At 41.5% G+C, this 127,936-nt stretch overlaps 3 protein-coding genes across 4 annotated transcripts; 2 read left to right on the top strand and 1 right to left on the bottom strand.

Annotated features, from left to right (window-relative positions):
- The first annotated feature begins 23,992 nt into the window (after positions 1 to 23,992).
- MED14 (mediator complex subunit 14) lies at positions 23,993 to 93,525 on the top strand. Its single transcript, XM_082681094.1, has 30 exons — positions 23,993 to 24,013; positions 27,573 to 27,678; positions 32,519 to 32,692; positions 33,348 to 33,477; positions 33,944 to 34,072; positions 34,384 to 34,491; positions 35,021 to 35,153; positions 36,120 to 36,270; positions 36,712 to 36,823; positions 40,492 to 40,617; positions 42,435 to 42,513; positions 51,271 to 51,430; positions 55,057 to 55,251; positions 55,641 to 55,775; positions 58,154 to 58,230; positions 63,513 to 63,673; positions 63,760 to 63,906; positions 64,978 to 65,069; positions 66,364 to 66,516; positions 67,056 to 67,325; positions 71,131 to 71,271; positions 72,831 to 72,942; positions 75,937 to 76,068; positions 78,042 to 78,224; positions 79,141 to 79,376; positions 81,447 to 81,626; positions 81,725 to 81,832; positions 87,942 to 88,067; positions 88,480 to 88,672; positions 91,275 to 93,525. The coding sequence occupies exons 3-30, from the start codon at positions 32,519 to 32,521 to the stop codon at positions 91,346 to 91,348; spliced, it is 4,017 nt and encodes a 1,338-aa protein (XP_082537220.1). The 5' UTR covers positions 23,993 to 24,013; positions 27,573 to 27,678; the 3' UTR covers positions 91,349 to 93,525.
- Positions 93,526 to 95,920: 2,395 nt separating this feature from the next.
- Positions 95,921 to 113,196, top strand: LOC309839205 (uncharacterized protein CXorf38). 2 transcript variants are annotated; one of them, XM_082680854.1, is made up of 7 exons: positions 95,921 to 96,144; positions 96,306 to 96,440; positions 102,565 to 102,684; positions 103,881 to 104,030; positions 104,333 to 104,512; positions 112,192 to 112,354; positions 112,955 to 113,196. In XM_082680854.1, exons 1-6 carry the CDS (start codon positions 95,929 to 95,931, stop codon positions 112,351 to 112,353), a joined length of 963 nt encoding a protein of 320 aa, XP_082536980.1. In that variant the 5' UTR covers positions 95,921 to 95,928; the 3' UTR covers position 112,354; positions 112,955 to 113,196. The 2 variants fall into 2 exon arrangements, with proteins under 2 accessions (XP_082536980.1, XP_082536981.1); XM_082680855.1 differs by having other exon boundaries at positions 95,943 to 96,144; positions 102,521 to 102,684.
- Positions 113,197 to 118,796: 5,600 nt separating this feature from the next.
- Positions 118,797 to 119,379, bottom strand: MPC1L (mitochondrial pyruvate carrier 1 like; the record flags this gene model as incomplete). The annotated part of the gene is given in 2 exon segments (XM_082682032.1): positions 118,797 to 118,995; positions 118,997 to 119,379. Coding segments are annotated over 2 exon segments (477 nt in total). The 5' UTR covers positions 119,275 to 119,379.
- Between the last annotated feature and the right edge of the window lie 8,557 nt (positions 119,380 to 127,936).

Raw genomic sequence — 127,936 nt, 5'->3', positions numbered from 1 at the left:
TATGGTCTCTGTATTTATCGTCCTGACTGTCATTCTTTGTCCCAGGCTGCTACTGCCAATACTTGGGCCCTTAAATGCTTTTGGCAAAAGCTGTTTGGGAAGCTGCTCCAGGCCTGGGAATGCTCCCAGTTGAGCAAAACAAAGGTAAGTCTTGTGCAGGTCCTTTAGGGAGCTGCCAGGCAAGTCTAAACCCACAACAACAATTATTTGAGAATAAGGTCCATATTGCTCCCTTAGGCGTTAGCAACCTACACCAGGGGTGTGGGCTGCTATCCTCATGGCTGCCACCAATCTGGGGTATGGGGGATTGTAAGTGGGCAATTTAAAATGCTTTTGTCTTCACCAAGCCTTCCTCTCGTTGTTGTAAGTATCTGACCAAATTCTAGAGTTGTGCAAAAGTTGATAATGATCATTTTTGCCAGCTCATTAGTTGCTTCTGTGGAGGGACACAGCCCTGGAGTTCCCTACTCCACAATTTTCAGTGACATCATTCCATAATATACTTTTATATGAATATGTTTGGATGTAAATATATAGCAATGTTAATAAACAGTAAAATTAAAGACTTTAATTTCAAGATATAATTAGTGTTAGCATATTAAATAAAATATGTATGACATTAAAATTACTATTTTAACAAACTAATAATTTCCTTAGGTGACGGACAAATCTGTCATCAGGAAAAACATTTTCTTGTTCACATATTTGTATTTTTCGTGATTCTTATACTGTGTATACCTTTTTTTTTTTTTTGCCTCGCTGTGCGGCTTGCGGGATCTTAGTTCCTCGACCAGGGATTGAACCCGTGCCCTCAGCATTGAAAGTGCAGAGTCCTAACCACTGGACCAGCAAGGAATTCCCTATACTGTGTACAGCCTTAATCATTTTTATTATCTCCTTTAGTTTACATAGCCAACTTTTGTCTTCTCTAGACCCAGAGAAAACCACTAGACAGGAAGCCAAGAACCATCTAGCTAATTTTCCCTGAATATACTTTTTAGATTATATTTATAAATTTTAAGGTGGTAAAATAAGCACATACATCATCCAAAGGCCTGGAACATTCTGTTAACTTATAAAAGTTTTATAATACATAAGAATAAGGGTAAATTGAAACTATGTTTAGTGACCAAAGTTTTGTATATTTTTATACTTAGAAGTTATTCAAATAGCCAAAGATTATTTACCAGTGAATTCAACCTAATATTTAAAACCTTAACAAATGTTAACTAAACATCTGGAAATTGTAATTTTAGCTAACACACTAAGCCCTTATGATCTGTAGAATCATAAAAAATTTATAAACTCAAACTCTTTTAAAAGATATCTGTCATTAAATTCTCATTTAGTGAAACACCATTTTCATTTAGTGAAACACAATTTGGTAAACTTTAACATCTTGTGGAAACAATGAAAAGTTATTTGATCCATAAGACCAATGTGGGAAATTTACACTGGCTTGCATTAATTTTAATAGATTAAAACCAGGAGAAGACATTCTTCTAGTAACAAAGGCTATTATTTAAATGTACTTGTCATATATTTTTTAAAGTGAAAGAAGCACAGTTTATTACACTTTTTCTTTCTCATAGACACTATGAATATTTATCTGTACTAGATGTTCTTAGAATATGAATATGACAGAATGATTTTTCTGATCAATTACCTTTAAAATTTCCCAAGTAATGAAAAGAGAAAAAAATGTAAAAGAAGAGAAGGAGCAAGTTGTAGAATAAAATTATCACTGTAAAAGCTAAACATCCATTTTGACATATAGTCATATATACACATCCACACTAGAGTCATTAGAGGTGTTTTTAAACAATAACTTGGGGCCTTGATAATTTTTTAAAATTTTATTTAAGTATAGTTGATTTACAATGTTGTATTAATTTCTGCTGTACAGCAAAGTGATTCAGTTATACATATATATATATTCTTTTTCCTATTCTTTTCCATTATGGTTTATTACAGGATATTGAATACAGTTCCCTGTGCTATACAGTAGGACCTTGTTGTTTATCCATTCTATATATAATAGTTTGCATCTGCTAACCCCAAACTCTCAATCCTTCCCTCCCCGAACCCCCTCCCCCTTGGTTACCACAAGTCTGTTCTTATATCTGAGTCTGTTTCTGTTTTCGTAGATATGTTCATTTGTCGTATTTTAGATTCCACATATAATGACATCATGTGGTATTTGTCTTTCTCTTTCTGACTTACTTCAGTTAGTATGATAATCTCTAGCTCCATCCATGTTGCTGCAAATGGGCATTATTTCATTCTTCTTTATGGCAGAGTAATATTCCATTGTAGATATATACCACATCTTCTTTATCTACTCATCTGTCGATGGGCATTTAGGTTGTTTCCATATCTTGGCCGTTGTGAATAGTGCTGCTATGAACATAGGGGTGCATGTATCTTTTTGAATTATAGGCTTTTCTGGATATATGCCCAGGAGTGGGATTGCTGGATCATATGCCAAGTCTATCTTCAGTTTTTTAAGGAAAATCCATACTGTTTTCCATAGTGGCTGCACCAATTTACATTCCTACCAACAGTGTAGGAGGGTTTCCTTTTCTCCACAGCCCCTCCAGCATTTGTGATTGGCACCTTGATAATTTTATCAAGTCATACTATTAAAAAGCCAGTACTTATTGATATTAACACTTGTATGGAAAAAATAACATGGTCTCTCTCTTTTAGACAAGCCAGTCTCCTCATGAGTATTTTTGGTCTCTTTTTGTTCTAAAGCTCCTCTCAGATGAACAATCTTATTCATGTCAAAGTTGCCCAAAGTGGCCACTACAATTCCAAACTGTCCTCAGTGAAGTTATGCCGGAAGTTAGTACAAGTTTATTAGCAAACAAAGCCAGGAGAAATCGGCTGACACTTGGTCAAGTGTAAAAATATCACTTACAAATGAGTTGGGCCCTTAACGCTAATGTTAAGTCACCTCGACTGCTGACTGGAAGAATCAGCAGCCTCCCGGAAGGCAGAATATTTACAAAGATCTCTTCCAAAGTCAATTTCTCATAAGTTCTCAGACAAACAACAGACAAGATGGTGGACACGCAGATGATAGAAGATGGTGTTAAAAGCTAAATTTCACCAGAGGACACCAAAGTCTGATCAGACCTCTAAAATCCCAGGAGACAAATGACACATCTGATACCAGAGGGCCAAAGAAATCAACAGAGTCCAGATTCAGAGCAAAAATCCATGTAATCAGGGACAGAGATGCCTCAAGTGGACGAGATGCAAGGGGCTGCAGATGTGCACGTGATTACTGAGTCAAAGGCCCTGGTCGGGCTTCCCTGGTGGCGCAGTGGCTGAGAGTCCGCCTGTCGATGCAGGGGACACGGGTTCGTGCCCCGGTCCGGGAAGATCCCACATGCGGCAGAGCGGCTGGGCTGCGAGCCATGGCCGCTGAGCCTGCGCGTCCGGAGCCTGTGCTCCGGGAGAGGCCGCAACACTGAGAGGCCCGAGTACCGCAGAAAAACAAAGAAACAAACAAAAAAAAGGTCCTGGTCCATGTCAGTGAGGATCTCAGCCGTACCTTGGTAGAAACTCCAAATTATTCTAGCCTAATATGCCCAAGACCACCAGGGACAAACCTATAGCCTGACAAAATCAGTTTTAATTGACCCATCATGGTGAGGGACACCTGGGATGGCTTTGGCTGATGGCCTGGGGAGCCGTTAAAGACCTGGCTGGCGTGTCTGTGTGATGAGGGAACAAGAATGAATGGCAGCAGTGAGGCTGTCTCACATGCCTCAAGCTACCATGCACACTATTCAGTTGGGACAGAATTAGGCCCTCAACAAGGCTTGCTACTTTGGATTTCTGTTCCGATGACTACATTATGGCCAACCCAGGAAGACTCTCCCCAGGCTGATAAAAATCCCACGGAATACCATGGAAGAAGCTATTCGAAGCCCGAGTGCTGTAAGTGCTCCAGACTGACAATGAGCATTGGACAGAATGACAGCCCCCCACGATGAGCCTCTCACTGCAGAGAATGGCTGGAAAGATACTTCGATCTGCCCGCCGCCCCAAGTGGAAGAAAGACTCCATTATCTTTGTTTTAGTACTTGGGGGCCCTCTGTGGTAGGCTGTGATGATGCTGAGCCCCAAAATGCCCAGGATAAAGATAGGCACCCCAAACCAGGCACAGACTGTGATCTAAGACAAAACTAAGGAAGGGAAAGGCACAACAGTCTTTTCTTATTTCATGAAAATAATAGAGTCAAGGGAGAAGCAAGCCTAGTCCCACAAGTGAATAGATTGTGGCCACACTTTTAGGGGCCATTGTAGCTCCCTCTCCTAGATGACTCTGAGAGCAGCCTTTGGCTCCCTAGGGAGAAAGAGTGGCTACTGACCTAGAACAAATGAACTATGTGGCCACGGAAAGAGAACAATAACCCTGGTACCTGAAGAATGAACACCTTCATTCCCTAGGAAGTTTGAGGTGGTGGGAATATTTAATGCTTTCTTTGTCCCCTAGACCCAGCACTGCAGCATCACAAAATAATCACATGGTCCCCTTGAGTCAAGCAGTGGGTGCAATTGGCAATATAACCCTGCTGCTGGGTTTGTCATCCCATCCGAGTGCTAGGAAAAGAGAAGAACTCATGTGGGTGTGGCCAGAACAAAACTATTCTGCTGTGTGGGACACCCGCACCATAGCAGGACTATTCAGTTCTGCCCGATACCCTCAGGAAAGCTGGACTGCTTGGGTGTGTCTGACACCTCAGCTCCCCCCTCATATGTGCACCAGTGTAACCTTGTTTCAATCTGACTGATAGGAATTAAGGCATTGAGCCCTTGGCCCTGGGTTCCTCAGCTGTGATGCATCTCACTGCTCACAGACTCTGTCTGGGCTCATTGAATAACTCCCTGGGACTTGGGGGCATGAGAACCAGAGCTACCATGCTGATGCCTCTGCTGTTGCTGTGCTGAGTCTTACTCTGATCACGTGATCTAGTTCCAGTACCTATGGATGCCAGGTTTACTCCTTGCAATCCAGAGGTTGAGGGTTCTTCCCTAACAAAGGTAGAACAAGGCAAGGTGAGATTTTTTATCTCTTTTTTTATTGCGGTACGCGGGCCTCTCACTGTTGTGGCCTCTCCCGTTGTGGAGCACAGGCTCCGGACGTGCAGGCTCAGCGGCCATGGCTCACGGGCCCAGCCGCTCGGCGGCATGTGGGATCTTCCTGGACCGGGGCACGAACCCGTGTCCCCTGCATCGGCAGGTGGACTCTCAACCACTGCACCACCAGGGAAGCCCAGATTTTTAATCTCTTAATGAAGAATATAATAATTGTATTCTAAATGGGTTCCTTCCCCCTTCTTTCTGTTTCTAATAATACCCCTCTTTTCCTCTTTCCTTTGTTCACCCACTAGAAATCATTTATTTAAAAGATATTGAATTTTACCAAGAGGTATCTGCACCCTCCGTGTTCATTGCAGCATTATTCACGACTGCCAAGACATGGAAACAACCTAAGTGTCTGTCAACAGATAAAGAAAATGTGGAATACACACACACACAAATGCATGCATGCACGCATATTATTTAGCTATAAAAAAAAGGAAACCCTGTCATTTGTGACAACATGGATAAAACTTTGAGGGCAGTATGCTAAGTCAAATAAGTCAGATGTAGAAAGACAAATACAGTGAACACTTGAACAACATGGGTTTGAACTACAGTGAATTTTTTTTTTTGACTAAATTTGTACTACATGATCCATGGTTGGTTGAATCCTCAGATGGAGAACGGTATGTACAGAGGGCTGATTGTGAAGTTAGACATGGATTTTTCAACTGGGCAGACGGTCAGTGCCCTCACCCCTCACCTTTTTAATATTTATTTATTTATTATTTATTTAGGCTGCTCCAGGTCTTAGTTGCAGCACGTGGGATCTTCGTCGCAGTATGCGGGACCTTTTGTTGAGGCATGCGGACTCTTAGTTGTGGCCTGCGGGCTTCTAAGTTGCGGTATGTATGTGGGATCTAGTTCCCTGACCAGGGATCGAACCTGGGCCCCCTGCATTGGGAGTGCAGAGTCTTACCCCCTGACCACCAGGGAAGTTCCACCCCTCACCTTTTTAAAGGGTCAACTGTACTCTATGATCTCAGATATATTTAGAATCTAGAAAAGCCAAACTCATAGAAACAAAGAGTAACTTGGTGGTTGCCGGAAGTTGGGGGAAATGGGGAGATGTTGGTCAAATGGTACAAACTTCCAGTTATAAGATGAACAAGTTCTGGGGATCTAATATGCAGCATGGTGACTAAAATAGTTAACATGTATTGTACACTTGAAAGTTGCTAAGAAAGTAGATCTTAAATGTTCTCACCACAAAATTTTTGAAAAGGTAACTATGTGAGGTGAAAACAAAAAGATACTGAATTTTAGCAAAGCTAGAAATTTTTAAGATTATAAATGTGTGTGTGTGTGTGTGTGTTTTTTGAGAGTCCCTTGGAAACATTCTTATATCAAGGCCTGAAACAAAAATTGTTAAAATATTTGACATTTTCGTCTGTTTTACAAGCAGTTATAATTGAAGTTTCTTGTAGTTTTCTTTTTTAATGTTAGTTTTAAACACTCTATAAATTACAAAAAAGTTTTTAAAATCTGAAAAATTGAGTAGATATATATTAAAGGCTGTTCATTAGGAAAGAAAAAAGATCTGGGCCTTTAGTTTACTACCCATTCTTAATTTTTTTTTTTTTTTGGCTGCACTGCGCAGCATGTGGGATCTTAGTTCCCTGACCAGGGATCAAACCCATGCCCCCTGCAGTGGAAGCGTGGAGTCTTAACCACCGGACCACCAGGGAATTCCCCCCTCCCCCAGTTTTTTTTATTGTGTATATTTTACACATACAGAAAAGAAGAGAAAGAATGGAGTATAATGAACTCCCATGTATCCATCATCAACTTTAACAACCGTCAACATTCTGCCAATCTTATTTCAGCTACCTCCCCCAACTTTTTTTTCTGAGCCATTTAAAAAGAACTCCTAGACACTTGATTTCACATGTAAATATATGAAAGTCAGTCTTAATCCCAAATAAGTTAATGCAATATAAATAAAATTACAGTGTATAGATGAAGGAATATGCCTGTTCTATTCACTCATTAAAGCCAGATAGCTAGGCACTATGTTAGCTGCTGGGAATATCAGAGAGAGCCACTTGAGGGTAGGAGAAGACAGAACGTTCATAGGTTATTAGGTGAAGAATCAAATATAAATATTATTGCTCCTAGGGGATGATAATGATAATAGTTAATATTTATAGATCAATTACTGTTTTAAGCCCTTTGCAAACGTTATTAAGAATAAATGTTAGGGATTGGTTCAAGATGATGGAGTAGAAGGACGTGCACTAATTCCCTCTTGTGAGAGCACTGGAATCACAACTAACTGCTGAACAATCATCGACCAGAAGACACTGGAACTCACCAAAAAAGATACCCCACATTCAAAGACAAAGGAGAAGCTGCAATGAGATGGTAAGAGGGGCGCAATCATAATAAAATCAAATCCCATAACCACTGGGTGAGTAAGTCACAAACTGGAGAACAATTATATCACAGAAGTCCACCAACTGGAGTGAAGGTTCCGAGCCCCACGTCAGGCTTCCCAACCTGGGGGTCTGGCAACAGGAAGAGGAATTCCCAGAGAATCAGACTTTGAAGGCTAGTGGGATTTGATTGCAGGATTTCAACAGGACTGTGGGAAACAGAAACTCCACTCTTGGAGAGCACACACAAAGTAGTATGCACATTGGGACCCAGGGGAAGGAGCAGTGACCCCATAGGAGACTGAACCCAACCTACTTGCTAGTGGTGGAGGGTCTCCTGCAGAGGTGGGGGGTGGCTCTGTCTCACCACGGAGACAAGGACACTGGCAGCAGAAGTTCTGGGAAGTACTCTTTGGCATGAGCCCTCCCAGAGTCCGCCATTAGCCCCACCGAAGATCCTGTAGCCTCCAGTGCTGGGTATACTCAGGCCAAACAACCAACAGGGAGGGAACTCAGCCCCACCCAATAGCAGACAATTAGATTAAAGTTTTGCTGAGCTCTGCCCAACAGAGCAACACCCAGCTCTACCCACCAGTCCCTCCCATCAGGAAGCTTGCACAAGCCTCTTAGACAGACTCATCTACCAGAGGGCAGACAGCAGAAGCAAGAAGAACTACAATCGCGCAACCTGTGGAACAAAAACCACATTCACAGAAATATAGACAAAATGAAAAGGCAGAGGACTATGTACCAGATGAAGGAACAAGGTAAAACCCCAGAAAAACAATTAAATGAACTGGAGATAGGCAACCCTTCCAGAAAAAGAATTCAAAATAATGATAGTGAAGATGATCCAGGACCTCAGAAAAAGAATGGAGGCAAAGATCGAGAAGATGCAAGAAATGTTTAACAAAGACCTAGAAGAATTAAGGAACACACATCTAGAAGAATTAAAGAACAAAAAAACAGAGATGAACAATACAATAACCGTAATGAAAACTACACTAGAAGGAATCAATAGCAAAATAACTGAGGCAGAAGAACGGATAAGTGATCTGGAAGACAGAATGGTGGAATTCACTGCCGCAGAACAGAATAAAGAAAAAAGAATGAAAAGAAATGAAGACAGCCTAAGAGACCTCTGGGACAACATCAAATGCACCAACATTCACATTATAGGGGTCCCAGAAGGAGAAGAGAGAGAGGAAGGACCTGAGGAAATATTTGAAGAGATTATAGTCGAAGACTTCCCTAACATGGGAAAGGAAATAGCCACCAAAGTCCAGGAAGTCCAAAGAGTCCCAGGAAGGATAAACCCAAAGAGAAATATGCTGAGACACAAGGTAATCAAATTGACAAACATTAAAGAGAAAGAAAAATTATTAAAAAGCAACAATGGGAAAAACGACAAATAATATACAAGGGAACTCCCATAAGGTTAATAGCTGATTTCTCAGCAGAAACTCTACAAGCCAGAAGAGAGTGGCATGATATATTTAAAGTGATGAAAGGGAAGAACCTACAACCAAGAGTACTCTACCCATCAAGCATCTCATTCAGATTTGATGGAGAAATCAAAAGCTTTACAGACAAGCAAAAGCTAAGAGAATTCAGCACCACCAAACGAGCTCTACAACAAATGCTAAAGGAACTTCTCTAAGTGAGAAACAAAGAGAAGAAAATGACCTACAAAAACAAATCGAAAACAATTTAGAAAACGGTAATAGGAACATACATATCAATAATTACCTTAAATGTGAATGAACTAAATGCTCCAACCAAAAGACACAGGCTCGCTGAATGGATACAAAAACAAGACCCATATATATGCTGTCTACAAGAGACCCACTTCAGACCTAGAGACACATACAGACTGAAAGTGAGGGGATGGAAAAAGATATTCCATGCAAGTGAAAATCGAAAGGAAGCTGGAGTAGCAATACTCATATCAGATAAAATAGACTTTTTTTTTACATCTTTATTGGAGTATAATTGCTTTACAATGGTGTGTTAGTTTCTGCTTTATAACAAAGTGAATCAGTTATACATATACATATGTTCCCATATCTCTTCCCTCTTGCATCTCCCTCCCTTCCATCCTCCCTATCCCAGCCCTCTAGGTGGTCACAAAGCACCGAGCTGATCTCCCTGTGCTATGCGGCTGCTTCCCACTAGCTATCTATTTTACGTTTGGTAGTGTATATATGTCCATGCCACTCTCTCACTTTGTCACAGCTTCCCCTTCCCCTTCCCCATATCCTCAAGCCCATTCTCTAGTAGGTCTGTGTCTTTATTCCTGTCTTACCCCTAGGTTCTTCATGACATTTTTTTTTCTTAAATTCCATATATATGTGTTAGCACACGGTATTTGTCTTTCTCTTTCTGACTTACTTCACTCTGTATGACAGACTCTAGGTCCATCCACCTCATTACAAATAGCTCAATTTCGTTTCTTTCTATGGCTGAGTAATATTCCATTGTATATATGTGCCACATCTTCTTTATCCATTCATCTGATGACGGACACTTAGGTTGTTTCCGTCTCCTGGCTATTGTAAATAGAGCTGCAATAAACATTTTGGTACATGACTCTTTAAAATAGACTTTAAAATAAAGAATGTTACAAGAGACAAGGAAGGACACTACATAATGACCAAGGGATCAATCCAAGAAGAAAATATAACAATTATAAATATATATGCACCCAACATAGGAGCACCTCAATACATAAGGCAAATGCTAACAGCTGTAAAAGAGGAAATCGACAGTAACACAAAAATAGTGAGGGACTTTAACACCTCACTTACACCAATGGACAGATCATCCAGACAGAAAATTAATAAGGAAACCAAGCTTTAAATGACACAATAGACCAGATAGATTTAATTGATATTTATAGGACATTCCATCTGAAAGCAGCAGATCACACTTTGTTCTCGAGTGCATATGGAACATTCTGCAGGATAGATCACATCTTGGGTCACAAATCAAGCCTTGGTAAATTTAAGAAAATTGAAATCATATCAAGTATCTTTTCTGGCCACAATGCTATGAGATTAGAAATAAATTGCAGGGGAAAAAAACGTAAAAAGCACAAACACATGGAGGCTGAACAACAGTCTACTAAATAACCAAGAGATCACTGAAGAAATCAAAGAGGAAATCAGAAATTACCTAGACAGAAATGACAACAAAAACACGATGATCCAAAGCCTATGAGATACAGCAAAAGCAGTTCTAAGAGGGGAGTTTATAGCAATACAAGCCTACCTCAAGAAACAATAGAAATCTCAAATAAACAATTTAAGCTTACACATAAAGGAACTAGAGAAAGAAGAACAAACAAAACCCAAAGTTAGCAGAAGGAAAGAAATCATAAAGATCAGAGCAGAAATAAATGAAATAGAAACAAAGAAAACAATAACAAAGATCAATAAAACTAAAAGCTGGTTCTTTGAGAAGATAAACAAAATTGATAAACCTTTAGCCAGACTCATCAAGAAAAAGAGAGGACTCAAATAAATAAAATTAGAAATGAAAAAGAAGTTACAAAAGACACTGCAGAAATACAAAGCATCATGAGAGACTACTACAAGCAACTGTATGCCAATAAAATGGACAACCTGGAAGATATGGACAAATTCATAGAAAGGTATAATTTTCTAAGATTGAACCAGGAAGAAATAGAAAATATGAACAGACCAATCACAAGTAATGAAATTGAAACTGTGGTTAAAAGTCTTCCAGCAAAAAGAAGTCCAGGATCAGATGGCTTCACAGGTGAATTCTATCAAACATTTAGAGAAGAGCTAACACCCATCCTTCTCAAACTCTTCCAAAAATTTGCAGCAGACAGAACACAGCCAAATTCATTCTATGAGGCAACCATCACCCTGATACCAAAACCAGACAAAGATATTACAAAAAAAGAAAATTATAGACCAATATCACTCATGAATATAGATGCAAAAATCCTCAACAAAATACTAGCAAACAGAATCCCATAACACATTAAAAGGATCATACACCATGATCAAGTGGATTTATCCCAGGAATGCAAGGATTCTTCAATATATGCAAATCAATCAATGTGATACACCATATTAACAAATTGAAGAATAAAAGCTATATGATCATCTCAATAGATGCAGAAAAAGCTTTTGACAAAATTGAACACCGATTTATGATAAAAACTCTCCAGAAAGTGGGCATAAAGGGAACTTACCTCAACATAATAAAGGCCATATATGACAAATCCACAGCAATCATCATTCTCAATGGTGAAAAACTGAAACCAGTTCCTCTGAGATCAAGAACAAGACAAGAACGTCCACTCTCACCACTATTATTCAACATAGCTTTGGAAGTCCTAGCCACAGCAATCAGAGAAGAAAAAGAAATAAAAGGAATACAGATTTGAAAAGAAGAAGTAAAACTGTCACTGTTTGCTGATGACATGATACTATACATAGATAATCCTAAAGATGCCACCAGAAAGTTACTAGAGCTAATCAATGAATTTGGTAAAGATTCAGGATACAAAATAAATGCACAGAAATCTCTTGCATTCCTATACACTAACAACAAAAGATCAGAAGGAGAAATTAAGGAAACAATCCCATTCACCACTGCAACAAAAAGAATAAAATACCTAGGAATAAGCCTACCTAAGGAGTTTAAAGACCTGTACTCAGAAAACTATAAGACACTGATGAAAGAAATCAAAGATAACACAAACAGATGGAGAGATATACCATGCTCTTGGATTGGAAGAATCAATATTGTGAAAATGACTATACTACCCAAAGCAATCTACAGATTCAATGCAATCCCTATCAAATTACCAATGGCATTGTTTACAGAACTAGAAAAAAAATCTTAAAATTTGTATGGAGACACAAAAGACCCCAAATTGCCAAAGCAATCTTGAGGAAAAAAAACAGAGCTAGAGAAATCAGACTCCCTGACTTCAGACTATACTACAAAGCTACAGTAATCAAGGCAATATGGTACTGGCAGAAAAACAGAAATATAGATCAATGGAACAGGATTGAAAGCCCAGAGATAAACACACACACACCTATGGTCAACTAAACTATGACAAAGGAGACAAGGATATACAATGGAGAAAAGACAGTCACTTCAATAAGTGGTGCTGGGAAATCTGGACAGCTACATATAAAAGAATGAAATTAGAACACTCCCTCACACCATACACAAAAATAAGCTCAAAATGGATTAAAGACATAAATGTAAGACCAGACACTATAAAACCCTTAGAGGAAAACATAGGAAGAACACTCTTTGACATAAATCACAGCAAGCTCTTTTTTGACCCACCTCCTACAGTAACGGAAATAAAAACAAAAATATGCAAATGGGACCTAATGAAACTTAAAAGCTTTTGCACAGCAAAGGAAGCTATAAACAAGAAGAAAAGACAACCCTCAGAATGGGAGAAAATATTTGCAAATGAATCAGTGGACAAAGGATTAATCTCCAAAATATATAAACAACTCATGCAGCTCAATATTAAAAAAACAAACAACCCAATCAAAGAATGGGCAGAAGACCTAAATAGACATTTCTCCAAAGAAGACATACAGATGGCCAAGAGGCACATGAAAAGCTGCTCAACATCACTAATTATTAGAGAAATGAAAATCAAAACTACAATGAGGTACCACCTCACACCAGTTAGAATGGGCATCATCAGAAAATCTACAAACAACAAATGCTGGAGAGGGTGTGGAGAAAAGGGAACCCACTTGCACTGTTGTTGGGAATGTAAATTGACACAGCCACTATAGTGAACTGTATGGAGGTTCCTTAAAAAACTAGAAATAGAACTACCATATGACCCAGCAATATCACTACTGGGCATATACCCAGAGAAAACCATAATTCAAAAAGACACATGCACCCCAATGTTCGTTGCAGCACTATTTACAATAGCCAGGTCACGGAAGCAACCTAAGTGCCATCGACAGATGAATGGATAAAGAAGATGTGGTTCATATATACAATGGAATATTACTCAGCTATAAAAAGGATGAAATTGGGTCATTTGTAGAGACGTGGATGGACCTAGAGACTGTCATACAGAGTAAAGTAAGTCAGAAAGAGAAAAACAAATATCCTATATTAATGCATATATGTGGAACCTAGAAAAATGGTACAGATGAACCGGTTTGCAGGGCAGAAACAGAGACACAGATGTAGAGAACAAACGTATGGACACCAAGGGGGTAACGTGCGGGGGGGGGGGGACGGGTGGTGGTGGTGGGATGAATTGGGAGACTGTGATTGACATATATACTCTAATATGTATAAAATAGATAACTAACAAGGACCTGCTGTATAAAAAAATTAAATAAAATTCAAAAAAATGTCAGTTTTCAATAAGTTTTAAGAAAACACAAATGAATATATCTATGAAACAAAAACAGACTCACATATATAGAGAACAGACTTGTGGTTGTGGTGTGGGGGACATGGGGGAGGGAGGGTTTGGGAGTTTGGGATTAGCAGATGCAAACTATTATATATAGGATGAATAAACACCAAGGCCCTACTGTATAGTACAGGGAACTATATTCAATATCCTGTGATAAACCATAATGGAAAAGAATATGAAAAAGAATATATGTGTGGGCTTCCCTGGTGGCGCAGTGGTTGAGAGTCTGCCTGCCGATGCAGGGGACACGGGTTCGTGTCCCGGTCTGGGAAGATCCCACATGCCGTGGAGCGGCTGGGCCCGTGAGCCATGGCCACTTAGCCTGCGCGTCTGGAGCCTGTGCTCCGCAACGGGAGAGACCACAACAGTGAGAGGCCCGCGTACGGAAAAAAAAAAAAAAAAAAAGAATATATGTGTGTATAACTGAGTCACTTTGTTGTATGGCAGAAATTGAACACAACATTGTAAATCAACTATATTTCAGTAAAATTAAAGAAAGAATAAACATCATTTAGTTTTCATAATCATCCTTTGAGGTAAATACTATTATTACAGATGAGCAAACTGAGAAACCCAGAGAAATGAAGTAACTTCCTGGAAAGCATTAAGATCATAAGTGGTTGAGCTAGGATCTTTTTCTAAGTGGTCTGATTTCAGATGCTGTGCTCTAAGAAAAAAAGACTACCTTAATATTGTGGTAAAAACAATGTTATTTGTTCACCAAACCATTTCATTTTCTTCCTAGGCACACAGGAAGACTATACTTCCCAGCTCCCTGGCCTTTTAAACAAGCCATGTGGCGAATTCTGGCTGATGGAATGTGGGTGGATATATAAAAAAAAAAAAAATCTCCAGGTTAGAGCGATGGCTTCCCAAGATGAAAAGAGACTGTATCTGTAGGTTATTACTTACAGGAGAGCCTCTCCATCAGGTACATCTTTACTGAACTTTGTGAGCACAAGAAATGAACCCTTTCTGTGCTAAGTTACTGAGATTTGGTGGGGTGTTCGTTATGGCAGCTTGTGTAAATAATACTAATAGAAAATTTAAAAATTATGAAATATTTCAAAAGTATTGAAAAGTGCAGAATATATTAACAATCATATCTCTATCCCCAGATTTAACATATATTAATATTGTCACATTTCCTTCAGGTTGTTCTTCAAGAAACCCATTAGATATAACTAATAGCTAATAACCAATAAAAAGCATCACCTCATCCCTAACCGTTCCTTAGAAGTAACTACTATCCTGAAGGTGGTGTCTATTATCCTCATTTACATTTTTTACTTTGTCTACGATATATTAAATTATAGAGTATTTTGTGTGCTTTAAAAATAGGAATGGTATCAAAAAGATGGGGTTTTTTTCATTCCATATTGTTTTTGAGGTGTCTCCATGTTGGTACATGTAGGTCTAATTTATTCAATTACAGAGGTATGTAGAAATACAGTAATTTATGTATCCATTCTCCTACTGAGAGACAGTTGAGATTCTTCTTATTTTTTTGCTTCTACAAACAACGTTGCGATGAACTTCCTTGTACCTGCCTAGTATCATAGAGTCAGGAGAGGCCTCTCTGAGGATTTTCTCATTTAAGCTGATACTGGAAGGATGAGAAGCCAGCCACGTGAAGAGCTGGGATACCAGTGTTTCAGGTATCTGGAACAGTAGACAAGCCCTAACACCTTAGGGAATGGCATGTACTTGATCCAGTGAAGTTACAGTGAAGTGAATGAAGGAAAGAGTGGCAGGAGATGGAGGTGGAGAAGCAGGCAAGGACCACTGTGTTAATGGCTTTAGAGACCACACTAAGAAGTTTGGGTTTTCTTCTATATGCAAAGCCATCCAAGTGTTCTCATTTTTTCTAGGTTGGTCAGACCATACTCACAGTGAGTTCCTTCCCTCAACTTCACTATGAAAGGAGCATCTCTTAAATGAAAGCAGTTACTGCTTTTGCTCTCCATTTTGGAGGAATTGATTGTAATATCATAAAAAAAAGAAAGAAAAAATACTTTTCATTTCCTTTCCCAGACTTTTGTGTCTGAGGGGCAGCTGTATGTTTCAAAAGGAAACTACATTTGACCCTTGAACAACATGGGTTTGAAGTGCATGGGTCCACTTATATGCAGATTTTTTTTTTTCAGTAAATGTTACTACATGATCCGAGGTTGGTTGAAAATCGCAGAACAGCAGATAAGGAGAAATTCCAGTTAGGGCGGGCCAACTATAAATTATACATGGATTTTTGACAGCAAGGAGGGTCTGTGTCCCTAACCCCCAAGTTGTTCAAGGGTCAACTGTATATGTATCAAATTTTCAATGTTCCATCAAAAGGGCTTATAAGGAAATGTTCTTTTTTCCCCATATTTTGCAGTCAAATTGTTCCTCATTAAAATCAGATTGACTTCATGAAAGATCTAAAGTGTTAGGTTGATTTAGGAGCTGAGGAAATATGCTGCTAGTTCTGAAATTATCTCAGGTGTGATAGAATCTGGTGATGACCAAATAGAGCAACAATTGAAGAGTGGGAATGAAAAATTAGGTATTTATGCTACAGTGCCAAACATTGTACTGTAGGCTTTAAAATGACAAATTACACTATTTCCAAAAGTTTGGGTATGAGCCATTCCTTTAGAAACTCAGCCAAACATGCTAACATTTTCTCTCCTTCCTTATTCATTTTTTCGATTAGCAGTTCCTACATTTGCTTAATTGTCTGTACTATCAGGTTGGGAGGTGCGCTATAACTTTGTTTTCATTTAAATTACCTCCCGATCTCCAACAATTCAAGCACATCAAGTCTCACAGTTCTATTCTTGTATTTTCACCCTATTTTCCATTAGAATATCGTTTTTAATAACCAGTACTTTTCAATTTTTAAAGATACGTATTCAGACTCACAGAAATTTCATTAATATCTAACCCGATGGATGCCGGTGAAAATTCCTCTTTTCTAAAACAACCCCCATCCACCCATTACTTTTTTTTATTTGCAAATTGGTTGTAATTTCTCTAGGTAGAATCTTACTGCCAAATAGAATGAATACCAAGAGGCATGGTGTATAACTGTGTTTAATAAATGCAATAAGGCAGAGTTAAAATCCCATCAACATCACACAGAATCAGAATGTGAGTATTAGAAAAGACCTTAAGGACCATCTTGTACATCTTGTGTGTATGTGACCACCGCGGCGTTTTAAGTGAAGTCAATAGTTTTCAGAAGAGGAAAAAGAACCTTCAGTAAAACAAATCAAAACAACTGCAAAAAAAAAGGTAACATTCTAACTAACTTAGAAACAATGTGTTTGTTTCCTGAGGTAGCAGCATAGGGATGAATCTTAGGGAGGTTATCTGCCCTCCAGCAACTGTACCTGTGTGTGTGGGGGTGGGAGTGTAAGTAATCTAATGTCTTTTGCTGAGTACTATGATGGTATTGTTTGTGTAAATGTGCTTTAGGATCACAAAAGAGGGAGCAAGTGATTAATTACACTCCAAAAGTTACACCCTCAAAAGACAGGTGAATGGTCTTCAAGAACGACTAAGAATTACACAAGTGGACAAGAATGAGAGTATTTTAACCTTAGGGAACAGCATGTGCATCTCTTACACCTAAGAGTTACAGATAAGAATCTGCAAATAGATGTTTGAAAAGGGTCGCAGCAATTGACGCTTTTAAACGGTTGCACGTTAAAATCACTTAGGAAGCTTTTAAAAATCCTAAAGCCCAGACCAATTAAAGTCGAATGTATTGGGGGTAGGGGTGGCATAAATATTTTTTAAAGCCACCCACCCCTCCACCGCCCAAGATTCCAACGTGCAGGCAAGGTTGAGAATCGCCGCTTTAACGCAGGAAGCAAAATTATTAAACGTGAATTATGAGGGGAGAAAAAGTGGCAGTAGGGCACAGAAGATGAACTGAAAGTCCTTGGAAGGCAGGGCGGCTACTTCAAGGGCAGGGACAAGAACCAAGTGGGAGAATCAGCGGTAGAGGATTTAAGGGCTGTTTCCGTGGTAGAACTGCCAGGATTTGGGGGTCGGTAAAGAACTCAGCATATATTCAACTCCGTTAAAGTGAGGTTATTCTGCCAGTGGCCCTGCTCCTACCCCTAATCAGATTTTCTCGAATCTTTTCCCACAGTTTAAAAAAAAAAAAATGACGGAAACGTCTTCTATCCCACGAAAGGCGCATGGGCAGACTGTGGGCGGGGCAAAGATCTGAGAAGTCAGAAGCACGCAGCCGCAACAATTTGTGAGTCCAGAACCACAAGTCACAAACATCTGGGATAGGGTGGCCTCCCGATCGTGTTGCACCCACCTGGGGAGCGTTGACCGACACCTCAGCGCAAATTGGAGGCTTTTAAATCCCAGAGGGCGGAGAGGGCAAGGGCGCGGCAACTGCTGACGTTCGCACCGGCCCCGCCCTCACATCCACTTCCGGGAGCGCCCGGCCCCCGCTTCCGCTTTTCCCGCCAGCGCGCCGGCCCCGCCCCACTCCCACGCGCCCCCCAGCGTCCGGGCGCCCAACAGCAGGGAGAAAAGGCACAGGTTGCTGTCGGAAGTTCCCCTTTGGCTCCCTTTCAGTACTGCCTAACAACTTCCGCTTTGGGCAGTCAACAACATGGATGCTGCGGCTGCCTGGCGGAGCTGCATCTGATCGGTTGCGGGAGCGCAGCTTTTCTGCGGCGCCCGCCCCGCTTCCCCGCCCTCCCTCCTCCCCCCCCGCCCCCTCCCCCCCCGCCCCTTGCTCCAGTCCCTGGAGCCGGCGGGCTTGTCGCTACATGGGGGCGGGCCTCCGCGGCCGGCGCACGGCTTCCTGTTCAGAGGCGGCCTGGCGGTAGTAAGCGGCGGCGGCGGCGGCGGCGGCGGCGGCGGCGGCGGCGGCGGCGGCGACTCCGCCCGCGCCCACATCGGCGCGGTGACCGAGCGCCCGGGAGGGAGACTCGAGGTCCGCATCTTGTGCCGCTGCGCCAAGCCCGGTTCTGCGCCGCGATGGCCCCAGTGCAGCTGGAGAACCAGCTGGTCCCGCCCGGAGGCGGCGGAGGGGGCAGCAGCGGCCCCGCGTCAGCCCCGGCGCCTCCTCCTCCGGGAGCCGCCGTGGCGGCGGCCGCTGCGGCGGCGGCTAGCCCTGGCTACCGGCTAAGCACCCTCATCGAATTTCTGCTGCACCGGGCCTACTCGGAGCTCATGGTGCTGACTGATCTGTAAGTGCCGCGAAATCCACGCCTGCTCCCCAGCCCCCCCTTCCCGCCCAGCCGGCTGAGAGGTTCGCACCTCCTTCTCCCCAAAAGGCTGCTGCTTTCTCCTCTTTGCTGGACTGCTTAGTCTAGAATTTTTGAACTCTTGGGGCCCAGCGGAGGTGGAGGAGAAGCTTTGCGTTTGGGGTCTTTCTGGAGATGAAGCAGCCGAGACTTGTGAATTATGCACGTTGTTAGACTCCCTGAAAAGCCAGTCCTTGGAATTTTTGCTCGATTTGCCAGCTGAACCCTATTGATTTCTTGGTTGGAAGCTTTCTAGCCCAGACCCCAAGATTACGGTTTAGGAATACATACTATTCGAGTTACAAAAAAACCCCCCCAAAAAACCCAAAGGTGAGAAATTGTTTTACAGCTTCTTACGGTACATTTTAAATGTGGGTTGTAATTACTCCTGACAAAGTTTGAACTCAGGAGATGTATTGTGTATAAAATAATGTGAAATTTTGGATTCCAAGTTTGTTTGTTTTTCTGGAACGTTTGGGACTGAAGTCTTCACGCATTTAGTGTAAGATTGTTTTGTAACTAGCCTGCTGTTATTGTCTCTTGGGGTATGAACGGAGTTTGTAAATCACCAAGTTACCGGGTGAAATGCCTTGCGACATGATTAGGGTGTTAATCTCTTCAGAATAGGATCGGAATACACTGTAAAGATTTTCACGTGTGTGAAGAAACTAAAATTTAGGGGTATATATACTTGAATTGCTGTTTTACACTTTTAAATTCATGTTCAGAAAAAGTAAGAGTTACTAGTTTTCATCTAGATTCGTTTTTATCTTTTATCTATTGGTAGGCTCCAGATCAGTGTATTCAGTTGAAATACACGAGTATGTAGGTATTAGGCTGTGCAGTGTCACAGTACTTTGTTGCTAGAGACTGTTAAAATATTTTTTTTTGCAGATGACTTAAAGAATTAGAATAGGCTCCACTTATTCCTGTAAAACATCATTCTGAGAATTTTGATACACTGTACTTTTACAGAAAGAAGCCTCCCCCCCCCGCGCCCGTGTAATGAGAAACTTAAATAGCTGTCATGATGAGGGATTATTGTGGTAATATACTTCTCTGCACCATTAGTTGTTGGATTTCATAAGAATTTGAGTATCCATGAGAAGATATCATGTACCCGTCCTATGTAGAGCTATGGGAAACTGTTGAAAACTGCCGCCGTCAGTGTTTGTGTAATTTGTATAATTTGTTTCTCCATAGGGCATTTGTAGCACTTCTTTGAATTGTGTTGTTGTTACTGTTTCAGGACTTAGTTATGAAAAGAAACTTTTTTTTTTTTTTTTTTTTTTTTTTTTGCTGTACGCGGGCCTCTCGCTGCTGTGGCCTCTCCCGTTGCGGAGCACAGGCTCCAGACGCGCAGGCTCAGTGGCCAGCCATGGCTCACGGGCCCAGCCACTCCGCGGCATGTGGGATCTTCCCGGACCGGGCACGAACCCGTGTCCCCTGCATCGGCAGGCGGACTCTCAACCACTGCGCCACCAGGGAAGCCCGAAAAGAAACATTTTATTGCTGTAGAATAAGTATATAGTTTTATACTTCATCCTGCACCCTTTATAGGTTGATGATTCCCATACTTATTTCTCCAGCACAGGCGCCTCCACTGAGCTGCAGACTCTGTATCCAGGTGCCTACGTTTAAGTACCTAATGGGCAAGTTCTGGACCAAGTCCAGAACCAAACTGCTGATTCCATTCGATGCCCCCAAAACTTTCCTATCTCACTAGTACCTCCATTCTTCCTTTTGATGCTTTTAGGCCAGAAATTTTGGAGTAATTCTTGGCTCCTCTTTCTTCCAATCCCACACTCAGTACATTAGCAAGTCTTGTCATCTCTGACTTCAGAATCTGACCACTTTTCAACGTTTCCATCAAGTGTTAATCCTTTGCTCGTGTTACTGCAGTAGTCTGCTAACTGGGGCCTCTGCTGCTACCCTTGCCCCTCTACGGTTTTTCCTCCATAAAATAGCCAGGATGATCCTTTTTTTTTTTTTTTTTTTGCGGTACGCGGGCCTCTCACTGTTGTGGCCTCTCCCGTTGCGGAGCACTGGCTCCGGACGCGCAGGCTCAGCGGCCATGGCTCACGGACCCAGCCGCTCCGCGGCATGTGGGATCTTCCCGGACCGGGGCACGAACCCGCGTCCCCTGCATCGGCAGCCGGACTCTCAACCCCTGCGCCCATCAGGGAAGCCCCAGGATGATCCTTTTAAAACTTATTTGCTCACAACTTTCCCGTGGTTCCCCATCTCACTTAGAGTAAAAACTTTTTATAGTCACCTATATAGAGAGTGACCATAAAATTTATGGTCCAAGTCAGGACACTTTTGAGCATGAAAGGTGGTGCTATTAATAGCAATGGCAGAACGACAGGCATAAACCGGGACTATCTTGAGCAAACCAAGACTGTGGTCTACCTTTAATATCCTACATGATGTGTCTTCTCTCCCTTACCTCTTTAACTTCATTTCTAATACTCTCCTTGCTTCTTCTGTTTCAGTCACGCTATTCTTATTGATCTTTCTTGATAAGGTCAGGCACACTCCACCTGCGAGCCTTTGCTCTTCTCGCAGAAATCTGTGTGGCTTGCTTTCACATTTCCTTTAGGTCTTTGTTCAGATGTAACTTATCAGAAAGACTTTTTGGTGATCACCCATGAGAAGTACTCTGCCCCTTCAACCTATCCTTCTTACTCACTGCTTTGTTTTTCTGCAGCACTTACTGTTTGTCGTCTGTCTCCTCCTCACTGGAAGTTCTATGAGGACAGGGATTTTGAGTTGTTTGCTACCTCCCCCAGGGCTTAGAACAATAACTGTTCTAAGTCAGGGCACCTGTCATTGTAGACCTGGGGAATTTAAGGGGAAAATTCACTGTTGCTCTTGATACATAGGTATATAAAATAACTTTTTTCTCTTTTGATTTGTGGTAACCAAAATTGGTTTAGGAATATACCTTGGAAGTTCCTAAATCATGTATTTTTCCTTGTTCCAGGTAAAAACTGCCAGGATTAATGTATTAATATAAAACCAGTGTTCAAGGTATACTTTGAGTCTTATTTCTGCCACATTTGATGCTTGTCTGTGGACTATTGAAAGTAAAAAAGGTGGTTTGTTTTTGGCCCCAGATTTCTATTTTTTTTCCTTTTGCTTGTTCATTTCCTCCCCCGACGCATGTAATACATGCTTTCATTTTAGAGTTTACATTCTGCTGTGATTTTTTAGAGACTTAGGTTCTTCCTTTTAAAAACCTCTTTTAATTAAAATCAGAAAATGCTAGGATCTCAGTCATGTAAACTTGTCTTAAAACGCTTTGGTGTAAACAAGGTTTCTGTGACTTCCTCCAAAGATTCGCCCTTTAGGGTTGGTTTTTGCCCCAAGTGGTGGATTTGTCATCCATAAAATAATTTTAAATAGATTAGGAGGAATTGGGGGGGGAGGGATGTAGGCAGCAAAGCCTGTCCTTTGTCCCTGAAATGACACCACCTCTGGCAAGAGATGATCCTTTTAGGGTCTCTGGGGGGGGGGCGGGTGGCGGCTAGAACAATGATTCCTATTCTTTCTACCCCCAAAGGCTCTACTCTTCTGTTTTTCTCCCTCTCTCACATACAAGTATCCATGGTTCTCATTCTCTCCCTCTCTTGAGGACAGGGGAGTCTTCTCAAGGAGTGTTTTCCGGATCTTTCACAGGTATAGGAACTTCCCAGTAGCTGCTTTTACTTGCAGTCTTATAATAAGGCCTTAATTTTTGCTTCATCCTCTGATCTGCTGGCCCTTCTAGCTCTTATCTAGTTTCTTGTATCACTTGGATCATAACTTGAGCTTCCATCCCATTGTCTACCCGAAGAATTGTAGGTAACTCTAAGTCAGAGCTCATTTTAATAGTTTCCCTTCCTTGTACCTCGAATCTCTGGCGGTGGTTTTAGTTTTTCTGCACTTGTGGCATGTCGGGGGGAAGAGGGTCTAAGCGGTTCAGTGTGTATTCTTCAAGAGCCTATTAGATGTAGGGGAGGCTTTAGAGTTCAGGCTGTTGAATCTTGGACCATAGGATAGAGGTTTACAGAATGTGGTGATTCAGGAAGCAAATCAGGATCTTTCTAAGCATCGGTGGACGTGAGAGTGTTAAATGGTATAATTTCAGGGAAAAGGGTGACATTGGTTGCTGGCTTTCGTACTGGAGAACTAGCAAAAAAGAGATCAAAACCTCACTGGAGCTGTTTAAAAGTAATCATTTGCATCTAACCAAGCAACATCATAATTACTGTACGTCCCTTGGCTGACGCTGGCCCTTTTGTGTGCCTAGCTTCTAGTTTTGCCCACCATAACAAAACATGGGGGGATTAGTGCTTGGAAGCAAGGTTCCATTGAATATGGGGAGGCTGGCAACTAAGTAGTACCTTGCAACCATGATCATTTTGGTCTTAAAAGAATATTTTCTCTGACTCTCTATGATGTAGTGTGCTAAGGTAAGACTTGGTCTTTTTAAATGTTTGAGGTTCATGCAGTATCTTTTGAAGCACTTTGAATGGAGAGAAATGTTCCTTTGTTAGTTTTTCCTTTGTAGCTATATTGCCGGAAACTCATAAAATAAAAAAGAGTAGGGAGCCACACAAGCCTGTAGTGTCTATTCATCCAGTTTTTCTGAAATCCTAAGGTATTTAATAAGTCAAAGTAAAGACCATTATCATATTTTAATGAAGGTGTGCATGTATTTAGTCAGTTTCTTTTTTTTTTCTTCTTAGACTGCCAAGGAAATCTGATGTGGAAAGGTGAGTATGAAAAAAACCTTAAATCTGTGTCTGTGTTGATATATCTATGAGTATGTGTGTGTGTGAGTGAGAGAGAAAGTGGCGGGGCGGGGAGGTATGTGTAGGTATGGGTGGTAGAGTTGTGGACCAGGAACATAGGTGCAGAGAGCCTAGGGTGACTTCACACCATTTGTTTAAGGAGCCCTGGGAAATATAATTTCCTCATCCTTGACAATTCTTGGTATGAGGGCAGCTCTGGACCTTCTCTTCTAGAAATCTTTATTGAATCACTGACCGGGTCAAGTGCCTGAGGGGGTAGGAAGATGTAGAAAATCAGAACTAAATGGAGAAAGCTGAGGAAGAGACTGACTTTAGAAAGTTTGCTGCTAATTTATCATTTGCTGCAATGATGCTATTAGAGATCTATAGAGAGTGGACATTTGTCTACTGCTATTGCTGTTTTATAGTTAAGAGAATTTTGATTCAGTTGGAGTTTGGGGCTTAAGACATTTCTAAATGCTAGTATGTTTCCATAGTCCAAAGGAACAAGATAAATTAAGCTTTCAAAGAAATTAGGTGAGGGAGATTTAAACTGTGGCTACAGTATAGGCTACTTGACTCTATATTTGGAACTACTTATGCTCCTTGGTTCATCTTTTTGTTAAATACCAAGTCACTAGGGCGGACTTTAGCATTTATTAGTGACTACGCTCCACTCCCTACCCCCAGTGACCTTTCTGAGAGAGTTAGACATAGATCGAAAAGATAGAAGTGGAAGAGACAATTGAAGCATACCTGTATTATGGTTTGGCTGGTCCGTTTTTAAGGAAGGAAATGAAAATCAGGATTTGAACAAAAATAAACAGATGGGACCTAATGAAACTTAAAAGCTTTTGCACAGCAAAGGAAACCATAAACAAGACGAAAAGACAACCCTCAGAATGGGAGAAAATATTTGCAAATGAAGCGGCTGGCAAAGGATTAATCTCCAAAATTTACAAGCAGCTCATGCAGCTCAATATCAAAAAACAAACAACCCAATCCAAAAATGGGCAGAAAACCTAAATAGACATTTCTCCAAAGAAGATATACAGACTGCCAACAAACACATGAAAGAATGCTCAACATCATTAAATCATTAGAGAAATGCAAATCAGAACTACAATGAGGTATCACCTCACACCAGTCAGAATGGCCATCATCAAAAAATCTAAAAACAATAAATACTGGAGAGGGTGTGGAGAAAAGGGAACCCTCTTGCACTGTTGTTGGGAATGTAAATTGATACAACCACTATGGAGAACAGTATGGAGGTTCCTTAAAAAACTAAAAATAGAACTACCATACGACCCAGCAATCCCACTACTGGGCATATACCCTGAGAAAACCATAATTCAAAAAGAGTCATGTACCACAATGTTCATTGCAGCTCTATTTACAATAGCCAGGACACGGAAGCAACCTAAGTGTCCGTCAACAGATGAATAGATAAACAAGATGTGGTACATATATACAATGGAATATTACTCAGCCATGAAAAGAAACGAAATTGAGTTATTTGTAGTGAGGTGGATGGACCTAGAGTCTGTCATACAGAGTGAAGTAAGAAAGAGAAAAACAAATACCGTATGCTAACACATATATATGGAATCTAAAAAAAAAAAAAAAAAGGTTCTGAAGGACCTAGGGGCAGGACAGGAGTAAAGACGCAGACTTAGAGAATGGACTTGAGGCCAAGGGGAGGGGGAAGGTTAAGCTGGGACGAAGTGAGAGAGTGGCATGGACATATATACACTACCAAATGTAAAATAGATAGCTAGTGGGAAGCAGCCAGGGAGATCAGCTCGGTGCTTTGTGACCACCTAGAGGGATGGGATAGGGAGGGTGGGAGACGCAAGAGGGAAGAGATATGGGGATATATGTATATATATAGCTGGTTCACTTTGTTATAAAGCAGAAAGTAACACACCATTGTAAAGCAATTATACTCCAATAAAGATGTTAAAAAAATATATTTGACACCAGCCAAAAGTAAATAAAATACCCACAATGCATTCATTTGGGGAAGAAAAAAAAAAAGAAAATCAGGATTTGTTCTGTCCACTCTGGGGTAGGAAGGGAAACTGGGCCTTGGAAAACCAACTCATGCTGCCTATCACTTGGGACAGCGTGGTGTCAAGAAAAAACCGTATTAAAATAGTTTACAAAGGGGGATGTCTCCTTTCCAGTAGAGGAGCTCCTCTGGCAACAGAATTAGTAATATACAAATATGTTTACTCTGTGAGAGAAGAGACCTCACATCCTCTGTAAGCCGTTGCTGAGTTAGAATGACAGCACTGAGGCTCCTAGCACTGAGGTGACTGCCAGATCTTAGTGTACATTTAACATTTCTGCTGTGTTCCAGTCTTGCCTGTGATGCTCTCTGCTTGTTTTATCTCTAAGGGTCCTTCACAGACCCTGGCAAAGAGTCATAATTGTATCAGTGTCCTTGATTCTTCTCTTTCTACCACCAATAATCATATTGCAGGCTGAACCTTAAGGAAGTCTTTCAGGTTGTTTGTGGGGTATGTATGCTCTCAATAGGATCTAGACTCTGTGGTCTTCAGTTAGGATTATGCTTCAGCAGAAACTTTCATTTTGGCGCATTGCATCATGGTATTGCTGTTGGTGAGATACAGAGGTGTGGGTCGGATCTACAGGTCAGTGAACAGCTGTAACAAGATTAATATGTCAGAGTCCACTTGGAGGGAGGTTGGTGTCTTGCTGGGGCCTGTCATCAGTCCTGGCCTGTCGAATATTTTTGTGTGTGTCATAAGGTAAACCATGAAAGGTATGATTATCAGTTTTGTAGCCGACATGAAGTTGAGAGGTCTAGCTAACACGCTGATTGACAATGTAAAGCTTTTAGTAAAGCTTTTAAGCCTTTATGAGGAGATGATAAAAATACTGATGAGTATGGGGAGAAAAAGCATTGTAGTGGGTATAGTATAAAAATAGATATGGACAGACCTTTTAGCTTTTATTTTTAGTACTTTGTTATTGAAATTAGTTTGGTCAAGAGTTGCATAGTTAAGCTCTTTATTCAATTTTATAAATCATGCTCTTGCAAGATGGGAAATGGGCCCTTGCCTTTGTAGAAATAATACAGTTTCAGGTTTTGGTAAAGAGCTATTTCACTTCCTTTCTCTTACCAGAAAGGTTACTAATTCATAATTTCAACTTCAAACCATAATTTGGTCCCCTTTGTGACCCAGTTAACTTCTATATAATAATTTTATATTTGTGAATTTAGTATATTTTAGTAAACAACTTTTATTGCAGTATAAAATTAATTTGAAAATGTGATTCATTGCTTAAGCATTCTATTGGAGATGTTACTCTGAGGTAGAAAATGAAATATATGCAGGTGGTATACAAAATGTGACAATAATTCATATTTAAATAAATATTTTAGGTGGTTCATTTCATTGTAATGGTTGTAAACAAAGACTGATTCATATTTTAGCTCAGATAAAATAAATTGTGAAATACTCCTTCAAATTTGTTGGTTCATTAAGAGTTGTTTTGTTTTATTTTAAAGGAAAATAGAAATAGTGCAGTTTGCTAGCCGGACACGCCAACTCTTTGTTCGATTATTAGCTTTAGTAAAATGGGCTAATAATGCTGGCAAAGTGGAAAAATGTGCGGTGAGTTAAACTTTTGACTTTATTTTATATAAAATAACTTTTTTGGAATGTTAACTTGTAATAGGCATAATTTCTAATTTTAGCTCTAACTTATATCTGCTGATATGTTTTGGGATACATTACTTATGTGAGTAATCATTATTTCTGTATGATACTGTATAGTATATATCTGTAGAAACTTAGTATTTGTTTATGGAAACCTAATCAGAAAAAAGAGTAGGCCATATCTGGAGATGTCATTACGCTAGAAGACATTAAATATGAGACTGGACCTAAAGGGGGAAATGGTTAGCTTACATTCGTATGCTTCCTTAGAGTTTGCAAAGTATTCCCTAAATTTGCCTATTGATTTCTTGACAACCCTTTGAGAATGGCAGAGTCAGTCTTTTCTTATTTTACAGATGAGGAAATAAGGTTCCTCGAAGTTAAATGGCTTTTTCAAGGCCCCAGAGCTGATGATAGCACTTATCTGTCCCTTCGTTTATTCATCTGTTCATTCTCCAACCCTTTATTGCACACAGGGCATAAGGCATAGTGGATGGAGACTTGAATAAGGCATAGTCCTTGCCCTCAGGAAGCTCATGGTCTTTTGACTGTTGGTTGAGTCATTCTTTTGAATTCAAAGGAGTGACCTGTAGCGAAGTGTACCAAAGATTCTAAAACATGCACCCCCTACCCCCCACAAAAGTTTTAAGCTATGTTCAAGAAATGTTAAGGAGGAGAAACATCAGTAGGGATCTTGTGTTAGCCTATTGAGCTCATAACTTGGGGAGGATGATATGGTGTTAACAGATGAGACACAAAATGAGGAGAATAGATTTCGTATTGGAAAGGGTAGAGTAATTATAACAAAATGAATAAAATCTTAAAATAATGAGAGCATTTATTTATCCACCATAATTTATTTTTTGCACCCTGACAAGCTAAGTTGAAATATTTTTATAGTAACTTTACATTTGCAGGTCTATTGGGGTTTGCATAATCCATAAAATTTCCCTTTAGAAAGAAATCTACAACACAGTGTGTTTCTGCATATGATTTTCTGACATCTCCCCTCAATTTTAGCCCAGTGCATTTGCTATCCTCAGTTTCACTAGGTTCCCTTATCATTAGAAAGAAAGCTTATGTGAAAATTGCTAAAGTGAAAGGAAAAAAGAGGTTTGAAGAAGTTGAGAATTTAAAATTCTAGAATAATATATTTTTTGAAAGTTAAAAGAAGACACATTTCTAGCCACAGATCTTTTGTCTCTAGGAGTAAGCTGGTATCATCCTTTTATATAGCATTGATCAAAGGGGGAGGATATTTTGTACCATATATTGAATTTTCTTTATGGGGGAAAAAGTTATTTTATTCATGTTGTCATCAAAGGATAGTTTTTATTATAAATATTAATAAACAGGCTTATTCCAAGCTTATTTACCAGAAAGTTTACAATTCATTTCATTGTTTTGCAAATTTGGGCACCAAGTCTAATGAATCTATTTTGGCCAAAATGAAGAAGCATGGTAGTATTTCTGAGAAGCCTAAGGTTTCTTTTCAGTAATTCGTTAATTTGAGGTAATCTTTTCCTAAAGGTATTCAGACTTTCAGTGAAGAGTTAAGTATTACTGAGGTATATAAAATCCAAGTATTCAATTTTTCAAATCTAGCTTTAAATCCCTAATTATACCATGGGTATTTAAATTACCTGTTTGATACTACTGAGCTGTATGTCGTTAAAATAATATCAAGCAAAATCCAAAACTCTTGGTTTTGATATTGAGCCGTATTGTATTTATCTTTCATTAATTCATGGTATAGTATTTTCCTATTAGTTTTTTGAATTGGCTGTTCCAGTAAGTCGCATTCTGAATAAAGTCTCATGTTGAACTTTATACATAAAGTTTTGGTATTTTTGTTTCGTGAATGTAGATACAGAGATGTGTTTTTGTCAGGGATAAAGTCCATCAGCTGGAGAATTAGAGGATTATTCACGTTTTGACACTTGTGTTCTCAACCTAATGATTATTTAACTAGACTCATTAGAGGTTCTTAATAGATAATGATCTTTAGCCACGCCAGACATATAAAGTGTTTAGATGAGTGTATAAATACACGGTTTATAAAACTCTAACTAATGGTAAAGCAGTCTGGATAATGTTTTAGCTAAGAAAAAGAAAAAATATCTCTCTCCTCCTTGAGCTTTTTTTAAAAGCAATTTTGAGATATAATTCACATACCATACAATCTATCCATTTAAAGTGTACAATTCTGGGAATTCCTTGGTGGTCCAGTGGTTAGGACTCCGCGCTTCCACCGCAGGGGGCACAGGTTCAATCCCTGGTCAGGGAACGAAGATCCCGCACGCTGTGCGGTGCGGCCAAAAAAAAAATAGTAATAATAAAGTGTACAATTCAGTGGTTTTTAGTATATTCACAGATATGTGCAACCATTAGCAGTCAATTTTAGAACACTTTCGTCACCTCAAAAAGAAAATCATTACCCTTTATCACCCCAAGCACCCCCCAGCCCTAAGCAACCTCTGCTGTCTCTGTAAATATGCCTATTCTGAACATTTCATGTAAATGGAATCATAATATATGGTCTTTTGTGATTGGCTTCTGTCATTTAGCATGATGTTTTCAAGGGTCATCCATGTTGTACTTGTACATGTATCAGTACTTCATTTTTATAGCTGAATTGTATGGATCTGCTACATTTTGTTTATCCATTCATCAGTTAATGGACTTGTAGGTTGTTTCCAGTTTTGGGCTATTATGAATAATGTTGCTATAAACATTCATATACAAGTTTCTCTGTGGACATGTGTTTTCATTTCTCTTGGGTATATACCTAGGAGTGGAATGGTTGGGTCATACGGTAACTGTATATTTAATAATCATTTGAGGAACTGCCAGACTGTTTCCAGAATGGCTGTACTATTTTACATTCCCACCAGCAATGTAAGAGGGTTCTAATTGCTCCATGCCAGCACTTGTTATCGTCTGACATTTTGATTCTGGCCGTTCCTGGTAGGTAGGTGTGAAGCGGCACTTCGCTGTGTTTTTTGTTTGTATTTCTCTGATGACTAGTGATGTTGAACGTCTTTTCATGTGCTTTTGGCCATTTGTATATTTTCCTTAGAGAAGTGTCTCTTTGGTGCTCAGTTAAATTTTAAAGGAGATTGGTATTAATCATATCAACAGTTGGTATGTGAGTACTTAAGAATAAAAAAAGAGCATGATTATTAGGGACCTATATGGATTCACTAATAAGTAACTCAAAACTAAACTTTTATCTTTATTAATTTGATTTCGAAGTCAAAGAAATATAGCTGGAGCTAGTTTATTTTGAGTTGAGCAAGGTAGTTTAGAGAGTTTCATTAATAACCCACATTTAAGGTGGAGTGATGTAGGCTCGAAGAACTGTGGCACCCCACTAGGGTTGACGCACATCTTCCTGGACGGAAATCTTTAGTATTCTTTGGCCTAAGCATTTTTACAGTGTCTTGAGTGAATGGAGACTTGGGATGACCTAAATCTGAGTAAAAACCTATACGGAAGTTGAGAGAAGCAGGATTCAAATATGTTAAAAATCAGAGTACAGTCATGCTTTAGGTTCCGGGTGGGAAAGGGGACCTTGCTTGATAGAGATTCATGCACAGAAGATCAAGGCCTTTTAGTTAACTTCAAGCTTGCTGTGTGTTAGCAGTGTCGTGGCTGCTGATAAGAAGTTAGTGTTGGTGATGTTAATAGAACTCCATTTTACTAGTCATGAGGGGCTGTGCTGGTCTAACTAAGAGTTAGAAAAAACATTTTTTCGTTCCAGCTTCTCTGATTATTCACTATCTTTGAGCAAGTGTCTAAACCTCAGCCTCAATTTTCTCATCTCTAAGATAATAGTAATTATCTTGTTTTGTCTATTTCCTAGAGTCGTGAAAATCAGATAATAAAATAAGTGTGGGAATACTGAGAAAATGTAGGGCATTATGTGTGCATGATGTGTTATTAATTCTGGATACCATATTTTAAGTTGATCACTGATAAACTGGAGCATTTCCAGGCAGTGGAATAGGGATGGTGAGTCAGGAATTTGGAATGTTCAGCTTGAAGATAGAGTGGGCTTCCCCCGTTTGAAGGACGTGAAAGACTTTTAAGTATTGTTCCAGAAAGGAAGTAGTTTTCAGCTTCGTGATGACCTCTACTAGTTTAGGCACGCTTGTGAAATGCATTGAGTAGACAACTGATGGAAAGGATTTCTATATTGGACGTGAAGTTGGCCTAGATCTCATAATGGACAATGTTTACTGTGTGTTTTATATGTTCTAGGCACTGTTCTAAAGGTTTCATATGCATAAACTCTTAATCCTCGAACAACCTTATGAGGGGGAGGAAATCATCTCCATTTTATATTGAAAAAACTGAGGCAAAGAGGGATTTAAGCAACTTGCCCAAGGTTATAGGGCTAGTGAGTTGCAGAATTAAAGTTGAGACCAAGGCAGTCTGGGTCCAGGAGACCATGCTTTTATGTCTCCTTTATTACCAATCAACTCTAGAAGTCTGTAAGAGAAAAAGCATTGTATTCTATTTATTTTTCCTAACTTGTCATATGTATGTGTAATGTTAAAGATGGAGAAACGAATCGGGAAACCTTTTATTTAAATTGATAGAAAATTACTGGTTTTTAAAAATATTTCTTCTTTCCTCAAATTACTGGAAAATTTTTTGATGAAATATTTTGAAATATGGAAAAGCTATAGTAATTCCTCTCAGAGTTTACTTTGGAATCAATAAATGATATTTGACGTGAAAAGTGGCTGGTTTTCAAGGAAGCGTAATACATATACCCTTTGCTTTGAAGATGATCTCGAGCTTCTTAGATCATCAAGCCATCCTCTTTGTGGATACTGCTGATCGCCTGGCCTCATTAGCTAGAGATGCTCTGGTCCATGCACGCCTGCCTAGTTTCGCCATCCCATATGCTATTGATGTACTGACTACTGGATCTTACCCACGGCTACCAACCTGCATTAGGGTAAGTGCATTCCTACCCCAGCCCACCCTCAAAAGTTGAAGGCTTTGGCATTGGATTCTACAATATTAATAAGTAGCCCAGCCAAAACAAAAAACTGTTCTGTATTTTTAAAATAAATATTTCATGTAGTTTGCTTTTTTCTCTATAATTAAAATTTGGAGGGGGCGGGTTTGAAATAAATTGGAGCCAGAATGTGAGTAGCTATCAAAATGAGTTTGTTTATTTATTTATTTAGGTGGGGGTGAACAGAATTATGAAGGTAACTTAACATCTATTTCAGATGTGAAAATACGGCTCGCTAGTTGCTTTTTGGAAGTGTTTTTAAAAATTTGTTGTTGTGGTAGTTGTTGACTCACTTGGTGCTGTTGTATTTTATACTTCTAAGAAGTGGTGAAAGTCATCTAGTGACATTAAGTTGGTTTCATAAATAGAACATGAAGAAGATCGTGTTGCATTACCATCTTAGCTGGGGGACTGGTGGAATCATTGACACTCTAATGCATGATAGTAATGGTCACTATTATTGGATGTAGACTGCAGAAATGAGTGTTGAGGTTCTCTTGGGTAAAGTAAGAAAATACTGTGTTAGAACAGGCGCAGGTAAAAATTATGTCTCTTTGTACATTATTTTTAGATTACTTAAACTTTTTTGTAGGATAAAATTATTCCTCCAGACCCAATTACCAAAATTGAGAAACAAGCTACACTTCACCAGCTGAACCAGATTCTTAGACATCGACTTGTAACCACAGATCTTCCTCCTCAGTTAGCAAATCTTACAGTTGGTATGTACCTGAAATACATTTTTAAAGAATTGACTCGTTAGAATATTTTTCAAACAGCTTTTGGGGTTTTATCTTTTAAAATATCCTTATGAAGTCTTGACCTACAATTTTGGTGGTGTTTGAATCCGAAACTTGTGCCATATCATTTCCCTTTAGTACCTGGAAATACAGTGCTGGTATTTGAAGCTGGGGAGTGGGCAGGATTACCTGGGGCTGGAGGAGAGACTAGGTCCTAGAGTTGAGCCTCAAGAAAATACTGTTCCTTGATGTTAGAAGAGTTGCCTTTGGTTTCTTGATGACCTGGAAGCTGGCTACTGTTTATGCAGGAACCAGTGAATTGTCTGAACACTTATGAAAGATTCTTAAGTCTGTTTAAAATTTCTCGTGAGCGAGACTGAAAGTTCTAGGTTAGTGGGAAGCTGCTTATTTTCTAGCAAAGTAGACCTTCTTCTTCTTCTTCTGAAAGCAAATGGCCGAGTGAAGTTTCGAGTGGAAGGAGAATTTGAAGCCACCTTGACTGTGATGGGAGATGACCCTGATGTTCCCTGGCGTCTTCTCAAGCTAGAAATTCTAGTTGAGGATAAGGAAACAGGAGGTAAATCATAAATAATGATTTAAATCATATGTATTGATTTAAATGTTGGGTGTTATATTATTGAAACATTCTTGCAGAATAATACATGTGTTTAGCAATTTATCCTGTAATCTGATGTAGGTTTTATGATAATTGTAACTGCCTACTGACCACAGAAGTTTCAGTGTTTCTCTAGTGTACTCTCTAGTTTTCATAGATAATTTCAGTTTTTTTAAACTCATCGTTAGTGAATATACTCTTCCTTAGTTGGTCTATGACACAATCTGTACACTTTTCTGATTAACCACCTTCTTTTCTCCTGCCAATGGAAGATGGGCGAGCCTTGGTTCATAGTATGCAGATCAACTTTATCCATCAGCTGGTACAGTCTAGGCTCTTTGCCGATGAGAAACCTCTTCAGGACATGTACAACTGCCTGCGTATCCTTCTGAAATTTGAGCCCTGTATTTGTAAAGAATTTGTGTCCCCCAACACACACACAATTTCCATCTGCCCCTAGTCCTGAACTAGAGCAGCTTAAACTCTCCCCGTCACCCTTTTTGGGTGGAAACGGGGGTTGGGGAACTGGCCAGTGTAAAGAATAGTGATATGTCTATAAAAAATGAAGTTTTAAATTTTACTATTGACTTTGCAGGTAAAAACTTTAAATGATAAGGTAGAAATAGTACTATTTGGAGAGAAAAAAAGTACCATTTAGTCTACCCATATTCTCTAAACTATGATGAATTAAGGGGCAACCTGGACCTTACATTTTGTTTATATTGGTTCAAAATTAAATACAAAACCTTTTTCTAAAATTATGTCACAAATTCCAACACTTTTTGTATAAGTCATTGGAGAAGTATAATAGCCAACTTTTGGGGAATAGAGCGTTTGTTAAATGAAGTTTGCTTATACTTCACTGGCTGTTGTAGTAATATCTTAGATTTGCTTAACAAGATCCATCAGATTCTTTCTGCTTATCACTTCAGTTAGAAGTGCTACATTCCCAAACTCTAATGTTAATCCGAGAGCGGTGGGGAGACCTCGTACAGGTGGAAAGGTATCATGCAGGAAAGTGCCTCTCCCTCTCAGTTTGGAAGTAAGTAAAGTTGATTCTGGTGGGGTCATGCAATGACTGTAAATACTCTTTTTGTTTCTCTCTTTCTCTCATACATCTGATTTACCATATACCTCTGTGTACCTCTAGCAACATGATTTTGTATGGTAAAGTCCTATGGTATATAAACCACATAGGACATCCATAATTGACACCTTTCTTAGAACATGGAATATTTTAAATATGTAGACGTTTATCTATTTGTAGTAAAACTTACTATTCTTTTTTTTTTTTTTTTTTTGTGGTACGCGGGCCTCTCACTGCTGTGGCCTCTCCCGTTGCGGAGCGCAGGCTCAGCGGCCATGGCTCATGGGCCCAGCCGCTCACGTGGCATGTGGGATCCTCCCAGACCGGGGCACGAACCCGTGTCCCCTGCATCGGCAGGCGGACTCTCAACCACTGTGCCACCAGGGAAGCTCAAAACTTACTATTCTTAAAGATTAGATTACTCTGGCTTCATACCAGATTGCTAAAAGACCATTAGGTTAGATTATCAGGTATCATTTTTAAAAAAATTCTTGCTTATCACAGTGTTATATTTTGGATTGCACCTTTTAAAAACTTTTGGGGAAGTTTTTTGGGGAAAATCAGTATCAGGCTGTTTTCCAATCCTCTATTCCCTATTTGAACTTTGCTTGATTCCCATTTTCTGTAAAGGAATCAAAGGTGAATAGACACCACTTAAAGATTGTTTTGGCCTTTTTGTGTGTGTGTGCATGTGTTTTATTTTTAAATTCTGTGTCTGTGTTTTTTTTTTAATGTAGTAAATCATATTGTGTTGGATTACAGAATAGCTGTCTTCCCAATATTAATATTCCCTCAACGAACAGTGAGGACCTGCCATGTTCTAGACTCTGGATAAGGTGCACAATAGACTGTCTCTCTTTTATTCCAGAAGTTAACAGACTGTGTTGGAAAAAATTCTTAATATTTCTTTTTTCTCTTTAGTCAACAGGTTCTTGGGAGAAAAACAGGAACAGCATCTGTTCACAAAGTTACAATTAAAATTGATGAGAATGATGTCTCCAAGCCTTTACAGATTTTTCATGATCCTCCTTTGCCAGCTTCTGATTCCAAATTAGTAGAAAGAGCCATGAAGGTAAAAGAACTCAATATATTTCAATATTGGTTTGATTAAATGAATATAGTAATATAACTTACCATTTATACTTAAACTGTTAGCACAAATCCTTTAAAATACCTAATTGTTCCTAAAACCCTTTATGAAACTTATTTTAAATGAATGTTATGCTTGTACATTTGTTGTGGTTGTTTTAACATCTAATATAATTTTTAAGATGTTCTTTCAAATTCTGTAATTTAGATCAGATCTATAGTTGCCAGAATGTTAACTGTAGCCTTTAAGTTATCAATACCATTTAAATTTATTTTTTTAATTTTAAGTTTGCTTTCTTTTACTGGTTAACACTTAATCATTGTGATTCTAAAAGGAAGTATCTTGGAGCACAATAATCTACTCTCGGGCTTTTAAAGTAAAAATGTTTAAATTGCACATACAATTCTGTTCTTGTTTATGCAGATTGATCATTTATCAATAGAAAAACTCCTGATTGACAGTGTCCATGCACGAGCTCATCAGAAGCTCCAGGAACTGAAGGCCATTCTTAGAGGTTTCAATGCCAATGAAAATTGTAGGTTCTTTTAAAATGGTATTTCTGTCTTTCTTTTGTTTAAATTAGTATCCACTTTTATTTTCTGAAGAGTCTTTCTTAATGATTTTTTTCCTGATATACGGATTTTGTTGTAGAGGCTGCATTTTAATTTGTGATCTACCAAGCTTGTCTTAATTTTTCCCTTACTTTCTTCTTTTTCATTTAGCTTGACCTTATTTTTGAAATGTATGTATATCAACTCTCCTTAAAACTTTTCTTTCCTATTGAAATAGAAGCTATTTTAACATTTTAATATGAGTCTTCTTTTGTTTTTTCTTCTAAAAGGTTAAGGCAGCTTTGCAAATATTTATAATGTATTTATGAAATAATGCCTGTTTGAATGAAGCAAAATATATCCCTTGTCTTTTTAAAAATGTTTTTGAGTTGTTAATACATTAACAGGATTCAAAATAAGAAATAAAGATATGCACACATAGTGAAAAATCTTCTAATTACCTGGTATATTCAGAGCGTATGGGGACGGTCAGTCATTTACAAAGTAAGTGCTTTCATTCTAGGAATATTGTTTCACAGTATTACAATGAGCATATTTACTATTCCTACCCCAGTTTTTAGCTGTGATTACCTGGTGCCCACAGTATTTTTGCAATCTTAATTTTTCTAATTTTAATTATTTCTAATTTTTCAAAATAGTGAAATTCTAAAATATCATTGGGATTGTAGAAAATTGGGGTTTATGATCTTTTGATAGGCTCTGGTTTACTTTAGTATCATCTGTAAACAAGTCTTAGTAAGTAAAAAAAACCTCAGTATGATTGCCTGGGGGATATTTAAACTACTTTGAAAAATGGACTGAACGTGTGTTTACCTAGGAATAGTTTTGCGTGTTGTTCACGTAAGTTGCGAAGATTTTTCTTTAGCAGCATTTTGTAGAGATGTCATTGCTTGAGTAGCCAAAAGATGTGGGTTCAGCTGCTCTTCTGCTCTTGAACAAGTCACTTAAATTCTTTGGGCCCCATTCTCCTCATCTGTAATTTGAGGATGTTAGTCCAGGCTCTTCCTGGATCTCTTACTGTAGTGGGAGTGTGCTACAGTAGTGGTTTTCAAGCCCTACGAGTCTGTTGAGTCCTCAGCGTTAGAGAAAGGTGCTTTGGAGACTGTTTTGAAGGAGAGGGAGGTTTCTGCACGTGGGGTTTGGCCCCTCAGCCCTGCTTTAATCGGAACAATTCTGGAAACAAGGACTGCTGTAGGATAAGGTCTGCTGACCCACCATTTTAGGACATATGCTTTAACTGTTTTTTTAAATTCACGTCCATGCATTTATACTCTCATGTAGTCTTACTTGATCTCTTTTGTGATGGGAAAGCATGCTTTAGTCAGATCCTTTGCTGGGACCAGGGACCATAGTCTGTTCTGCGAACCCCTTAGTGCAATTACCCTTAATTAGCTGGCTTTTCTTCCAACTCCTCACTAGAATAAGCCGAGGAAATGAGTAGCTCGGGAGAATGGAGCATTTCAAGGAAGGGCTAGGGGAGTGTACAGATAGCAGGTTTTAGACAGCCCAGGGGGCATTGTGTGGTTTCTTGAGGGTGGGAGGTGTGGGGTGGGAATGTCTCAGGGAAGGGTAGGCAGGACTCTAGGAGAGCAATTTTAAAAAGGCAGTTCAAGGCACTAAAGGTAACTTGCCCTGCAGCCCCTTCTCATCATCACCTGACTCTAGGAAGCCAGGGTGCTCTCCCTTGGGTTGTGCTCTGTCAGCACCAGATTTGGGGTCTCAAGGTCAGTTCAGAAGCTGTGAACCACACACAGCCATTCCTAATTGGGCTTAGTTGCTTCTCTTCAGTCTTCCCACTTTATATTATTGTCTGTTGGTACATTCCTCATTTTGTCCTCAATAAATAGATAGGGAGAAATGAAAGAGGAGATTTGTATATATTCCTGCTGCAGGAAGAAGTGTGCAGCTCAGTCATTTTGCACGGCCTTTCATTCTCCATAAGCTTCTCCATTCTGGATACACTCCATTAAAACCTGTTGCCTTTAAATGCTTAAGGCCTTATATATTTTATTTTCTGTAAAGAAAAATACAGACATCGGCAGCCATAAAATATGTTCAGAGATGTACATCAAAGTATTTTCTATCTTTTGGACTGTGTTCTCTGTATTCTTCTCTGATGCCCTATCTTTTCAAAAATATTTAATTTTGTTAATTAGATTGAAATTATAGTTGTCATCCCAATTGTCAGAATTAGTTTTACTCCGTTGCTACACTTTAAAAATAGTTTTGTTTTAAAGAGTACATTCCTATCCCATTAGGAATTAAGACAATACAGATATATTTTAAAAATCAGCAACTCTGCTTCAAATCTCTAAGCACTTTTTAAATTTGTCACACTGGTCTGAATGATAGAATATTGTAAAAGAAATTCCCGTTTGTGCCTTTTTTGTCCTGTTTTTTTGTTTGTTTTAGATGAGTTATGCTGGACCTGCATGTTAAAGATTTGTATGCAAATACGTTAGATACACTTGAAAGCAGTTTGTTTTCCTCTGATTAAATATGCTTCCTGCAATCTTTTTTTGATTTATTATTTTGTTTGTATAGACAGTACCAGTGGCAACATCACCTATTTTAATTGTTGCAAATTTATAACAAGGGGTTTTGGTTTGTTTCTTTGGTACATAAATACAGAAAATGTACATTATTGAGCACTTTGCTTTCTAAAGCACCTTTAAAGCTTGTCATTGCTTCTTCCTGAACCCATGGCGTGGACAGGAAGATGTCATTGTCCTTGTTTAACAAAGTAGCACAGAGAAGTCACACCTGGTGAAGGGCTGGGCCTACGCTACCACTCTACTCACTCCCCGCCCTTCTCCTGCAGTGTAGCTTTAAAGGACTGTGGTAACCAGAAGAGCATATTCCTTTAGCAGGTCATCAGTGTGATGAGCACATGGTGTGCTTTCAGGACTTTGCTCCTTTACTGGATTGTGTTATACCAACTTGTGAGATTAAGAGGAAAGTTAATCGGGCCTGGTGGAAATACTGTGAAACTCTAGAAAGAGTATATTGGCAGCTTTGGGAATTTGTGTTTAGCAGTTGCCTCTGTTCTTATTTCATCTGTGACTTGAAAATGAGGTACATAAATAACTTGAAAAAATCTTTTCCTTTATAATCAATGTTTAATAGCGTTCAGAGGTTTTTTTAAATACATGGGCCCTAATTGCCAGAAAAACCTCTCTTTATGAAAAATGGCATTAAAAATATTTAGGCCATAAATGAAGTTTATTCTATTTACCAAACAATATTTTTTTCCCATTATATCAGAAAGAAAATCCTTCAAATTAGCTTATTAGTAATTACTGTGTGAAAGTAAAACTAGAACTCAGCTCACTGATAAGGTTAAATTTTCACGAGCTATTTTAACCTTTTTAAAGGAATCTTGGAGGGTTTTTTTCTTTGCTGTAGTATTTGAGATGGGTGTGTTTGTTTCAGGTCACCTTGTAGATTACATTCTGCTTTTGAGCTACTAAGTGACGTAATATTACTAACCCAGTTTAGCAAAATTATGTTTTTCCTGTAACATTCAGGATCATTCAGCAGTTGGTTCGTTTCTACTCACTGAGAAATATATGTATTTTTTTGGGGGGGTGGATATTCAGATAGAAATATAACTTAATTCTTAACTGTTCAGCTTCCATAGAGACTGCACTTCCAGCTCTTGTTGTTCCCATCTTGGAGCCCTGTGGTAATTCGGAGTGTCTACACATTTTTGTAGATTTGCATTCTGGAATGTTCCAGTTGATGCTTTATGGACTTGGTAAGTTACTAAATGATAGACTCACTCAAGGTAAAGAAAAATACTTTTAACAAAAGCAGAATAAAAATTTTTTGCCATAAGGTATTGGGAGGGGTGGTATAAACAGTGTATGGAAAGTAGATATGGAAGGAATAACTCTGGCTGATGTCTATTCCTTGGGGCCCATTTTAACTCTCTTGTACCAGAAGTGAAACTTCCCAGTATGAAGTACATTCATGTTGTTTCTCTTATGTAAAAGTAATAATATTGATGGCTGATCTTTTCTTAGATTAACTATTTTACCACTAATAGTAGGGTGTCATGGAGAAGACTACAATCTAATGTCATTCACAGCTGAAGAACAAATTTATGACAGTATAAACATCTCAGATGACTCAGGGTACAGAATCCTGTAGGAAAGGATTTTTTTTCTGGCTTAAACACAGTAGAAATTGAAGTTTGATTTCTAGCATGTTCTGTTACCAAGTTGGTGTTCTGAAATGATGAAATACTAGGAACTTAGTGTTTTTGTATTGCTGATGGAATAGTGTTCTTGAATATATTAGCACATTTACCATTTGAAATTAATATTAAGCTAGATAGATTGATGAAAATAAAAGGCTTTCTGGTTATATCGTATGGCTATGTCGTATGGCTATAAAGATAGATTTTTCTATGAACTGCTTATGGAAAAGTGGCCTCATTACTTTGAATCACATCACATTTATGATGGCTAAATGATAAGTGACACATTAGGAAATTGTTGTTTGCTCTTCAAAACTTTATTTAACTGTTTTCTTGATGATTAACACAGTACATACTCATAAGTAGAAAAACTAAACATGTAAAAATGAGAGGAGCAAAAAAGTAGTTGCCTGTTGGTAATTATTGTTTTTAGTGGATATATGCTTGTCTTAGCTCAGGCTGCCATAACAGGGAACCACAGAGTGGGTGGCTTAAATAACAGAAACTTACTTTCTCACAGTTTTGGAGGTTTCAAGTATGAGATAAGGTTGCCACCATGGTCAGGTTATGGTGAGAGCTTTCTTCCTGGCTTATAGTCATCAGCCTTCATGCTGTATCCTCACATGGCAGGAAGAGAGAGAGAGCAAGCTCTCTGGTGTCTCTTTATAAGGGCACTAATCTTATATGAGGGCCTACCCTCATGACCTTATCTAAACCTAATTATCTCCCAAAGGCTCCACCTCTAAATACTATCACATGAGGAGTTAGGGCTTCAACATATGAATTTGGGGGGATGCAGTTCAATCCATAGCAATGCTCTTCTAATTTTTTCTATACTTCTTTCTTTAGTTGAACTCATTTTATATTTTGCTTTTTGCTCAACATTCTATTATTGGCATTTTCTAGGTCATTAAAAATTCTAAGTGACATTTAGCAAGCTAATCTTCAGCCAACAGATCGTGCTTATGCCAGAGATCATTTGTGTTTAATAAATAAACATTTTAATGGAGTTTTATAATTTTTAAGGTTCTAAGTCTAGTAATACTATGAGTTTGAAATACATACAAATTAATAATATTAACTAATTAGACTAAGAATTTTGGTAATTAAACTATAGGCAAAGAATTAATTCGTGTTGTTTGTTACTTGTTCTTCCTGCTAATGTACATTTGCTATTAATTATCCCTAAATGTTAAAGAGGGAAAACAAATTAGGTTAATTTATGCCTCATGATGCGTTCCGTTTAGTTTTTCTCTGACTCAAAAATAACACTACTTTCTGCCTAAAACAATAATTTTCATTTAAATTTTGGGCTACCTGGATATCTTGTGTCTCATGTAAGCAATTAATTAATGAAGTACTTTATGTTATAGACCAGGCCACACTGGATGACATGGAGAAGTCTGTGAATGATGATATGAAACGGATCATTCCTTGGATTCAGCAACTTAAGTGAGTTTATGTAGTTCAAAACTAAAAATGGAAACTTCTTTTGACAAGATAATATTTTCTTCTCCATCATTACTCTTGATCACCCACTATCCTTAATGTTTATGACATGAAACTTGAGTACCTTTTGGTACTTAGAATCTAAATTTTCTTGGAATAGGTCCAAGATGGCAGTGCTTTGTATCAAATTCCCCTCTAGAGCAAATATAGGTATGAAGGGCATGACACTCAGCTTTGATTCACTCAGCTTTGACACTCACATTTTCTCCTGTGCAAGCACTCTCCCAAATACTTACACAATGAATTTTATTGTATCTAGTGTTCTTTGCAGTAGAGTCTTATTTGCTCTTATCTGGGATAATCTTCATGGTATGAATCTACCAGCTGACACTTTCAGAGTAGTCATTTCTGCTTCTCTAATACTGTCATTCAGTTTGTCTCAGAATCCTTTGAATGCTTCAGACTGTTAAACTAAATAAAACTGAAAATGGAGCTAGAGATAATTGTGTGAGGTTTCATTACCACCCTGGTACACAAAGGTACCATTATGGCAACTCTAACAGACTCTTTTTAAATCGATAAAACAGAATTCCAAGGGATAAAAATAAATATCAGAGATTAAAACCAAACTGGCAAATGGCGGAGTGGGGGTGTGGGGGTGTGGGGCCAGACTGTTCAGTGGGATTTAAATACTTAAATCTTGATAATTCACATCTTGCATAACTTAACGCTTTGGGGCAGTTCCAGCTAGTAGAAATATAACCTAAAACCAGAAAGTCAAGTCCCAAAAGCTTTAAACTTATCAAATGTGTACCTATACTTAAACTCACATTATTTATAGGAAAGGTCCCCTGGTTGTCACTTACAGTGGTGCTTCTCAGATGATCTTTGGTGAATGACCAGTTTATCACTAATCTATCATGGGACGTTAAATTTTTTGAAATAACTATTGAAATATAATGTACATATCGTAAAATTCAACTGTTTTAAGTGTACAGTTCAGTGACTTGTATTAAATTTACTGAGTTTTGCAACCATAACCACAATCCAGTTTTAGAACAATTAGAACATTTCCGTTGCCTCAAAAAGATGCTCATTTACAGTTAATCCCCATTCCCAGCCTCAGCCCCAGGCAACTATGAATCTACTTTCTGTTTTTGTAGATTCTTCTTTTCTGGACATTTCATATAAATGGAATCATAAAGTATGTGGTCTTCTGTGACTGGCTTCTTTCATTTAGCATAATGTTTTGGGATTCATCCATGTTGAAGCATGTACCAGTACTCCATTCCTTTTTATGGCTAACTAACATTCCCTTGTATGGCTAGGCCACATTTTATTTATCCATTCATCAGTTGATGGACATTTGGATTGTTTCCACTTTTTTGGCTCTTAGGAATAACACAGCTGTGAGTATTCATGTGCAAATATATGGCTAGACTTCTCATTCCACTAGGAATGGAATTACTGGATCATACAGTAAATTTAAGCTTTTAAAGAAGTTGCCATACTAGTATGCAAAGTAGTTGTGCCATTTTACAGTGACATCAGCAGTGTATGAGGGTTTCCATTTCTCTACATCCTTGTCAGCGCTCATTACTGTCTTTGACAGTGGCCATCCTAGTGAGTGGGACAGGTGTCTGACTGTGGTTTTTACTTACATTTTTTAGGGACTAATGGTGTTGGGCATCTGTTCATGTGATTACTTTTTTTTCATAACATGCAATGAAAACAAATTCTAGAAAAAAGAATTGAAAAAACATGTTCAAAATATAAGCCTCCATTTTTTTTATTAGAGTGAACAGACATAAAATTGCATTTCAATACATAAAATCAGAACAAAAAATACAAGAAAAAAATTCAAAATCTATTTATTTTTCATTGAAAGTGAACATATACAGACAAGATACTCTTCACTCAAATTTGTTTTTCTTTTTTTTCTTTTTTTATCATCTTTATTGGAGTATAATTCCTTTACAATGGTGTTAGTTTTTGCTTTATAACAAAGTGAATCAGTTATACATATACATATGTTCCCATATCTCTTCCCTCTTGCGTCTCCCTCCCTCCCACCCTCCCTATCCCACCCCTCTAGGTGGTCACAAAGCACCGAGCTGATCTCCCTGTGCTATGCGGCTGCTTACCACTAGCTATATTTTACGTTTGGTAGTGTATAGATGTCCATGCCACTCTCACACTTTGTCACAGCTTACCCTTCCCCCCTCCCCATATCCTCAAGTCCATTCTCTAGTAGGTCTGTGTCTTTATTCCTGTCTTACCCCTAGGTTCTTCATGACATTTTTTCCCCTTAGATTCCATATATATGTGTAAGCATACAGTATTTGTCTTTCTCTTTCTGACTTACTTCACTCTGTATGACAGACTCTAGGTCCATCCACCCCACAACAAACAACTCAATTTCGTTTCTTTTTATGGCTGAGTAATATTCCATTGTGTATATGTGCCACATCTTCTTTATCTATTCATCCGATGATGGACACTTAGGTTGCTTCCATCTCCTGGCTATTGTAAATAGAGCTGCAATGAACATTGTGGTATGAGTTTGAGAAGGATAGGTATTAGCTCTTCTCTAAATGTTTGATAGAATTCGCCTGTGAAGCCATCTGTTCCTGGGCTTTTGTTTGTTGGAAAATTTTAATCCCAGTTTCAATTTCAGTGCTTGTGATTGATCTGTTCATATTTTCTATTTTTTCCTGATTCAGTCTTGGCATGTTGTGCATTTCTAAGAATTTGTCCATTTCTTCCAGGTTGTCCATTTTATTGGCAAAGAGTTGCTTTTAGTAATCTCTCGTGATCTTTTGTATTTCTGCAGTGACAGTTGTTACTTTTCCGTTTTCATTTCTAATTCTATTGATTTGAGTCTTCTCCCTTTTTTTCTTGATGAGTCTGGCTAACGGTTTATCAATTTTGTTTATCTTCTCAAAGAACCAGCTTTTAGTTTGATTGATCTTTGCTATCGTTTCCTTCATTTCTTTTTCATTTATTTCTGATCTCCTCTTTATGATTTCTTTCCTTCTGCTAACTTTGGGGGATTTTGTTCTTCTTTCTCTAATTGCTTTTGGTTCAAGGTTAGGTTGTTTATTCGAGGTGTTTCCTGTTTCTTAAGGTAGGATTGTATTGCTATAAACTTCCCTCTTAGAACTGCTTTTCCTGCATCCCATAGGTTTTGGGTCGTCGTGTCTCCATTGTCATTTGTTTCTAGGTATTTTTTGATTTCCTCTTTGACTTCTTCAGTGATCACTTCATTATTAAGTAGTGTATTGTTTAGCTTCCATGTGTTTGTATTTTTTACACATCTTTTCCTGTAATTGATATCTAGTCTCATAGCGTTGTGGTCGGAAAAGATACTTGATACGATTTCAATTTTCTTAAATGTACCAAGGCTTGATTTGTGACCCAAGATATGATCTATCCCGGAGAATGTTCCATGAGCACTTGAGAAAAATGTGTATTCTGTTGTTTTTTGGATGGAATGTCCTATAAACATCAATTAAGTCCATCTTGTTTAATGTATCATTTAAAGCTTGTGTTTCCTTATTTATTTTCATTTTGGATGATCTGTCCATTGGTGAAAGTGGGGTGTTAAAGTCCCCTACTATGAATGTGTTACTGTCAGTTTCCCCTTTTATGGCTGTTAGTATTGGCCTTATGTATTGAGGTGCTCCTATGTTGGGTGCATAAATATTTACAATTGTTATATCTTCTTCTTGGATCGATCCCTTGATCATTCTGTAGTGTCCTTCTTTGTCTCTTCTAATAGTCTTTATTTTCAAGTGTTTTGTCTGATATGAGAATTGCTACTCCAGCTTTCTTTTGGTTTCCATTTGCATGGAATATCTTTTTCCATCCCCTTACTTTCAGTCTGTATGTGTCTCTAGGTCTGAAGTGGGTCTCTTGTAGACAGCATATATATGGGTCTTGTTTTTGTATCCATTCAGCCAGTCTGTGTCTTTTGGTGGGAGCATTTAATCCATTTACATTTAAGGTAATTATCGGTATGTATGCTCCTATTCCCATTTTCTTAATTGTTTTGGGTTCGTTATTGTAGGTCTTTTCCTTCTCTTGTGTTTCTTGCCTAGAGAAGCTCCTTTAGCAGTTGTTGTAGAGCTGGTTTGGTGGTGCTGAACTCTCTCAGCTTTTGCTTGTCTGTAAAGGTTTTAATTTCTCCATCAAATCTGAATGAGATCCTTGCTGGGTAGAGTAATCTTGCTTGTAGGTTTTTCTCCTTCATCACTTTAAATATGTCCTGCCAGTCCCTTCTGGCTTGCAGAGTTTCTGCTGAAAGATCAGCTGTTAACCTTATGGGGATTCCCTTGTGTTATTTGTTGTTTTTCCCTTGCTGCTTTTAATATGTTTTCTTTGTATTTAATTTTTGACAGTTTGATTAATATGTGTCTTGGCGTGTTTCTCCTTGGATTTATCCTGTATGGGACTCTATGTGCTTCCTGGACTTGATTAACTATTTCCTTTCCCATTTTAGGGAAGTTTTCAACTATAATCTCTTCAAATATTTTCTCAGTCCCTTTCTTTTTCTCTTCTTCTGGAACCCCTATAATTCGAATGTTGGTGTGTTTAAAGTTGTCCCAGAGGTCTCTGAGACTGTCCTCAGTTCTTTTCGTTCTTTTTTCTTTATTCTGCTCTGCAGTAGTTATTTCCACTACTTTATCTTCCAGGTCACTTATCTGTTCTTCTGCCTCAGTTTTTCTGCTATTGATCCCTTCTAGAGTATTTTTAATTTCATTTATTGTGTTGTTCATCATTGCTTGTTTCGTCTTTAGTTCTTCTAGGTCCTTGTTAAATGTTTCTTGCATTTTGTCCATTCTATTTCCAAGATTTTGGATCATCTTTACTATCATTATTCTGAATTCTTTTTCAGGTAGACTGCCTATTTCCTCTTCATTTGTTAGGTCTGGTGGGTTTTTATCTTGCTCCTTCATCTGCTGTGTGTTCTTCTGTCTTCTCATTTTGCTTATCTTACTGTCTTTGTGGTCTCCTTTTTGCAGGCTGCAGGTTCGTAGTTCCCATTGTTCTTGGTGTCTGTCCCCAGTGGCTAAAGTTGGTTCAGTGGGTTGTGTAGGTTTCCTGTTGGAGGGGACTAGTGCCTGTGTTCTGGTGGATGAGGCTGGATCTTGTCTTTCTGGTGGGCAGGTCCATGTCTGATGGTATGTTTCGGGGTGTCTGTGGACTTACTATGATTTTAGGCAGCCTCTCTGCTAATGGGTGGGGTTGTGTTCCTGTCTTGCTAGTTGTTTGGCATAGGGTGTCCAGCACTGTAGTTTGCTGGTCGTTGAGTGAAGCTTGGTGTTGGTGTTGAGATGCAGATCTCTGGGAGATTTTCACCATTTGATATTACGTGGAGCTGGGAGGTCTCTTGCGGACCAGTGTCCTGAAGTTGTCTCTCCCACGTCAGAGGCACAGCACTGACTCCTGCCTGCAGCACCAAGAGCCTTTCATCCACACAGCTCAGAATACAAGGGAGAAAAAGTAGAAAGAAAGAGGATAAAAGAAAATAAAGTAAGATAAAATAAAGTTATTAAAATAAAAATTATTAAGAAAAAAATTTTTTAAAAATGTAAAAAAAACCGGACGCACAGAACCTTAGGACAAATGGTGAAAGCAAATCTATACAGACAGGGCTTCCCTGGTGGCGCAGTGGTTGAGAGTCCGCCTGCCAATGTAGGGGACACAGGTTCGTGTCCCGGTCCGCAAAGATCCCACATGCTGCAGAGCGGCTGGGCCCGTGAGCCATGGCCACTGAGACTGCGCGTCCGGAGCCTGTGCTCCACAACGGGAGAGGCCACAATAGTGAGAGGCCTGCGTACCGCAAAAAAAAAAAAGCTATACAGACAAAATCTCACACAGAAGCATATACATACACACTCACCAAAAGAGGAAAAGGGGAAAAAATAATAAATCTTGCTCTCAAAGTCCACCTCCTCAATTTGGGATGATTCGTTGTGTATTCATGTATTCCACAGATGCAGGGTACATCAAGTTGATTGTGGAGATTTAATCCGCTGCTCCTGAGGCTGCTGGGAGAGATTTCCCTTTCTCTTCTTTGTTCGCACAGCTCCCAGGGGCTCAGCTTTGGATCTGGCCCCGCCTCTGCGTGTAGGTCACCTGAGGGCGTCTGTTCTTCGCTCAGACAGGGCGGGGTTAAAGGAGCAGCTGATTCGGGGGCTCTGGCTCACTCAGGCCAGGGGGAGGAAGGGGTACGGATGCAGGGCGAGCCTGCAGAGGCAGAGGCCAGCGTGACCAGCCTGAGGGCGCTGTGTGTTTTCCCAGGGAAGTTGTCCCTGGATCCCGGGACCCTGGCAGTGGCGGGCTGCACAGGCTCCCGGGAGTGGAGGTGTGGATAGTGACCTGTGCTCGCACACAGGCTTCTTGGTGGTGGCAGCAGGGGCCTTAGCCTCTCATGTCCATCTCTGGGGCCCACGCTGTTAGCCCCGGCTCACACCCGTGTCTGGAGCTCCTTTAAGCAGCGCTCTTAATCCCCTCTCCTCGCGCACCAGGAGACAAAGAGGGAAGAAAAAGTCTCTTGCCTCTTCGGCAGCTCCAGACTTTTCCCGGACTCCCTCCCGGTTAGCTGTACTAGCCCCTTTCAGGCTGTGGTCACGCCGCCAGCCCTCTCCCTGCGCTCTGACCGAAGCCCGAGCCTCAGCTCCCAGCCCCGCCTGCCCCGGCGGGTCAGCAGACGAGCCTCTCGGGCTGGTGAGTGCCGGTCGGCACCCATCCTCTGTGCAGGAATCTCTCCACTTTGCCCTCCGCACCCCTGTAGCTGCGCTCTCCTCCGCGGCCCCGAAGCTCCCCCCCTCCCGCAGTCTCCGCCCGCGAAGGGGCTTCCTAGTGTGTGGAAACCTTTCCTCCTTCACAGCTCCCTCCCACTGGTGCAGGTCCCGTCCCTATTCTGTTGTCTCTGTTTATTCTTTTTTCTTTTGCCTTACCCAGGTACGTGGGGAGTTCCTTGCCTTTTGGGAGGTCTGAGGTCTTCTGCCAGCATTCAGTAGGTGTTCTGTAGGAGTTGTTACATGTGTAGATGTATATCTGATGTATCTGTGGGGAGGAAGGTGATCTCCGAGTCTTACTCTTCCTCCGTCTTCCGCCCGTAACTCACTCAAAATTTTTTTTTCTTCTGCAAAGTCGTAACAAAAAAGTTGAGTGAGGGCTTCCCTGGTGGCGCAGTGGTTGAGAGTCCGCCTGCCGATGCAGGGGACGCGGGTTCATGTCCCGGTCTGGGAAGATCCCACATGCCGCGGAGCGGCTGGGCCCATGCGCCATGGCCACTGAGCCTGCGCCTCCGGAACGGGAGAGGCCACAACAGTGAGAGGCCTGCGTACCTCAAAAAAAAAAAAAAAAAGTTGAGTGAAATAGCAATCCCATATATGCTTTGAAAGAATATCTTGTATGTATTATTCACACATTTATAATTTATATATATTACATTTGTAATAGATTTAGATTTTTAATGTGGCAAATGAGCTTGTTTCTGGTTTGTTGTAACTAATCTCGGTTGGATTGTTGATGACGAAAATCACAGGAGATAATGTGTATCTTAAGTGTTTCCATGGTTTTTTTAAAATAACATCCATAGTAGAGATACCAGTCTCACAAAGGTATGTTGATGAGAGTGGACGTAGAGATCTGAAAGCAGTTTTTGCAAGTTCAGAATATTCGTTTTTAACTGTCATCCAGAATGAGGCAAGTATTGGTGTATTTTAAAAATTTATTTTCATTGTTTTATTAATAGTTCTAGCAATTGATCCTGTGAAGCTGTAGTTAAATTTGTTTTTCAGGGTGAAAAAGCAGTTTCCAGATGCTATACATTTTGGGGGGTAATAGTTGACAAAGTGCCCTTAAAATATTATATTATTAAACATGGCTTTACTGTACATGACTAGTACATATTTTGTATCACATGTTGCTCACCACAGAAATGCAACAACATCCAAACTGGTCTGTGCCCTGTTATGCAAGGCAAGCCTAGTGATCGTGATCTTGGATGTTGTGGCACTGTTATGTTGCTATGAAAAGCTTCTATATTTGTATTCTTATATTTTGAGTTGTCTCATTGTGGATCAGTGAGAGTTTGTGTACCAATCATTTTATCCCTTTTTCACATATTATATGGTATCCTAGCCTCAAGGATAGACAGTCAGATAAAAGGAATAAGAGGAGTACTGTAGTAGAAGCATCAAAGTGAAATCTGGTGGCTTAACTGAGAGAGCGGGGAAGAAGGTAAGCAACACTTACTGGCACCTGCTAGGCATACCTGTCACTTTATTTGCACAGTATAAAAACTGGGACTGAATATCTCCAGTGATACCAGAAAAATGAGATACTTTTATACTTATTGTTTGTTGTTCTATTTTGTTTTATAAACACTTCAGGCATTTTATAAAAGATGTTGAGATTAGTTTGTGCTGTCTTATAAAGCATAGGAAATCTTTCATCTCCTATAATAAACTGATACAGTGTCTCAGCCTTAATACTAGTTAATTCTACCTTATTAATTAAAATCCATTCACACTGCAGTTTAAACTCCTTAAACTAGAACTAGAACTAACAGTCCAGTACAAAACTAGAGGAATGATTCATCATTATGGTCATGTGTCCTTTTACTAGTTCAGTTAAATTTCATATTAATTGGTTTCTTAGTGGTCTTTAATCTATTTATAAATCAGTAGCGCACAGTTAATCAGAAAAGTCTATGATTTTGTGATTTGGATTATCTCTTTTAAGGTTTTGGCTTGGACAACAGCGTTGCAAACAATCTATAAAACACTTGCCTACAATAAGCAGTGAAACATTGCAGCTGTCCAATTATTCAACCCATCCTATTGGAAACCTTTCTAAGAATAAGCTGTTCATTAAACTTACCCGTCTTCCACAATACTACATCGTAAGTATGCAAAGGGGTGATTTGGGTGATCGAGTTCAGTAATTCTATTAGTATCTTGAATAATTTATTGTTTGCTTTAACTTGCAAACGTATTTTATTGGATATTTGAATTTTGTATGGTGATTCTCAACCCAGGAGAGGGGAGAGAGATGGTAGGGATGAGGGAGAGAGGAAAATCATGTCTGTAAGAAATTATATAATGATTAGGCAGGGTTGGTGAATATAAGGTATGCCCCTATCCCTCACCCTAGGATCTCTCCTGTAGTGAGGCCTAGTTTCTGCTTGGAATGAGGCATCTCTGTGTAAGAAAAAATTTGAAAGCAACTACTGTGAAGGTTTGGAGATGTTTTGGTGTCAGATAAACTTGTTTGGCTCTAATCAAATGTTAACTTGCATAACGCTGCCTTTTAAATATGGCTGACTAAAGTAGCTTTATTTTCTCATCCTTAATTGATTGAAGGCATATATATCCATTTTATTGATTGCATGTACCTTTCAATACACTGTAAAATCCTCATTCCTGTTACACTCCAGATGTTTTCTAGTAGTTTCTTTGAGATCATTGAATTGGTTAAAATTTGAAAGAGTTTGAAATATGGACTCATATATTTTATAAATATATTTCCTGCTTGTAGAAATTTTTGTGTATACCAAGTAGCTATTTCTAGATAAGATTCTAAGGTGTTTGAAACAACTTAATTCAGGATTGTTGGTTGAAGGTAATGGGAGTGCATTTTTTTTAAGGTTTTAAGCTGTACTTTTAAAAGATACTGTCATAAAAAGGTAGCCTGATATATCTTAAGTTAGGGTTACTTATGTCGATGAATAAGTCTGTCATTGATGTGAAGTTCACTTTTTTCTGAATTCTAAAATACCAGCTGTGGAACTATATCTGGCACGTGACAGAGGATTGTTGTTTCAGTTCTCTGTGAGCTGCCCGGTCTACATATGAAATGATATACATAATAAACCTATGAACACACAAAGATCTTTTGTACCCAGTCACACACAGAAGTAAATGGTTATAATTTATTACTTTCTGACCTTATTTAGTATCAACAAAAAGCCAGGCTTTAAGCTTCAGTGACTAGTGATTTACTATAAAGCAATAATTTGTTTCTCGTGGTTTAGACCAAAACTGAATGTATACTACTCTTCATCCTTCATCTTTCTCACTTAAGGATGATACGTTCATAGTAGTGGGAAGAACTACCATGGACATTAAGAACAGAGGAAAGTCTTCCTGCCTTTAAATGTCTTTCTGCTATTTTACTTTTGCCAGCTGTATTGAGATATAATTTATATACAGTAAAAATTCAGATGTTTTAGTGTCTGAAGTTTAAAAAATGCATACAGTTTTGTAACTGCCATCATCCCCCAGAACTCCCGCATGCTCTCCTCTATAATCAGACCCCCCCCCACTCTCATCTAGTGACCTGGACCTGTTTTCTGTCTCTGTAGATTTGCCTTTCAGTTTCGTTTCTTTCACTCAGCATAATGCCTTTGATTTTCATCCATATCGTTGTATATATGATAGTTCATGCTTTTTATTGCTGAGTAGTGTTCCATGGTATGGATGTATCACAGTTTGTTTGACCAGCCTCTCATTGGAGGCCATCTGGGTTGTTTCCAGTTTGGGGCAATTGTGAATAAAGCCGCTATAAGCCTTTGCATATAGATTTTTTTGTGAGCATAAGTTTTCTTTTGGATAAGTAACTAAAAGTGGGATTGTTGGGTCATACACTAAGTGTATGTTTAGCTTTATAAGAAACTGCCAAACTGTTTTCCAAAGTGGCCAGACCAGGGCTTCCCTGGTGGCGCAGTGGTTGGGGGTCCGCCTGCCGATGCAGGGGACACGGGTTCGTGCCCCGGTCCGGGAAGATCCCACATGCTGCGGAGCGGCTGGGCCTGTGAGCCATGGCCGCTGAGCCTGCGCGTCCGGAGCCTGTGCTAGCCGCGACGGGAGAGGCCACAACAGTGAGAGGCCCGTGTACCGCAAAACAAACAAACAAAAAAAACAAAGTGGCCAGACCATTTTGCATTCCTGCCAGCAATACGTGAGAGTTCTAGTTGCTCTGCAATTCTTGCCAGCACTTGGTATTGTGATTTTTTTAAAAAAAGTTAGCTATTCGGGACTTCCCTGGTGGCTCAGTGGTTAAGACACAGGTTCGAGCCCTGGTCTGGGAGGATCCCACATGCTGCGGAGCAACTAAGCCCGTGCGCCACAACTGCTGAGCCTGCGCTCTAGAGCCCATGAGCCACGGCTACTGAGCCCGTGTGCCATAACTACTGGAGCCTGTGCTCCACAACAAGAGAAGCCACCGCAATGAGAAGCCCGCACACCACAACGAAGAGAAGCCCCCGTTCACCACAACTAGAGAAAGCCCGCGTGCAGCAACGAAGACCCAATGCAGCCAAAACTAAATAAATAACTTAATAAGTTAAAAAACCCCATAAACCACAACAGTAATTTCTTTAAAAAGAAATGTTATCCGTTCTGATAGATGTGTAGTGGTATCTTATTGTAGTCTTAATTTATGCTGCCCTGATGGCTGATGATGTTGAATATCATTTCATGTGCTAATTTGCCATCCGTATAGCTTTAGTGAAGTTCCATTTTACTTTTAATCCTTCCATTTCCTCAGGTGCCTCAGCGTTTATGCTTACGTGTTGACCAAACAATTTCCCGAAGAGAGTGTGTGGGGAGGAGGAGGTGGAGAGAAGGGAGGCAGGAACAGAGACATAAAAGTATGTGTTGGTCAAGAGCCTTGTCCAATGGCATTCATTTCTCTCACTTCTTAAAGTATTTAGGGGACTTTTAAATTTTAGGTAGACCTTGAAAATAGTAAGCTGTTATAGTGAGTAAGAGCAAGGTCTCTGGATCCAGACTTCTAGGATCAAAACGTATCACTTCTCAGCTCTGAGACCTTGGGCAATTAACCTAACTTTTTTGTGCCTCAGTTTCTTTATCAGAAAAATGAAGATAAGAATCCCTACTTCATAGAGTTTTTAGGAGGATTAAATGTGTTAACATCTGTCAAGTACTTAGGACAGTACGTGGCACACAGTAAGCTCTATATCAGTGTTAACTACTGTTGATGTTATTATCCTCACAGTGACTGTATATTTCAGTTGAAAAATCAGAGTTTATTTTTATATGCTTCCAAGTATGAGAGGTAGTTCTCATTTTTCTTCTGCCATAAGAGTGGAATTCTTAGGCTGTTTCATTGGTTAAGAGAGACAGCAGGGCAATTTAAAATAGATACCATTCTAGAAAATCTAGAAGACCTGCTGGACTTAAGCAGAAAATGTTTTCAATTTATAAGCTAAGGTATGAATTCAAGAACACCTAACGCTGATAGTCTAAATGTTCCATTTGCTCTAGTTTATGGTTGCATTTACTTTTATCATTGTTCTTTAGCCTGATCTATTTTTTTAGAAAACAAATTCCATATTTAATTGCAGTGCCTTTTTTTTTGAGATCATGACTGATTTGTCCTTGTTTAAAGAAAAAAGGCATCCACATTAGGCATATAATTCTGAGCCCTACTTGATATAAGGAGGAAAATATCCAACACTTATCAGTTATGTCTCTGAGACTCATTTCTGATTTGGGGCCTTTTTAGGTTGTGGAGATGTTGGAAGTTCCCAATAAACCCACACAGCTGTCATACCAGTACTACTTCATGTCTGTGAATGCTGCAGATCGTGAAGACAGCCCTGTCATGGCCCTCCTGCTGCTGCAGTTCAAGGAAAACATCCAGGAATTAGTTTATCGTACAAAAAACGGGAAGCAGCCTAGAAGCAGTACCAAGCGCAAGGTACGATCACATACAGGGATGAGCACAGGGTTTGCGTGTATGAACTTTGCTGTGCTCTTTAACCATTTTTAAATGGGAAAGAATTTGGTATGGTTTTTAAGATACTGAGCAGCAATAAGGTTTAGGTAACAAATGTCTATGTATTCTTGCAAATGTTTCTCTCTTAATTAATAATTATATACCATTTTCCAAAAGACAGCTTGTTAAATACATAATATTTACTACTAAATTTCTAGCGTTTAGGTCAATATTTGCTCAGTAAATATTTGTTGAATGAATTAACATTTGTTTTGGTTTACCTTGACTTTTGTTACCGTGGTACAACTGCCTTAACTAATTGCATCACATGTACTTTTTTTACCCACTTGTGTTCTTTACTTAAATTCTAGTTGTCTGATGATCTGTGTCCAGTAGAACCCAAGAAAACCAAACGATCAGGAGAAATGTGTGCCTTCAATAAAGTTCTAGCTCACTTTGTCGCTATGTGTGATACAAATATGCCATTTGTAGGACTTCGGTTGGAGGTAATTTGGGGTATCTAAGTAATTTTTAAATGCCTTGCTAAAGCTACATGAATTCCATTAGAACCAGATGGTTGTGATCACTTGTATATTTTGGGAGGGGTGGGGTTGAAATCACAGCATCTCGTGGTATACATGTAAAACATGACTTAAATTATTTCATCTCTCTGGTTCCAAATTGTGGGCCTTCTGTTCTTTGTGGAAATGGAAAGTAAATTCTTCTAGTTTAAAAAAAAAAAAGACAACTTTTGAGAATTAACATCTTACTTGTATACCTCTTAGGAACATTATTTACCCTTTTAGAGATGGGTAGTTGATAAAGGGGTGGCTCATTTTTCAGTGGGTGAAGCTGTCCATATTGCTTACTAATAAAATTGGGTTCCTTTCTGAGAAGCGGGTCAGAAAGAATATTAAACTAAATTTTTACTCTTTTCCTATGGAAGAAGCAATAGACTTATGCAGAGTTAGTGTCTTTCAAGAGTACACAATCGTGATATCCAGCATGATCCCCAAACATGAAAGTAAAGGGAGGTAACAGAACCTGCGTTTTTGTATTTCCAAAAAGGGCTTTGGCCAAGGATTGGCAGCCCTTAAAAGTAATACATCAAAACCTTAATTATTTCCCTCTAGTTTAAAGTTTTACTTTCTGTAAGACTCCTCCCCTCTGTAAATTATTGGGAATGAAGAAGAGACCTAGAAACATGGAAGTGGATTATATCAGTTGGGCTGACGATGATAGTCTTGGGAAGACTTGTTGAAAGCATTTTGATTCTTTAGAGCAGGAATCAACAGACTTTTTCTATAAAGGGCCAGATGGTAAATTTTTTAAGCCTTTGTGGGTCATAGTCTTTTATTACAGCTTTTCAAATCTGCTGTTGTAGTGTGAGCCAGCCATAGTTGATATTTAAACAAATGAGTGTGGCTGTGTTCCAGCAAAACTTTATTTACCAAAACAGGCAGTGGCTGGATTTGGCCCATGAGCTGTTGTATGCCAACCGCTGCTTTATAGGGTTTTGGGATCTGAAGGCCGAGAATAAGGTGTGAAATTGTGAGGAGCAGCAGTAGCCCAGAAAATGCAAGCCCAGAAATAGGCGAAAGTAGATACTTATGTCCACAACGTCCCCGCTCCTAGAACTGTAAGCTTGACGGATGTCCTCTTGTCTGGGAACTGGCCAAAGCTCCAAAACTGTGCGGTGTCCGTGCTTGTATCTACTTAACTGTGTTGTTGGGCTTTTTCATCGTGCCATGTGGATTGGTTACATGAATGTCATTCAGTTACTCCCTTGCAGTGGGAAGGGAGGCTACATGATGCCCAGGGGCAGTGTAATGCCTCATTCATTGTCTGCTGTCTTCCCCATTACCCACAGGCTAGAAGTTGCAAAAGCTTGTGTCTTCGTAGTGTCCCTGTAGACACCTGTAGGCATATGGCCTCTGTCCCCCTTCCCTGTGCTCCTATACCTGTTGCACACATAGGCCATGTAACATTCTGTAGTAGTCTACTGAACTCAGTCAAGCTCTTAAAAGCGTAACTTTTTCTTCTCTCAATGAAAAAGATATGTTAAAGGTAAAAGCAAGCACATTTTCTGCTTAAAGTAATTTATATTGAGATGTGAATAACTAAATCTAGTCTTACCAGGAATGTTTATATTTCTGATCCATAGAAGAGAAGCCCTCCCACACTTTGCTTCCTTTTGAATCTGGACCCCTCCTGCCTATTTGGTCAGCAGCTATTTTCCTAAACCTCTGCTCTTCCCAGGCCCAAAGAGCAGGGCTCAGTGAAATGCTTAGGGCTGCTTTAAATCCTTTCTGGAACAAGGTGGGTATAAATAAATAAATACTCTGTCAGAGAAGGCCTGGGAATATGTGCTGAAGGCAGGCATTTCTTGGCTAGATCAGATGACTTCCTGGCATACCCAAATAACCTGCAGTTCCACTGATAAGGTCTCAGGCACTATCCCTGCATTTATCTTTTGAACTCATTTACTGAATCCTCCAATTGGGAATGATATCTCACTGGGTAAATGCATAAAGTGGAAATCTTTTCTTCTTGGGTTTCACGGAGGAAATAGTTGTTAAAAATAAAAATGTATTCCAGAAAAGTGATAAACGGAAAAATATTGTTTGTGGTTAAAAATGAGATGTGGCTATGACTCGAACTTTGTTTTCAAACAAACATAATTGAATCACACAAGAAAACCAGTCTTATTTGGTTTCCCAGGAAATCGGATGATGGGGCACAATGCTCATGCCTAATACGTTGTCAGTTTGGGACAGAGTGACTCTAGTACAGACGCCACGAGAATAGAGACAGTAGTACTTAGAAAAGGTAGTTTCCTTTGTCAAATTGGTGGTCTGACATAACTGTGCTTTTCTGTTTTCAGCTGTCCAATCTGGAGATTCCACATAAAGGAGTGCAAATGGAAGGTGATGGCTTCAGTCATGCGATTCGCTTATTGAAGTAAGTCCCTGTCACGTGTCTGACTTGGTGCCACACACTGCAGCCACACTGCCAGTGCTGCCCCTCTCCTTCCATGAGTCAGCATAAAGCCGAGTTCAGAACCTGCGGATGTCACAGATTTCTGCATGGAATTACTACGGTCTGGGGGAGCGTTCTCTTTCACCTGCCAAGTGGAGATCCAGCAGCACTTGGTATTTTAGGATGTCTTTCCTCTGGCTTATCTTTCATTCATTCAACAGGTGTTTACTGAGTGTGAGTATGTGTCAGCCTTGAATTCTGAAAGGGCCCTTCAGGATGCTGTGGGTTCACATAGCAGGGGGATCTGGGCCAGTTCAGAAGTCAGGAAGGGTATCCCTGAGGAAGTACCAGTTGTACGTAGACTGAAGGAGAGGTGAGAATTAGCCAGAGGAAAGGGAGCTAGAATGGGAGTGGGCACCGCTAACCAGAAGGAATAACTGCGAAAATGAAGGCTTAGAGGGAAGGGAAAGCTCGGCATCCTGGAACTGAAGGAAGTTGGGCGTGGCAGGAGTTAGGAGAGATGAACCTAGAGACGTGAGCAGGAAGGGGTCAGATCCTGTAGGGTCTTTGTAAGTGTCCTTAAGGAATTTAGACTTTACCACAATGGCAGTAAGAAGCCATCAGATGATTTTAAGCAGAAACTGACATCATTAGATAGGTGTTTTTGAAAGCTCACTCTGATAGGGGAACAAGACTGAAGTAGCAAAACTAGTTGCTGAAATGGTTCACACCAGAGTTCTTAGTAGCTTGGACCAGAGAAAGTTCCATAAGGACTTAGGGGACGAAATCTTAAGGGGTTGGTGATTAGATTGATGTCGAAGGTGAGAAAGAGGAGAAGGTGGCAAAGTTAACTCTTAGTTTTATCTTGGGCAAATGATGGATGACAGTGATGTTTTCCAAGACGGGACCGAAGATGTGAGTTTGAAGGGGCTTTGCTAAGTTTGAGGTGCCTAGACATCCCTTTGGGCAGGCAGGGTTGTGTCTCAAGCCCAGGTGACTGGTCTGGGCAGGAGAAGTAAATGAGTCGGTACCAAGGTGAAAGTAATTGAGCTGGGATAGTAACTTACATCACCAGGAAAGAGCACGCAGGGGGAGATGGGCAGAGGGCTTGGTTCTAAACGGGTAGAGGACAAGGGGGCCAAAGGATGCTTAGAGGGAAAACTAAGGCAGCGTGTGTGATTTATAAGGTGACCAGGATGGACTTGCAAAGCTAGAATGCCATTTAAGAGATCACCCTTTTTGGTGCACAAAGCAGTTTTCTTTTTTGGACATTTGTATTGTTTATTAGACGTTGCTTAATAATATAAATCATAGAAGCAATTTTTATTTATTGAATTCCTGTCTGCCAAGACATGGCGGCTCTGCAATTTGAGCCAGCGGGGCTTTAATTTTTGTTACTTGGGAATCAATTTGCCCTGTGGAAGGTGGGAAGGACTCGCAGATAGCGTGCACTCCACCCATGTGTCATGGTGCTCACGTTAGATAAAGAGTTGAACTAGAATAGCTGCCCTGCCTGGTTACCGTAATGCCATCTCCACAAAAAGCTTTCTGGGGAGAGAGCTGGTCTTAGAATAGACATCAAAAGGAAAATGTAAAACTTTTAATTAATTTGCCTTTGGTTTTATATTACTTCTGCCTAAAGTATAGGGTTTTTTTCTTTTTACTCTTTTTGACAACTGTAGATTAATAGATGATAACATTTGTGTTCTAGTCTCTTAGTTATATTTTTCATGTTTTGCAAGAATCTTAAAATATCTTGCTCTCGGCATTTTTACAAAAGACATTTCAGTCCCCTTTATTCTTGAACTCAAGAGAATTCATTATAGTCCTTACGTGGAGAGGAAGCACTTCATATTTTTTAATCTTCATTTTACAATAATTTTTGAGAAAGTCTTTACTATATCCTGGCTATTGTTTCCTTTATTTACAACTTAAAAGGAAAATATATAGAAATGGATAAAGAGATCTGTTTGGTACAAGCTGTCCGTTATCGGGGGAAGGAAAAAATAATAAATGTCTAAATATGATTTTATTAAATTAAAATCTGGGATAGATCTAATTATAATTAGTAAGTAATTGCTCCAATTCATGTAATCTTCAGAAACTCTTCTTTTAAGCATTTAGTCCTAGGTATATTCATATTAAATGGGAGTATGACTTCAAAGCTTTAAAATTGAGCATAGTTTTCTCCTCTTTGCTAAAAAATATGTTCTGTTCTTGTTCAGCTTATCTCCTTGAAAATCTGTTGAGCAGGCCTTCTTGCTGTATCTCTGAAAATATGGTAAACACCTTAGACTGCTCTGGTTCATGGGCCTGTTGCCTTGTGCAAACTCAAGAGCCTTGATCCCACCGCTCAGATGACACAGTCTCGAGAGCAGCATGCTCGCAGTGCCTTGTTTTGAGCTCTTAAGCAAACTTTCCACCCTCTCCTGAACTAACATTACAGTAATGGGCAGTGGTGCTGGTCCTCCAGCCACGCCCACAAGGTTTTTTCATCTCGTGATTCGTTTGCCTCTGGTAGCTTATGCAAGTAATGCACAGGCCCAGCTCTTTTTTGCAAGTTGTGTGACTCGGCTTGTCAGTTATGCGACTGAGTCCTGCATATGCACGTGCAATCTATATAAAATCCACCCCACTTTCCTTGTAGGTGCAGTTGTGCTGCTTTTACTAGCACTTTCAGTGATCTTCCTCCCCACTTTTGCACTGTGGGGACATAACGTGGTTACTGATGTTTGTAAAATCCCTCAGAACGAAACTGACACGCAGCACGTGATGGCGGAGAAGGAGCAGTGCTGATACACATCTGCCCTAGAAGACCAGAGCTTACTTTTCTAAATTTGTTCAGTATTCAGAATTACAGGAGAAAAATCAGTCAGGAGTAGCTGTTTAGATCAAAAAACTTTTTTGAAATGATAGAAATTTTCAGATATGTTAAATCCATTGTCCGGGGAACATCTTCCTCGGTTCTTAATTTTTGGCAAATATATTGAATAATAGTATTTTGTGTTTGTAATGATTTTGTCAGGTTTCCTTTTGGGGGAACCTGTTTTTTTTTTTTTTTTTCCCACCTCACATGATCATGCAGGGAGGATTAAAGTTATTGTTATTTCTCTCTGTTACATGTATAACCTTAAAAGCAAGTAGATATTTTGCAGGTTCCTTGAAATAAAGCCAATTATATCGGTATCACAGATTAAGAAAGTAACATAGAATGCATTTTCAGGGTCGTGTTGTCCCTGAGAACATAAATTGGAAGGAGTCTTACTTAATTCTTACTTCCAAACATGCTGACTTCTATGTGTTCATTTTCTAACCAGATGGATTTCATGAAATACCTATTTTATGTGAAAGAAGGATAATGTACTGCATTTATATTTTCAAAATCAGGATTTAAAAAATCTATCTGAATTGGCTGCTTTATAACTACTGTGGCTTAGAGGTACATTTTGAGGGGTAAGGGCAGGCAAAAGTCCTCAGTATACCCGAAGTTCGAAGCATATGTGCAGTGTATGCGATTTCTATAATAACTACCCCAAATAATGTTGGACAGAATCTTCTTGGTAGTGAGTGATAACAAGTATGTAGTATGAAATATTAACTTTTGAAAAAACTTTAAAACCTGTACTTTTTTTTTTTTTTTTGCGGTACGCGGGCCTCTCACTGTTGTGGCCTCTCCCGTTGCGGAGCACAGGCTCCAGACGCGCAGGCTCAGCGGCCTTGGCTCACGGGCCCAGCCGCTCCGCGGCATGTGGGATCTTCCCGGACCGGGGCACGAACCCGTGTCCCATGCATCAGCAGGCGGACTCTCAACCACTGCGCCACCAGGGAAGCCCAAACGTGTACATTTAAAACAAGCTGTGGTGGAATTTTTAATTTACTGAGAAAATTTCAGTACATTAATTCTATTTTTATGCAACCTGGATAGCTTTCTTTCCCCCTACAGATTTTATTTTTTACCATATACAATCTCTGTCTCTTTTTTCTCTCTTAAATTGTTTATTCTAGGTCAGTGGTTCTCAACATCAGGGCAGTGTTCCCTGCCAGGGAACACTGAGCAATGTTTGGAGATATTTTTGGTTCTCATTAACTGAGAAGAAGGGGTGGGAGGTGCTACTGGCAGCTGGTAGGTAGAGGCCAGGGTAGGATAACCTGCACAGGATAGCCCTCCACAGCAAAGAATTCTGCAGCCCAGGATGTCAATATTGCCGACCCTGAGAAAGCCTGGTCTAGGTGTTATATCTGAATGAGAGGCCTGAACCAAAATTCCATATTTCTAGTTATATTTGTTGTTTTTTGCTGATTTTGATAATTATTATACCAAGTCTGATAATTAACTCACCTTCCCTGTGAGTTAAAGGATAACGTGTAATTAAATATTATCTCATTATTTCATCCATTACTGAAAAAAACAGCCAAAATATATTACCTCATCATGTTTTATGACAAATAAGATAGTTCATAAAGTTGCAAGAGATGGGTATTTTAAGACACCGAAGCTAATACATTCCTCTTGTATATGTGGTACATATAAGTGACAGTATGTATGTTAAATGAGTTGATACATGTGTAGCCCCATCACAGTGAGTTACCTCTACAGAGGAGGAGCGGAGAAGGTGGGGGGAGATAACGAACCTGAAATTTTGTCATGGCAGTCAGTGAGCAAGACTTGGTTTTACTGCAAGGAGAAACTAACATATATGAATACCTGCTGTATCAGCCACCATAAGTACTTTATATATATGTTTTGTCATGTTTTAAAATCAGAGACCCATAAGGTAGTTATTTATCTCCATCTTATAGTTGCGAAACTGCAATTCAGAGAGGTTGAATGTGGCTGAGTCAGAATTAGAATGCAGGTCCCTTACTCCAAAGCCCTTGTTCTTTTCACTGTGTCATCCTGACTTCAAAGAGTGGTCTTAAAAATATTTTGTTCTCCTTAGCTTTTCCTTGAGGATGTTCTAGGTAGATTTCATAGAAAGCCAGTATCTTTGATTTTCTGAGAAATTGTGGTCTTTTCTAATAACAAGATTAAGGATGAAGGCGAGCATCACTGTTAAAATGAGAGTCCTAATCCATATTGATATGAATGGAAGTGGGTTAAATGCTATTAACTGCTGTGAATTGTTTCCTTCTCTTGCAGAAGCTGCCTAGTAGTGGACTTTGAACCAAAGCTCTAATATGCTACCCTGCCTGTCATTGTGTAGATTGTGCTTTTGTCTTTCTGTGATACGAAGTACACTTCATATGCTGTCTTTCATCACCAGAATTCCTCCCTGTAAGGGTGTAAATGAGGAAACGCAAAAGGCTCTGGACCGCTCTCTTCTTGATTGCACTTTCCGATTACAAGGTAGAAATAACCGCACGTGGGTGGCAGAGTTAGTGTTTGCAAATTGTCCACTTAATGGCACCTCTACCAGGGAGCAAGGTGAGATGCTTCACACACTTTGTCTTTGCATATTTCTGGGTTGTTTTTTGTATTGATTACTATTAATCTTTTCTTTTAATCTGTAGGACCATCCCGGCATGTTTATCTGACATATGAAAACCTGTTGTCTGAACCTGTTGGTGGTAGAAAAGTGGTTGAAATGTTCCTTAATGATTGGAATAGCATTGCACGATTATATGAGTGTGTGTTGGAATTTGCACGTTCTCTACCAGGTACAAGTGATAATCTTCCTTTGGTGCGGAGGGAGGGGGGGAAGCATCCGCCACCGCCTTTTTTAACTGAGGAAGTGAAACATGCACGTTGTAAAAAAAAAAAAAAAAAAATCGTCAGTCTATCCCCGAGAGACAGCCACTGTGATGATTCGTATATATTGAGAAATTTTAACACACAGGTATACCAGATTATAATAATAGTGCTTATTGAGAGTTTACTGTGTGCCACACAATGTAATAAACGCTTGTATTAACTCATTCACTCCTCACAGTCACCCTATGAGGTAATTTATCATCCCTCATTTCACAAATGAAGAAAACAAGTCACAGAGACTTAAGAAACTTGCTGAAGTTCACGTAGCTAGCAAAGGGCAGAGTTGGAATTGGAACCCATAAACCACTATGCTGTACTGCTTCAGTACATCTCTGCCCCTGCCCTGGCCCCCTTTTGTCGAAATGGAAATTGAAGCCTACTACCTATTTATTTATTTCTTCTTATTACTATTGTCAACCAACTAAGTAAACTATTAGAAATACTTTCAGCTTTTTTTTTCTTTTGAAATTTTTCTTTTTCTTTTTTACATTTATTTTTGGCTGCATTGGGTCTTCATTGCTGCGCGTGGGCTTTCTCTAGGTGCAGCGAGTGGGGGCTACTCTTCGTTGCGGTGCGCGGGCTCCTCATTGCGGTGGCTTCTCTTGTTGTGGAGCACGGGCTCTAGGCATGCAGGCTCAGTAGTTGTGGCTCGCAGGCTCTAGAGCGCAGGCTCAGTAGTTGTGACGCAGGGGCTTAGTGGCTCCGCGGCATGTGGGATCTTCCCAGACCAGGGCTCGAACCCGTGTTCCCTACATTGGCAGGCGGATTCTTAACTGTTGCGCCACCAGGGAAGCCCTACTACCTATTTGTGCTGTTACTATCTTTTCTCCTTTCTTTTTTTTTTTTTAAACTAAGTTATATATACAGAGACCTTTCTATCTAGGCATATACTATTGCCAAGATGCCGTCTTTTTCAAATATATATTTTAAAATTTCGTATGTATAATCTTAAACTTTTTTGTTTTCTTTCTGTTTAGACATACCCACTCATCTAAACATTTTCTCAGAAGTTCGTGTTTATAATTACCGAAAACTTATCTTGTGTTATGGAACCACCAAGGGAAGTTCAGTAAGTCTATGAATTAATTAAAACTAAAGTTCCTCGGGGATGGGGTGGCGGGGGCGGGAGCGGGAGGAGCTGTGGGGGTTCCCGGCGACGGCGGCGGCTGCGAGGAGGAGGCGGAGAAGCCGCCTGGCTGGTGGAGATGACTCCTGTGGGGGACTTGGGGTGGAATCCCCAGGAGGGGCTCCACCTCTTCAGATGGGGTGGGGATTGCCTGAATGCGAAGCGTAGGCGAGGGGGTTCCCTGGACGGGTTAAACACTCCGTTTGTGGGGATTGGGGTGTTTTGGCAACGGTGACTGGAGGTCAGAGGGGTTTCCAGGGGTCTCAGGGTGTCCGCTTGGCGGGGTGGGGGGGTGGGGTGCACAAAAAACCCCAAAAAAACTAAAGTTCCTCTCATATATCTTTAAAAACTCAAGAATTCAAAAATTATGAAAACTTTCTTGAAATAATTGAGGGTTCAAGTAAAAATTAGGGATAAAATGGTAAATTTTAAATACTTTGTTGATAAAAAATATACTATAATGCTTAACTCTTTAAAATTGAAAACAAAAACTATACCCTCTTAGGAGTATGTATTCTTGAAGAGTTTTGGGCAAGGTAATATACTTTTGGTATTTATGGGTTTTTTTTTCTTCACTGATTTCAAATCTGCTTAGCAGCGTGATTACTATAATGAAGATTATATATGAATGGTCTTGAACAGTGTGGTATGTCTGTGCTTTTAGTCACATGGTTGTTAACATTATCTGATCCTGTATTAATCTTGAAGGTATTCCCCATAATCTGTAGTTTCTTATTTTTTTCCCCACCCCATATGTAAAGTCCTAGAAATTTAGTATATAAATTCAGCCAGCTAGCTTCTTTCTGGACTCTTCCACATAAAGTAATATCAGAAGTTACTTGAGTGTTTTAAAATCTGTTAACCGAAGGTGGCATCTGTTGGGGCTGGCTTCCTTTTCCCTTTAATACGGTACTCACCTAGGGGGTGACTCTTATTCCGTTCAAGAGAAAATGGAAAAATAAGAAACAATGACAATTTTCAAATAAAGTTTAATCAAAATTTTTTCTTTAGCACCTTCTCTTTCTGTTTTATTTAGTAGAAGTGGGCTAACACACACATACTCAGTGAATGTCCATAGGGACAGCGCATCTGCAGTTTACAGGGTCTCATGAGTTGCTTCCAAAAAAGACCTCATTTAGATCTTTGGCATTTTGCCTTACTGTTTAAACATTATTTTTTCTTCTGATTGACTCCGTTCCTTTCTCGGTTTCTGAAACATGTAATCTCTTTGATTTAGATTAGTATCCAGTGGAATTCCATACATCAGAAATTTCACATTTCTTTGGGAACTGTTGGTCCAAACTCAGGATGCAGTAACTGTCACAATACCATTCTCCATCAGCTTCAAGAAATGTTCAACAAAACACCAAATGTGGTTCAGTTATTACAGGTAATTAAGTTCATTTTCTATTTAAAAATAAGACTCAGTGTTAGTGTCTCGTGTAAAACTCCTCAAAAAATCATGTGGACTTGGGGGCTTCCCTGGTGGCGCAGTGGTTGAGAATCTGCCTGCCAATGCAGGGGACATGGGTTCGAGCCCTGGTCTGGGAGGATCCCACATGCCGCGGAGCAACTGGGCCCGTGAGCCACAACTACTGAGCCTGCGCATCTGGAGCCTGTGCTCTGCAACAAGAGAGGCCACGACAGTGAGAGGCCCACATACTGCGATGAAGAGTGGCCCCCGCTTGCCACAACTAGAGAAAGCCCTTACACAGAAACGAAGACCCAACACAGCCAAAAATAAATAAATTAATTAATTAAAGTACCCTTAACTAAAAAAAAAAATCATGTGGACTTAACTTGTCTTTAACGACGAAAGTTTGTATGGAATGTGCCAGAAGGACATTGTCTCATTTGTGACGATTTTACGTTGAAAATTCTGAGGTTTTAGCAGAAACTGGCTGCTCTCACTGCATTTGTTCCTTGTAGGTACTGTTTGATACTCAGGCTCCATTGAATGCCATCAACAAACTGCCCACTGTGCCGATGTTGGGCTTGACCCAGAGAACCAACACTGCCTACCAGTGCTTCTCCATCCTGCCGCAGTCGTCCACCCACATCAGACTGGCCTTCAGGAACATGTATTGCATTGATATATACTGCCGGAGTCGAGGCGTTGTGGCAATACGCGATGGGGCCTATAGTCTTTTTGATAATAGCAAGTTAGTTGAAGGTTTTTATCCTGCACCAGGACTCAAGGTAATGGACTTCAGTGTTTACAGCATTAGTAAACATAAATGTGATCTCTAAAACAATTCCTTCGAGGGGGAAATAATGGGGAGGAAAAGCAACAAATTCCTGTTTAAATTTAATGAGTAGCCATGTTAATTCATCATCTCTGCAACTTCATTCTGAAGGAGCTAGAACTCCTGGTAAAGTGCTGTGCCTAGGTGTATGAAATGATAAGATGTCCTTTTATTTCCTTACCATGTAATGAGTGAAGATACTAAAGAGAGTCCTATTTGCTCTTTGGAGCTTCAAGGAACTTTAAAAGTAGTCTTTATCAGTGAATATTGAAAAGCTTTGTTCATCAGTTCAGCTGTGATACTTTTTTAAAATGTAAGGTCTTGGGCCACAACCCCTGGAGATTTTGGTATGACAGCTCAGTTGTATGTTCTTATAGTTTAGAGTCAAATAGTTCCAAATGGCCTGTTTTGAAAATTAGTCCCAGTCTTGCCAGTTTCCTACTCTGTTTTCCACTCTTATACAGTATAGCTCATTCTCTTGGTATTTACATCCTTACCTCTAAATAGCATGCTTTCATTGCTCTTTGCTGACTTCTTAGTTGAGGGCGTTATCTGACTCTCGTAATGGGAGATGAGGATTTAATTCTTTTTTAGTTCTTTCTTATATGCCCCTTCCCCTTTTCAGGCTGCTCCCAGTACCGATTCATCTTCTTTCTTTCCTCCAACCTTGTGATATGGTTAGGTAATTTTTCAGTGTTCACATTATTATGAGTATTTAACACTATTCTACCAAGCTTACTATGATTACTTTTCCTTTCTTGCTCAGCATTTATTTTCCTGGGAACTATTAATTAACTTTTTTGTTTCTTAGCTCTCTCTGTACTTATCACTAACTCAACCTTAAAGTCTCCCATGTATGTAACTCTCCCCTCAGTACGTTCACAAATCAGATACCTTACCAGTTTCATCTTGAAGACATCTCTTCCACAGTCCTCTGAACTCCAGTCTGGAATGGTAGCGCTCCAGACCTTTTGCCCAGTTTTGATTTAGGAATCTGCAGAAGGGTGGTGAAGCAGGAGCTTCCTTCACTTCTCTCCTGTGTTGCGTGCCCTGTGGCTTGGACCCCACGTCTTGTTCTTGGTTTACTTCATTGTTTTGGTGGAATACTTTCTATGTAGCTTCCTGGGAGAAGATACATGGGAGGTTAATTTGAGACCTTGTATGTCGGAAAGCATCTTTAGTTTAGCGTCATCTAGTTGAGAGAGCGGCTAGGTGTAGAATTCTAGGTTGCAGTCATTTTCTGGAAGAATTTTGAAGACATTGCTCCATTGTGCCCTAGCTTCTGTTGTGACCATTGAGACATTTCATCCTGTTCCAGTTCTTGAACCTTATGTGACTAAGTGGACTCTTTCAGTCTGGAAACTTACATCCTTTTGTTGTGGGGAATTTCCTTGTGCTCTTCCTCGAGTCTTTTCCTTTGTGTTCACTGTTAGCTCTTTCTGCTACCCCTGCTATTCTGAAGTTGGGCATCCTGGACTTATCCTCTAATTTTCTTATCTTTCCTGTTTTTTATCTCTTTGTTTCTGGGAGATTTCCTTTTTTTTTTCCAATCCTTCTATTTTTCATTTCCATCAAGAATTTTTTTTTTGCCATCTTTTAAAAAAATTCCGAGAGCTCTTTTTGATTCTGAAAGTTCATTTTATGACGTCCTGTTCTATATGGCTGCATTATCTTCTCTTACCTCTTCCTACATAATCTCCATTTCATCCACCTTTTTTTGTTTTCATCTCTTTCATATTAGTAGTTTTCAAATATTAAGTGATTCTTAACTCTGTGCTTTTATTTAAAGGTGACACTTGCTGACTGTAATCTTCACTGCAGGATGATCTGCTTGGGCCATTTCATTGGGTAACTCCCAATGTCAGTAGCTTCAGGTCTTTTTGTTGGGCCAGTGTGAGTACCAAGAGAAGAGTATCAAGACTCTGCATAGCCGTTGTGCATCTGGCTCCCAATATTTGGCAAGTCAAATAAGAGAAGGAAACTAGTATTCTCAGCATTCAGTATGTAAACTTTAATCTCTATTTTTAGTATGGTACCCCTGCTGTCAATTGATCCTAGAGGTCCCCCCCTGCCCCCAATCAGAGACCTTCCACCTGGGTGGTAAAGGTCAGCCTAACTCAGTGGGAGTGCCAGAGGCTCTGGAGGGTTTCACTACTGTCTTTAAGACGTTTCACCCAGTCCTCTGCTCTTAGTCTGTTTCATTTCCATTTCCAGGGGTATCTGATGCTGCCAGTTCCTGTGTATCTTGGAGATCTGGATGGAAATAGCTTTGCTTCTTGGCTTTTCCCACTGCTTGCTTAAGAAGAAACTTCCTCACATCAGATAGTTCAGTTACCACTCAACCATCTGCTCTGCAACCTCCTAGAATTTATTGCTATTTCTCTCTTATCCCATTCTTTTTGTCTTGGTGACTTACTGCTTAAAAAAATTTTTTTAGGAGCTTCAGTGGGGTGTTGAGAGAAGATGAAATGTGTGTTGTGAATAATCTATTATCTTTAATTAGAAATCAGACTTTGTACCTTTAAAAGCTTTTCAGTAATTCTGATAAGCTTGTAATCTATATTTTTGAAGATTGGGAAGGTGGAGCATATTAAAGAGAATCTGGGACTTCCCTGGTGGTGCATTGGTTAAGAATCCGCCTGCCAATGCAGGGGACACGGGTCCGAGCCCTGGTCCAGGAAGATCCCACATGCCGTGGAGCAGCTAAGCCCATGCGCCACAACTAATGAGCCTGCACTCTAAAGCCCGCGACCCACAACTACTGAGCCCACGTGCCACAACTACTGAAGCCTGTGCACCTAGAGCCCGTGCTCCACAACAAGAGAAGCCACCGCAATGAGAAGCCCGCGCACCGCAATGAAGAGTAGTCCCCACTCACCGCAACTAGAGAAAGCCTGCACGCAGCAACAAAGACCCGACACAGCCAAAAATAAATAAATAAATAAATGAAATTTACATTAAAAAGAAAAGAGGGGCTTCCCTGGTGGCGCAGTGGTTGAGAGTCCGCCTGCCCGTTCAGGGGACATGGGTTCGTGCCCCGGTCCAGGAGGATCCCACATGCCGCGAAGCGGCTGGGCCCGTGAGCCATGGCCGCTGGGCCTGCACGTCCGGAGCCCGTGCTCTGCAACGGGAGAGGCCGCAGTGGTGAGAGGCCCGCATATCGCAAAAAAAAAAAAAAAAAGAGAGAATCTGTTCTTGAGACACAAATTCTGGTAGCCTTGCTTAATTTTAGATGACATAACCTATAAAACAAGACTGTCCCACTCTTGATGTTTAAGATTAAGTCACATAAAATAAAAAGGGAAAAGGTGGCTTAGTTTCTTTATTCAGCTTTCCTCTTTCATATTTTCTGGCTTAAAAAGTGAGAACTCTCACTAAATAGGAAGTTTTCCGAGTCATTGAAGTTACTTATATGCCTACCATACAACTTTTTATTCTTTTCCACGTTTTTGATTCAGAAATTAATAAGAAAATATTTTGGCCAGGGTGAACTTCTTTCTTCAACTTTTTGCTCACATAATAACATTTTAACTTAGATGTTATTTTTATTGTTGTGTTTAACTTTTCCTCAATTTTCCCTTTCTTCAAATTGATCACTCTCTCTTCTAGGTTGGCCTAACAATAGTGGCCACGTGTCAAACTTATATTTCAGATAATGGACATAATATGTTTGTTTCTGTTAACACATTCTCAGTGATTAAGAATATCTTACTAAAGTTAGGTAAAATAATCTAAATTTTACCTGTTTATATCCATAGACATTCCTGAATATGTTTGTTGACAGCAATCAGGATGCTCGAAGAAGGTCTGTAAATGAGGATGATAATCCCCCTTCTCCCATTGGAGGAGATATGATGGATTCTTTAATCTCACAACTCCAGCCACCACCCCAGCAACAGGTGATGTCTAGCTGCCATTCCAAACGGTGTCATATTTGTGTTACTTAACAGGTTCCATAGGTGGCTCTGCTTCTTTGCTGAAAGGCAAGGAGGTCCTTGGTGGACCCGAGATGCCCAAGAAATTCATATGAAGAAATAGTGACAGAGGGAGACAGGAGGAGGCTTCTAGTGATGGGAAGTAAATAGTACCAGAAACAGCATTAACTTCAGACTCCCGCACTTAAAATAATGTCAGGTGATCACCCATGTGGTCACAAAAGATGATGTCCAAATGGCCAGTAAGCACAGAAAAGGTGAACGGTGTCATCTGGCATCACAGAATTATACATTAAAGCCACAGTGAGATAATACCCCCATACCCACAGAAATGTCTTTAAGGAAAAGAAAATTGATAGTCCTTGCCAACATTTGGTATTAGGACCATCTGAAACTCTCATTTACTACTGGAAGGTGTATAAAATGGTACAGCTACCTTGCAGTGGTGTTCAGCATTATTCCAGAGTGCTAAGGCTGAACATTATGCATGCCTGATTTAACAGTTCTACCTTGGGTGTATATGCAACAGAAATGCAGCCAAAAAACACAAGAATGTTCATAGCAGCATTATTTACACAAAACATTGTAAACAACCCAAATATCCGGCAACAGTAGAATGAGTGAGTAAACGGGGGTATATTCATACAGTGGAATACTTCACAGAAATGAAAAAAGCTATTGCTGCATGCAACGAAATGATGAATTTCACTGACGTAATGTTGAACAAAAGAAGCCAGACGCTAATGAGTACATTCAGTATTTATATGAGATGCAAAAAACAGGCAAAACCAAGCTTGAGTGATGGAAGTCAGAGTTTGGGGAGGCGACAGAGACTTGGAAGGTGAGTGAGGGAGGCCTCTGGGGTTCTGGTAATGTCCTTCAGTATCTTGATCTATGTGGCAGTTACACTTATAGAAACTCATCAGACTATACATTTAAGAGTCGTGTGCTTTATGTGATTCATACCTCAAGTTAAAAACATAGACTAGGAAGAATTACATTGTCATTACTGGAGATGAAGGTGAAGGTGAGTAGAGATCAGGCTGAACTACCATATTTCACTGACTCTAAAACTCCACCAAATGCATTGTTTTTATGTACCGCCCGAAACAACACTGCCAGTGCAACTACGACATGCCATGAATTGGAAGACACACACTGATTTCAGAGATGTTAAAATATGGGGAAAATTTATCTTAGAATCAGTTAAATGGTAGATAAATAATATAGATAAGTCAGTTATGTGGTAGATAAAATGAGCAAAAAACATCTTGGGGGCTATAAGCAGTGGTAGTGCAAGGTCAGGAATGAGAATGTTGCTATTTTTAAAACATTTTGAAAGGAAGTTTTTTAAAACTTGCATTATTGATGTGAATTTTGGGCATTTTCATACCTCACCTTTCCTATTTGGTAACCAGGGATGTGTGTAAATGTCAACACTGTAGCTCTTTATTGGGGAAAGCCACACTCACATAACCTGCATGGTTGGCCATTTTACCAACATGGAATGTTCTTCTTTTCAGCCATTTCCAAAGCAGCCAGGATCATCAGGCGCTTATCCTCTAACTTCGCCCCCTACATCTTATCACAGCACAGTTAACCAGTCTCCCTCTATGATGCACACACAGTCTCCAGGTAAGATATTACTTATTCTCTTGTTGTGTTCAACTTTCAGATCCAAAATAGACAACACGCATACACACACGCACACACACCGTGAGAAATACTACAGATGTAGCCGTAGATGTCAGAGGGAACTGCTTTGCTAGTCCGTGGCTGGATATTTGCCATTCATTCATTATGGCAGGGTTGTGAAATCTATGTTCATGATTCAGGAGCACTTTTAAAAGGTTTGAGTTAAGTGGAGTTGTTGTCACCCAGAGCCAGACTCATGGCGCAACTCCAAGAATCACAACGTGATCTATGTCAGAGGTCGACACGCTAAGGCCTGTGGGCCACATCCTATCCACCACCTGGTTTTGTAAATAGTTTCATCGGAACACAGCCACATCCATTTATGTAGTGTCTGTGGCTGCTTTCCCGCTACGACGACCCGTTTCAGAAAAGCCCCCTTACAGAAGGAGTTGGCAGAGCCCAGGTGTATGTGAACAGTGCCCCACCTCAGAGTCAGGCAGGCCACAACCTACTTGTCTGAACAAGATGGCTCTGTTGGCGACCCCACGAAGTACGCTGTAAAAACTGCTGGAGAGGGACTTCCCTGGCGGTCCAGTGGCTAAGACTTCGCCTTCCGATGCACGAAAGTGCAGGTTCGATCCCTGGTCGGGGAGCTAAGATCCCACATGCCTCGCGGTCAAAAAACCAACATATAAAACAGAAGCAATATTGTAACAAGTTCAATAAAGACTTTAAAAATGGTCCACATCAAAAAAAATCTTAAAAAAAAAATTGCGGGAGAATGCCAAATTTTGACTTTTAACAGAACAATTAATTCGTTGGTTTGTCTTAAGTGGTTGCTCTGTGTCTAATGCTGCACGGTGCTGGGGATTCAGCAGTGAGCCCGATAGCAGTCCTGCTTCTCGAGCTTACCTTCTAGCAAGGAGCACTGGTATCGGATTTTTAGCGTAGATGAGCCCTTCCCTGCTCATCAGAGATGGTGGGACCCCAGGTGAAGACTTGGAAGTCATTGTCGTGTCATTGAAGGCCCCTGAACCCTGAGCTGGTGGGAGACTCAGACCCTGTGAAGCTCCGACAGTAGACAGTGTGGGAGCCTGAGGAGGAGCAGCTGGGGAGCAAGGGGGAGAACGGGAAGCGGGGTCCCAGCACCCGAGGGGAGGGAGTTTCTAGGATGTGGGTTGAGACTGGTTTCGTATAGAAGGAAGGAGAGATGATTATTTTGAAATAATTTTAGTAGCAGACAGGTATATAGTGCTTCCTGTGTGCCAAGCCCTGTTCTAAGCACTTTACGCGTTTAAGCCCTAGGCATTAAACGGGTAATGCCTAGGGATTAAACAAATTAAACGAATTCGTTTATTCCCTAGGGAATAAACGGTTAAACAAATACCGAGGCATGGAGAAGTTAAGTCACTAGTCCAGATCACTCAGCTAAATATGTAAATATAATACTTAAAGGTTAATCAAGTTGATTAACATTTATTGAATATCAATATGTTACTATTGAATTCATACTGTATTGAATTAATACTGCATTAGATATTAATAGAACATTAAAAATATGAAATTCTCTTACATAGTAGAGAATTTGAAAGCTGCTGGTATTGAGGATAGTCATGGTAATGTAGCAAGTATTTTAATGTTGCACTGATAGTTTTGATAGCCATAGTCCCCACCCTTCATCATCCTAAATTAAAGCTAGTCCTGTGGCTAAATACCATCTTTAAGCTCATGTCTCCGAGTTTTTTATAGCTCCATCTAGGCCTCTCCCCCAAACTCGAGTCCTGTCTTTTCCAGCTAACTATTCAGCATTTCTATGTAGATGTTCAGTCAACATCTGAAACGCAGCATGGCTGAAACTGAATTCCTAACACCCCCCAACCCTGCCCTGTGCTGCTTCTCCCATAGGCACTGCATCTCAGCAGGTGGCAGCTTCTTCCTTCCTTCCTGTTACTTGGGCCAAAGCTGTAGGAGTCATGTTGGACTCCTCTTTCTCTCACACCCACAGTCAGTCAGTTACCGAATACTGTCAGCTCCATCTTCAGAATTTATCCAGAATCTAACCACCTTCACCATCTCAGCCTTCACCCTTTCCCGGGTCATTAGCCATCCCTCACCTGGGTAATTGCAGTTGCCTCTAACTGGTTTCGCTGCCTCCTGCCCTATAGTCTGTTTTTCAACAGCAGCTAGAGTGATCCTTCTGGAACAGAAGTTAGGTCATGACTCCTCTGCTCCAGACTCTGCAGTGGCCTCCCATCTCATTCAGGGTAAACCCTAAGTCCTTAGAGTGGCCTACAAGTCCCTGTGTGATCTGGGACCCTCCTCCCACCTCTCTGACCTGATCGTCTTCCGTTCCCCGCTCCCCGCCTTGCTCACGCTGCTCCAGCCACACTGGCCTCCCCCTGTTATTTATAACTGCTGCTACCATTGGGGCCTTTGCACTAGCTCTTCTGATCCTTCACTTCATGTCTCAGCCCACATAGCCCCTTCTCAGAGAGGTCCCTGGTTGCTCTATATAAAGAACAGCACCCACCTCCACCACTATACGATATAGCCCCCTTACCTTGCCCTGTTTTTCTCCATAGCACTTAGCATAACCTGACATATATTTGTTTGTCTTTCTCATTATACTAGAATATAAACTCCATGAGGGCAGGATTTTTTGTCTCTTGTTAACTGCTGCATCCCCAGTACCTACAACAATGCTTGGCATGAAATTGATGTTCATGCCTACTTGTTGAATGAGTGAGTGAGTGGATAAAAAAGTACACTGGCTTTTTTTTTTTAAACATCAGTCAATATAAGAGCTAGAATTTGGACCCCATGGAATTGATGTCTCTCTTTTTCCATACTGAAATTGTTCCAGTTTTTCTTTGTGCTACTTACGGGAGCTTTACTACTTGTTTCTTTAGTCTGTAGAGAGTCTTAACTCGGGGTCCTTGGACAGGACATAATATGTGTCCTGCAAGATCATCTATAATTATTTTCCTTTATTAGGAAATCTGCATGCCGCCAGCTCCCCCAGTGGGGCTTTGAGAGCCCCATCACCAGCATCATTTGTTCCAACTCCTCCCCCTTCCTCGCATGGAATCTCAATAGGACCAGGGGCCAGTTTTGCTAGTCCACATGGTGAGTCCATACCGGAAATTGCTAGAACATAAGAGTTTGATGTGAAAGTAGTTTTTGTTAAATAAGTTTTTGTTAAATAAATTTTCTTTTTGCAAAATTAGCACTTGTGTATTGGGGAAATAGCGAAAGAAAGTACGTTTTTCCTGGGAATTCCCTGGTGGTCCAGTGGTTAGGACTCCGCGCTTCCACTGCAGGGGGCCCGGGTTCGGAACTAAGATCCCACGTGCCGCGGCCAAAAATAAGAATACGTTTTTCCTAATCACACAACGAAGAGATCTACCAGTTAGTCTGTCTGCTTCGCACTCTCTCTCCCCCTCACTCGGCCTGTCACGCACCCCCGCTTGCCTGCCTGCCTGCCCAAATCTCTGTTGCTCTATCTTGCTCTCTACCCATCTTCTTCTCTCCCCTTAAACACCACCCCCCACACACAAAATTGGGACCCTACCATATGTATTGTTTTGAGACTTGAATTTTTTAACTCAAAAATTCTATTTTGAATTTGTTCAAAAAGAGAAAGAATAGAAGAGGTAGCCAGTGAGGTGTTTCCTTTCGAGTCCACCAACCACCTAGTTCTTCCTCCCAAAGGCATTTAGTGCTACTGATTTCTCGTGCATTCTTGGAGGGATGTCTTATGCGGATTGTTCTTCCCCCTCTCTTTTACACACATGGCAGCACACTGCACACCGTCTTCGGTGCCTTACGTTCGTCACTTAACTGTATCATGAATCCCGTGCCAAATCTGAACATAAAGAGCTTCCTCAGGTTTTACAGCTGTGTAGCATCTGTGATTTTTCCTCTTTACTATTAATATTTGCAGGAACATTTCTGTCAGTAAAAACTACGTCATCATACTAAATGGCTTCATAGTATCCCCTTGTCTGGGCATACCATGATTTAACCGTTCTCTTATTACGATACGTTTAGAATGTTTCTATTTTTTCACAACTGAAAATGGTGTCTTCTCTGCTCGCAGGATTATCTTCTTAGGTAAGTTCCTAGAAGTGGAATTGCTGTCTCAAAGGGTTTGAGAAATTCTAAAGCTTTTGAAACATACTGCAAATTGCTCACCTAAAAGGCCGTACCAATTTCCTCTAGTATTGTACAAGAATGTCTGTTTTCCTGCATCATTGCCAACAAGGGGTATTGTGATTTTTTAAAATCTTGGTCATTTTGATAGGTAAAAAATGGCATATTACTGTTCGATGTGTGGTTTTTTGATTATTAATGAAGTTGAACTTTTTTTTATGTTCATTAGTCTTTCGTGTTTCTTATTGTACACCTGCCAGTTTATATCCTTTGCCTATATTCTTGTGTTTTTTCTTACCGATTTGTAAGATTTCTAAGTAAGGAACATTTATTCTCTGATATATGGTAGAAGTATTTTCTCATTTTGTCATTTGGTTACAAAGAGGTGTAAATAAGTTAAAAGTATCTGCAGGGTGAAATTTAAATATCAGATTGTTCAGGAGGTCACTGCTTTCAAAATTTGATTCTTGGTGCATTTCTTAGTCACTGTACCCTTTACTAAATAAAGAAAATGGAAAATTCCCTCTCTTCAGCCTTCTCTGAGTAGAATGAAAACATAATTTGTCAGGGTTAGTTTAAAAATATAAGATTTCTACCCTTAAAGGAGCTTTGAGATTTTTTTGCTTAATATTTTCAAACACAGTGTTTGTTATATAGTGTAAAGTAGATTGTTACATATTACACATCTTGGAGCTTGTGTAAAGGTAAATTTTATCCTTTCTCAGTATTTTTTTACCTTCCTAATTTTTTTATCATGTTCAAAAGTACAAAAACTACACCAAATAGAGATTCAAATGTGCCACGTGCATCAGGCTTCAGTGAAATATCTTACTGAAAGACAAAATATCACCACGTGGGGTTTAAGCATTTGAATGTTGTCAGCTATTTAATAGCTTTTCAGCTATTAAAATATAGGTTTTGAAAACCATTTGTTTACTTGTTTACAGGAACCCTGGACCCTAGTTCTCCATACACTATGGTGTCACCAAGTGGACGAGCAGGGAACTGGCCAGGGTCTCCTCAAGTGTCTGGCCCCTCACCAGCAACACGCATGCCTGGGATGTCACCAGCCAACCCATCACTACATTCTCCAGTTCCAGATGCTTCTCATTCCCCTCGAGCTGGAACAAGTGAGTGTCATCGACACTTTTATGTTAGCTTTTAGAATAACATAAATGACCTGTTTTAATCATTCTATCCTCAACCTCGCATTTGAAAGTCATGACTTAATAAGGATACTCAGTAACTTAAACTTTTATCCATTTAGTAAATTAGTTGTAACAGTAGTTAAATTTGTAAAAGTCGGGCAAAATGTAAGAAAGGAGAATGTCTCCTCCAGAAGTCTTCTGAGGTGAACCCTGTACCTCTGTTATGACTACTAACTTAGCTGCACTACTAGACCTTAAAAGATACCTAAAGGTAACTGACAAGGTTATGCAAATTAACACAGAAAAGAAGAATTGTACACATATGTTCATTAGCTTTTGCCATGTGACTTTTAGTGGCTTAAAACAACAATCATATGTTCGCTCGCTGTTCTGCAGATTGGCAATTTGGGCTGAGCCCAGCTGGGTGATTCTTCCAGGCTCTGCTGGGCTCACTCATGCATCTGTGGTCAGCTCCTGGGTTGGCTGGGGCCTGGCTTCTCTCTGCTTCTTGTGGTCTCATACTTGACCATGGGCTTGCTCACCTGGGGCTAGACAGAATTCCAAGAGAGTCAGTAAAAGCCTAGGCCTGCAGCTGGCACTGTGTCATTTCCACTGCATTCTGTAGGCCACAGCAAGTCACAAGGCCAGCCCAGATCCCAAGTAAAGAAGTAGACCCCACTCCTTGAAGGAACTGCTGCAAAGTCACACTGCAAGGGACCTGGCTGCAGGGAGGAGAATAACTGTAAGGAAACTAATATGTGATTGTTAACACCACAGGGAGTAACGGAAACAGTATGGATTGCTATAGAAAAGTAAAGGTGTTTAATAAAAGCAAAACAGGGAACAACGAGATTGTGTGTATTTGTAAAAAAAAAAATGACGTTTTCCTTCCCAAAAGGTTCCCAAACGATGCCCACAAACATGCCTCCACCTCGTAAACTACCTCAGCGCTCCTGGGCGGCCTCCATCCCTACCATCCTCACTCACAGTGCCTTGAATATTTTACTGCTGCCCTCTCCAACGCCAGGCCTCGTGCCCGGCCTAGCAGGTAGTTACCTTTGTTCTCCGCTTGAGAGATTCCTTGGATCCGTCATCATGAGACGACACCTTCAAAGAATTATTCAACAAGAAACGGTATGTGGGTACCTGCTGAATTCCTAAGTGGTGATTGTCAAAGCAGGTGCTAAGTTGCTTCCTAGAGTAGGATCTGAACTGAAGTGCTATTCCCTCACCTCCTTTAACCAGCCTGTTAGCATTGTGTTTTGCCCTCCACCCTAGCATTAAAAATGGATCCACTATTTTCTTTTCCATTCTTACATTAACAAATTCCTTCACTTATAATTTGCCATACTGTGGCTATCATGGACCTGGGGATAGGTCCCCACGATACCGTAGAACAAGTGCACCCAGGATCTGACTTGGTAGAGAATAGCATACGAGGAACTATTTGCCCTCTGGAATGCTTCTGCAGGCAGGCTGAATCGGAATCTGTGATCGTGAAATTATTTACGATCACAAGGATGAGAGCTACTTTTTAAATACACGAGCGATTGGGGATTTCCATGGCGGTCCAGTGGCTAAGACGTGCTTCCAGTGCACAGGGCCTGGGTTCGATCCCTAGTCAGGGAACTAGATTCTACATGCTGCAACTAAGACCTGGCACAGCCAGAATAAATAAATAAATAAGTATTTTAAAAAAACACATGAGCAACTGAATTGATTTAAAACTCTTATAGAAAAAGACTTCTATCCTGTGGTGATACCTCAGGAGACAGTTCAGAGTTGAGAGCCCCAGTTCTATAGTCAGGCTACCCCAGCAGCCAGGCCAAGCCACTGGCTGGTGCGAGCTTCCGCACATCTCTTCACCTGGTTTGATACTAGTAGATAGTAGTGTCCACCTGACTCACAACAGTTGTGGAAATTTGAGATAACTTCATACAAAACCCTTACATAATGTTTTGGTATTCAGTTACATATTATTTATAATAATTATTATTGATATTTATGTTAATGAGGTAGTCAGAATGGTGAACGTTTAAAATAGCCTCACCACAGATGGCGCCAAGCTATTTTGCAACCTTTATATTCAAATTTGAAAGAAAGAAAAGTTTTAACGTAAGTTGAAATAAATTAGCATTCAAAAGTTATCATCAGACCTGTGATCTAGCCTCACCTCTGCCACTTAACAGCCATGTAAGCTTTCAGCCCTTTGAACCTCATTTTGCTCATCTGCATAATCAGCATATTAGGCTAGTGCAGAGGTCAGTAAACTATGGGCCTGGAGGCCAAGTCCTGCCCTCCACCTGTTTTTGTAAAGTTTCATTGGAACACAGCCACACGCATTCAATTGCATATTGTCTATGGATGGTTGCAGCAGAGACCATAGAACCTCAAATATTTACCAACCCCTGGCCTAGCATATCGTCCCAGTCCAGATCTAACATTTTGTAATTGAACTCTTTATTCTTTCTTCCTACTGGATCTTTTTTTTAAAACTTATTGTGGACAATTTTAAGCATATACAAAAGTAGAGAGAATTATGTAATAAACCTGTCTGTTCTCATCACCCACCTTCAACACAGTGAACTCACACTAACATTGTTTCACCTATAACTCCTCCTCCCAGATTGTTTGACAGCAAATTCCTCACATCATTTCATCCATAGTTTCTTTATCATCAGATTTCTAATTGGTGTCCAGATTTCCCAAGTTGTCACAGGTTTTACCATCTGAATCAAAATCCATACATGTTCTTAAGTCCTTTCTAAACAATAGGTTCCCCCTCCATTTCTCATTAGATAATGTATTTGTTGAAGAAGCCATATCATTTGTCCTGTGGAGTTTCTCAGTCTGGATCTTGCTGATTGCATCCCTTTGGAATCATCTAACATGTTCTTTTGACCTCCATATTTCTGTAATATTGATCAACCCTGTGGATCTGACTACTGAATTCAGGCTCAAGCTGGTTGTGGTTTTGATAGGTCGTGTTATGTTCTTCCATCAGGAGACACATAATGTCTGATTGCCTCTCTTTGCTATATGGTTAGCAATTGCTGGTGCCCAGTGCCTAGATACCTTTTTGTGGAACAGGTACCAACTTAGTTGTTTTCCTTTTGAAACATTTCTCTAGTTAACATTTCCATTTTCCCTTTGACTTACATATTATTTCACATGTTAATCTGATGCATGCTTCTTGTTTTTCAGCTACAGCTGATAAATTCCAATGAACCTGGAGTGATTATGTTTAAGACTGATGCGCTGAAATGCAGAGTAGCCCTTAGTCCCAAAACCAACCAAACACTTCAGCTGAAAGTGACACCCGAAAATGCAGGACAGTGGAAGCCTGATGAACTTCAAGTTTTAGAGAAATTCTTTGAAACAAGAGTATGTGTTTCTTAATGCATAATTTTAATACAGTCGGTGAAACAGAGGAGTCAAGGTAGAATGAAGAGTAACTTAACTTGCTTTATTTATCCTTGTAGGTTGCAGGACCGCCATTTAAAGCCAATACATTAATAGCTTTCACCAAGCTGTTAGGAGCTCCTACACACATCCTCAGGGACTGTGTGCATATTATGAAGCTAGAGTTGGTAAGTTACAGAGACACACAGACTTTTCTAGCCAGGTCGGTCTGAGGAGGTTGGAGTTGGTGGGAACAGTATATGTTGGTTTTCACCCATTTATGTTATGTACTTCATTTTTCTCTTGCATCCTTAATTTTTAACTTAAATTTTATTTGTCTTTGGGTAGGTAACACAATCCTCTTATATCTTTTGAATTTAGAACAAGGTGATACAGTGGGAAATTTCACATCCATCCCTATCCAGCCATCTAGTCCTCCTCCCCACAGGCAATCCAAGTTATCAGTGGCTTCTCTCTTATAAAAAGATACATTTAATATACTCTTCCAACTCCCAGATCATGAAATAATCCTCCCGTGGCTTCTCCTAATACTGTTACGGGATCATTTTGTAAACTACTTATATATTTGATCTATTTAAAATATATCTTGGGGTCAAACGGTGAGGTATGGGTCCAATTTTTTCAGATGCCCCCAACTGCCCTAATACCATTCATTGAAAAATCTGTCCTTTCTGTGGAGATTTTTTTTTTTTTTACATCTTTACTTGATTACTGTACCTTTGTAGTATAGTCTGAAGTCAGGGAGCCTGATTCCTCCGGCTCCGTTTTTCTTTCCCAAGATTGCTTTGGCTGTTTGGGGTCTTTTGTGTTTCCATACCAATTGTGAAATTTTTTGTTCTAGTTCTGTGAAAAATGCCAGTGGTAGTTTGATAGGGATTGCATTGAATCTGTAGATTGCTTTGGGGAGTAGAGTCATTTTCACAATGTTGATCCTTCCAATCCAAGAACATGGTATATCTCTCCATCTATTTGTATCATCTTTAATTTCTTTCATCAGTGTCTTATAATTTTCTGCATACAGGTCTTTTTTTCTTGATGAGTCTGGCTAATGGTTTATCAATTTTGTTTATCTTCTCAAAGAACCAGCTTTTAGTTTTATTGATCTTTGCTATCATTTCCTTCATTTCTTTTTCATTTATTTCTGATCTCCTCTTTATGATTTCTTTCCTTCTGCTAACTTTGGGGGTTTTTGTTCTTCTTTCTCTAATTGCTTTTGGTTCAAGGTTAGGTTGTTTATTCGAGATGTTTCCTGTTTCTTAAGGTAGGATTGTATTGCTATAAACTTCCCTCTTAGAACTGCTTTTGCTGCATCCCATAGGTTTTGGGTCATCGTGTCTCCATTGTCATTTGTTTCTAGGTATTTTTTGATTTCCTCTTTGACTCCTTCAGTGATCACTTCGTTATTAAGTAGTGTATTGTTTAGCTTCCATGTGTTTGTATTTTTTACACATCTTTTCCTGTAATTGATATCTAGTCTCATAGCGTTGTGGTCAGAAAAGATACTTGGTACAATTTCAATTTTCTTAAATGTACCAAGGCTTGATTTGTGACCCAAGATATGATCTATCCTGGAGAATGTTCCATGAGCACCTGAGAAAAATGTGTATTCTGTTGTTTTTGGATGGAATGTCCTATAAACATCAATTAAGTCCATGTTGTTTAATGTATCATTTAAAGCTTGTGTTTCCTTATTTATTTTCATTTTGGATGATCTGTCCATTGGTGAAAGTGGGGTGTTAAAAGTCCCCTACTATGAATGTGTTACTGTCGATTTCCCCTTTTATGGCTGTTAGTATTGGCCTTATGTATTGAGGTGCTCCTATGTTGGGTGCATAAATATTTACAATTGTTATATCTTCTTCTTGGATCGATCCCTTGATCATTATGTAGTGTCCTTCTTTGTTTCTTCTAATAGTCCTTATTTTAAAGTCTATTTTGTCTGATATGAGAATTGCTACTCCAGCTTTCTTTTGGTTTCCATTTGCATGGAATATCTTTTTCCATCCCCTCACTTTCAGTCTGTATGTGTCTCTAGGTCTGAAGTGGGTCTCTTGTAGACAGCATATATATGGGTCTTGTTTTTGTATCCATTCAGCCAGTCTGTGTCTTTTGGTGGGAGCATTTAGTCCATTTACATTTAAGGTAATTATCGGTATGTATGCTCCTATTTCCATTTTCTTAATTGCTTTCGGTTCGTTATTATAGGTCTTTTCCTTCTCTTGTGTTTCTTGCCTAGAGAAGATCCTTTAGCATTTGTTGTAAAGCTGGTTTGGTGGTGCTGAACTCTCTCAGCTTTTGCTTGTCTGTAAAGGTTTTAATTTCTCCATCAAATCTGAATGAGATCCTTGCTGGGTAGAGTAATCTTGGTTGCAGGTTTTTCTCCTTCATCACTTTAAATATGTCCTGCCAGTCCCTTCTGGCTTGCAGAGTTTCTGCTGAAAGATCAGCTGTTAACCTGATGGGGATTCCCTTGTGTGTTATTTGTTGTTTTTCCCTTGCTGCTTTTAATATGTTTTCTTTGTATTTAATTTTTGACAGTTTGATTAATAGGTGTCTTAGCGTATTTCTCCTTATATTTATCCTGTATGGGACTCTCTGTGCTTCCTGAACTTGATTGACTATTTCCTTTCCCATATTAGGGAAGTTTTCAACTATAATCTCTTCAGATATTTTCTCAGTCCCTTTCTTTTTCTCTTCTTCTGGAACCCCTATAATTCGAATGTTGGTGCGTTTAAAGTTGTCCCAGAGGTCTCTGAGACTGTCCTCAGTTCTTTTCATTCTTTTTTCTTTATTCTGCTCTGCAGTAGTTATTTCCACTACTTTATCTTCCAGGTCACTTATCCGTTCTTCTGCCTCAGTTATTCTGCTATTGATCCCATGTAGAGTATTTTTAATTTCATTTATTGTGTTGTTCATCATTGCTTGTTTCATCTTTAGTTCTTCTAGGTCCTTGTTAAATGTTTCTTGCATTTTGTCCATTCTATTTCCAAGATTTTGGATCATCTTTACTATCATTATTCTGAATTCTTTTTCAGGTAGACTGCCTATTTCCTCTTCATTTGTTAGGTCTGGTGGGTTTTATCTTGCTCCTTCATCTGGTTTGTGTTTTTCTGTCTTCTCATTTTGCTTATCTTACTGTGTTTGGGGTCTCCTTTTTGCAGGCTGCAGGTTCGTAGTGCCCGTTGTTTTTGGTGTCTGTCCCCAGTGGCTAAAGTTGGTTCAGTGGGTTGTGTAGGCTTCCTGGTGGAGGGGACTAGTGCCTGTGTTCTGGTGGATGAGGCTGGATCTTGTCTTTCTGGTGGGCAGGTCCACATCTGGTGGTGTGTTTTGGGGTGTCTGTGGGCTTATTATGATTGTAGGCAGCCTCTCTGCTAATGGGTGGGGTTGTGTTCCTGTCTTGCTAGTTGTTTGGCATGGGGTGTCCAGCACTGTAGCTTGCTGGTCGTTGAGTGAGGCTGTGTGTTGGTGTTGAGATGGAGATCTCTGGGAGATTTTCATCATTTGATATTACGTGGAGCTGGGAGGTCTCTTGCGGACCAGTGTCCTGAAGTTGTCTCTTCCACATCAGAGGCACAGCGCTGACTCCTGCCTGCAGCACCAAGAGCCTTTCATCCACATGGCTCAGAATAAAATGGAGAAAAAGTAGAAAGGAAGAAATGAAGAAAGAAAGAGGATAAAATAAAATAATATAAAATAAAATAAAGTTATTAAAATAAAAAATAATTAAGAAATTTTTTTTTAAGTAAAACAATAAAAGTAAATACGGACGCACAGAACCTTAGGACAGATGGTGAAAGCAAAGCTATACAGACAGGGCTTCCCTGGTGGCGCAGTGGTTGAGAGTCCGCTTGCTGATGTAGGGGACACAGGTTCGTGCCCCGGTCTGGGAAGATCCCACATGCCGTGGAGCGGTTGGGCCCGTGACCCATGGCCGCTGAGCCTGCGCGTCCGGAGCCTGTGCTCCACAAAGGGAAAGGCCCCAACAGTGAGAGGCCCGCGTACCGCAAAAAAAAAAGCTATACAGACAAAATCTCACACAGAAGCATACACATACACACTCACCAAAAGAGGAAAAGGGGAAAAAATAGTAAATCTTGCTCTCCACGTCCATCTCCTGAATTTGGGATGATTCATTGTCTATTCATGTATTCCACAGATGCAGGGTACATCAAGTTGATTGTGGAGCTTTAATCCGCTGCTCCTGAGGCTGCAGGGAGGGATTTCCCTTTCTCTTCTTTGTTCGCACAGCTCCCAGGGGCTCAGCTTTGGATCTGGCCCCGCCTCTGCGTGTAGGTCGCCGGAGGGCGTCTGTTCTTCCCTCAGATTGGACGAGGTTAAAGGAGCAGCTGATTCAGGGGCTGTGGCTCACTCAGGCGGGGGGGGGGGGGGGTGGGGGGGGTGGGGGGGGGCGCGGGAAGTGGTACAGATGCCGGGCGAGCCTTCGGCAGCAGAGGCCCGCGTGACGTTGCACCAGCCTGAGGCGCGGCGTGCGTTCTCCCGGGGGAAGTTGTCCCTGGATCACGGGACCCTGGCAGTGGCGGGCTGCACTGGCTCCCCAGAAGGCGGTTGTGGAGAGTGACGTGTGCTCGCACACAGGCTTCTTGGTGGAGGCAGCAGCGGCCTTAGCGTCTCATGCCCGTTTCCGGGGTCCGCGCTGATCACTGCGGCTCACGCCCGTCTCTGGAGCTCCTTTAAGCAGCGCTCTTAATCCCCTCTCCTCGCGCACCAGGAAACAAAGAGGGAAGAAAAAGTCTCTTGCCTCTTGGGCAGCTCTAGGCTTTTCCCCCGGACTCCCTCCCGGCCAGCCAGCCGTGGCGCACTAGCCCCCTTCAGGCTGTGTTCACGCAGCCAATCCCAGCAGCCAAACCTGCACTCCTACCGAAACCCGAGCCTCAGCTCCCAGCCCCGCCCACCCCGGCGGGTGAGCAGACAAGCCTCTCGGGCTGATGATTGATTGCCGGTCGGCACCAATCCTCTGTGTGGGAATCTTCCCGCTTTGCCCTCCGCACCCCTGTGGCTGCGCTCTCTTCCGCCGCACTGAAGCTCCCCCCCTTCCGCCACCCGCAGTCTCCGCCCGCGAAGGGGCTTCCTAGTGTGTGGAAACCCTTCTTCCTTCACAGCTCCCTCTCACTGGTGCAGGTGCCGTCCCTATTCTTTTGTCTCTGTTTTTTCTTTTTTTCTTTTGCCCTACCCAGGTACGTGGGGAGTTTCTTGCCTTTTGGGAGGTCTGAGGTCTTCTGCCAGCGTTCAGTAGGTGTTCTGTAGGAGTTGTTCCACGTGTAGATGTATTTCTGATGTATCTGTGGGGAGGAAGGTGATCTCCGCGTCTTACTCTTCTGCCATCTTCCCCCTCTCTCCCTCTGGGGAGGTTTTTAAATGCCTCTTCTTTCCTATGAAAGTATACAGATATATAGCTGGAATCCAGATGGCAGCTAATTTTATTTTTCCAGTCTTGCAGTAGGCCTTTCATTTTAATGTTTCTAGCATTGCTTTGGGTAATTCCAAATACCTCATTCCTTTTTTCAGTTGGTGTTTTATTATTAATATTGGGACGGCAGTGTTCTTTTGCTAGTAGTGTCAGCATTTGGCTTCTGCTCTGATAGGCTATAGGAAACATTATTTATGTTAAAAAAAATCCATTTGAGTTTTTAAAGGAGTAAATATTTATGTCACTAAAAAAGCTCCAGTAGATATAGTTTAAAATTATTAATGCAGTTTGTTTTAGGGAAGTAGTTGGAAATGAGACTGAGAAGTCTAGATTGGCACCAGTTAAGCGCCTTGAATGCCAGTGTTGGTCCTTGGGGGGTGAGGGGGGCAGCATGGATCACTGCATGTCACTGAGCATTTGTCAGCTAGATTAGAACCATGCTCTAGGACATTTGTCTGGCAGTGGTGTAAGGACGGATTGGGAGAGGCAGCCAATGGAAGGGACCATTAGGGGGGCCACGGGAGAAGTAATGGAGCCCTGAGCTCAGTGGCATCAGTGAAAATAGAGAGGAGGGAACAGATGTCAGAGACACCGAGGAAGGAGAACCCGTAGGCCTTGGGAATTAATGAAGTGGGAGGGAAGGAAGGTGAACATATCATGAATCCAGAGCTGACTCTTCAGTTAGGACCTTCATGTGTATATTTCCTTTGAGAATAGGCAGATTATCAACTTTATGATCTACTGATAATTGAGTATAAAATTCCCTCTAACCTTTCAGGCTCCTACACTAGAATATAATTTTAAATGTTCATATGACTTTATCATAATTTTTTTTCTTTTCAAAACAGTTTCCTGACCAGGCAACACAGCTAAAATGGAACGTTCAGTTTTGCCTGACGATCCCTCCCAGTGCACCGCCAATTGCACCTCCTGGGACACCTGCTGTGGTGCTGAAATCCAAAATGCTATTTTTTGTAAGTACCACCTGGCGTGCACGTGTTTGTGTGTGTATGTGTGTGTGTGTATATGGGTGCAGGTGCGCAGAGCTTCTGAGGGAGACTCCATTTGAGGATAACAGAGCATCTTTTGGGTACCTACAGAAATTACCTGTTGCTGCCAAATATAGGCCCAGATCCCTTAATTGTCAGACCTCACATAACCTTGGTTCCTTTAATAAGGAATATATTGAACTAGGTAATTGTGTGACACAGTTGCATCTTAATCATAATATTTAGTTGTTTGTCACTTTTCTTGTTCTATTTAATTTTCTTTTACTTGTATCTTAATCTGACAGTAGAGTAAATGATAGTACTTTTGATACATTTACATAAATATTTTGTTTTCTTACTGTGTTTTTATTCTCTTTTGTTTGTGTTGTGTCTACAGCTTCAGCTAACTCAGAAAACATCGGTCCCTCCCCAAGAACCTGTTAGTATTATAGTTCCAATCATTTATGACATGGCTTCAGGTACCACCCAGCAGGCAGACATTCCCAGACAGCAGAACTCTTCTGTTGCTGCTCCCATGATGGTCAGCAACATTCTGAAGAGGTTTGCAGAGATGAACCCACCACGACAAGGTACATGACAAGTAGATGATATTTTATTGCATATATGTTATAAACGTTCTTTTGAGAGATCCCCCTTCTCCCCTCTGCTCCCTCCTTACCCACCTTGCCCCCCAGTCCTAGTAGTAGAGCTCTGGTTGCTGTGGCCCTCTTAATGTCTGCCTGTCGCTTTCTTCCTTTCTCACTGGTTCTTCAGTTTTGTCCATGTCTCTGCTGCCTGGACTTTATTTTTGTTAGTGATTTACTATTGGGACTGACCCAGTTGCTAATGCCAGAAGCTTGTATTTATAGCACACGTTGCCACAAAGCCCTAGGTTAGGATGATAGAATTTTCCATGGCTGTGAATTCCTGCCCCACCATCGATACCTGCCACTCTGTACATCACCAAGTTGAAATGCATGTTGGTTTCTCCTATTTCATGGTTCAGTCATGAATAGAATAATATCACTCAAACTTCTGTATCTTCTAAATGTTTTGTGAAGAATAAAAGCTGATACAAATGGCATCACTGCTCCTTGGGCTTCTTATATAAGTGTTAGGCGGGTGCAAGTGAACCTTTTCACCAAGTGCACAATGAAGCTCTCAAACTGAACATTTTCGAAGAGACCAGAATGATTCTGGTAGATAAACAAGGTCCCTTCAATACCGGAGTAGCCTATGCTTAACACGGAACTTCTGGCAGTGCTAAATTTTTTACTATAAAACATAAAGCTCAGCAAAGAGAACTTCTCTTCCATTCTGCTTATGTCTAACGTTAAGGAAATTAAATTAAAATTTGCTTATTTCTAATATTAAGGAAGTCCTCTGTATCTTTCTGTTTAGAATAGTATGATAACAGAATTAATTTTTTAAATGAGGGAAAGTTGTTCTCTGAAACATTTTTTAGGTACCACAGTGTCAAAATTTTACTAGACACAGGAATCATGGGAGAAATTATATTTTCAGCTGTTTGTTGCCCCATATTGTATACATAGACAAGTTCTCACCTACATATAGTTTATAAGGAACACACTGGGCAGTAGAGAAGGGTGTGCTTCTTTTGTTGTAATGCTTCTTCCACTTCTTATAATTTTCTGCTTTCATCCTTTGACTTCTCTTCTTGCAGCTCAGAATAGGTCCTTCAGAATCAAAGTTTAAAGCTATCAGCATTTTCCAAGTAGCAGTTCAGTGTAACTTTGATAATAAACACCATTCCTTCGCAAGCAGATGACTATCATTATTATGTCTCATGGAATTTAAAATTTAAAGGAAAGAATGTTTGATCCTGTTGGGATCGAGCAAGTTTTTCTCCCTATCAATAACGAAAATGTGTTTTTTAAAAAATAAAAAGTTGTAACTTCTTTTATTTAAGAAATTGTTGCGATATTTTGGAAGTATATTTCTTTTTTTCCTTTATTTGACCTTAGACTGGTTAAACCTTTGGATTTTTCTTTCTGTACCTTAATTTTCCAGTAGTTGGAGAGAAGGTTGCAGTGACTTGCGCAGGATCACTGCACATCCTGCCCTTTGCCGGAAGGCCATTATTCAATTGAGGTCTTCACTTCCTTCGCTCTCAGCCACTGTAGCGTTAGGCCATGCTCTAGGGAAAGGACCCGGTTTGGGGTTTCTAATATTTACAACTGGTTTTGGTTTATTGTATTGAAATATTTGAGATACGTGTGTGTGTGTGTGTGTGTGTGTGTGTATGTGTATGTACACATACACACACACACACACAATAAGTAAGAGGCAGGGTATTTCGTTCTTTGAGCAAAGGGGAAATTGAGAGGATGAATCATTAACCTCCCCCAACCACCCCCCCATACACACGCACACAAACGAATCTTGTTTTGGGATTGTTGGTGTGCTGTACTTTAGCCACCCCTCCCCTCCTCCCAAACTCATCACTTCCTCCCCGGTGAAGGAGAAATCATTCTATTTTTGTATTAATTGATTTTAACGTTGAACTCCAGAAGTTGATCAATTCCTGGAAATTTGAGGGAGACTCCAATAGGTGTCATAGACCTGCACTGTCCAGTATAACTGCCACTCTTCACATGTGGCTATTTAAATTTATTTAAAATCAAATAAAATGTAAAATTCAGTTCCTCAGTCACACTGGCTATATTACAAGTATTCAGTAGCCACAGCACACATATAGAATATTTCTGTCATCACAGAAGGTTCTATTAGTGCTGTCGTAGACATTTTTATCTGGCCTTTAATGCAGCATCAGAAGGACACGATTGATGTTGTTAACTAATATATAAATATAAAATTAGATCTTGCATTAGATTCAAGAAAAGGTCGTCAGGAGCCTTGAAGTCCGACTTCAAAGTCTTATCCAATGCTCCAGTGTTTCTGTAGAGAAACTCTAGGCATATTGTCTTAAATTCAGATCTAACTGGGAGTTGCCCAAAATGTCTTCATGATGAAAAAAACAAAACCCAAACCAAGTATCATCTGATACTTAACGCTTAATCCCCTATAATCCGTGCAGTTAAAATCTAGTCTTTTGTTTTGGTCTTTAAAGTTCTTGCTAATCTTAGACTTAATTACCCCTACCCCCACCGGTGTGTTAACATCATCTTTCCTGTATTGCGAATAGCTAATGACCATTTTTCTCTGTTGCAGGTGAATGCACAATATTTGCCGCTGTTCGTGATTTAATGGCTAATCTTACACTGCCCCCTGGTGGGCGTCCATAGATACTATTGTTTTTAAACCAGGAAGGCTGACAAAAGAGACAAAACAACAAAAAAAAAAATCTGAATTCAGCCTTCAGTTTAAAAAAGCAAAAGGACTTTTTTGACTTTAAGAGCTGAATATTCTAAAGTGGCAAAAATTTTCAGGGTGCACTTCTTTCATCAAAAAGACCATCAATCTTTTGTATAGTGAACTTGTATAGTGTGTTTAAATGGGACACATTTCAAATTAGGTAATACGTCAGTGTCCGCTTGCCAGTAATAGATTTAATATTCTGTTTTATACTATAAAATTATGGAAATGCCAAATTTGTTTATTTAATTGTTTTCTTATGTTTTGGGTGTAATAGTCCTTTTTTGGGTTTTGTTTTTTAAGGCAGGTCTGTCATTTTTGAATACTGTAAAACTGTGATAAACTTTATATTGAAGCTGTATTTTAATATGACCGCTTTGAATCCTTACATGAAAATGTTCTGGGAGTTGTTATAAACACATCCCAAAGAAGCAATATTTAATAAAACTAGGTTAAAAAAAGTGACCCCTCACTTGTGTGTATATCAGCTCTGTAGACTTCTCAGGGCCTCCCTTCATCTTTAACCTGGTGGGGCCAGTAATTAATTTCTAATAATACATGTCTGAAATTTGACCAAAATATCTTTGTTTCAAGGTTAATTTATTTTCCTTAAACATTCCTAATTTGACTGGTGGTTAACATTTAGGACCTTGGTTGTCTTTCAGTGTAGGATTTGGGTAAAAAAGAAAGAACCCAATCTTTGAGAACAAACAGTGAGTAGTTCATATTGATCAAGGATCCCAAATACTGCAGTCATTCTCTGTTGAGGATGTGGGAACTTTTCTGTTAGGCAAATTTAGTTTACAGGATACTTCTGCATATAGCATTAATTAGGAAACCAAGAACTTGAATGCTCTACCCTTGCATGAAATTTCTGTGACGTTTCTTTATCTTGATTAACTTCTCCCCCTTGCCTTCCCCACCAGAATTGGGGTGGTTCTAAACAATCCCAATTTAATTTATTGTCAACAAAATGATGAAATGTTTTACCTGGAAGAAGCCTGGCGCAGTGCACTCACTTGGAAGAATCCAAGACCCAGGGTCTGTCCAGGGTCAAATGGAGTTTCTGTTACACATCTCAGCAGAGTTTCTGTTCGGAGCACTGTGCTGTCTCTCCCAGTCCGTCGGGAACTTTTTTAAGCTTCAAAGAACATGATCCAAAGCAAAGGTCTTCTGGAGACTTGATGTTATTTGGGAAAGTTTTTTAAATGGTAATACCATGCTGAGCTATCTGATCACTGTTATACTTGTTCTCCATGAAATTTTAGATGCTTTATCTAATTCTACTTTAAGATGATTTAATTGAGCTTCTGTGACTATCAACTGCCAAATTCTAGTTTCAAGCATCTCATTGCAGTTAATATCTGTTCTCAACTTTGCTTGATTCTCCATTCATTTCTGGTCGGAACTGAGGCCTTCTTTGCCTTTCTTCTATGTCTTATTTCTGCCTTCATCTCCTGCTTCTCACCCAACTCTGCCACTATGCAGAAGCAGGTGACTAAACTTTTATCCTTCCCTTAACTTACCTTTTATCCTTCTGTTTTTGGTTCACCTTACAATGGTAATCACATCAGTTTGGCAGTCTGAGATGTCTTTTATCAAGGGTCAGCCCTTTCCTATTTGGAGCTGAATCCTTTCTTTCATGTAGAAATCTACATGTATATACAAGAAATGTATTTTTATCGGCAGGATAATATTGTCTCAAATAATTTTATTAATAGAGTTAAATTTTCAGGCATTTTCCCTTTTAATTGTGGTTTTGAAATATTAATTGCATTTTTAAACATGATACAGTCAGTGGATACTTTGTTCCTTATTATAAGTCATCTCTGAATGCATTGTGCAAATCAAAAGATAGAATTCAGTGAACAGAATTTGCTTTTGATGCTTATGACGAGAAAACCCATGGATGTGAATTTTGATATCACGCTTGATACTTGGAATTGATGCATACTTTATTACAGCTTGAAAACACTGAGCATTTGAATCTTAGATTTCATCACAAACTATGTCTTTTGCCTCTTCTGTTAACCGAGTTCAATCGAAGGGACTGTATGCCCATAGGGATTTTGCCTAATAGGTGGTTTGGGTCTGTAGTGTATTTCAATGTGACTTTAGAAATTTCAGTAATAAATAAAATTCATACAAGTTTCAGAGAACTACCAACTCTCTAGTTAATTTTCATGAAGATGTTTTGGGTAGTAGTCTGGTTTATTATTAGCTTAACCTTGAAGAAATTGGTCCTGATTTGCCACATTCTTTTTTCCATCTGCTGAAATGAGGACTCCGCGCTTCCAATGCAGGGAGCCGCGGGTTCAATCCCTGGTCGGGGAACTAAGATCCCACGTGCCGCGGCACGGCCAAAAGATAAAAAAAACAGAATGTATTAGAAGTATTTTCAGAATTAGAGAGGAAGAAAGCGAAAACTTTAACAGAACATATCAAGTTATTAATAACAGGAGCGCTGAACTTTGTTTGAAAACTAACACTGAGTGAGCTAAGTGCAAGCATAAACTAAAATATACATGATTTTAAATTTAAACACCACTAATAACTTTACTATGTTGTAGTTAACACAGTAACCTGTTCAGCGACGAGATACTAAATAGTCTGTTAGTCATTTTTGGGATCATGGTTAATTTGATAACTTCAAGAAATATAATTTTGCTACTCTAAATCTAGGTCCAATTTCAACATAAAAAAAGATATTCCTGGGGCTTCCCTGGTGGCGCAGTGGTTGAGAGTCCGCCTGCCGGTGCAGGGGATGCGGGTTCGTGCCCCGGTCCTGGGAGATCCCACATGCCGCGGAGCGGCTGGGCCCGTGAGCCATGGCCGCTGGGCCTGCGCGTCCGGAGCCTGTGCTCCGCAACGGGAGAGGCCGCGACAGTGAGAGGCCCGCGTACAGCAAAAAAAAAGAAGAAAAAAAAAAGATATTCCTTTCTTTCATGGTTTCTTCCTCAGAAGAAATACCTATTACATTTTACTTTAATCCAGTTTACTATCATCCAAGTGTTCCTGATATAAAATCAATACACAGAAAATGATAAGAGAATTTATACTCAGGGAACTTAAGGGACAGAAAGGAAAGATGTTAATGTATATTTCATTGTTCCCTGTGGAATTTCCTTTTTCATGTGGTTTAATGGGAATGGACAGTTTGTCTAAGGGAATGATTTGAAATTTACTTGGGATGGTTTTACTATCGAGGTTTTTAAGAAAAAATTAGCAGAGGCCAGCCAGCATTGTGCTGCAGAATTCCAGGAGGCTATGATCTGCTCACGGTTTTCTATAAATTGCCTCCATTTCCAGGTGGCCAGTGATTTGTTAAAATACTTTGCCCAGGAATGACTGATTGATGAAAGGGCACGTTTAGGTCAATATAAAATAATAGCTAATATTTACTGAGCGCTTACTATTGCCCGGCACTAAGTATTTCAGACTGTATTTAATTGTCACAACAACCCAACAGGGTAGGCCTCCTTTTACCGTGAGTAAACTGAGGCCTGGACAAATGAAGTAATTTGCTGAGATCAAATTAAGATTGCTTAAGATCAAACAGCTAAGAAGCAGCATTTTGAGTCCAAAGCTGACCCTCCTGAACACTGCCACTTTGCTGTGAAACAAAGTCAGGGGAAGGCTTCAATGTTTAGGCTCTTCCCTCAGGGCCTTTTGACTACACACAATTTTAAAATGTTTTCCAAGCTCAAGCAGCTCACTAAAAGCAACTAAAATTGAGATGACCTCTTGTCATTCGGAGTTGACAAGCCATCGCCTTCTGACCCTCATGGCACTTATTTGGAACTTAGATTACCTTATGCAAGGAGCTCTAATTATCATATAACCAAGAGTACTAAGTCACCTAAGCTCGATGCTTCAAGACCATAGTGGAAGAAGTCCTCATCCCACTCGGGGCGATGCAGCCCTCCAGAATCCGGGTGATGTGTCGTCCTGTTTTGCCTCTGCTAGGTAGCCCAATGGCGGATGTCTCTGAGCTTTGTGTCACCTTGGCACACCGCAGGCGCTTAACAGGTGCGCGGTGCAGACAGCCAACGGTCAAATTTCACTAATGTCCAGATAGGCTACAGCCAACCTGCGGGCTTAGGATCCAGTTAAATAAACTTTCTAGAATTGTATAACACAAGGAACGTAAGTAATTCAATAACTGTCTTGAGCACCGTCTTACACCTCTACAATAATAAAAAAAAAAGAACAGGAGCACAGGCTTCAGGAGAGGGAGCCCAATCGTTGGCTGGCGAGGTCTCAGTTTGGGGGAACAGAGTAGAGGCTTTCTGGGCGAGCACCAAAGTACATAACGCGTCAGTCGCCATCTAAGACGGGGGTGGGGCCGACGTGCCCCGGAAACTAGAACTCCCTGCCGCCTGGCGGTTGGGGGAATCCGGGGCGCCTTCGGGCGGGGCCACGCCCAGAGCGCCGCCGTCGCCTCGGGCGCGCCCGCGCACGACCGTCCGCCCCGCCCCTCGCTCCGTGGCCCCGCGGGCTCGTTCCCGGCATGGTGCTCTCTGAGCTGGCTGCGCGCCTCAACTGCGCCGAGTACAAGAACTGGGTGAAGGCGGGCCACTGCCTGCTACTGCTACGCGGCTGCTTGCAGGGCTTCGTCGGCCGCGAGGTGCTCGCCTTCCACCGCAGCCTGCTAGCCGCCGCCCCCGGCCTGGGCCCCCTCGCCACCTGCCGCAGCGGCTCGCGGTGCAGCCCGCGCGCCCGCCAGGTGAGCACCCGGCCCGGGGTCTTGACCGTCGCCCCTCACCCCGTCCGCGGGCGCAGTGCCTCGTGCCCTCCCCGGAGCCGGGCCGACCGCCGTGCCTGGGGTTCAGATGCCCAGACGCCGCCCCTCCCTCCCGGGCCCCTCCTCACCGCCGCCCCCTGTAGTTTCAGCCTCAGTGTCAGGTGTGCGCAGAGTGGAAACGGGAGATTTTGAAACATCACACCAGCAGAAATGGAGACGTTCACTGGGGAAACTGCCGGCCGGTCCGCTGGCCGGTCGACGCCTGGGAGGTGGCCAAGGTAAGCACCTGCGGTCGGGAGGGTAGGAGGAGTTGGCCCACCAGGTAGGAGTTACCTGGAGCCCGGGGCGTCTGTTGGGTCTGTGTGGGAGCTGGGCCCCCATAAACAGATGCAGAGAGAGATTGGGCTTTTGATCAAGGGTGTAGTGTCTCGGCGGCTCACGGCTGTTATATCGGACCCAACGCAGCTTAGTGAAGTAGAAGATTTCAACAAGGGACGCTGGGGCAAGATGTAGAGTGGGCATCATGGGTACAGGCACAGAGGGAGAAGCAGGCAAGGCCTATTTGAGGGTAGGCTCCCTGCGTAGCTCACTTTGTCTGTAAGGTGCCATGAGGATGGCAGAATAAGCCAAGGGAAGTTGGGGTTAAGATAGAAAGGACCTTAAGTGCCTAGCTAAGGAGTAAAACTTTGGGGAGGTAGGGGTGGGGTAGGCAGCCAGATAAAAGGGGACTGTTCGGCCCGTTTTCCGATCTTGGTGATGTGACTTACTAGCTGGGCTGATTGAAGAATTTTTTTTGATATTTGCCAGAAGCCCAGTAGGAGGGGGGGAGGGGGAGTCGAAGTAGCCTCCTAACACAAATTCACCTCTGGAGTCAGTCTACATGCTAGTTACCAGCAGGCACAGGCTTGGTGCCTGGGAAGCAGGGATCAGAATCTCCGCCCAGCTGCTGTGGTGCACCACTGGGCCAGCCTCTGTTCCCTAACCTCAAAAATGAGGAAGTTGGACTATATCGGTGGCCCCCAGACTTCTGGCTATCGTGGTCCAGTAAACCCATCCTACCCTCTCCCCCGTTTGTTTGTTGCTGCCATAGAATTGCCAACTTCTGCTTTTACTTAGAAAAGAAGAAAACTTAAAACTCTACCCTTTGCTATGACCGTCCCTCACTTGTTTGCTTTCTGTCACTGCTTTCATACCCTCAGAATCCTCTTGAAGCCCATGCCACCTGTTTCTGCCGCTCTTTCCCTTCTTCATTGCTGTCACCTGCAGACCTAGTCCAACCACATGTATATATTCTCTCCCCAAGCTGGACTCCCCTGTCAAACATCCTGTGATCCTCTCGACCTCAGCCTCCCACTTGCATGCTCACACCCGGACTGTGTCAGCACAGGGAGCTGCGGTGTCCAACATCCTGCTTGCCCTCGGTGTACTTATTCAACCCGCCCCCACCTCTGCCCCACCCCTCGTCCCTCTCCAAAGTCCACAGCTCTCCCAATCCCCAGCAGCCTCTGCCCTCCCAGCTTCCTTTGCTTCCTCAGCCAGCCCAGATTCCACAGTCCATCCTTCTGTTCAGTCCCTTGCAGTTGTCTCGGTCTTCTTCCTCCTTTCTCTGCACTTGCCAGGCCCAGCTCCAGCCCTGATGACACCACACCTGCTGCTCTGGGGAAGAATCTTTCGAGGGATCTTTCGCTTTCAGTTCTTGATCACGAGCCCAGCAGCCTGGCCCTGTCTCTCCGTGGGTTCCTGTTCCCGGAAACAACTGTTGCTGCCTCTCCTTCGCTGAGCTCCCACTCCTCTTCCCCCACCTGCAATCCCAGCTGCTAACCTTGCTCTCGCTTTCTTACCTTTTTACCAGACCTACCAACCTACCTCAATGTGCACCATCTTCTTCCTTCTGCTACAAAGGAGGAAGGGCGTTTCTCCTCTTACCGCCCTGTCCCTCCACTTGAGTGTTGGACCTTATCCCCTCCCACCTGCCCAAGGACTTTGAGTCTCCACTCTTGCAACCTCCCAGTTTATTCCCATCACCGTACAAATAGCCTTAGTACTGCCTTGGTTTATTCAATTTTTTTAAAGAAAGAGATTTCAGTGTAGAGTTAATATATGACTTAGCAGTGCCACTCCTAGGTACATACCTGATGAAGTGGAAACATGTGTCCCCACAAAAACCTGTGCACGAATGTTCATAGCCGTACTCTTCACAATAGCCAAGAGGTGGAAACAACACACATGTCCATCAGCTGATGAGTGGATAACCAAAATGTGGTTTATCCATACAATGGGATATTATTTAGCCATAAAAAGGAATGAAGTACTGATACATGCTACAGTATTGCATGAACCTTGAAAACATTATGCTAAGTGAAAGAAGCCAGTCATATATTGTATGATTCCATTTATATGAAATGTCTAGAATAGCCAAATCTATAGAGGCAGAAAGTAGATTAGTAGTTGCCAGGGCCTGAAGGAGAGAGGGGGCAATAGCTAATGGGTAGAGGGTTTCTTTTTGGGGTGATGAAAATGTCCTAAAATTGTGGTGATAGTTGTGCAACTCTGTGAATATACTGAAAACCACTAAACTGTAAATGCTTAATTTTTTTTATTGAGGTGTAATTGATTGTAACGTTATATTAATTTCAGGTATACAACATAATGATTCGATATTTAATACTTTGTGAAATGATCACCACAGTAAGTCTAGTTAATGTCCACTACCATGTGTGGTTGCAAATTTTTTTTTCTTGTGATGAGAACTTTCAAGATCTGCTCTCTTAGCAACTTTCAAATACTGCAGTACAGTATTATTAACTATAGTCACCATGCTGTGGATTACATCCCCAGGACTTATTTATTTTATAACTGGAAGTTGGTACCTTTTGACCCCCTTCACCTATTTTGCTCACTCCCCACCCCCCACCTCTGGCAACCACCAGTCTGTTCTCTGCATCTGCGAGCTGGGGTTTTTGTTTTAGGTTCCACGAATAAGTGAGATCATATGGTATTTGTTTTTCTCTGTCTGACTTACTTCACTTAGCATAATGCCCTCAAGATCCATCCATGTCATCACAAAGAACTGTGTACTTTATTTATTTTTTTAGCCGTATTATTACATTTTATTTTATTCATTGAAAATAAATAATTACCAATGAATCCTTTCTAGATTTTCTAGTTTCCCAAAGTTCCCTGTATTCACATTCTTTTTTTTTTCACACACACACACTGTATTTTATTTTTACAAGAGATAGATAAACTGACACCAAGCGTTGTAAATGGATGACCACAACAAAAGCAACAACGACTGCAATTACCGAACACGAAACACGCTCATATGTCATGATATTGGCGTTCGGTCCAGTAATCCTCCACGGTAACAGCTCCTTTACTTTGCAGTGAAAATTGATTTGTATATTTTTTGCCTCTGAGTCCTTGTGGGATTTTTTTTTTTTAATTCACACAGAAAGTCACAAAAATTATAATCATCCTCATCAGTTCACTCAGTCCCATGTAATTAATTTTTTTTTTCATCTTGATCTTTTGTTAGCACTTTTGTGAATTCATCAGTTTTCCATTAGAGTTCTGAAAATGCTTATTCATTCAGTTCAGCAGTATAGTCAGTTACCAGAAACCTGTACTTGTCAGAGTCTTTTCCATGAAGGACTGTGTACTTTAAATGGGTGAATTATATGGTATGTGAATTACATCTTAATAAAGCTTTTTTTAAAAAAGAATTGAGTGAATACTTGGAAAATAAAATTTGAAAAGAAAGAAAAACGTCCTTCATCCATTCCGTCCAGCTGTCTCCCCATTTCTCTAACTGCCTCCCACATACATACCCAGTAGAACTTCTCAAAAAGTGCTTTATGCCTAATTCTCTTTTCAGGGTTCATGCAGGTCCCGTTGACTCTTCAACCCACTCCCCTCTGCCTTCTGCCCCGCCACTCCACTGCATGTCTTGTCAGGGGCACACGTGACCTTCCGTTCTCTGGCCTCGCCCTTCCTATCTCTCAGCTATTCGGCGCTGCCGCACTGCAGGCCACTCTTCTTGAAACAGCCCTGGCTTTGTGACATCCTCCCCTCCTGGGTTTCCTCCTGTCTCCCCGGCTCCTCCTTAGCCTCCTTCTGAGTGTCGGTTGGCCTTCCTCGGGCCTTTTCTGTCCCTCGCCATCCCGCCTTCTCCCCTGGTGATACTGCCCAGGCCCGTGGAGTGAAATATTAAATACTACGTTTCTGCTGACGGCTCCCAGATTGGTACCCCTAGCAATGCGCTGTTCTGCGCTCCGGGGGCCCATACCCAGCTGCTACTTGATGCCTCCACTTCACCACCTCCTGGGTACTTCGTCTTTTCTTCTCAAGCAGGACTCTTCATCTCTCCCCGCCAGCCTGCGCCCATGCCCCACCACCAACTACCTACAGTCATTCTTGCTTCATCTCTTTCCCCCCCCCACCCCTCTTATTTGTAACGTGCAAATTATCTTTGGAATCATCCTCGCCATCTCTGCATCACAGCTCTCGCCCCCTCTCCTGCCAGCCTCCCACCTGGCCGCCTCTGCTGCTCTGCTCACCCCTGGTTGGTCCTTCACACAGCAGGATGTGCGGTCTTCATGTGGGAATCAGATCGCTTTCTTCCTTTGCCCAAAACCCTTGGATGGCTTCCCGATGTCCTTAGAGTAAACTCCAAACTCCTTGTCAAGTCCAGTAAGGCCCAGCACGTCTGGCCCCTGTTTATTTCTCCACCCTTGTCTCCTACTACTCAGTGAAGAGACAGGAGGGGGTAGTGAGAGGCAATAGCGTGTGTTTCTCACCCTGTGCTTGTCACGTACGGAACCTGGCGGTAGGCGATACCATTTTAAGAAACAGCTTTCAGAGGCAAGGAGGCGGCAGAGCCTCTGTCGGCTTCTGGTTCTGAGGAAAGGAAAGAAGTACTAGAATAAAACCTTGACGTGGGAGAGACAGGTTTATATTGGTGAGAAAATGCCAGACTGGACATACCTTGTAATGGGAAAGAAAAACTCTGCTTGGTTTTGAGGCAACTAAGGCCCCTCCCACTTTGGGTGTTCCTCTCAGCCACAGTTGGAATAAGCAGTGTTTCTTTCCTTCCTCTTTTTTTTCCTCTATTTCATCAAATTAGTTTGCCTGTGATACATTAGTTCTTTGTTAACACTTGTAACATCCATGATCTACTTTCAGCGGGCTGGCCAGAGACAGTGATGGTCTTGGCTACTGTACCTCTTGATAGGGGCCATCCAGTGTGTGTAGAATTCTTCTCAGTTACATGAGGCCGAGGTGTGTGATTCTGCCACCATCAGGAACAGAGCCCTGACTCTCCTTGGGGGGTGTCGGCCCATACCACGTTCCTTTTTCCACATAGCACCATGAGCACTGTAGGAAGCAGCACGGTTGATGCCTACGGAAATGTGTTTGTTTTCAAGGGAGCAGGTCTCTTTATTCAGAGTTCTTCTTTGGCGAGTCATTTTTCATATGTCATCTCTTCTAGTCCCTTGGCAGGCATGTACTCTCGAGCTTCGTAGCTTGGTAAAGTTGTTGCCTTCAGATGTAAGTTTGGAAATACTTCGGGGAAGAAATGTGCCCAAGCCTTGCTATGACACCATAAAATGCTACAGAAGGAGAGCTCATGCTCGAACGAGGCCATTCTGTTGTATCTAGTATCTCAAACCCTGGGGCCCCGTCTGTAACGCCTGTGTAGGTCCTGCTCACCTTGCACCATCAGCATAATAACTGCCAACATTTGTGGCCTGTGTATTAGCATGTGCCAGGCACCGTGCAAGTGGTTTACTCGCATTAACTCATTTAATTCCCGAAACATCCTTCAAGGTAGATGAGGACAGTTAGCCCCTATTTACTGATGAGGAATCCGAGGATAGGTAACTTGCCCAAGGTCACGCAGTTGACAAGTGGCAGAGCTGGGATTTGCACCCCAGATCTGTCGCATTCCACAGCCCAGACTCTTAACTTTCTACTACCATACTGAACTTTCTCGAGTAATTTTAAAGTGTCCACTTGGGAATAACTATTACTTTTAAATCTTCTTTAACAACTCAGCCACTGAAACTTCAGTAAGGAAAAGAAAAGGGTGGTTTCTTCCCCTGCCTCATGCTTATATGCCATTAAGAAAGGACAATTAGGTCAAGTGTGTAAGTGTCTGTAATAGCAGGTGGACAGATGGAGCAACTCTTCAGTTATTGCCCTGGGCTGAGGCTTGGCTGCCGCACTGTTTCCCAACTTGTGTTTTGGACTCATGAGGCTCTAACTTGAAACCTCAGTAAGAGAGTTTCAGTCATCATTTGGGGAACAGGCACATAGCATTTGTCCCACTAGCCCCATATAGATAGATGTCTCCTAGGGTTGGAGGAGACTCGGGTGCCCCTTGGGCCTCCCCTGCTGCAGGCCTTCATGCCCCGAGGACTGGCAGACAAAACAGGACCCGAGGAATGTGACGCGGTTGCTCTTCTAAGTCTCATCAACTCCTGTGATCACTTCGAGGTTGATCGAAAGAAAGTCACAGAGGTAAGAACTGTCAGATTGAAAAGCAGACAGAGTTGGTCGGGTGGGTACTGTGAAGACCAGCCAGGAGCCACACCCCGTGCTGCTAAAGCAGCCGTGTGGGCAGAGCTCACGGCTCTCCCCAGACAGTGGTGTGCGAAGGAGTTAGACTTTGGTCCACAGTTGTCATCGCTGAGCAGGCAAGCAGGGCTCACATCACATGCACCTTCTGTGATGTCCCAGAACCCCTGTGCGAATGCAGGCGGGAGACTGACCCTTCAACCCTACCCTGTTGAACTTTTCCAACAACCTGCTGTTGCACTGTTTGCCACTAAATCGACAGGCCTCAAATTTCTCTTCCCTGTTCTGCCATAAACAGAAGCAAAGTAATCTTCCATATTAAAAAAAAAAAAACAAATACAGAGTAATGCGTCATTCTGTCCATTGGATGCCAGCATTGGAATCCTGCCCTTCTCAATCTCATTGGCTAAACAGTTGCAAGGCCAATTTACCTAGAACTGAGGAAAATATAAACCCTAATGGATAAACAGTGTCAGAACAGGTCGCTACGCTTGTCAGACTTCCTCTGGGAGATTTAGACTATCTCTGTTTCGCCAGAGAACAGCTCTGGCACATTTGTTACTCTAAGGATCCTTGAAAAGGGTATATAGCATACCTGGATTATTTATAATGTGTAGAGAAAATGCATGTATATTTTGCTAGCATGCCAGCAGCTGAAGGGACTGAGAATCCTTTATCATCAGCAGACTCAAAAACTATCACAGTATAAAATCGACCCCTTTGGTAGCTTTTAACCAAGAGTGTGGAAGACTTGGCATGAAATGTATATTAAAAGAGTTTTGCATTGTCTGCCTTGGCCTTTGGGTATTCTCAGAGCCAGTAGCCAATAGTTTTGCTCTTTGGCAGGTTGTTTTAAGTTAGGGCATTTGGGGGATTGCGCGAGAGATACCCACCCGGCCACGAGATTTCAAGGACTAGCGACAGTTATAGGCTTGTTTGTATTTCTTACCCCAATTAATTTATTCAAGTGGCTGGGGGTTGAACATCCCCCTCGAGCCTTGACGGCACCTGCAGACCACACACTTGTGGATTTTAGAATTAACAAGGCCTTTCAACAGTCTTTCTCTGGAACTACAAAATCTCAGTTTACCCCACTATTGGCCTTTGAAGGCTTTTCTCTTTTTTTTGTCTTTCTATAGGTGATTAAGTGTCGTAACGAGATCATGCACTCTTCAGAGATGAAAGTATCTTCTGTGTGGCTTCGAGATTTTCAGATAAAGATCCAAAATTTTCTGAATGAATTTAAGAATATCCCAGAGATTGTGGCGGTATACTCCCGAATAGAACAGGTAAAAAATCACGTTTAACAGTTCCTGCATAAAGACCTAAGGGGGAAAAAAAGGAATCACAGTCACTCATTTAGAATTTGAAGCTTATTAGATTTAAACAAAATTCTAGAATGTAAGTAGGGGAACAACATTGATATGAAGTCAGAATCGTGATTGGGCTGAGCAGCTTTTCTGTGGTCACGGGATGTTTTTAGACTGGATCCAGTCAACGATGTTTAATTACAAATTCTTTGAATATCTTTTTTTTTTTGGAATATCTTTTCCATTCAATCAGTTCATATATTTGTTCGGTAACCCAACAGCTGTTGACATCTGACTGGGCTGTTTACATCCCTGAGGAGGATCAGCCAGATGGGTGTGACTGTGAAACAGGAGTTTACCTGAGTGAGCACCAAGTAAACGAGATAGAAATGGAGTTACTAAAGGAAAAACTTCAAGAGCTCTATCTTCAAGCAAAGGGACAAGAGGTGTTGCCTGAAGAGGTAAAAAAAAAAAAAAAAAAAAAAACATTATATCCTCTGTGTGAGTAAACAAAACAAAGAAAGGCACCAGGGAGGAAGAGTAGCACATTTTAACTTATTAACGGTTATGTTTCTGCTTTAAAAGTCAGATAATTTCCAGAAATGGATATTCTTTTGGCATAGATTACTGTTACCCTTAAACAAATGTTTTCACCCCATCAGCAAACATTTGGGTGCTAATATGTGCCACAGAGTGGAAGACCACAGGAAGGGCGGCCACAGAATCCTGAACCGCAGGCTCCCGCGACTCTGCAGCTCAGAGGGGCGATTGCAGAAAAAGGCTTTGCTGAGAAGGCGCTGTTGAGCTGGGACTAAGAATCAAATCAGAGTTCAGCAAATTGGCAAGAGCATTTGCCAAGACATGAAAGACTAGCCTGGGCCAGACAGTGACGAGGCGACGTAGGAGGGAGGTATGGTCGGTTGTGAGGGTGGTCAGGTAGGTCGAAGCCATGTTTTGAAAGGTCTTCTATGCCTCACTAAGGGGTTTGGACCTAATTCCCAAAAAGCAGTTGGGAGCCAACAGAGGTTTTAAATCAGGAGAGAGTAAATGAATAGATCAGATAGGGCTTTTAGAAAGTGACGTCTTAATGGCACTTGGAGGTTGGAGACGAGCCAGGAGGCTCTTGGCAGTTGTGTGAGGGTGAGAGAAAGAGGACAGAAGCTAGAGGTGTGGGGGAGGAGCCGGGTGCGGGAGGCACTACTGGGGCCGAGCCGCAGTGGCTGGTTAGATTACTTGGGGCGTGGCCCGGGGCCGGCGGGAGGTGGCGAAGGAGGGGTTAAAGGATCGTCAAGGCTTCTAGCTCAGGACGCTGCAAGCTAACGATCGTCTCAAGTACAGGAGATATGAGTCCCCTTTGTTACATGCAAGATATTAAAAAAACTAACAGTAGTAGAATTATATTTTGGTAAGGTTCAGAAATAGCCCAGCACTTGCTGGATTAGAATTCCAGATTCCCAGGATGTCTTGGACAGATCATTTTACCTCTCCAATTCCACCTCGTCCGAGGAAAGTAGTTTTACTGGCTACCTCGTGAAACACAGCGTGTTTTAATACAAAGTGTCTATTTCATTTTTTAGGCCATGCTCCGTACTGGTCCGTATGCCGACGCTAACTCTTCTGACCTTGACCCAGGTGCTTTACTCAGCTTGATGAACTCCTTTAGCACAGGGACTGGGTACCAGTGGTTTTGGGGTGCACCCACCCTGGCACACCATAGGTATTTAAAGTGACGAATAAGGCTGTTAAAGCTGTTTTCTAAATCCATCTGTTTCATCTGGCTTTATTTTTTTTTATTATTTTCAAAAAGTATTTATTTGTTTGGCTGCATTGGGTCTTAGTTGCGGCAGGTGGGATCTAGTTCCCTGACCAGGGAGCGAACCCAGGCCCCCTGCATTGGGAGTGCGGAGTCTTAGCCACTGGACCGCCAGGGAAGTCCCTCATCTGGCTTTACTTTAAAATGCCATTAGAACCATCCCCAGTTTTCTTTCCACTGCTCCTTTTAAAAGCAGAGTCAGACAACAGAAGAAAACCGGGGGATCAGGCTCACGGTCCCTGAGTCGTCAGAAATTCTCTCCTCTTTCTTGAGGGAGCTGCAGTTCTTTTCCTGTTTGTGTAACAAAGAGCAAAATGCATCAGTAGCAACACACTGAAACCAGGAGTCTCTGCAAGTTGGGAGCGGGAAGGGACCTGGGTAATACCCTGCTTTATAGCAACCCTAAGGGGCAGGTGCTGATGGGCTCAAGGCCTCACGGCTGGGGTGTGAGGGCTGGCCCGGGGGTCTTCCCGCTCTGGCCCTGGGCCTGCCTTCCCACGTGCCGTGCAGCGGCTCTCATGTCACCGAGCAGCTAGCAATTGTAAATTTCAACCCTTCATTATCTCTGTTTTACAGAGAGGAAATTGGGGTTAATTGGCTTGTCCTCTGGGTCCCCAAGTCTCTAGATAAAGGTGATAAATTCTCGTTTTTCATGCTTTCTGTTCAGTGGACCGTGGCATTTCTCTTGATATTTCAATTGATCAAGTTGTAAGTTCGGACTGATTGGCACGTTATCTCTGAGAAGCTGAAGGATGGCTTTCCACGATGTGTGGAACAGACCTCTTTTGAAAGTTCAGCAGCAAATACGATTATTCATGTTCTTTTGGGTTAGTCTCCAAAGTCAGAGGATTTGGTAAACCAAATTTCAGTGACTCTAAAACACTATGAATTGCAAGACACACCATTAATTCAGTCACTTGTAAGAAAAAAAAATGCTGCCAGTTTCCTGTAAGACACTATCAGTGGTAAGGCGCATTCTCATTCGAGATGTTAAAGTATTTAAAAATGTGCAATTAGGAATCAAGAAATGCAGTGGTTGTATTATGACCGCGGCACTTTTTGTGTGAATGTTTAGCAAGACCTGTTTCTGGTGTTCATTAAAACAGCAGAGCTCGGGTTGGAAAGCCAAGTTGAGAAGAAAGGGTTAATGGTGGTGATTTAGTGCGACAGTCCCCCGAAAGGAGCACGGGAGTGAGTGCCAGGGACCACGAAGCAGAGAGTTCATCATCTCCATTCTTTTCTGTCCAATTGGCGAGCCTTAATGATAACATTATAAAAGGGGGCTCCCATTAAAATACACTGCGTGCATAACTGTGATTGTAAGACGCGGTCCGCCTCAGAGCCAAATGGGAGCAGCAGCTGCCGCCCAAGAGCCCTTCACACACACCTGCCGGCCCCCGGCGCTCTGTTAGGATCTGGGGGGTTCAAAATTCAGCCAGAGAACGTTGAGCGCAGTAAGTGGCTAAAAAACATGCAAAGAACTTGCACATTCTTGAAAATCATTACTGACTTCTTAAACCCTGGTGGGGGGACCGCTTTCAGGGGGAAACTCAGGGAGGAGGTGACAGAATGCAGTCGAGGCAGGCAGGGAAAGGATGGAAGTGACACTCCATTGGTTATAGGCCAGATTTATTTCATGAGTGAGTGCCTACTATTTGCCAGGCACAGTTCTAGAAGCTTGGCGTGCATCAGTGAACAAAACAGATGGTAAACGGTCAGCATAATAAGCAATGATGGGCGAGGTCGAAGGAGGAGGGTTGTGTGGAGCACAGTGTGGGGATCAGGAGTGGCCGAACGGGGCTGGAGGTTGGGTTGCGCGGGGTGGCCAGGGAGGCCCCATTGGGAAGCTGAGACTTAGCGATACCTTGGAGGAGGTGCGGAGCAGCCGTGTGCGCTTCTGGAGGAGGAGCGTTCAGGCGGAGGGCAGGGCAAGCTAAGCAGGCTGGCTGGAGTGCGGTGAGGAGCTGAGCGAAGGGAAGCCTTGTGGGCCGTTGGGAGGATCCAGGCTCTTCCTCCTGAGGCGGCAGCCACACTGAGTTCTGAGCAGCAGAACGGTGAAGGGAGCACGCTGGCCGCCGTGTGGAGGATGCAGGGCCGGGGGCCAAAGATGGAAGCAGGGAGACATTAGGAGGCTGCCACAGGTACCAGGTCAGAGAGGTGGTGGTTCAGACCAGGGTGGAAGGGTGAAGAGTAGAGGTGGTGAGAAGGGGGGCACGTGTGGTGTGGGAGAGAAGGAAAGGCATCAAAGACAAGTCCAAGGGTTTTGGCTTAAGTGCCTGGGAGTATGGAGGCGCTAAGCATCTTTTGCCTAGAACAGCGCCTGCCTGGCACATAGTAGACTCTCGGTACACTTTTGTTAAATGACTGTCGGAAGGGAGGAATGTACCAGACACAGTGCTAGGTGCTTTTACTAGATTATTTCTAATCCTCACAGGAATGCTTGGTGGTGTTGGTATCATCATCCTATATTTGCATATATGGAAGTAAGCTCAGAGAGGTCAAGTGTCTTGCCCAAAGTCACACAGCTAGTTAAGTGGCAAAGCTGGGCTTCAATATCCAAGTCTGTCTGACTACTTTTCTAGCACTTTGTTTTTCCATCTTTACTTCCTTCCCCATTTAACATATAAACGTGCATAAGCCTTCCCCATTCTTAATAAATTTATTTAAAAACTCCTTTTGACTCTTTCTCCTCCCCCCAAGCTAAAATAATCACCCCTGTTGAGCACATTTCAAGAGCAGAGAGGGTCAGGAGGTGACAGCACAAAGGATCATAGCTCCCAAGTCATGAAATGAGAAGGTCTATGGGAAGGGAGGACCCCACTCCATCTTGGAGGGTATGTGTGGTGCACAGACCAGGCCGGCATGGTCTCGGGCATCTGCTGGGAACCAAGGAATGGGAAGAACCCTGGGGTGCATCTAGAGCACCCGGCACAGGCAATGAGTGCTAACAGTGCAGTACCCGCAATTACTAATTACTAATGTACACTGTGAATTATGTCATTGATGTAATCTTCATTTCACGTTTTTATGGTTTCCAGATTTATTATTTAAAGCCCAGGTATCTTTCAGGAGCTGTAGGCTTGTTTCTAGCCATGTAATAAACAGCTCCAGCTGAAGGGCACATCCCCATCTACTTAGTAACCTGTCTGAAGACCTCTGGTCATCCTCAGCTCCACCCTGGCCCTCCCTGTTCCCTGTTCATCCTGGTCACAAGCCCTAGGCAGTCTTCCCCTCCCTCCCATCCCTGGCAGCCATCGTTCTGCAACCGACCGTCTCACTCACTGCCATCACAATAACCTGGTGCTGCTTAGGTTCTGCCCTAGCCCTACTGCACCAGAGTCCATTGTGTACATCTCTAAAGTTTAAGAACCACCACTCTGCTACGAGTAGGGTACTCCATCACTTTCCTTCGTTAGATGTCGATCATCTTGACTTAGCTTGGAATTGGGGGTCCCTTATTTTAAACAATTCACCACACCCCAAAATATTAATAACTCTCTTCTTTGTAATAAGCACAGTGACCAGTGAGGGTATCCTCGGATAAGCCAAGTGAAAACACTTCCGTGGTACTATTCTAAGAATACATGCTTTTATTAGTTTAAATGTCAGGAAGGATGTTACTGGTGGGAGTTTAAATTGGTATAACCTCTAGAGATGACAGTTTTGGCAAAATCTATTAACATTAAAACAGAAAACTCTATCAATTAAAACTTCATTCCACTTCTAAAAACAGATCCTACAAATAGCCTGTCACTTTATGCAAAATGACACATGTCCCAGGTTAGTTACTGCAGCAGTATTTCTCTTAGCAGAAGGTTTGAAATAATATGTTAATACATGAGACATCCATAACTGAAAAACTATTCAGCCATTAAAAAAAATAATGAGGCCACTCTTAACAATCTGATATAGAAAAAAATCAGTTGAAGAACAATGTCTAATATGCTGCCATTTGTGTTTTTAAAAATGTGCATGTGCCAATTATGTCTCAATAAAGCGGAAATTTTAAAAAGGTGTGCACATATATACATATATGCTCACGTGTAAATGCATGGACTGTCTCTGGAAGAGACACAAGAAACTTCATTGTGGTCACCTTTAAGAGGAGCTGGGTGACTGGGGACAGGATGTGGAAGAGGACCAACTTTTTACGTTGTACCCTGTGTTCATCTTGAACTTTGTACCAGTATATTTATTACTAGTAAATATGTATGTATATTTTATAAATATTGAATAGTAATAAATGTATATATGTATACATATTTACTAGTAATAAGTGTGTACAAAATTCAAAATCAAAGAGCATTATATGTGTGAGTGTATACATTTGTATATATGTGTGTGTGTGTATATATATGTGTAAATGTATTTAATCATAGTAAATGGGTACAAAATTCAAAATGAAAGGGCTTTATTTTTATATATACATATATATGTATGTGTATGTATACGTATGTGTGTATATATGTGTATACACACACACACACACATATAGGTATAGACATATAGCCCTTTTGTACAAATGCAGGAAGTTTTACAGCAAAAAAAAAAATCATCTTTTAAAATTTTTTTCCAGTTTTTTTGAGATATAATTGACATACAGCACTGTATAAGTTTAAGGTATACAGCATAATGATTTGACGTACATATATCGTGAAATGATTACCACAATAAGTTTAGTTAACGTCTGTCATCTCGTATAGATACCAAAAAAAGGAAAAAAGTGTTTTTTACCTTGTGATAAGAATGCTTAAGATTTACTCACTTAACTTGCAAATATACCATACAGCAGTGTTAACTATTGTCATTGTGTTGTACATTACATCCCTAGTACTTATTTATCTTGTAAACTAGAAGTTTGTACCTTTTGACCACCTTCATCCAATTCCCTATTCCCACCTCTGGTAACTGCAAATTTGATCCCTTTTTATGTGAGTTTATTTTTTTGTTTTTGTTTTAGATTCCACATATAAGTGAGATCATACAGTATCTATCTCTCTCTGTTTGACTTAACTTAGCATAACGCCCTCTGGGTCCATCCATGTTGTCTCCAATGGTAGGATTTTCGTCTTTTTTATGGCCAAGTAATATTCCATTGTATATATATATACCACATCTTCTTTACCTATTCATCTGTTGATGGACCCTCACGTTGTTTCCTTGTCTTAGCTATTGTGAATAATGCTGCTAATTAACATGGAGATGCAGATATCTCTTCAGCGTGGTGTTTTTGTTTTCTTCAGATATATTCCCAGAAGTAAAATTTCTAGATCACCTGGTGGTTCCTTTTTTAAGTTTTTGAGGATCCTCCATACTGTTTTCCAGAGTGGCTACACCAATTTACATTCCCTCCAGCAGTGTACGAGGGTTCCCTTTTCTCCACATCCTCGCCAACATTTGTTACCTCTTTTTGATGATGACTGTCCTTTTTTTTTGGCCGTGCCGCATGGCTTGTGGGGTCTTAGTTCCCCGACCAGGGATTGAACCCGGGCCCTTGGCAGTGAGAACACAGAGTCCTAACCACTGGACCGCCAGAGGATTCTCGATGATGACCATTCTAACAGGTGTGAGGTGATACCTCATTGTGGTTTTAATTTTCATTTCTCTGGTGATTAATGATGTTGAGCACCTTTGCCTGTACCTGTTGGCCATTTGTATGTCTTCTTTTGGAAAATGTCTATTCAGTTCTTTGGGAAAATGTCTATTCAGGTCCTTTGCCCATTTTTTAATTGGGTTGTCTGGTTTTTTTGCTATTGAATTGTGTGAGTTCTTTTTATATATATGTGTGTGCGTGTGTGTGTGTGTGTATAATTTTTTATTTTTTTTGGCTGTGTTGGGTCTTTGTTGCTGCGCACAGGCTTTCTCTAGTCGTGGCGAGTGGGGGCTACTCTTCCTCGCGGTGCGCGGGCTTCTTACTGCAGTGGCTTCTCTTGTTGCGGAGCACGGGCCCTAGAGCGCACGGGCTTTAGCAGTTGTGGCTCGAGGGCTCTAGAGCGCAGGCTCATTAGTTGTGGACCACGGGCCCAGTTGCCCCGCGGCATGTGGGATCTTCCCGGACCAGGGATCAAACCTGTGTCCCTTGCACTGGCAGGCGGATTCTTAACCACTGCGCCACCAGGGAAGTCCCTCTTTATATATTTTGGATATTAATCCCTAAAAGCAAAAAATGTTAAGGAGACAAGCAAACACGCCCTTGTGTGGCCCCAGTACCAGCTATTGGTAGACACATGAACAGGAGCCAGTCTTGGAGCTAGTAAGTTTTTCATCTGAATTTTAAGTCTGCTATAAAATTATCTAAGCTGTACATTGTATGGTTTCTTCTTACAGATCTTAAATCAACTGGAAGTGGTGAAAGAATTTCTGAGAAACAACGAGGATCTTAGAAATGGTCTTACAGAAGATATGCAGAAGCTAGACAGCCTCCACCAACAGCCTCAAAAACTGGATTCGAAGGAACCTAGGGCACAGACACCTGAAGGGAAGGCCTGAAGTGAGTTTAAGCATATGATGGTAAATAAGGACTGAATAGCCTCATCTCTTTAATGTCTGTTCTTTTAGGTAAGGCCATAACACACATAGTCTCATCTGAAGTTTCCCTATGTCCTTATTATTTGAAAGAAAGGACACTGAGCTTTGTGCTCTTTCTGATTGATGGTTCTCACATCTGTGAACTAGTTCAGGATAAACTCCCTGTCAGCTTTGTTCAGTCAAGTATACCTGAAGTCACTGGTCTAGTCTTAAATGAATCAACTTTATGACATAATCAAGAAGCATTTCAGCCCTAAAGTGATGCCAGTGATGCCTCACTCTTAGCCGTGGCATGAATAATAGCAATTTGTTTATATTCATAAGAAAAACTTGTTGGGACTTCCCTGGTGGTCCAGCGGTTAAGACTCCGCGCTCCCAATGCAGGGTCCCGGGTTCGATCCCTGGTCAGGGAACTAGGTCCCTCATGCCACAACTAAGACCCAGTGCAGCCAAATTAATTAATTAATTAATTTAAAAAATACTTGTTAAAATAAGTAACTATCTTCAGTATTTTACTTTTTTTCCTCAAATGAAGAAAATTAAATATTTTCTTTTATTTTAGGTTGACCTTCAACAAAAATCAGGCATGTTCTGTGAAAGTCAGCCGGGTTTCCATCTCAGCCGTCCTTTTCTGTGCAAAAGGGAAAACTTACCCAAGTACTCCACTCAAACAAAAAGGAATTTGTGTCATCTTTTCCTGGACTTTCCTTTAACTCTTTGGGAGTTTTTTTTTTTTTTTTTTTTACATTCCTAATCTTGGTGTTATGTGATCTGTACCAGCCAAAAAATATTAGATACTCTTGTGCCAAACTTGCTGTCATCCGGGCTTTTTTGTTTGTTTTTTGGGTTTTGTTTTTGGTTTGGTTTTGCTGTTTAAAAGGTGAGATTCTTTTCTGGTCCTAAAACTCTAACTGCTTAAACACTAAAGGCTGTGTTCGGCCAGGCCTGTGTGAAGGGCCACGCAGAGTTCTCTGCCCACTGGCACGCAAGTCCTGTGCCCACACCCTTGCCTGAAAGTCTCATTCATGAGGATGCCCAAGGGTGGGCTGTGATGTACATGTTGAGATATAAATCCTTTTCGCCAGCAGGCAAGGAAAAAAATGTGCCCGAAAGGCCATTTTCTAGCCATTTCCAGTTAGTACAGAACTGTTACTACCTGTTTCTGGTAGCTTGAGGCAGTAGGACAAAGAGGTGGGCTGGAGAACACAGTAACTTGACTGACCAAAGCAGGGGGAGGGCCCAGGCCAGTATCACAAGCAGGGATGTCCGGGAAAGTTTTGAGGTTGCTGGCTTGTTTATGGCACTCTTAAGAAAAGTCAGCCTTGGTGGCAGTCACAGCTCTTCCGGTTCAGTTATAACCTGAGTGCCGAGCACAAGGCCTGGCCCTTGCGTGCTCAATGAATATTCATTAACTGAAGGGTCAACTGATAGCTTAGAGGTATTCATAGACGCAGATGTTAGTTACACTGTTAACTAAGCCTTGTCCTTTGTTATGAGATTGAGGAATGAAACTTTAATATTCTTATGGAAGTTCAAAGACATCATTTTCTTTCAGCAAATTCACAAATTCATTCATACTTCCTTATTCCTTTTACCCAAAAAGTCATACACTTTTGACTTTGTCCTGTTTGTTTCCTAAACTGCAAAACCCCTGTCCCATTGTGTGCAGTGATCTGTGGGATCAGCTGTACCCTCACCTTCCCCTACCTCTGCTCATTTCCAAAGCCAGCAGTACTGAACTGGGCCTTGTCGCCCCTGGACCTTGAGGGACAGAATTGCCACATTCCCCACTGCCTGGAGGAAGTGCTTCCGTTTCGAGCCCAGGTGAAGCCCTGCTCCTTTGCTTACTCAGCTGCCCAACAAGGATGTGATTTTTAGAGAATGGGGGTGGGGGGATGCATTTTTACCGTGAAATGCATTTAATGTAGTTCTGTAAAACCTGGATGAATGCACATATGCCTGTGACTTCCTGCTTTCATCTTTCCTGCTACTATTTGGTCTTTAATCTTACATTTTCTTTCTCCCTTCATTTCATGGAGTTCCTTTAGAAGACTTCAATAGTAAAGTAACAATTTTCTCTCATCTTGCAACTTCCCACAAACTAAGATACTCCATGAAATATTTCCTAGTTTCTACATGTAAGATAACAAAACTTGGGATCACATTAAATCTTGATTCACAAACCAATTTAAGATCTGATTTCTCACCTTAGGAACTTTGGATTATGAACACTTTCATTTCATACCTCTTGTATCTATTTAGCTTTTCCTTATCTACCCAAGAAACGTTTTATCAAGTATCAACCACATGCCAGGCACTGAAGTTGATGCAAATGGAGGATATGTAAGGTATGGACAATGATATGTGAGCTGTCATCTTACTGGATTTATTGTCTGCTCTGATGAATTAAAGATACTGTTCAGGGAATTCCCTGGCGGTCCAGTGATTAGGACTCAGCACTGTCACTCAACTGCCGGGGCCCGGGTTCGACCCCTGGTCGGGGAACTAAGATCCCAGAAGGCGGGAGGTGCGGCCAAAAAAAAAAAAAAAAAGATATTGTTCAGAAAACATTATTCTGGCAACATTTAATTACATTAAAATTGAAACGAAGATAGGAAGACATGCCTGGAGGGGGCTTTAAAGCAAACATAGCTTTAAAGCAAACACAGTTTTAAGACTTCCATGGTGGCACAGTGGTTAAGAATCTGCCTGCCAATGCAGGGGAGATGGGTTCGAGCCCTGGTCCAGGAAGATCCCACATGCCGCAGAGCAATTAAGCACATGTGCCACAACTGCTGAGCCTGTGCTCTAGAGCCCGCAAGCCACAACTAGTGAGCCCGCATGCCACAACTACTGAAGCCGGAGCACCTAGAGCCCATGCTCCACAAAAGAAGCCACTGCAATGAGAAGCCTGCACACCACAACAAAGAGTAGCCCCTGGTCGCCGCAACTAGAGAAAAGCCTGCGCGCAGCAACGAAGACCCAATGCAGCCAAAAATGTAATAAATTTATTTTTTTTAAAAAACTATAATTAAAAAAAATAGCAAACATAGCTTTAAAGGTTGATCCAGTGACATCAGCCCTGTGGGACTCTCTTCTACAGATCTGTGCACGTGGGCACAGGGCATGGACAAAAGGGAGAGGGGACTGGTTAATCACAGCACATCCATGCTACCGAGTATTATGCAACTGTTAAAAAGAAGGCTGCAATGCCATGATAGGGGATGACGTGTAAGACATTATAGATAGAAAAGCAGAATGTGTAACAATGCATAGCATGCTATAAAACTATGGTATTTTCAAAAAACTATGGTATTTTCAAATAACAGAGGTCTGAAAAGTTGTGTACTTTTCCCAAGCTTTTTTGCCATGTTACCACTGCCAAAGGAATTGGGGTCGAATTTGGCTTTTCTATTTTTTGCACACTTGCGTATGACATTTTTACAACAAAGCTGCACTCCTGTAGTTTGAAAACTTTCCATTCAAATTTTGCACTTCAAAATAATAGACATAAATTCAAACTGCAAGACTTATATGTCACGTTTCCTGGAATATATTATAGCCTCCATTTTTGCGGGGGTCAGCTCCACCTCCAGGGGCACTCGTGAGTCATCAGGGTCAGGAGAGGCCCAGGAAGTGGTTTCCTTCCCGCACAGGGCTTCATCATCTCTAAGTGCCTTGTCTTTGTCCAGCAACGTGATTTGTTCCCAGCCTCTCCCTGAGACACAGTATGAGGTTCATAGTTTTGAAAGAATTAGAGGAGAAAAATGGTTGTAGCATTAGAGTTGCAAAGATAAGGCAGTTCGTTGGATTTTAGTCTGGGCTTTGCCAGGAAGGTCAGAGGACCTAAAGAGGAAGATGTTACTTATTAAACTCAGTATAAAACCCAAATTCTGGGAAGTAACAAAAGTGTGTCAATAACAAAAGCTTCTGAAAAAATAGCTCTATTTGGAAAATGTTTTTGGCTTCATAAAGTAGTGGTAGAGACCTGTAGACAGTTTAAGTTAAATTGCCAAGACCAGAAAGAATTATGTTTGAGAGTTTGGGGAGATTATGAAATGATTATTACCCTAATGATTTGAAGGGTGTGTTTTTATTAAAGTATTAATCACTTACATGGCTTTAAACACTAATATCCTAGGCAACAAAGGGTTAGAGCTCTTAGCTGGGTGGGCATGCTACAAATTAGGTCCTGTAAGTGGAGCATTGCATTAGAATGGAGGTGTTGCAATCTTTTGGATATTTGCTCTAATCGTTTTGCCCTCTAAAAATGTAGAGTGACAGGAAATTATCAGCAGGGATTACCTATTTTCCCCTTACCAGGTTAATTAGAAACGTACCTGCTCTGATATGTCTTCAACAGACAGTGGCCTTTTACTGAAATACAATAGTCAAATTACAAAATACATTTTGTAAAACAAATCTAAAAATGCATTAATTTCCACTCATGTAAGAGCAAAGGGGGAAAATCTTTAAAATTTTAATAAAAATCTCGATACAAGGTTATGATTCATTTCAGAACTTTCAGAACTGCTTTTTATTTTATGATAGTCTGAACTATCTAAAATATTATGAGCTACCACCTATCTTGCAGAGACTTTTTTCCTGCTTCTCAAACCCATCCTCTGTAATATATGCATGTTTGTAATGACCACAAAACTGTAAACTGAGCATTTTGTGACATCTCTTGGGGAAGGTGGGCGATGACCTTAACATGATTTATTACTTTCTACTGAGTTTCAGGAAGGCAGGAGAGTTTTTATTTCAGAGCCACGTGTGGTAGGCAGTCTCCAAGATGGCCCCCAATGATCCCTGCCTCCTGCTATTCCCACCCTTGTGTTGTCCTCCCACAGCGTACCAAGGTTGGTCCATGTGACCAAGAGAACACAGCTGAAGTGATGGTATGTCACTTCCCAGATTAAGCTATAAAAGACTATGGCTTCCATCTTGGGCTTTCTCTCTTTCGGAACACCTCTGGGGGAAGCCATGTTGTGAGCAGCCCTATGGCCCACATGACAAGGAACTGAAGCCTCCTGCAAACAACAGTGTGAGTGAGCTTGGAAGTGGATCTTCCAGCAAGTCTTCAGAGACTGCAGCCCCAGCAGACCTGAGACCCTAAGGCAGAAGCACCCAACTAGGCCCCTCCCAGATTCCTGGCCCTACAAAATTGTGTGAGATATTTGTTTTAAGTTTTTTTAAGCTAAGTTTGGGGGTGATTTGTTACACAGCAATAGATAACTCATACACTGTCACTTTCCAGAGTTTGTTTTTCCCCCTGTATGCAGAATGTGAAATGCAGAAACTGCCTACAAAGAGGACTACTGCTTAGATGCCACAGAAGGTAAAGTGCCTGTCTTGTCCAAAACCTGATGTCTTCAGAAAATTTCAGAGTTGTTTTCAATATCTTTGCATTTGAAATTTTTAACAAAAGTAGGGGTTTTGATCACATACATGGGGGTTCCCCAGTAGACCACCCTGGAACTTCCCGCATTCTCCAGAGGGAGGGGGGATTGGGGGTCAAATCCTGAAGGGCAGCCTCTGCTGCAGAGGTAATGGCCTTACACCCAAAGCCCCACCCTTCTCTTTTCCCTCCTCATGCTCCCAAGCAGAGTCCTCTAGCACCCACAGGATTCCTAGGGGGGATACCCTGGGCTAATACTGTTTACCACTGACCCTCATCCTCACCCCTAGCTACAGTGCAACACAGGGTGATAGGTTCACCACCTTTACAAACTGTCAGTTCCCCCATTTTTAGGCATGAGGAAAAGAGGAAAGGATAATGATCTTGTTTTTATTTTGTTTACCTAGAATTCAGGGTTGACAGCCACTGACCTGAGTTGTTTATTTATCCTGATTCCATTGAAGGTTCTGTCATTGCTCCCGGTCACCAACAGATTCTAGGTTCTCTTGCTAAGTACTCCTTAAAAGTCTGAGCTGGATTTCACTGAATTCATTTAAACCCCCTTGGAAGTATTTCCCTCAGTAGAAGTAGCCCTTGGAATTTTTTGGTGTACAAACATTGTGGCTCATCTGGCCCGGACACCCGAAACAAGTAACAAAAGCATGTTCCCAGGAGAGCTTAAAAAAAAATAAATTAGCTAAGTTGAAGTGTCTTTCGTTCAGCCTTCCTCCCCTACATAAACTAACCCTCGAGTTGCAGGTCCCGTGGCGAGGAAGACTAGCCAATCTACCCTCACCTTCTAAAAACCATTTTATTTCCCTGTCACGAAATAAACAACACTCAACAGCTTCAGTTCTGTGCTATTTGCCATTTTTTATTAACAGAACTGCAGGTTTCAATCAGATTCGCACTGTTTCAGAGTCAAAACCAAACTTTTTATTGATCTTTTCTTTAGGAAGAACAGTTCAGTGCTTGCAAGCTGCAAAGATTTGATAGGGCCCTCTCAATCATGTTCTGGGGTCAGCGGATCGTAGTCGGTGACCTCCAGGCAGTCGCCGTCAGTCACAGGGTCTTCAGCTGCGGGGGGGGGGGTGGTAGCGGGGGTAGCGGCGGTAGAGCCGGGAGAAGCGACAGAGGCAGCAACGGCTGTGGCCGCCGTGGCGCCGCCGTAGTGGTAGATCAGATAGCGGCCCCCCTGCACACTGCGCCACCACGTTGGTGCTGTGACACGCTATCAGCAGCAAGCTGCGAGGCCGTACAAGGTAGGCGAAGCGCATGAAGACCATCGAGTATAAGATGAACGCCGTCGTCACGCGGCCGCTGATGATGTCCGGCGGCGCCCACATGTCCTTGATGGCAGCCAGCGGGATGCCCCAGTTGGCCACTGGACCCCAGAAGTGCGTGCTGGTCACGTAATCCCGGAACTCCTTGGTCTTCACGATCTCCACCGCCCTCCGCCACAGTGCCGCCACCGCCGCCATGACCGCCGAGCCGTGGGAGCGCCAACGGATGAACAGCCTACCGACAACGAGGTGGAGCACAGAGCCCGGAACCGTTGATTACCCTGCGTCGGCCCGGAACCTCCGCCTTCGTGCGGCGGCCGTAAAGCGCGCTAGACAGCACGTGCCGCTGTCCTGCGTAGCTTTGGGGGCGGAGGCGCGGCCTCGCCCTCGTGCCTTCACGTTTCTGCCGTAAAGTGCACTAGATGGCACGTACAGCTGTCGTGCCTGTCTTTGGGAACGTGAGGCGCAGCCTCGCCCTCGTGCCTTCGCGTGACTGCCGTAAAGTGTGTATGCGTGTGCTTCTAAGTGAAGGTGGGCTCACAGCCTCGTCTTTCGCTCCTCGTCGTGCTGCGGCCGCCTGAAAGCTCCTCGGCCAGGGAGGCGAGGTTCCTGCTGACTGCTTCTCAGCTACACAGGGGGAGACTGTTCTCTCCAGTCTGTGGACAGCGTTGACTAGATGTTGATACAAAATTCTTCAGCCAGGTACAGAATTTTCTTTGCACAATTTGCCCGAGTATTACTTGCGAAGTGACATTTCACCTCTAAATATTTCAGCATCTGGCTCTTCACAAGGACATTCTCCTACAAACCACAGTACAATAATCCACTCAGATACTTAACATTTAGTACAGTACTATCATCTAATATGCAGTGCATATTTTAAGTGTTATAGTTTTATGGCTCTTTTTTTCTTTATTGTTGGAAGGGGGAGATCCAGGATCCACTCAAGATTCACATTTAGGGCTTCCCTGGTGGCGCAGTGTTTGAGAGTCCGCCTGCCGATGTAGGGGACACGGGTTCGTTCCCCGGTCCGGCAAGATACCACATGCCGCGGAGCGGCTGGGCCCGTGAGCCATGGCCGCTGAGCCTGCGCGTCCGGAGCCTGTGCTCCGCAACGGGAGAGGCCCCAACAGTGAGAGGCCCGCGTACCGCAAAAAAAAAAAAAAAAAATTCACATTTAGTTATCATTTCTTTTACATTAATCTAGAAGAGTTCCCCAGCGTTTTTTTGTCTTTTGTAACATTGATATTTTTGAAAAGTACAAGTCAGTGTTTTTTTCAGAATGTCCTTAATTTGGATTAGTCTGTTTTCTCTTAAAGTTAAATGTTTTTTGGCAAGAATACTACACACGTGTGGTTGTGTCCTTAGTGCATCACAGTGGGAGGCACGTGATATCACTTTGTTCTATTGGTGATAGTGAGTTTGATCATTCAGTTGAGTTGTCTGCCAGATTTCGCCATTGTAAAGGACCTTTTCCTCTATGTAATCAACAGATAATCCAAGGGGAGCCTCTTATGAGAGTGTATGGATAAGTCTTTCACCTAATAGTTAATATCCATTGATGAAAATTCTTAATGACAAAACTGATGACTCTTTTCCCAGTGTTTTCTACCTTTTCCAGTAAAAGTAATGTGTTGAAAAGTAATTAAGTATACATTGAAATATTAATACTTTAAGTAGTGATTTATAAACAAGCCCATTATACTTTTAAAAATTAATACATTCATTATCTATGTTCATTTACATCTCAGATGTTTTACAAATACAGCTTTAAAATGTACGGTATAGCCATTGTTCAAAAGGAAAGCAGCATCATTTTCATATAACCCTTTTAAAGCACTGGGCTTCCAAATATCGATGACCGGTATACTGGTGTGAGTCAGTTAAGTATACATTTGAATTAATAAATCAGCAAGCATGAATTAAGTGACATTTTAGGCCTACCCTGCCACATGCTCCAGTGTCCTAAAAGAAATGTCCACAAGAAGCTATCAGTACTTGTAGATCGTCTCACATAGCTTGTTACTTGATTTTGATTACCTATTGCTGTGTAACAAATCACCCTAAAACATAGTGGCTTAGAACAACAGCAATCCTTTATTTTACTTAAGAGATTTGCAATTTGGGTGGGACTCAATGGAGACAACTTATCTGCTCCTATCATGGCCAGCTGGGGCAGCTCAGCTTGACACTGGAAGATCCACTTTCAAAATGATTCACTAACAAGGCTGGCAAGTTGATACTGGTTGTTGACTGGGAACTCAGCTGGGACTATTAAAGCTGCTTGTGCTTCCTCACAGCATGGTGCCTAAGAACAGGTGTAACAAGAGAATCAAACAGAAGCTATGTGGTAGGCAGAATTCTAAAATGACCCCTGCCCTTGCATAATCTCCTCCAGGTGTGGGCAGAACCTATGAATATGATTAGATATCACTCCCATGATTATATGACAGAAGGGAATTTGCAGATATAATTAAGGTCCCAAAGCAGCTGACCTTAACATAGGGAGATTCTCTAAGTGGACGTGACCTAATCACATGAGGTGTTTTGTGTTTTGTTTTTGGCTTAAGACAACAGAAGTTTATTTTCTCACAGTTCTAGAGACTAAAAGTCCAAAATTCAGCAGGGTCACGCTCCCTTTTGGGGCTGCCTCTTCCATCTTCTGGTGACTACAAGCATTCCTTGGCTTGTGGCCACAGTACTCCAGTCTTGGCCTCCATGGTAACATTGCCTCCTCCTCTTCTGTGTGTCTTCTCTCTGTCACATGAGCCATTTGAGTGTGGGTCTGGAGGTCAGAGACGGAGAAAGTCAGAGATTGAAAGTGTGAGAGGGATTTGACCTGAGGGAGATTCTCTATAGCTGGCTTTGAGCGTGAAGGGGGCCATGTGGCAAGGAATTTCGGCAGCCTCTAGGAGCTGAGGGCAGCCCCAGCTGAGTGCCAGCAAGGAGAGGCAGACCTCAGTCCTACAGCCACAAAGAACTGAATTCTTCCAACAGCATGCATGCCTTTTGAGACCCTGAGCAGAGAACCTAGCCATGCTGTGCCCGGAGTTCTGACCTACAGACTGTGAGCTAATACGTGGGTGTTCTTTCAAGCCACTAAGTTTGTGATAATCTGTTGTGCAGCAATAGAAAACTAATATAAGCTGTATTTATTGGCTTTTATGATCTAGCCTCGGAAGTCCCATAACATAACTTTCTCCAGACAAAAGCCCACCCAAACTCAACGAGAGCGGACATAGACCCACCTCTGTAAGGCAGGAATGTTCAAAGTCATACTTTTAAAGAAAAGCATGTGGGATGGGAAATATTGTTGGACCACCTTTGGAAACTACAGTCTACTATATTCTTTAACTTGAAATCACATGACTATAGAACATTGGATCTCACGGATTGTCTGTACAATAGGGATGATGGTGGTACCTACCTCACAGCAGTATGGCGAGGTTTCAGTGTGTTCGTCCATGTTCAGTGCTTAATATAGGGCCTGGTGTATAAGAAGTGCTCAGTGAATTTTACCTGTTATCATTATTATCGTCCAGTCCAACCCTCTCAGTTTACAAATAAGGCAGGAAGCTTTAAGGAATTGTGTCATTTGCCACGGTGACTCGGTGAATTCATGGTAGACCAGGATTAAGATTTCCTTCTCTCACTGTAATCCTCTGCACAAATCACTTTAACGTCTGATGTGTTTCTGTCTTTCCAACTATGTTGTAAGTTCCCTTAGGCCAGCGAAAGTATCACCGAATGAAATATTCCTTCTCCCCACAAGCCTTTCTAATGTGTTGACTGGATTTGGCCCAAATTGAACAAGACAAGATCTGCCTGTTCAGAGGGGCATTTTAAAGCTAGAGAAACGGAGGTACAGACAACGGTACAGGCAACGTTTAAGTGACTTTCCTGGTAGATTCCCAGCTGGTAGATGCCTGGCTAAATATAGTCTTTGTGTAAGGTTTGTGCCTGGTAGATATTTGTTGGTTGTTACAGTTGCAATGAATGGCCCAAATGGAGGGTAAGACACTGTAATGGAACTTGGGGAGACTTGAGAAGGATACAAGGCTAGAAATGGGCAAAGCTGTAGAGAATCCTACCTGGCAAAGATAGTGACAAAACAGTTTTAGGATTAGAGAACATCAGTAATGCTGTCCTGGGATTACCCTTCCCCACAGGGAAATTAGGCTGCTGTATATTTCACTGTATTTTAATAGATGAGAGTAAGCAGTTAAAGGTTTATTATTATTATTGATAGTATTTCTTTACCATTATTATCATTTCTACTCTCTGTGCCAACATAAAGCTCTCAGGGCCCGCTGTGTGGCTCCACCTTGAGACACATGAACATGGAGGGCAAGTTCACTGGCATCTTTCAAAGGAAAGCGCTGGGAGAAGACTGGCAAATACTAAGATTCCCAGCTTTCCCCAGCCTACTGAAAACTTGCCCTCGCGTACTTTCTTCTAACGAAGATTCCAGGTTTACAGGTCTCATGACATTTTGCTGGACGTTAAGGATCCGGACCCACGTGGCCGCTCAGTGAGTTCCAGGGCACTGGACCATGGAGAGCACACCTTTTGATTTTAATTTATTTTCTTTTTAACTTCTTATTCTGAAATAATTTCACATTCACAGAAAAGTTTAAATAGTTTAAAACAAGAATGACAAAGCAAGAAGTGTGAAAAGAACTCATGTATATCCTTCGCCGAGATTTACCAACTGTTAACATTCTGACACATTCGCTGTATGGTTTTCTTTGCCCCTAAGAACTTCAGAACTTCAGTGTCGTTTTCCTAAGCATGCAGACGCTCGTGGACTTTCTCTTACGTTACCGCAATATACCCATCAACAGCAAGGCATTTACCATTGATACAGTACTGTAATCTACAATCCTTATTCACATTTTGCCAATTGTCCCAATAAATGTCCTGTGTCACAATTGCTGTTTCCAGTCCAGGATGCAGACTGGGGTCACGCATTGCATTTAATTGTGATGTCCCTGTAGTCTCCTCTAATCTACAACAGTTCCTCCGCCTTTCCTCAGCATTCATGACCTTGACACTTTAGAAGCATACAGGCCAGTGGTTTGATAGAATGTCCCTCAGTTTGGGTTCCCTTGATGTTTTCTCACGACCACGTGCAGGGAGTTCATGTTTGGCAGGAGCCCCGCAGAAGTGACATCCTGTGCCCGGCGTGGCACCTTACCAGGCACATGATGGCCATTAGTGAGACGAAGGTGGCCTTCTGGTGACTAGTGAGAGCAAGGTAATGTTCACTAGGTCTCTCCACTGTAAAGTCAGTATTTTCCCCTTTGTAATTCATAAGTAATTTGTGGGGAGATACTTTGAGACTATGTAAATATCCATTTCCTCATCAAATATTTTAGCATCCATTGATGATTCTTGCCTGAATCAAGAATTACTGTAATGGGAGTTCCCTGGTGGGCCAGTGGTTAGGACTCGGCGCTTTCACTGCCGTGGCCCGGGTGCAGTTCCTGGTTGGGGAACTAAGATCCTGCAAGCCTTGCAGTGCGGCCCGAGGGGTGGGGGGAAAGGATTACTGTAATGATGACAGCATTTAATTAATGTATTTATTTTTGGCTGCGTTGGGTCTTCGTTGCTGCACGCAGGCTTTCTCTAGTTGCGGCGAGCAGGGGCTACTCTTCGTTGTGGTGCGCGTGCTTCTCACTGCGGTGGCTTCTCTTGTTAAGGAGCACGGGCTCTAGGTGCACAGGCTTCAGTAGTTGTGACTCGCAGGCTCAGTAGTTGTGGCTTGCGGGCTCTAGAGCACAGGCTCAGTAGTTGTGGCGCACAGGATTTGCTCCGCGGCATGTAGGATCTTCTCGGACCAGGGCTGGAACCCATGTCCCCTGCATTAGCAGGGAGATTCTTAACCACTGCGCCACCAGGGAAGTCCTAGCAGTTTAGTTTTTAAATGATTTTCTGTCTTGTGGTTTAAAACAAAAATCAGAGATTGTATTTCATTAGAGCTTCCCTGGAATGCTGGCCAACATTTATAAAACATAAGACTATTCCTGAATTATGGCTATGAAAACTGAACATTTAGGATTTAGGTATTTTATGAAATTTTTTTTGGCCACACCTTATGCTGATTTCCTTGGAATATTTGCTTTCACATTGTACCAAAGGGAATCAGTAGCACCGTGCCTCGAGAGAAGCTGGATGAATAAAACAGTAGGCAGGGGCTTCCCTGGTGGCACAGTGGTTGAGAGTCTGCCTGCCAGTGCAGGGGACACGGGTTCGAGCCCTGGTCTGGGAGGATCCCACATGCCGTGGGGCAACTAGGCCCATGAGCCACAATTGCTGAGCCTGCGTGTCTGGAGCCTGTGCTCCGCAACAAGAGAGGCCGCGATAGCGAGAGGCCCGCGCACCGCAGTGAAGAGTGGCCCCTGCTCGCCGCAACTAGAGAGAGCCCTCGCACAGAAATGAAGACCCAACACAGCCATAAATAAATAAATAAAAATTTAAAAAAAAACAGTAGGCGGATATATTGGCTCTGCTATTTTCAGTTACCGCAAAAAGTAATTTTAGAGCCATCTGTGGCCCTGATTCTAATCTTTTGCCTTCTTATGCCGTTTTTCCCCCCCTACACATGTGAATACAGTGGCTGAAGCCTGCGTGGTTATGCAGCGTCTTCCAGTAGCTAAGAGGACGTCAATTAAGTGTGTTATACCTCGGCTTCTCTAGCTATAAAACGCCCCCTGTGTCCTGGTCTGGTCTGGGTCCCTCCGTGCAATTGAGTGGCAGGAGGGGATCATTGGGTTGGGCCCCCAGTGGACCGTGGCTTCCTCCGCATCTTCTGTTTCATGTCTGCCTTATTCCTGTGTCCTCAGATCAGGTCAGTGGTGAAAGAAGCAGAAGGCTGCAGGCCTTCCTCCCCCTCCCCTGCCAGGGCCTCATTCGCAGCGTCCTGTCACCGGAAATAGGTCAGTGCCTACTCCTCACACACAGTCTTGGCACCGGAAATGAAAAAACCTTTTGTTAACCTTTTACTGAAAGGATCATCAAGTATTTTAAATCTTTGAAAATTTTGATATTTTAAAACTTTGTTTTGAAAGTGTTTCACACTTACAAAAAGGTTGCAAGAATGCAGAGAATTCTCATATACCCTTTCCTGAGATCCACCAAGGTCAGATTCTATCCGGGAAGCAGGGCCGCCACTGGATGAGAAGGGATTTGTTGCAGCGAATAGACGGGACGGAGCTGGGGATGTTATGGGGGAGGTGGAGGGAGGAAGAGTCGACAGCCGGTCAGTGCGAGGAGCCAAAGCGGGGCCTGGGCCCTGAAGGGAGGCTGACCAGGAGTCTAGTGCTGGGCCTGGGGGGAGGCGCTGGGGTCAGCCCCGCAGTCGGGGATGCGCTGGCCACGGAGCAGAGAAGAGAACAAGCTGGAGTCCACCAGCACCTCTGTGCCTGCCTGCCTGCCTGCCTTCCACTGCGTTTAACCCTGCCGCCTTCTGAGAGTCAGTTTCCTTCTGCTGCAAACCTCTTGCAGTGATGTTTGAGCCAGCTCTTCCCTGGAATCGCGCGGGGAAGGCGATTCCAGGAACCACGGTCCGGCTCAACCGGGTTGACACAGTACCGACCACTGCAGCCAAGTTGAAACTTTGCCATGTTCGTTCTATTGTTCTCTTTATAGATGTGCATGTGTATATGTGTGTGTGTGTATCTGTATATGTAACATTTATATATATATAATCCAAACACACATTACTTTTTATCTGAACCATTCGAGAGTAGGTTGCAAACATCATTTTGCTTTACTCCTTAATACTTCACTGTGTATTTCCTAAGAACAGAGATATTCTCTGATGTAACCACAGTATAGTTATGATGAAATGTTGTATACAATATTTTATGTAATTATAGTGCACATTTCAGTTTTGTCAGTGGTCCCCAAAATGTCCTTTATTGCATTTTTTCTCTTCAGTACAGGACCCATGCAGGGCATTTAGTAGTTCCCTTTCATCTGGAACAGTTCCTCAGCCTTTCTCTGTTTTTCATACCATGGACATTTTTGAAGAGCACAGACCAGTTGTTTTATAGACTGTTCCTCAGTTGGGGCCTGCCTGATGTTTCCTCACAGAGTCACATCTCAGCCAAAATACTGTCAAAGTGATCGGTGTCCTTCCCAGAGTATCACATCCAGAAGCACGTGTCTGTCTGCCCCTCACTGGTAATGTCCATTTTCATTACCTAGTCAAGGCATTGTCCAGTTTCTCCACTGCAGAGATACGACTGCCCCTTGCAGCTAATAAACGCTCAGTAGGTAATTACTTTAAGACTATGTAAATATCCTGCTCCTTGTCAGACTTTCTCTCCCATAGATTCAGCGTCCATCTTCTCCAAATCCATATTTACTGTGATGGATGCAGAGTGGTGATTTTCCAGTTCCACCAGTCCATCCATGTATATCCGTCAGCATTACTATAAGGAAGACCCTCCCTTCTCCCTCCATTTTTTGTTTGTTTGTTTGTTTGTTTGTGCTGCACCGCTTGCGGTATCTTAGTTCCCCGACCAGGGACCAAACCCGGGCCCTTGACAGTGAGAGTGCCGAGTCCTAACCACTGGACCGCCAGGGAATTCCCCCTTCTCCCCCTTTTTATATACTTACCTATTTATTATTAAGGTGGTCTCATGGATTCCTACTTTATTCAGTGGGTTATAATCCTTTACTGTCCCCTTAATTTGATGCCCTAATCAGCCCATGTTTGGACAGTGGGAGCCTCTTGAAGCTGTCTCCTCTGACCTTTCAGCATTAAACTCCACAAAAAGATACACCCTGCAAGGGCTGTCTTCTCCCCGATTTATTCCATGCTGTCCACCCCCATCCCCAAACTTATAGGTAA

Source organism: Grampus griseus, assembly GCF_964374135.1.
Source record: "Grampus griseus genome assembly, chromosome: X".
Classification (NCBI taxonomy): domain Eukaryota; kingdom Metazoa; phylum Chordata; class Mammalia; order Artiodactyla; family Delphinidae; genus Grampus; species Grampus griseus.
The sequence above is the reverse complement of the archived record's forward strand: the minus strand, read 5'-3'. Positions and strand labels throughout refer to the sequence as shown.

Bases quoted from the DNA above. Each gene is read 5' to 3' on its own strand.
- LOC309839205 (XM_082680854.1), top strand. From the start codon at position 95,929: ATGGTGCTCTCTGAGCTGGCTGCGCGCCTCAACTGCGCCGAGTACAAG. The intron at 96,145-96,305 runs GTGAGCACCCGG...CGCCCCCTGTAG, and splicing joins GCAGCCCGCGCGCCCGCCAG to TTTCAGCCTCAGTGTCAGGT. The intron at 96,441-102,564 runs GTAAGCACCTGC...CCCCTGCTGCAG, and splicing joins ACGCCTGGGAGGTGGCCAAG to GCCTTCATGCCCCGAGGACT.
- MED14 (XM_082681094.1), top strand. From the start codon at position 32,519: ATGATCTCGAGCTTCTTAGATCATCAAGCCATCCTCTTTGTGGATACT. The intron at 51,431-55,056 runs GTAAGTATGCAA...GGGCCTTTTTAG, and splicing joins GTCTTCCACAATACTACATC to GTTGTGGAGATGTTGGAAGT. The intron at 67,326-71,130 runs GTAATGGACTTC...TTATATCCATAG, and splicing joins ATCCTGCACCAGGACTCAAG to ACATTCCTGAATATGTTTGT.